Below are 144,179 nucleotides of genomic sequence, written 5' to 3' on the forward strand. Positions count from 1 at the left end.
TAGTGTAGTGAAGTCATTATTGTTCATGCATGGACATTCCAGTCCATTCTCCTTGGCTGCCAGGTTACATCAATGTTGCACAAACCATTCTTGTTATATTAACAATGGTGGGATTTTTTTCAGACAGACCTTGTAGATGTGACTGACGTTTCATGAAAACATCAAAAAAAACTAGTGCCTATCTTTTAAAAATAATTTCAATAGTGAAAATTAATGTTTAGTAATTTAAAGCTTTTCAGACATAAAACATTTTACAGAGTAATTATGTGTGTAATGAGATAAAAACAAAGAACTTGGAAAGATAAATGAGTAAGTAAAAACTAACTTGTACACATTGTTATAAAACCCCACCAACAACATGCTTACACTTTGATCTCCTAATTCAGGGTTCTCACAAGCTTCAGTGATCATTTTATTTCCCTAGTTATTAAGAATCATAAAGTACAGCAAAAAGTACTTCAAATTGGCCACAGCTTCCAAACTAAGGATCAAGTCACTGTGAAAATCCCTAAACACAATGGTGGCCCTTGACTCTTCGAATTCATATTATGATATGCATTTGCCAGATATTATATACTCAATGTTACATTATGGATAAATGGTAAAGATACATCAGCTTTATGGTAAGGTAAGACTTAAGACTACTAACATATTCTCTATTTTATCATTTTAGTAATGTATACATTTAAAAATATTAGTGAGAAAAATATAGGTCATAACTGTTTTTCCTTTTTTCTTCTTGTTCTAAGAATCCATTCTGTTGAGGAGCTGAGTTTAGGTGGAACTAGCCAGAGATGGGAAACCAGGAATCCCAGAACAATGAAACCACATTAATTCCCCATAAAAAAAAAAAAAAAAAAAAAAAAAAAAAAAAAAAAGAGAGAGAGAGAAGAAAACAAACAAAATCAGGGCTCCAACCAATCTTTCTCAAATGTGGTTTGATTCAGCCCAAGGTCTCTGTGACTGATCTCAAAGGCACTTTCTAAGAACAGCCCTTCCTCTTACCCCAGTTGGCATGTGTGTAAGAAAGTTCATGATTCAATGACCTGTAGCACTATACTGTTTTTTAAACACCATTCTGTGTTAAGAATGAGGGGACTTGGATCCCATCAATTTAAAGTAGACGTAAAATACACAAGGAAGATTCCTTTTCTACTAATATACCCCCACATCCCCATCCTCCAGAAGAAGCACATGCTATATAAATCATATAGAGAAAACAAGCATTGGATTATCAAATGGCATTTTAACCACTGCAGTGTTTAAAGAGCTATCTGCACTGTATAGAGGGGTAAAAAAAGTGAATTTAACATGGGGTCTTGTGAAAAGAAGCTTAACTTCCATGAGTTGTAAACAACTGATTACTAAGTGAAATCTTCACTTTCTCTAATGTTTGCTTTTATTTCTGACTTAAACTTTTAACATTTTTGAGAGATGTAAAGAAGGTGAAAAAGTGGTAAGTGGAATTAGATATGGCTTTGACTAGCTGACTTTTGCCCAGCTTTATCAGAATAAACATCTTCTTTAGTAGCTTCATCTTCCCTGTCATCATCTATCATATGAATATCTGATGTATTTTTGTCATTTTGCCTCAAACGGTAACTTTTATAAGCACGCTGAATGATGGTTGCTGAGACTGCCTCCTGTTTTCGTTTCAGAGTAGTCGTAATTGGCTCATATGTGATTTTAAAAGGGTTGGCTAACATAAACCCCGATTCTATCTCTGAAAGAACTTTCTCCATTCTCACATCTTTACCCATAACTCGCTTTGTAAAAGCAAGTAAGATATCAAGGCAATGAATTCTGTCCCCAACAGCCATTGGAAGATCCATGACAACAAGCTGGCCCTTGTTTGGCTTTGCCATACAAAGAGGAGGATCCAGAGCAGCTGCAAAGTCTGAAAGCTTGCTAGAATCTATGTACTGGGTCCTGTCAGGATCAAACCTCGTCCACACTTGAAAGAATTTCCTAAAATCATCTTCACTCAATGTCCTGGCTTTTTTTTTAGAAGCAATGTTTAAAAACTCCATAACAGCAACAATGTACATGTTTACAATGATCAGCCAGGATATGAGGATATAACTGACAAAATAAATAATTCCAACAATGGGGTTACCACAATCTCCTCTAACCTGAGTCCCAGGGTTAATTTTTTCAGGATCACAGTCAGACCATTTACTATTGAAAATTGCATTGAGCATACCATCCCAACCAGCAAATATTGTCACTTGGAAAAGACAGATCATACTGCTGCCAAAGGTTTCAAAGTTGGACACATCATTAATTCCAGCTTCCTTTTTAACATAGGCAAAGTTGTACATTCCAAAGACAGCATAGGTGAACATGACCAGGAAGATGAGGAGACTGATGTTCAACAATGCAGGGAAGGAGAGCAACAAAGGAAGCAGCAGGTCACGGAACACCTTCGGTCCTTTCCCAGGACGCAGGAAGTGGATGGTCCGAGAGAGAAGTATCAGTTGCACAAAGGAAGGAAGTCCAAGGTAGTATCCTACCGTCAGAGGCAGAAATAGTCCTTGGTGTGGGGAAAGATAAAACAGGTGATAAAATTACTCAAATGTGATGGTATTTAGAGGAATGTAAATTATTTTACATTTCATTTCTTTCTGTATGTTAAGATCAGTTTACTCATCTTTCCCATATAGCACTTAGCACACATTTTAAGTTTGGGTTGGCCAAACCCTAAGCATGGCAATGCTCAGCATATCTAGCAAAATTTGGAAGAGAATTCTTTGTAGTATCCTACAGGTATTATATATCAAGTACAGTACTTCTGGAATCACAGATGGTATGAATCTGTACTATAAGACAGTAGTCATTTTTTCTAATTGTAGGTAGATCAAGAAATTTAGTTCAATGCAACTTTTATTGGACTTAACACTTAATAAAGGTGTCGTGCAAATATACAAAGATGAATGATGTGGCTTCTGTTCTCAAAGACCTTGTAATCTATAGAGGTAGACATTTAAACTAAAATGCAGGGCAGAAAAACCTGGTTGATAAATGGAATTACAAAAACATGTTTTTTAAATTGAATTTATTGGGGTGATGCTGGTTAACAAAATTACACAGGTTTCAGGTGCACAATTCTACAACACATCATTTGTACTTCAATGGCTCATAGATTATAATTTATTTCAAAAGTAGTATTTGGGCTCTTAAGAGCTTTCAATGCAAATTGAATAAATGAGTCTTTGCATAAAACTTTTTTTCTGACAATGGTGGGTCAATAAGGGAACCAGGAAAGTGAAAGGGAGCACTATAAAACAAGGTGAAATTATAATTACCATAAAAAGCATGAGGGATGTTCTGTGGTGGGAGAGGGGAAAATCATATGAAGCTTCTAAATGAAATGGTATGTTTGCTGCATCTGGAAGGATTATGTCTCTCATTTCTGTTGAATTTTGTTACTGTTAATGTCGGCAATTTCTCTGATGTTCAAGCTTATCTATATTTCCATCTCCACAGTGTTTTCATGACCTTCTACTCTGGCTCAAATTCTCATTTCTTCTCAACTTTCTAAACTCTTCCATTATGCGGGAGGTAACTAACACCTTTTAATTATAAGCATATTGTTCTACATCCTCCAGAGTGCAGACAGCTCATTCTTTCTCACTCCATATTTCTCAGGTTAGAAAGATGGAATAAGCAGGCATCTTTTTTCTTTTCCTTTTCCAGCGTGATTTCCAGATAACTTTCCTTCCCATCATTTTTATAAAGAAACAAATTTTGAACTTTGTGGGTCATATCATTTAACAATACCATCTCTAACCATTCCCTGGCTCCACAGTCTATTCATTCTTCCTCATTTTTATTCAATTTGAGTCTTCAGTACTTGCCTCATGTCGCCCTTTCCCTCCCAGCACCTACCATCCTCAACAACCCATTCAAAGGTCAGTTTCTCAATTTTTGGCTTCTTTAATTATAATAATCTCCATCATTTTACTTTAATTATATACATCGATGGCCACCTTCTGAACCCATGCAGGATGCCTGCCTTCTGAGGTCTCAAATTCAAACAGCTTTCTCTCTGACTGCAATTTCCCCTCTTCGGGTCTCTGTTTCAGTAACTCTCTCTTCAGTCTCAAAGGGCTCTTTAATTCCACATTCTTCTGTTACTTTTCCATTGCTCCCTCCTGTCTTTATGTGCTTTCAATCAAGCTTCTTGTACTTGCCTGTCAATAGTTGCATTGCTTCCACTACCGGGTGAATAAGTGAATTTTCTAGAAACACAGCTGGGCAACAGTTCCTCTACATTTTTTTATTGCTGACTACACAGAATAGTGCTTGACAATAAACATTAAACACTGTTCCTATTTTCATGGAGCTCACATTCTAGTGTGTGTCTTGTAGGAGGCAGGCAATATACTTTTCTCTGCCTAAAACGCTTTACTCCTAGATTATTTCTTTGCCATCTCCTTATCCAATAAGGAACTCTTCAGAGTTTTGCTTCTTCTGTGTTTTCTCTGACCTCTATGTACTGATCAGGTGTCCTCACTAATATGCTGCTCTAGCAGCCCATCCATAATCTTATCATATCCTCGATAGCAGAGTAAAATGAACTGTTAATTTTCTGTGTCTCTTAATAAATTATAATAAAATATGGTCATACAGGAATTACGCCTGACTTGTTGACCAATGAATTCTTTGAATAGAGTATATCTGTACACAAAGAGAGTAATCAAACATATTGGTTAAATAAAAGACTGAGATCTTCAGAATAAAACTAGTGACCACTTATTAAAGCCTTAAATGCTATTGTTGTGAAAGCTGTAAACAATTTTAGAGATTAGAGGAAAGGGAAAATAGTGATTTTGAAAGGTTATATCATACTAAGATATAAATATACTTAGTGTCATCCTAGAAAACTAACTTGCAGGTGATATACTGAAGGGGTAACTAAGTATTCACTTGGTCGTCTGTAAAGTAAAATCTATGTATTATTTCAAACAGTATTTTTTTAACATCTGTGTCATACATGTGTATATGTATGAGTACAAAAATGTAAAAGCATTCCCATTGGAAATAACAAGGGTTCCTACATGTTTTGCTGATTAAGTGGCTATGTCTCAGGAGACATTTACTGTAAGAACTTGCCTGAATTAATATTATTACAAATGAAAATCTGACTAAACAAAATCTTACCTGTGAGAGAGAAAACCACCACCATAAAATCAAAAATGTTCCATCCGATAGTGAAGTAGTTGCAATGGAAAGCGATGAGCTTCAGCACACACTCTACAGTGTAGAGTATGCCAAACACTAAGTTAATCCAGTTGAGAGCAGCATCCATTTGTTGACTCTGTTCATCGCTTTCTATCATATAGGTTATCGCTTGTAAGCAGATGAGAACCATAATGATGATATTAAAAACTTGACTTGTTACCAAGTCAAAGATGAATCTTCGGAACTTGTTCTACGGGTAAAGAAAAAGGTGTAATAATCTTATTAATAGAATAATACCTACACACACACTGAGGCTTTAGATTTACAACTTTACTCCCAGCACAAATAGGAGAATAAATCAGGGCCAAATTAGAATTAAAGCATAGTGTCAAAACAAATAAAAAGGCCATCAAAGCTTTGTTAAAAAACATATTTTTAAATTTTTTTTCAAAAGCATTTGTTAAGAATTTTAAAACAAGTGTTTATTTAAAAAGATGAATATGTAAAGAGAACTTTTTTTAGAAGCTTAAAAACAAATCTATAGGTTTTCTTACTCTTGGGCGAGGTATTGTTTTTGGAGAATCCTCATACATCAGCTTCTTCAGTTCACAGCACTGTTTTTTCTGTTTTACTGTTATAAAGATATTTGAGCCTCCTTGGTAAAGAAATGAAAGAAATATATATTAAATCACATTGAACCCAAATTTCATTTTGGAAAGCTTGGCAATGATTGATTTAATCTTTTAAAAAAGTTTTAACTGCAATGAATTAAATCATAAACACATCTGACTTTCTGCACAAAAATCCATATAGAACATATACAGAATATATACTGGTGGTGACTGATATGCAATTATCTTTTGGCGCACTTTCCTGTGGGTAGCCAACTCTATTTTAACTTTTCAGTCTACTGAGGCCTACCACTCGCTGACAGAGACAAAGGAGAAATGCGATATCTAGAAAGGTTTATGATACTTGACCTCTGACCTCTTTAATCCTATCTGATTAGTGGGGACTCAAAATGGTTTGTTTACAAGATTCTGCTCATGGCTAAACTTTGGTGACATGGCTAAATTTATAATTTTAAAATTAAACTATCCTTTTCTTCAGTTTGTTAGAAGGCTTGCCTATACCAATAGAAAGTAGGTCCCTGTGGTTAGAACAGGCAGACTTAGATGACTTTTGAGGCCTTTGCAATTTGTAGAAACCCTGAAAGGAGTATTTGTGTGGAGATGGCACCAAATGGGCTGTTCAATTCTGCCTCTGCATTCTCTTACTTATTTCAAGTGCTCCTATTTAGGCCACCCAATTAGAACTTATGATTTGCTCTATTTCTAGCATTAAAAGATACTCTGAGAAGAAGTGTATGTATACTGGTCATGATTCTGAGGGCTTTGAGAAGTAAAGAGTGTGATTTGTTTTTCTTGAACGTCACATATTTATGCAAATGCACAATGCTTTTTATTTTTTAGCAAGTCATTATTTATGAACATACATATAGAAACACTTATAATTTTTACCTTTTAAACTTGTCTGTATATTTTTGAATGTATAAAACAATTTACAGAATTAACATTTTAGCAATATTTATCAATATACAGGAACATCATTTTTTAGCTAAGTAATAAATATGAAATGATATTAAGCTGATCTAAAACTAATTATTTGAAGCAGAGAATTTTTATAAATGTGTTTAATTTCCTTGGGTATTGAAGAACAAAGACTATTTATACTTATCTTTATTTTGTGCTTGTTGAAATTAGCAATAATAACACCGACCAGCATAGTCAGAGGAAGAAATAATCCAATGATAACAAAGCCAATAAAGTAACAATATATGTAGATGTTTTCTTCGAAGACAGGCTGCCTATTTACCTAAAAGTCAGGTTAAAAAATAAGCAAAATAAGAAATAAAATAGAAGATTTAAAAGACAGTAGAACTACTCTGTATGATATTATAATGATGGGTTCATGTCATCATACATTTGTCCAAACCCACAGAATGTACTATACTGAGTGAACCCCAAGGTAAACTATGAATTTTGGGTAATTATTATGTGTCAATGGAGATTTATTCTTGGTAAAAAATACATCATTCTGGTGAATAATGTTAATAATTGGGAGGCTGTGCATGTGTGGAGGAAGGGGTTATATGGAAGATATCCATACCTCCCTCTCAGTTATGTTGTAAACCTAAAACTACACTAAAAATAAATTCTTTTAAAATAAAAATAAAAAGTGAAAAATAAGGAAATACTGATACTGACTTTTTTAAATACAAGATTTATAGAACAATTTCTGACAAGAAAATGCAACAATGTTACTTGAAGTAACGTTTCCTCTTTGCTCACTGGATTTTAAAGTTTATTGTATTGGTTTAATAATTGTTGTAAAGTCTGATAACCTTCAAATGGGCCTGCTGGGGCTCAACCATTATTTATAATCCTGAAAGAATTTCATTGTCCATGAAATACTCAGTATAAACTGTATTTAATTTTTGTCTAGCATAACATTTGCATTTACACTGTTAATTATTGTTATTGCTAGTACTCTGTTCTTGAATTACAAAAATGACTTTGCTTGAACTTTAAAAATGGCTTAAAAATTATATTATACTCACACCAACAGAATCAACAGCTGAATACATAATAGTGATCCATCCATTAAATGTCACCTATAAAAAAGGCATGTATTTATTCTTATGGAAATGTTATGCTTCATGGCAAATAAAGAGTAAAACTCAATCTGTTATTAATATAGTAAAACATATGATTAGTAAGGCTGACCACACTTCAATATACTGTGTAACTGAGATCTTTAAATTTTCATTATTACATTTATGTTGTCTGTTACCAACTATTGAAAACTACCTAGTGTAACTATAGTTAATAAATTAAAATATTTTAAGATAATATAAATAGAAAGAGATATAGGTAGAGGGATAGAGAACTAGTGAATAAATACATGCTTCCCAAGTAACATATTTACTTGTAACTGCTATTATGTGCTTTTCTATGGGGAAGCTAAGACATATATACTAGATGTTGGGAATAGAGTAGCCATTCCTCGAAGCACTAAGTAGAAATAAAACAGCTTGGCCAAAAACGGTGAGCCTATTACATGATTAGTGATGAAACAGTTTTGGCTAGTACCTGCCATTTTCTCAGTCAGTCCTACCTTCACCTCTACTGCCTTCTCCAAAAAGAGCAGAAACTGTTTCACTTTTGTTTCTCCAAGTGAACTTATTTGTTCATGTATCTGCTAAAAAATAATAGCTGAAATAATTTATAACCAATTCTATTAATCATCCACATTTTGTCCTTATTTTTACCTACAACATGGATGAACATAAAATAGAAAATAAAATCAAGATCATACTTACTACTTGAAGTAATGAAAGGAAACCATTTCCAACATTATCAAAATTTATTTTTGCATTCTTCCATGGCATGGATTCATTAAATAAAAGATTTTCACATTTATTCTTATTACTGACTTCAACTACAGGAAACCTTATTCCAGTTGTTGGGTCAATACATTCAAAGAAAGTGCCAGCAAATAATTGTACTCCCATGATGCTAAAGGCCAGCCAGATCATAAGGCAGACCAGAACAGCATTCAAAGTGGGTAAAGTTGTTTTTATCAAAGCTCTCACAACCACCTGGCATATAAAAGACAAACATGTAAACTTTAGGTAAGAAATGTGAAAGTATTTTGATTAAATTGGAAATACTAATTAATGCAATGTCATATTGAAATAATGAAAAAGGATAATCTCTAAAGATTTTATAGACCACATGCTGGTATTTGAATAACCTAAGCAACAATTCCAATTAAAAATATACATTAAAAAAACAAGATATCCTCAAAATGTTTTAGTAAAAAAATTATTAAAAGAACAACAGAGCTAATTAGTATAAATACTAGAGCAATGAAGTATTTCACTGATTTAACACATTTATCTACTATTGTGTGAGAAATGGGCAGGACAAGTGAACCAATGTATATGTGTAAGATTATCTAGAAAGCTTACAAAATGAGAGCAAAATAGGCCCAGACATCATTTTTAGGGCGTTAACCGTCAGGAGGAACTGCCTCTAAAGGAGAGAGTAAAGCAGCAGAGATTGTAGACCAATGAAGTCAAGAGATTGTTTCAAGAAACACTGAATCGACAGCTTGACCTGGCAAAATCACAAAGCAATTTTTGAACCACTCTGTCACTCTAGATACTCTAGAGTGGGAAGTCTGGGAAGTAAGTTCACCACCTAAACTTTAATAACAGCGATAGTGTATAATCATTGTCTCTATTTACTCAACTCCTTAACATTGCAATCAAAATTTTATTCATATCACTCCACTAATGTAGTTATGGCAAATGTAAACCAGTTGTTATATCCAACAGAATATTTTAAGCCTTGGCTATTTCTTTATCTTCCACTTAGCATTTATATTTTTGACTCTCTTCCCCCCAATCACTTCTTTTTCTTTTTTTCTGAGGCACCACTGATTTTCTCTTACATGAGTCTACCTTACTCACCCTCAGCCATTACTGGATACATATACTTTTGCCTGTACTTGCTTGCTTTTACATTGCTTAGTTTTCTGGCCTTGAATTAATATTTTGACTTTTAATTGTGTTTCCAATAAGACTTTTAAAATTTATTTCTAAAACTAATTAGGTGCAGACAATTTGCTGATAGGGGCATTCTTTCCATGCTCCTTTCCCCGTGTATCTAAATTTATTACGGGAACAAACTCTGGTATTATCCCATAACATTTTTTCCAATAACAAAGAATTTATTTTAGTTATATTCATTATCATTTCTTTGTGTGTGTGTGTTTCTCAGATTCATGGAGGTATAATAGAGAAATAAAAACCGCATATATTTAAGGTATACAATGTAATGATTTGATATGTGTATACATTATGAAATGATCACCATAATGAAGCTAATTAACACAGCCATCACCTCACATGGTTCTTCTTCCTCTTCTTTAAAAAAAATTTTTTTTGTGTGGTGATGAAAAAGCTTAAGATCTACTCTCTTGGATAATTTTAAGTATATAGTATATTATCAATTGCACATAATCACTATGCTGTACATAAAATTCTAGAGCTTATTCATCTTATAAATGAAAGTTTGTACCCTTTGACCAACATCTTTGCATCTGTAACCCCTCCACCCTACCATATTTTGAGTTAATAGGTCATGTGTCATTTATAGCCCCAGAATATCCTATGAATTTTTCTATTACTAAACAGTAATCATGCTGGAAACTTGGCTCTCTTGTCATTTTAACCTCACTCTTACAGCCCTCTTCAACCACATTACTTTTCAGCTTATTTTCTTCCTTATTTTGGTTTAAAGCAAACCTGTGGTGATAATACTACCTTGTGGACCTCCATAATATTGCTAATAAAATGTTTCATAAGTTATAATGTAGATTACAATAATAAGTTAATCAGGATTAAATCCTATCATAATGAGTCAACCAGATTCAGGTGACTTACAAAAATATTATCAATCATGTTCATGCATACATATTAAAATGTAATTAATGTACTTAATACATGCTGTTACATATGTATATATGAATACACATATATGATGTAAAGGTGACATTATTAAAATTTCTGCAATATCTTTTTGATAAAATTCATATTTTAAGTTATTTATATTTCTGTTTTAAGTTTATAAGAACCACTCAAATTTTTAGATGAAAACAACTGGAAAAAACTCATAGTTTCTTAATGAATGGCAGTTTAAATGTAACATATAATGTATAAACTATAAAATAGTATCATTTAAACATAAATAAATTTTTATTGGAGCCTACCTACACTGAATATGTGGTTTTCTAAAATATTAAATTGACAGGCTAATGCTAAATAATGTATATAAATAAAAATGCAAAAAATGTATAATTATTAAATAAAAGGTAAAATTAGACTTTTCCTGCCATTTCTGTATATAAGTGATAGTTGCATATCTACATAATTATACTATTTGTGGTGGTCATAGACTGTTTTTTCTATTAGGTTGAGCCCCAGGATGTTTTCTGTATAGGCCCCAAAGTTTGAACACTGGTCATTTTATGTGGTTCAACTTATTAGTTTCCTTCAAATTGTTCAGAAGAGGTTTTGGTATGATAGTGAAGGAGATAAGAATTCACAATTCATAATGTTTGACTTTTAAAAAGTAAATCTATTTTTAATTTTGTTTAGTAAATAACTACTTAGTATACTCAATGTTCTCATAATTTTAAAAGTTAGCCAACTGATCTAAGTTTCATCCCCTGACAGTTAGATTTTTAATTGGAAATCATTTCATTAATACGCACACATATCCATGTGGATTAGGATGGTATTACTTTTGAAAATATTTTCTCTCTCATGAACATGGACAACACTGTGATGATTGCTGGAGAAAGGGGGGTATAAGGGGAATAAATGGTAATGGAAAACATATAATCAAGATTAAAAAGAAAATATTTTCTCTCAACTATCAGTAGGCTTTTTGCTTATTTTTATTACTTTTCATCTGATAAGCAATGAAGACCTAAAATCCTAATAAGTATAAGCATAGTTAATATACCATTTTTCTACTTTAAGTAGTAGAATATAAAGTTCTGTATTAGCATTATCAAAAATATAAATGAGAAAATTACAAAATTTTACAACTGTAAAAATTTGGTAATCCTAAATTAAAAATTATAGATTAGTTGAGAAACTTTTCTCTTACCTTCATTCTTTCAAATTGAGATAGAACTCTAAGTGCCCGAAGGAATTTTACGGAAATAAGTGGTTTTAGTTCTTCCCAAGATTTGCCCATTAAGCTAAGACAAAACACCTAGATATAGAAAAAAAATATTTAAAAAAGCTGTAATTTTAACTTTAACCAAAACAATCTATAAAATGAACTTTTTATTTACTACACAAAAATACATAGTCAAAGCCTAACAAGAAATATGCAGAAGCTTTAATATACATTTCTATATATCTTAACAATGACTTACAGAAAGGTATAAGAAAATCATTTTGACTTCCAGCCAAGATGGAGGCTTAGACTGACACGCTCTGTCTCCCTTAACAACTAAGTAGGAATACAACTATCTCAAAACCAAAGATAACCAGAAATTCCAGAAAATAAAACTACATGGAAGCCCAATGTATGAAGTTATAAACCAGCAGTGCTCGTCTGGACAGGTAGGAGGGGCAAAATTGGAATCAGGATGGAAAGGTCAGGCAGTGCTATCCATGGTAGCAGCAGGGATAGCGGAGGGACTGCGAGAAACACCAGAGGAGCAATCCCGGCTGCAGTCGAGACATGGCAGCTCACGATTCCAATGCTGGGAAAGGCAGACCCCCCATTGCCTTGGACGGTGAGGCCACGGGGAAGGAGCCTCCCAGTCTCTCAGTGGAGAGTAATGGCAGGAATCCATCTAGGACCCCCGCCCCCACACAAAGTGCCACAGAGTGGTGAAAAAGGTCACTGATCACCTGGTAGTGACGAGTGCACGGGGCGCCACCCCCTACAGCCTGCCCAGGAAACAAACGTAAACAGAAAACTGGCAGGATGAAACAAACCATGATTGAAATCCCAGTGACACAGCTCACCAGGCAGCAGATGAGTGACCTAACCGATGAGCAAATAGGAAACCTTTCTGAGGCTCAGTTCAGAGCTATAGTCATAAGGTGGTTTAAAGAAATAATGAAAGATTTGGAACAAGACGGGGAAGGAATGAAAGCTAGTCACACTGAAACAAACGAAAACACATATGAGACAAGGGGTGAGGAAAGGAAAACCAGGGATCAAATCAACAAATTGGAACATAGGGAAGGAACAAACAGACAACCAGTGCAGAAAGAGGAAACAAAAAGTGAGGAAAATGAGGAGAGGATCAGAAACCTCTGGGACAGCTATAAGAGAATGAACATTCAGATTATAGGATGGCTAGAGGGTGAAGAAGAAGAACTAGAAATTGAAAAATTATGTGAAAAAATAATGAAGCAGAACTTCCTGAACCTGGGGAAGGAAATAGACTTACAGGTCCAGGAAGCACAGAGAGTTCCAGAAAAACCGGACTCAGGGAGAACCACTCCAAGACACATTATAATCAAAATGTCAGAAGTTAAAGATAAAGAGAGAATCTTAAAAGCAGCAAGAGAGAAGAAAAGAATTATGTATAAAGGGGTCCCAAATGGACTATAAGCTGATTTCTCAAAGGAGACTCCACAGGTAAGAAGGGAATGGCAAGAAATATCCAAAGTAATGAAAATCAAAAATCTACAGCCATGAATACTCTATCCAGCGAAGCTGTCATTCAGAATAGAAGGGCAGAGAAAGTGCTTCCAGGACAAAGTAAAACTGAAGGAGTTCATTAGATCCAAACCACTATTATATGATGTGTTAAAGGGACTGGTTTAGAAGGAGGATCAAAATTATGAATATTAAAATGAAAACTGCATCACAACAACCAACAGCAGAAGCTAGGGAATTGAAACAAAGGCAAACTAAGTAGGCAACGAGAGACGAAAAAGAATTATAGGTATGGGGAACACATTGCGGGGAGGTCAGCGGGGAGGGAGAAGGGGGAAAGGGAGGGAGATGGTACAGGATTTAAGAAGCATAGTAGGAAGGAGTGGAGTAGACAGGAAGATGTTGAGAAGAACTTTATGCACAACCAATGGACATGGACTAAAAGAGGGGGACAACTGGAGGGAGGGGGGTCACTGGGTGGAGGGGAGCAGAGGGAGAAGAAATTGGGACAACTGTAACAGTATAATCAGTAAAACATATTAAAAATATTAAAAAATCATTTTGTGGTATGATCACTTAAAAAATAAAAATATTTTCTGGTAATGAGAATACATGTTATTGAAATAGACAAAATTTATATATTTGATACTTCTATAATTAATAATTAATATGTATTAGTTTGAAATTAAATTCAAATCTGTTTCATGATTCTTTTCAATATAGTAATAGTATACAATGTATTTATTAAAACAAAATTTGGAATATGCTTACATATGTTTTCATATATAAATACAGTTAAGACAATATAGAGAATTAGATTTTAGGGGAGAGACATCAAAAAGGATATGAATATTGTTAAATCCAAGTACAAAGTACAGGAAGATAGTAAGGTGATTTTTTAAAGTAAACATATACATAAAAATAATTCATGGTTAATGAATGTTAATGGAGAGTGAACAAGGTGTTAGTTATGATTAACTTTTATTGTGCCTTCGTATTTTCTGTATTTACAAGGCAACATGATGAAAAATTTGTTTTTACCCTATATTAAAGAGAAGGTTTTGAAGTGGGCTTTGAAGTAAGGGTATCATTTACCTAAACATGGTGAATTATGGGCACATGAACAAGGAAGGTGAGTTGCAGTCTGGTTTGGTTATAGTAGAAGGTTAATTTGCAAAAGTTAATGTAGAAGACAGAGGTCAGATATTTTAAGTTATTATTTGTAGATTGAGATACTTCAATCATAGCTTATAGAACTGGGAGCCATTTGTTTATTCAGCAAAATTATTGAACACCTACCATGTGATATGAATTATTCTAAAAATAGGCAATAAGGACAGAACCAAATTGAGAGGGAAAAACCTGCTCTAACAGAACTTATCTTTCAGTGAGGGGAGACCAGCAATAAGCAAAATCAATTAATAAATCACATAATATTAGCAGGTGCTTCAAAGATGAAGAAAGCTGAGAAAGCAAAAGGATGTATTGAAGTAGCTGAATCTTTAAACAAGGTGTGTGGAAAGACCTAACTTCAAAGTTTCATCTAAGAAAACATAAATGAGGTAAGCCTGCGACACTTCCCAGGTGGATGGAAGAGTAAGTGCAAAGGTACTAAGACAGAGGTAATCTTGGCACATATGAGGCACTTCACGAAGGCCAGCTGGTCATGCATAGGCCAGGACAGGGAAAGGGAGAGTAGTAGGAGATAAGATTGGATTATGTAGAGACTTGTGGGACATTTACTCTGAGTGAGACAGAGCATTTATTTGAAAGTTTCAAGAAGAGAAGTGACTTGAGCTGACTTCCATTTCACAACAGTAAAATACACATGGTTGCTGTGCGGAAAACAGAATGCAAGTGTGCATTGGTGGGAGCAAGAATAGAAGTTTGGAATCTATTGCAGTGGTCCAGCTGAGCATTTGGGGCTGTTTGGATCAGTGTGGCACTGGTGAAGATAACGATAAGTAGTCTTATTTTAAATATATAACTTAATAATTTTTAAATATTGTATGATGCTGATATTTTCAAGATATTGTGAAATAAGCCTGTCTTGTTAGCAATGGGTATATACTTGACTGTTAGAATAATCCAGGAATGAAATAAGTGCAGAATTTTAAATTTTAAAATGAGAAGGATAAATATTAAACATTACAAAGAAACGTGGGATGTTGGTGACTGAAAGTGTATAATGAGAGAAAAAAGGAAGAAACAAGTAAATGGAATGGTAAAGAAGTAAGAGTAAAGAGGAAATAGCAAATCAAATAGCTTAAAAATTATTATTTTTAATACGTACGATAACAACCATGAAGTCTAGCCTGTGCCAGCCATTAGTGAAATAGGCTTTAAAACCATATGCCATCCACTTTAGAAGCATTTCTAGAATGAAGATGTAAGTGAAGATCATGTCAGCATATTCTAGTATGACTTTAATAATCTTTCTTTGATCGATATATATGTCTTCAAAAGCCTGTGGGAAAAAAATTTAAGCATTAGTGTACATGTAATTTCTAAAAAGCCTTTTGGCATGGAGGGGAATGGAATTACATTTTTAGTAAGCAAGATGGTGAACAAATCATTGGTTGTAGTCTCAAGGGCTAGTTAACTTTGCTTGTATTTATTCACATATCCATAAGGATCATTTTCTGATCCAATGCCTGTAACAAACATCATTAATTGATCCTAGAACCACTGCTTATAGAGGCAAAATAGTGATCCCAATCAGTTAAACTTAATGTAAGAGACAGAAGCTTCAATCACATCTGACATGGCCCTTACACCTTATTCCGTGTATCAACTCAAAGATATATGACACTTGCTAATAATAGAGCAGAGATTTTTTTTTTAAATGTTTTCAGGGATCCATACAGTTATATAAGAAAATGTCACAGAGCCTGTTTTACTACAGAAATAATCAGGTCCACCAGTGGAAACACATAAATATGAAATAAAATTACAATAGTTTGTCCAAAGCTTCTCAGTTTTAATAGGTCAACCTTTAACCGTGAAAGACACAAAATTTTATAACGCCATTCAAAGCAGTTTCATAGTGCTTTTATTTTAGCACTGAAAAAAGGCTACAAAGTACCAATAATCTCAGGCAGACTTGTATCAAAGTACATTCAAGTTTAAAAAGTAAACAAGGATTAAAATAATCTTACTCAAAGAATGATGATTTTTATAAACTTACAGTTAAATAAAGATAAATATAAAATAACAATAGATACTGACTTAATTGAACCAATTATGGAGTAAAAGTGTCTATAAAAGCAAATTATAAGCGTCATCTAAATTTATGTCAAAGAACTTTATTTTACTACATGTATTTATTTTTGAATAGGTACACAATGCAAAATAATATAAAAAGATGAATAGAAGTCTTCACTTCAATTAAAAAATTTTAAAAATAGGCAAAGCTAATTCAGGGAAGTTGAATACATGAAGTGGGAATGACCATGAGGGGTCAGAATATGGTTCTGAATGCCTGATAATGTTCTATTTCTCCAGCCAAGTGACAATTACATTGGTGTACTCACTTTGTGAAAATCTTTTACACTGTACACTTACAATTTGTACAGTTTTCAGAATGTGTAATAAATGCCAATATAAAGTCTACCTAAAATTATATATACACAATACAAAGTCTGGTTTCCAACCATGACTTCACCTTCTCCATTCTGTGCATCTCACAGTTAACTATTTCTTTTGTATCCTTCTCTCATCTTTTAAAATCAACACAAGCAAATAATACACATTTTATTTTTCTTCCTTTTCTACATAAAATGTAGAATGCCATACACTTTATTCTAGATCGTTTTTTCCCTTCCTACCATATCTTGCAACATCAGCATGCACACAGCTCCTGCATTTTTAAAGTAGCTGCACAGTATCCCATTGGATGATTGTCTCATGAACACATATTATAGACTAATTTTGCTTTTCAATCTTTTACTATTATAAAAAATTCACCAGTGAATAACTTGTAAATTAATTTAATACATGCTCAGGTATTTGTAGGATAATTTCCAGAATTAAGATTGTTGTGTCAATGGATAAATATATTTATAGTTCAAAGGTACATGCAAAATACATACAACACTTCTCTTTCCTTACTGAATAGGTACCGAAATACTGGCATAATAGTTTTGTATGTGCACAATATTAAACTTTATTTCTTTTCTTTTTCTGAATTTGACTTTTTAATTGTTTTAGTGATTTTTTAATGACATATTATATTAGTTTCAGGTGTACAGTCCAGTGATTAGACATCATCCCAATAAATCTTGTATCCATCTGACACCACACATAATTCGTCGGCAGCCGTCCGTCTCGAGAGACGATGGTGTAGCTTCTTAAGAGTCTATCTGCACCGCTGAGAATGGCTGTGCAGTCCGACTCGGGAGTGACACGGTATCTGTCTCCTCCCATGTTGAATCGACATCTTGCGATGACGCTGGAGTGTCCTCTCCAGTGAAGCTGAAGCTACAGAGCCTGGGCAGGGTGATATGGAGGGTCTGCTGTTGCCCATGCAGCAGAACCCCCCTCTCTTCGCAGCTGAAGGGCCCAAGGGAAAGACGGAGTCAATACAGCTTGGCTTCAGGTGCGCCGCAGGAGTTGCTGGTGTTGACTACAACGTCAAACCGCCTTAGGGACTCCGGCTCCGGATTTTCTGTCGGGGTTTACTCCCTTAGCCTTTCCCCTGAAGAGGTATGCCGCAAGGCAGCAGAGGTTTTTTGGAGTCAGAGTTTTCCTTCTCTGATGTGCCCTGACTGGAAGATCGAACCAGCGACACTTAGCTCGCAGGCCGACGCTCAATCCACTGAGCCAAACCAGCCAGGCACACATAATTATTACAATATTATTGACTATATTTCCTATGCTGTACTTTACATTCCCATGACTTTTCTGTAACTACCAATAATCCATTCACATTCTTTAACCAACCCTCAATCACCCTCCCATCGCAATCATTAAAATGTTCTTTGTATCTATGAGCCTGTTTCTGTTCTGCTTGTTCATTCCTTTTGTTTTTCAGATTCAGTTCTTTATATAAGTTTATTTTCATTTTATTATTCATATTTTTAATCTTCTTCCCTTAAAGAGGACCTTTTACTATTTTATGTAATACTGGTTTGGTGGTGATAAACTCTTTTCGTTTTTTTTTGTTTTTTTCCCCTTGTCTGGGAAGCTCTTAATATGTCCTTTGATTCTAAGTGATAGTTTTGCTGAGTAGAGTTATCTTGGTTGTAGGTCCTTGTTCTTCATCACTTTGAATATTTCTTGCCAATTCCTTCCAGCCTGTAAAGTCTCTGTAGAGAAACAGCTGACAGTCTTATGGCAGCTCCCTTGTAGGTAACAAACTGCTTTTTTCTTGCTGTTTTTAACATTCTTTCTTTGTCTTTAACCTTTGACATTTTAATTATGATGTGTCTTGGTGTGGTTTTCTTTGGGTTCATCTTGTGTGGGACTCTCTGAGCTTCCTAGACTTGTATGTCTATTTCCTTCATGCAGTTAGGGAAGTTTTCTGTCATTTTTCTTAGATAGGTTTTCAATTTCTCTATCTCTCTCTTCTCCTTCAGGCACCCCCATGATGCAAATGTTGATATACTTGAAGTTGTCCCAGAGGTTTCTTATACTATCTTAATTTTTTTAATTCTTTTTTCTTTTTGCTGTTCTGATCAGGTGTTTTCTGCTTCTTTATCTCCCAAATCTCTGATCTGATCCTTTGCTTTATCTACTCCATTGTCAGTTCCTTGTAATATAGTCTTCATTTCTGTCTGGTTCTTTTTTATGTTTCCTAGTTCTGTTTTTGTTTCCTAGCTCTTTGTTAAAGTTTCATTAGATTCATATACTTTTCCTCTAAGTTCACTGACCATGTGATGTAGATGAACTCTACATCTCTATTGTGTTTAGTTCTTTCCCCCGAGTTTTGTTCTGTTCTTTCATTGGGGACATGTTTCTTTTTCTCCTCATTTTGGCAGCCTCTCTGTGTTTGTTTCTATGTATTAGAGGTGCTACATGTACCAGACTTGGTTGAGTGGACTTATATAGTAGGTGCCCTGTAGGTTCCAGTGGTACAGCTTCCCTGTTCACTTGATCTGGGCATTCCAGGTGTGCTCCCACCCCACCATGTAGCTGAATACACCCTCCTGTTGTAGTTGGGCCTTGACTGCTGTTGCCATGTCAATGGGAGGGACTTGCTCCCAGGCCAATTGGCCTTCAACCAGTGTGCAGGATCATCTGTGTAGTGGCTGACCCCACACAGCAGGATTTACTTCAGCAGGGCTTTGGTACCTGCTGAGTCCACCCTTTGAGTATGTTGCTTGTGGAAATGGTTGGATGGTATTTCAGTGTGGTCTGAAGTTATCCACTGGGTGAACTGGCTCTGGATCCTCCAAGGTCAGTCACTGCTTGTATTCTGCCTGGGACCATCTGGAATGAGCTACAAAGCAGTCTGCAGATGGCTGCTACTTGCGCTGGGCTTGGAGGTGCCCAGGAGAGGCCAACGGTGAACCAAGGCTGGCTGCTGCTAGTGGCAGACCTGGGGCCACTTAGTGAGATGTACAAGGCACTTGGAGGCCAGATGTTGCTGTTTAAGAGATTTTAGGAAAGTCTGAAGCATGAAACAAGACAGTCCATTTATATGGAAGAACCACTGGAAACAGCATGGATGGACCCACCAGTTAGGTGGGGTGGAGTTTCAGGTAATCACCAGGGCAGGGTGAACAGTGATAGACAGGTTGATTGACATTCTGTGCAGGGAGTACTCTGAAAAGGAACAATGGCCAATGCCAGCACTACTGTCTGGGAAATAGTTGCCCCTCCAGTTCACATCTGGATGCCTGGGAATTCTGTTCCTCCCCGTATATCCCTGGTGCCTTTCAAACTGCTGTCCTAGTGCTGGAGCTCAGAGCAAGTGAGTGAGTAAATCTGTGCATGGCCCTTTAAGAGGAATATCTGGGATTCCAGGAGCCTCTGTCTCATGCAGCCACAGTCCCTGCTAGTTTTTACAGCTAGAATTTACAGGAGTCCTCTTCCTGGCACTGGAACCCTAGTCTGGGGGACCTGGTATAGGGCTGGGACTCCTGGCTCCTCAAGGGCAACCCCTGCAGCCAAGATATTTCTCTCGATTTTTATCTGCTACATGTGGAAGTGGGACCAGCCTGTTCCATGTCTCTGTCCCTCCTACCAGTCTCAACATGGCTTCTTCTTTATAGTCTTAGTTTTAGGACTTCTTGTGCAGCTAAATTTCAGGTGGTTATGAATGATAGCTGTTCTGTAGTTTAGCTGTAATTTTGATGTGGTTTACCTATGCAACCATCTTAACTGGAAGCCTAAACTTTCTTTCTTATATAAAACTTTATTAAAATAAGAAGATATAAGTATTTTTTTATATTCCTCTTTTCCACTGCCATTCATAAATTTTGAAATTATTTATTTAATAGTAAATGAGGCCTATATAGATTTTAAAGAAATTCTAATATATGTCTTTCAAAACTAAAATCACAGACTATGAACTTTGGTGCTATAATAAGTATTTGGGGGGAACTAATTTGGTATGGTGACTTGATAAATTAACAGACTTCTAATATACTTTTTGCCATAAAAATCTCACTTACCAGAGCACCTGTGCTGAGCAAAGTGATAAGACCAATGAAACACTTAAAAAAACTGTTTTCTACTATCTTGCAGCAGGTTTTCCTTATGTTTGGCCAAACATTTCCTTTCTTGGATTCTCTGCTGATTTGACCTGGAGAAGATCTTCGTTCATAACCTGTCAAGAACAAAAATGTTAAGAAGAAAAATTTTGGAAATTTATGAAAAAAGTAAACATCCCAAAGTTTCTACCATACGCTTCCAATTATTTATTTACACACTTTAATATAGGTGGTCTCTGACTTAGAAACATTTGCTTTTTACTATTGCTGTACTGAAGACTGCAATCACTGAAGAAAAAAATAACTTAACTTGTGAGTTTGGCAATTAAAAATATTGTGAAAGGCAGAGATAACTCAGCACATTCCCTGAGCCTGCAGGACAGAGTCTGAGAACAGAATTTATCCCCAATTATTACTACAAAATTAAAAAATACCTACATATACAACATCTTCTGAACATCACATTTTGGTATAATGCCTGGAAGTTTTATTCTCTGAAGATTCACATGGCATACAAGCATTCCCATTTAAATTCACAAATATTTATGAACTATTAAGTGGTATAATATTAATTAAGTCATTTAAATTGATTTCAGTTCTTAGGTGGCATGAAAATAGGAATGGAAATAGGAATTTTGTTTGAGATTCTCTAAGGAGCAACCCTGGGTTATGGAGTACTTTAGGAGCAGGGTGCGTGTGCATGGGTTTGGAACACTACTTTCTGGTGAAGAGTTAGAATCAGGAAGCCTAAGGAAAAGGGGGTGATTAATCTGTAAGCAAATAAGGAAATGGCGGTAAGTTATTTTAGAAGTTTACCTAATGTTAATTTATACATCCTTGGTTAAAAAAAAAAAAGGAAATATTTCTTCCTTTGTTTTGGATGATACAAGTCCTAGAATTCAAGCCACTGAGAGCAGATTCTTATTTTAACTATAAGAATTTGAGTATTTAGCAGTTTCTTTTTTGATGATTTCTAGTGGATTCAAATGTCTAGAACTTGTAGTCATTTGTTAAATTCTCTAGGAAATTAATTTTAATTATAAGTCATCAAGAGATGTATGTTACATATCTAGAGAGTCAACTAACTGAAGCCTTATACATTTGTTAATATTCATGTGGTATGTAAAAATATATCACTATTACATGATTTGTTTTTCAATTAAAATTATAGGATGTTTTCTTATGAGTACTTAAGTGTTTACTCCATTCCACAAGGTACACAATTATTTACACACAAACTCTAATTTAAACTTTTTAACAATCTTATAAGGTAAGTTTTATTATTATCTTCATTGTACATATTAGGAAATGAGTCAGAAAGAGGGTAAGTAAAAGACTGGGATTTGAACTCAGGCTGTGTGATTCCAGAGTCCACACTCCTAACTACAACACTGGACACCCTAGGAAATAGGTCCTTTTCCTTTTTTCCAAACGTTGACGTTTTCTTGACACTTATTTTAATTTTCTATCATGATTCATGTGGGTACTTGTGCATGTGTGTGTACACACTGTGTATATTCCTTAGCCAAATTAATAAGTTTTCTAAAATTCAAAGTATATCCGATAGTATTAATTAAGTTAAATGAAGATTAGTTTAATTTCAATATAATAATCAAAGGAACTTTTTTCTTACTGTTTTTATGATGCGTTGGCTTTTCATGTTCATAAATCATTTCTTCTTCAGAGATAGCAATATCAACTGTACTGCATTCAGATGAGCTAGATGGCTTTACCTTCTGAAAAGTAAAGTCCCACCAAAAATATAAATAAAGTTTCATTTACTCACTATAGTTAAAGTTTACTTCATTTCTAGAAATAAGAAAAATTCTGCACAAAAAGACCATTATTGGGCCAAGTTCATGACTGATGTTAAAATGCATACATATCTCAATGAGTTGATGGTTTTTAAAATATTTTTTTAAATTAATTTCAGATAAAATAATTTTTAGAATAAAATTAATGTTCAGTTAATAACACTGTTCTCCCAAATGATGTATAGGCTATCCCCAATTTTCAAAAGCATTTGAGTTCCAAAGTTTTCTTGAAGTTATTCACAAGGTCTTAGTATGCTATTTCATTTAGATGAGTAGCATCAGAATAAATCACCCCTTGATGCTAAAGATGGGTAGGCAAATATACTTGGTGTTTATTGTAAATCCGACTGCAAAGATCCATGTGTAGGACAAGACTGATGGGATGTTATCTTGAAATGAAATGAAGAAATGGTGCAAGGAATAAGGAATAAGGTTAAGAATAGACCTGGGAAAGTGGTACTAGCCCTATGGGAAGAAGCTAGTTGCAAAGATTGACCCTGTTCTTGATTGAAGTTCAAGACTGACAAGGATAAAGTAGTCAGGACTTTGCACATGTGGTAATAATGCAAGTGACAAGCTTGGCCTTTACTCAAAATGATTTTCTTGCAGTTCTTCATTTTACCTTACTTAAAGTGAATACACAACATATCATCCTTTAAAATGACCAAGATCCTAACGTTAATAGCATAAAAATTATTTTCTAATTAAAAATTAAGATAAATGTTTAAAACTATTGAAACAAAAGCAGTTATTTCTTAAAATTAAGGGAAGTTCTAGGTATATTATATAAAAAAATTATAAATATTTTATCCTAATTCTTGGCCTTATAATTAGGAACTTTGTCTGCTTAAACTGTAATAGTAACTGTCAGTAAAACATCATAACGCTCAATTAAAAAATATATACCCATGTGGCATTTGTCTTTCACTGATTGGCTTATTTTACTTAGTATAATATTCTCCAGGTCCATCCATGCTATTGCAAAAGGTAAGAGTTTCTTCTTTTTTACTGATGTGTAGTAATAAATACTGCATGATCTTACTTATATGTAGAATCTAATAAACACAGTAAACTAACAAATAAAATAGAAACAGAAGCATAGATACTTGTAACAGATGACAGCTGCCAGAGGGAAAGAGGGGACTGGATGAAAGATGGTGAAGGGATTGACCAAGCAACATTTATGCATGCCCCATGAACACGGACAACGATATGGTGATTGACTGAGGTAGGGGAGAGGGTGGAGCTGGGTAGAGGTGGAAAAAGAGAAAAAAAGTCGGAACAACTGTAATAGCATAAACAATAAAAAATAAACAATGAAATAAAAATTATAAGCAGAATATTACTATTAAGGAAAAAAATCATTTTATTACTTCATTTATCTTAAATTTTCTTTATTTCTGATGAGCTAAAGGCTATAGCAATGTACTATTTTAGGAGTGGACAATAAATAAATAAATAGATATTATATAATGTTGGGCATTCAATAATTGAAGATTGTACACCTTATATTTATATGTTCTTTAGTGTTCTTAAAACCATTGTACCTAAACTTTTTGATGGACTTTTTCCCCAAACTCCTTTTAGTATACATTATATTAAATGTACATATAAATCAATTAAGATGCAAAATTATGAATAACTTATTTTAGTAGATGATTATTTAATGGCATGAGAAAATGACTATGATATATTGCTACATAGGGAAAAGTTATAAAACCCAATGTAAAGTTTGATGTTATTTTTCTAAAATTTACATAGTTCCATATTTATAATCATAAAGGCTGAAAGTTTAAATACCAAAGATATGAGTATATATCTCTGAATTTTCAAACCAAATGTGATTTTTATAGTTTATTCTTTGGCTTTTGGTAGATTAACATCCTAAATACTCATGGGCTACACAATTTGGAAAATGTCTAATTAAATTAGATATATAACTAAACATATAAATAAGTGAACAAATCTATGAGTAGTTAACCAATCAACAGGGCTAACTAATTATGCAGAGTAAATTACAACTTCTGCAGCCCCGGACCATCTTGACATAATGTGCTGTGATAAACAGTAATTTTACCTGAAGATGGGTGGTAGTCAAAGTCTTAAGTGAAGATGTAGAATTGGGCTGGAGAAGAATTTTTCCTGTTTTCTCATAATATTATTAATTAAAGGAAAATGAAAGTGAGAATGGGTATGTTAATGAGCGAAAGTTTCTCTATAAAAGATGCCTTCACTAAGAGCTGGAAATAATTTGAAAAATGGAAACTCAACTTCTACCTTAAGGCCAGTTTCACGAGTTATTGCCCAGAGCATCTATCAAGCCAGAAGAGGTTTGGAAAACAAGATGATGCCAGAGATTTGAAGACCTGGAAAGAGACATTCTTTGACCGTCCCTCCTCAATGTCTCTGAGTGATCTGAGATGAGTCCCTAGTAAGATTCAATGCAAGAAACCCATAGTGTGTTGTGATCTATGTAGATGTAGGTTTTTTTTGTTGTTGTTAAACTGCATCTCCTACTAAGACATTAAGCTACTTGCAAATGAAGATACTAAAACTAAGTCCAGTATGGTATATGTATGCATGTGAACAGCAAGTGAACAGCAGTATCTACCCTTCTTTGAATGTGTCCGCCTCTTTTTGTCCAGAAGTTTCTCAAGCAAATCAAACTGTTGGTTTCTCTCTATTCTTTTAGTCCAACTCAATTATTAATACGTATGTTATATGTTGCTGAAATAAACTGACTTGAATCTTCAAATTTAAGCAAGCAAGAAAGTATCTTAGCACTGTTGTAATTCAAGCTCACATTTTAAAGATGCCCAGAAGAGTTTAATGATTTCTCCAGTAATACAAATTGATTTGAAAACTTAGTTTTCTTCAATATGCTTTTCATCACCCCACACTGCCTGTTTATTAATTTATAGGATTTTATAATTACATTATCTAATGTTTACTAAGTGCTTATTTTATACTGCACATTGTCATATGCACAACTCAACTATTGTTCTTAATCTTTCTATCTTCCCTTAGAAATAGATACAATTTCATCCTCATCTGCAAACTGAAGTTTAGAAAGTTTAAGAAACTTAATTAGGAGCATAAAATTAGGAGTATAAAATCAGGAGCAAGGAGTGCTATTGTTAGGACTGAATGAGTAATCTAACACTGGAACTTTTGTGCTGATTCACCTTCTTATAACAATGCCATAAATCAATAACAAGCAATCAGGATATTGAACATCTTACCTCTTTGCTGCTTCCATAACCTGACTTGCTCTGAATCTCTTTATTATCCAGATTTTCTATATCAGATTCTTCTGAAGCAATTGGTACAGTTTCAGAGACACTAGGACTGGGGATAAGTGACTGACTCTCATTTTCAGTCATTGTGATTTTCTCTGTGCCACTGCTTTTTTCCTTGTCATTGAGAAAATCTTGGGTGTTGCTCAATTCAGAAAGGGCATGGCCAGAAATATTCTCTTTAGCATAAGTATAATTTACATCATCCACTGTATCCTTGGGAACATTTTGTCTTTTACGTAATATTTTAGAAAGCACATAGTATATTCCTTTCTTAATCCTTGCCATGGCACGCTGGAGATTTTTTGCTTCATCGTTCTCCTCAGTTGTTGCAGCATTGTATGAACTAAAGGAGCTCACCAATGCCAGAAACAGGTAAAGTAACTAAATGAAGAAATAAATGAGGTAAATGAGGTTAAATGGATCTCATTTTTGTTTCCTTTTAAACAATAAAAAAAAGTCCTTTAAAAAGGCTGACCTGAGATTTGAAAACAGCATAAGAACCATCATGCTCTTTGGTTCTTACTGATCTACAATGGTTCAGGTGCTGTGTAGAGGGTTATACAGCAGAACTCATTTTAAGGTCACAACAGTCTATGAAATATTTGCTTATATTTTACAGAGGAAAAAGGCAAGGTTTATAGACATCAGATATCAAAGATCATACACATGGACCTCAAGGCTGTCATATTGCAAAGCTTTTTTTCTTTCACAGAGCCACACTGCCTCTCCCAAGGTGAGAAAATTAATTGCTGCTTCAGGTGGCTGACTTTGCTTCAGCTCTATCCCAGGAAGAGGTCTGATAACATCTTCATAGTTTCTGCCAACCCATGAGGAATCTCACTGAGAGAGAGCTTTCCTGGTTCTGAGGCCCACAGCTAATTTTTCTTGAGTCATGCCAGCACAGGGATTAGGTAGATTAATTGATTATTTGTGGTAATAAGTTTGGTCAAATAAGAAAGAGATGAGTGATAGAAGAATTATTACTGACACCTGCAAGTTATCTGAACTGAAGGAGAGTGTATATTTTGATCTTTATTATCATTGAGAAATACCATCAAAGCATGTTCAGTTTCCAGAGAATTAGACTTTTATCCTGTTTGTAATTGTATAGATGATATTTTTGGATTCTAGTGTTGAAGATTAATATTGTTTATTCTCTTAGACTTAATAATTGGAGCATTTTGCCTATTATGGAAGTTTCCTCTCCTCTCTTCAGAAATTTGAGCTTAAGATTTAGTTACTTTTATGTTTATATATTATTTTTAGAGAGCAATGTTCAAATGAGATACATTATGTAAAGAATATATGTATATATAAGTCCTCATTTAACATCGTCCACAGATTCTTGGAAACTGCATCTTTAAGTGAAACAACATATAACAAAACCAGTTTTCCCACAGGCTAATTGGTATAATAAGAGCTAAGTTCCTACAGCATGTTTCTGGTCACAAAACATCACCAAACTCCTAAATAAAGATCCAAAACATTTCTAATGTTAAACAATGAAATAAATGTGAGCTATACATACATTTAAGAAACATTAATAAAAATAAGACAATTATTTTCCAACTGCTTATTCCACTTCAGGGTCATAGATGGATGGCCGCAACAACATTAAGCAAAATGATGTTATTGGGGGAACTGCTGAATATATAGGCTACATAAATTTTTCCTACCTGTGTTTCTGATTTCTTCACACATTAAGCTCTACTTTTAAAATAATTATACTGATGATGTGTATATAAAATAAAATAAGTGTATAAAAGATCTCCAAACACTCATTTGTTAAAACTTCTTTCAGAAATCTGGATCTATGTGAAGAGATGAAGTTCTCAGACACTCTGAAACTCCTCTCTTTCTCATGCACACACCTGAGAAAATATGAACTGCCCACCATTTGCTGTTCAATCCTAACAGACTGCTTTTACTTCTCTATACCTGTATCTTTGTGTATATATATGAATAAATTTCAAATAAGAATATGGGAGAACTCAAAATATTATTGCAGATACTAATATCATCAAATATATAATCCTAATCTCAACTATACTTTGGTATAACAATAAAATGGAGAGTACAAAATGGCTCAAAGTTGAAAATTTCTTATAGGTGAGATCATCTGAACAACTAATATATTTTCTATAACCTACAATGACAGAGTCTCAGAGGGCAAACTAGAAACAAAAAACAAAAACAAAACAAACAAAACACAACTGGAAATACAATGATCAAATGGTAATACCCCAGAGATTGGTATAACTGTTCTCATTCTAGTTTTTCATCTGATAATAAGGTTTACTTACAGATTAAATGGACAGGAGTTCCAACCCTTATAGAAACTATACTATTAACATCTCTATCATTCTCTATAAGTTCTGGATATAAAAAAGGAAGACCAAATATAATTTAAGGTGATTGTTTCTTTTCCCTCCTCTGTTTGGGTAAGTATTGGGCATGATGACAAGTAAGGAAAGGGTGGTAGGTAAAAGTTTCTTGTCTACAAACTTCATATGAGCATGAACCACATTTTCTCTTAAGTAGACAACTAGGACAGTGTTAAACACAGCATTAGTAATAAATAAATATCTGTTGGAAAGTCAATTAATTGTAGATTAAATAAAAGAATATATTTTTTATGCCAGGATTTGGACAAGAAAAATTATGCTACAAGAATTATATTTTTAAGAGCTTGCCATCTAAATTTCTTATGTCATAGATATACATACCTCCCAACACATACCCACAAGCACATATACATGCATAAATACATATATAATAGGAATATTAAAAGGTGGAACATAAATACTCTGGAACTATGGTACAAATGAAGAACTTTTAAACACTGTAAAATGCCTCTACTTTGTTCAAGTGTGTTCCAAATTAAAAATAGCCTAATCTTTAAAGGATTAAAAAGGAAAAACAGGATGTGTAAATGGCCAAAGCTATGGAGGTTTGATTACCTCTAATTTGAGGATTAATAAAGAAGGAAGGGGGAAACACATAAATTATATATTGGGTAACTTTCTTTCAGTCACAGTGCTATAGCATGAGTCAAAACATATTTATTGCTTTTGTGTTAAGAGATAAATGGTGAAATAATGTATATAAAACAAAACATTCAAGTGTCCCTGAAATTTGCTTTCTCCCTTACCTCAAGGGTATCTACCTATTGTGTGAGAACTGAGCAACTCATACCAAAATAAAGTATCATGGAAGAAAAAGGAAATTAAATATTTACTTAAGTAATTATTTTTCTGATTAGTAATCAAGAAATTTAAATGTATTAAGGCTCTTTTATTTCAATATTGTTCTAATTATATCTTATATTTAATTTGGAAATATATAAGGATATGTGGAACAACATACATATTTATGAACACATCTTTTATTTTTAAAAGCAACTTAATTTGACTTTGGGTGGTAAACACATCATGCAATATACAGATAGTATCTTATAAAATTGTACATTTGAAGTTTATAGCCAATGTCACCCTAGTAAATTAAACAAAAAATAAAAAATAAAAAGCTACTGAATTTTACATTGTTTTCTATTTCTTTTCATATTTTTATCCTTCTTTGGTTTTTGTGATCTTAACCAGATACCACAATTCACCTGGTGACAACTACTTAAATTGCAGGCAAAACATATGGGAGGTGCCTAACTGAACCTTCTAAATAATGTTAAATAATTAACAGAATTCTATAGATGTGGGAGATGTAATTTTCTAGGGGCTTACGAAAGTAAAACAAACATTTATGAATATTTATAAAGTGGTAGCTGATTTTATTTAAATTACAATATCCCTATAAGGCATGCATTATATTTTGTTTATGTTCCTGATAGATAGTGTTAGGGTTTAAGAGGTTGTGTAACATGTACAAAGTTGCTTAACTGGTTACAGAAGTGAAATTTGAACCTATGTTTGCTTGGATCTGAGCTCTATTTTTTTCTGTAACTCAGCACTGTTGAAAAGGCACTCTAGATATCTGCTTTTGTATATGATGATTTCTTTAAAGCTTCCACTTAAGCCTCTCAGTCACTGTTGGAATTTTGCTGAGTGCAATAAAATTAAATTTAAAAATTCTGAATACCTTCTTTTTATACCAATGCTGTAGTTTTGGTGTGGAATTACAGTGCTTTAGTGCAATGAGTTAGAAGTATGTGGGGAGAAAATCTACAACGTTAAAAATTCACTCCTTGCATTTTTCCCTTGCATTTACTCTATTGTCACTACCATAATGCCTGACAGCTGGATGACTGTTGAGGGGCATAAAGCTTAAAAGATTTAGGAAGCCAAGCAATATGATGGCCAATCGATTGGTAATGGGAGTTCATGTAACTCTTTATCCTAAAATTCGTCTGTCCATAGACTTAAAGTTTCTGATTGGTAGGAATAAGGAAAATGAGAAATAGGGTGGAATCCAAAAACAAGGAAAAGAAATGCAATTACATAATTACCTCAGCATTTCTGTTTCTTTGGTTTTGAGTATGTGTGTCTGTTAGTGTGTGTGTGTTGTTTACCTCAACATCTATCAACCATAGACATTTGTTTGGGAATAGAAACCTACACTGCATTTGGGAAACCACCTTTACCCCATTATTTGGATTTGTATTGACACCAGGACACTGAGTGGAATAACATAGTAATATATATTAATATATTCCACACCCTGGGCATTAGAGATTGGTTCAGAAATGGATATGTGACTCAGAGCTAAGATAATAGGAGAAATTTGCTGTGACTTCTAGGAAGGAAATAATAATTCTGCCTTCTATTAGACTTGGTATGATATGAAGACGTGAAGCTTTAGAAAAGCAGCCATCTTTCTAAAACAGAGGTTAGCAGCCAGTAAGGAGCATAGAAGAATAAAGATACGAGATATACAAAGACCTGTCACTAAAGATATTTTTTGCATGTATGTGTCAATTGAAGTGAAACCTCTGATATTTTTAGTTATATATGCTGATATATATGCTTATTTTTTTTTCCTCCAGTTAGAATAGTGTTTTATGTCACTTGGAGTTGAAAATGTACTAATAGCTACAAAGGCAGAGGATACTGAAGTGTTTTTATGTGTTGGGCACTGTTCTGGACTTTGATGATATAGACAACAGTCATGATCCCAACTTTCAAGGATCAGTTTAATAATAAAGATGAGTACATCAACAAGAGAAATAGTATATCAGTGTGATAAGTGTATGCATGGTTACAAGCAGGGTGAAACAGAAGCAACAAGGAAGGCCACCAATACAATGAAGTCTAAACTGTGACTTTTTCACTTTTGGGAAATGCACTTCATCTCTATCACTTATAATTAAAAAGCAAATATTGAGCTCTGTTTTCTCTCCCTGTAAGAACAATTTTCTTTCAGAAGCAATTCCCTTTTCTTAGAAGAAGTAAAAGCCACTTACTCAATTCATGTAGCACCACTTCAATTACGGGAAATTTAAAAGTGAAAGCTTTCTCCGTTAATGCATAACAGTTTTATAGACCAGTGGATTTCAAACTTTGCTGCACCATTTAATCAAATAAGCGTTCTTTAAAAATCCTGATGACCAGGCTATGTCCATGTACCAATAAAATTAGAATATTTGGGAATGGGTTCAAGACATAGTATATTCTTATTAATTTCCCAGGTAATTCCAATGTGCATCCAAGTTTGACAATCAGTGTTACGTTTAAGTGCCTCTTAAAATTTAAAGTGCGTACAGATCACCTGGAAATATTTTTAAAACATAGATTCTACTCCCATAGCTCTGAGGTAGGGTCTGAGAGTCTGCATTCACCACACTCTCTCTGACATGATGCCAATGCTGCTTTGAGTAGCAAGCTTATAAACCAGGGCTATCCAACAGAAATAAGATGCACATTGCATGTGCAATTTCTCACATTCAAAGCATAAACAAAAACAGGTGAAATTAATCTTCCAACATTTTCTTTAACTAAATTCATAAAAAGATTATCATTTTCGATTGTAATTCAATATAAAATTATTAAAGAAATAACTTACCTTTTGTAGGGGTAAGACTTCAAATTCAGCAGATGTTTTTTATACTTAGGGCACATCTGAACTTACACCAATCATATTTCATCTGATCAATAGCCACATGTGGCTATGTGCTACCATATTGAACAGCACAGTTATAGACCACTAGATCCTACAAATTCATATCATAAAAACACTAGACTATACTACATCAGTTTCTCAAGTAAAATTTAAAAGCATGGATTACTTACCAATAAGTTTCCAATTAAAATGACCATCATGTAAAAAGGAATACAACTGAATCTGCCTGCTATGTTAAAGCAATCCCATAAAGTCTCTATCCACTCTCCACAGAGAATCCGGAACACATTCAGATAGGAATGGAAGAAATCAATCATGTGCCAGCGTGGAAACTGACTATCTTTGACTGAGTTGTAGACATGTTTTTCGTAACTCAAACCAAACAACTTCATGCCGATGACAGCAGAAAAGAACATGAATGTGAATAACAGCAGGATCAAGTCTTTCAAGGCCACCAAGGACTTAGTAAGAGTCAGCATCATAATCCTAAATGTCAGCCAGTATTTCCCCAACTTAAAAATTCGCAACTAATAAAGCAATGTAAAAAACAAGAATAAGAAACAAAATTTTAAAAAATGGTTACTATTTATAATATACATTTAAAATTTTTATCAGCATTATACACATTCACATAGTCTTTAATGTAATATTCATTTTCGAGCATTGTTAATATAAACCACTGAAAATTCATTTTATGTAAAATTCTTAATATATCATACATATTCTGTGTTTTACATGAAATCTACATGAGACATATATCCTCTTCTATTGATCTGTCAATGCCCATCAATAGTATACTATTATAATTGCTCTAGCTATATGTTTTAATACTTGGTAGGGCAACTATCTATTCTCTGTTTTGCTTTCCACAATACATTGGATATTTTTTCACATCCTGACATATAGATGATACAGTATTCCCTCAGTTATCATGGGTATTACGTTCTAGACCCTCCCGTGAAGTAGGAACCTTCCATTTATTCTACACTCTTAAGCCTACGTGACTTTAACAGCATACATATACAGTACCACAAAATCCCACAATATAGCGAAAAATCCACAATAAATAATTAAATATAATATTTTTTAAAATCCCGCAATACAGTGAGGCCACGATAAGTGAAGCACAATATAGAGAGGGACTACTGTATTGATTAAAACCTGTAGGTCGCCACTGAATTCCATTGAAAGTTCTATTGTGTGTTTCTTGTTTAAAGTAACACATTAAAGACCAAACACAGCATTCAAGTTTTAGTCTGAATTTTCCCTACTTTTCACTAATATTTTTATTTCTATTGATACAGCACAGATTATGTTAATATTTTAGCCATGATTTCACAATGAACTTAGTCATCTGAAACCCACATATCATTTTTATATGTGCTATGCCTTCCCTAACTTTCTGGACTCAAGAATAGGACTCAACATTTATCAATGTAAAATTTAATTATCTTATATTCAGTCCATTAGTAGACTTTCAGATATTTTGATCCTATCTTTGATTGCATTTTCTGTATTTCACAGTCTTGTTTCATCCATAAATTTGATAATTACATCTTGTATATATTTCTTTCACTCATTAGAAAAGTTTATGGATGAGAATTTAAGATAGGTTATTCTTGATTCCTGCTACATTCCTTCAACTTGTTATCAGAATGTGACAATATATTACTTATCAAAAGCTTAAAATTTTCATAAAAATAACCTAACAACATTATTTCCTTGCCCAGTTTTCTGATTCTTAACCACCACTCTTCATTACAGATACATACTGATTCAGACTTAATAATTTTTATAATAACATTCTGCTGGCCTGATTGGTGTTATATAAAGTTTTTTTGCCCTACATTTAGAAATACCTGATTACAGTTCCTTAGTTGCACATTAACATTCAGCTTCTAGGGCTCTTCATTACATTGTTCCTCAAAACTGGCCCAATACCACTGGCCCTGATCCCTACAACTTACATCTCAAATTTGCTACATATATGGTTTGTTTTTTTAATGCTTTGCTTAAATAATAGCTTTGGAGACTTCTTACTCTTTCCTATGGTAATACTAACTCATGTCACGATGGTATTATTACTATTCTTCCCATTTTATATCTGAGGAAACTGGGATGGATTTCCATAAAATAAAATTTAGGTCTTCGATTCTACTTACCACAATGAATAAGCGAAAGGAAGCCAATCCATGAACAATCTCTAGAAAAAGTTCTGTTAAACCATGGAACACAATTAGACTATCAAAAATGTTCCAACCTACTTGGAAATACTTATATGGATGCATGGCAATTATTTTAAAAATCATTTCTGTTGTGAAAATTCCAATGAAAACCTGAATAAAAACAAAACACACAGATGAGTATATGATTTCAATAGCTCTATCAGAATCCTCCTGCACAGAAGCTATAACTTTTTAATAGTCACATTCCTCATACTTCCTCTGTCAATATCTTATTAGTTTTGGTGTCTGTATTTACAATAGATTCATACATTTTGTCTAAAAATCTAATATCAAAATCTTCAATTATTTTTAAAAGCCAATCTGGAAGAAAATTTAAAAATGTGGAAATCTTTTCATTTTTAATAGCTCCTTTTGGTATATGGAATATTTAATATATTTAATTTAATATATTTAATTTAATAACTAAATTACAGTTTTGGTATCAAGTAAATGTAAATCCAAAAATGGTAGCAGTTTGGCTGTTTGTATGAGTTCCAAGCAACTAAACAATAACAACAGTAATAAAAGTAAAAATATATTTAAGCACTATATATTTGCTTAAATGTGAATTGTTTTTAAATTCATAGGACTGTTTTGCCTTTTGTATTGTACAGAATGTAAAGAATAGGTGAATTCCAACAATACCTTGCAACAAATAAGCTCCAATCTAAGGCAAAGGCAGGTGGTGAAAGCGGGCAGGGTCAGGTGCAGTCTCAGTCAGGATTCAGAACCAGGTACAGTGAAAAACTTATCTTTTTGACTTCTGCCCTACTCAGATCTATTGTGCGATGTTACCAAGAGAGGGTATACTTAGGAAGTGAGAGGAAATAAATAATTTCCACTTAACCAGACTACCAAGCAGCTAGAAAGAAATCCCAAATTTAAACGGCAGAATTTTAAACTCTAGGTATAAACTTATTCAGTAATAAGAATATTTACAAAGCAGGGCTTGGGGTGGTAAAGTGAGGAAGCATGAACACAATACTTAATCTTGTGACTATGTGATGCATTTGTAACAATTTGGAATTATAAAGTAAAATAATGGGATAATGATGACTTAAAAAATTAAAATTGCAAATGAAAATAATGTAGAATAAGAGCCTTACTAGGTTTCCAATGCTGAGAACATTGAAGGTTGCTTCACTCATTGGATAACATTCCATGGCCAAAAAACAGATGTTTAGAATTATGCATATAGTGAGAAAAAGATCAGTAAATGGGTGCATCACAATCACATGGGCAAACTCTTTCAATTTTAACCAACAGGGAGAACAATTCCAGATCAAAAAAATTTTAGCAAATTTATACCAACACAATGGACATTTCTTCTGAGATTTTTTATGTTCTGCAATGAAAGAAAAGTTAAACATAAGCAAATTGTCTATTTAAGTTTAACTAATAGAAAATTTTGACTTTGCATGTAAAAAGAGATTTAAAACTAAACTTCTGATTTGGAATTAGCAAAGAAATATTTTATACTAATAAAAATCAGGTAAAGCACATTTCCTTTGTTTTGTTCATGCTTGCTAAATTGCATGAATGAAAATGAGACAAACTGTGTACTGGAAGCAAAACCTAGGAGTACCTGCCAAAAAAAAACCCAAATATGGAATATAGTTGAAGGTATTATAATTTATTCTTTCTAGATTCATAGGCTTTACAAAATAATGTCTTTCAATATTGGCCATGATAATAAATTACTTGTTACATATTTAAAAAACAGGGTTAATATAAAAGGGACCTTAATATATTAATGTTTTATATAGGTTCATATTCTAAGCTTTATTTTTAGTTACAAATTGCCATTTCTATGTCACTTTCAATGTTAAAAAAATCCCTTGGCACTCTTCGGTAAACCTTTCAAATGTTTAAAATGCTGTTTATGGATTTTTTAAAAAAGCATTCATCCTAATATTCTTATGTTCCTTAAATTTTAGTTTACAATAAAATTCTGAATTTCTTAGTATCTAAATATTTTTTACTTTACCTTCTTCATGTCTGACAGTAGCATCATCCAACATATCCAAAGAAGTGGTCATAGATGTTGGGGATCTTTTCTTCATTTCTATTTGTGTGGTCTTGTTCTGAAAAACAAATTTGATGAGTCTAATACTGGCTGTTTAATGCTTATTTTTACCTCAGAAGCTTTTCTTTCTTCTGGAAATGTGTATAACTTGCAACTCAACAAAATATTTTCATATTATGAGGTCAGTTATAAAAGAAGTAAGTAAGAGAATTATAAGTAGTATTACCCATATTTTGTGAAGAAGTCAATGTATTGTTTAGGTTTATTGTAAAATATCAAATTGGCAAACATGCTACTGAATAACAGTATCATTCTAACACCTTATTTTTTTTCCTTGAAAATATGTTGAACCTCCTCCCAGGATCAATCTGAAATTAAAAATAAATTGTAGAGTAATCATCCTGAATAACCAACTGAAGACTAGTTGAAGAGAAGTCTTATAATCAAGGACCAATAGAAGAAACCACATCACCACATCAAGGCTGGTAGGAAGTGTGGAGGTGCAAGGGGCTGACTGGGCTCCCACAAGTGATAACTGAAGTTCAGGAGAGATATTTCAGTGGTCATTGGTTCTCCAAGAGAAATGTGGGATCTAAACTCCAATCTGGTTCCCCTAGCCTATAGCAACAGAGCCAGAAAGTAACCCAATAACAACCAGCTGTGAAAAGCAGCAGGGTTTCTGTTTGCTAGGGAGAGATGGCTGAAGACACAGAGAGATGGCTGGAGACTCAGCCTCTTAAACGGCCAATGCACAAAATTCTGTTTGCAGCCCCTTAGCCACCCTGGACTCTGGCAGAAGGAGGACAGAATGGACTAGAGAGACTTCAGGAGAGTTTGGGGTTGATGGCTCTGGGGAGAGAACTAAAGGAATAGTCCCCAAGATTGCTGTGCTTAGTAATTCCCCATACTGAAGAAGCCACTTTTGGGGAACAGGACACGCCTCTCCAAGTAGCATCAGCCTGAGGGGAAGCAATAGCCCCACATGCAGGAATTACTCTACCCCTCCCTGTTGTGCTTAAGCCTGGCTGCTGATTACAGCTTAAGGCTATATAATTGATAAGTTTAACAACTAAGGTGTAAAGCGCAGCCAATGAATGCATAAATAAGTGGAACAACTAATTCTCTCTCTCTTTCCTTCCCTGTCTCACCCTGCCTCTCTCCCTCCCTCCCTTTCTCTCTTAAGAAAACAAACAAAAAACAACTAAGGCATAAAGGGCAGCCGAGGAATGCATAAATAAGTGGAACTAATTGATGTTTCTCTCTCTCTCTTTCTCCCTCCTCCTTCCCTCACTCCATCCCTCCTTTCCTCTCTTAAAAAAAACAAAAACAGAAAACAACAACTAAGGCATAAAATACAAAGAAGCAGCTAAAATGGGAAGACAAATAAACAGAAATTAAAGTACAAGAGCATTCTCCAGAAGAACTATGTGAAATGAAGGCATGTGATTTATCAGATGGAGAGTTTAGAGTAATGATTATAAGGATACTCAACAGCATGAAAAAAGGCAGAGAAACCATAATAAAGGACCAATCAGAAATCAAGAATGCAATATCCAAAGTAAATAATACACTGGAAGAAATAGAGTAAGTTTGAGGAAGCAGAATATTGAGTCAGTGATTTGGAACACAAGTTAGAGGAAAACAGCCAGGCAGAGCAGCAAAAAGAAAAAAAGAATTTAAAAAATGAGGAGAGCTTAAGAAACATTTTGGACAATATGAAGCATAATTACATTTGCATAATGGGAATACCAGAAGAAGAAAAGATAGAGTAAGGAATCAAGAACCTATCTGAAGAAATAATGACTGAAAACATCCTAATCCAGTGAAGGAAAAAGACACAGAAGTCTAGGAATATCAGAGTCCCAAACAATATGGACACAAAAGGCCTACACTGAGACACATAAAAGTTAAAATGACAAGGCTTAAACACAATGAGGAAATCCTAAAAACTGAAAGAGAAAAGCAGGTAGTTATATGCAAGGGAGCACCAACTACACTGTTATCTGATTTCTCAACAGAAACATTTCAGGCCAGAAGAGAATGATGTGAAATATTCAAGGTGATGAAAAGCAATGACCTAAGCTAGGCTATTTTACCCAGCAAGGCTATCATTTAAGATCGAAGGAGAAATCAGGAGCTTCCCAGACTAGAAAAAGCTAACAGAGTTTCTTAACACCAAACCAATACTGCAACAAAGGTTAAAGGGCTTGTTATAAGAAGAAGATGATGAAAAAGAGAAAGAAAAAATACAGAGAAAGTCTAACAATAAATGGCACTACATATATATCTATCAATAATTACCTTAAATGTAAATGACTTAAAAGATACAACCAAAAGACATAGGGAAGCTGAATGGATAGGAAAACAAACCCATATATATACTGCCTCCAAGAGACCCATCTCAGAGTGAAACATACACACAGACTAAAAGTAAAGGGATGGAAAAAGATACTTCATGAAAATGGAAAAGAAAAAAAAAAGATGGGGTAGCAGTACTTATATCCAACAAAATAGACTTTAAAACCAAGGCTATAGTAAGAGACAAAGAAGGACACTACATAATGATAAAGCAAACAATCCATCAAGAGGATACAAACCTACTAAACAATTACAGACCCAACATAGGAAGACCTAAATATGTAAAGCAGATCTTGATGGGCATAAAAGGAGAGATTGATAGAAATACAGTCACAGTCAGGGATATTAACATCCCATCCACTTCAATGGGTAGATATTACAGGTAGCAAATCAACAAGGAGACAGCAGCCTTAAATGACACACCAGATTAAATGGATATAATTGATATCTTCAGAGCATTTCACTCCAAGGCAGCAGAATATACATACTTTTCAAGCATACGTGGAACCTTTTCTAGGAGAGACCACATGTTAGGACATAAAACAAGTCTCAATATTAAGCATTTTATCTGGCCATAATACTATAACACTAGAAATCACTCAGAAGAAGAAAACCGGAAAATACACAGACATTGGAAGGTAAATAACATGTTATTAAACAATGAATGGGTCAACAACAAGATCAAGGAAAAAATAAAAAGATACCTTGAAACAAATGAAAATGAGGACACAACAATCCAAAATCTGTTGGACACTGGGAAAGCAATTCTAAAAGGGAAACTCATACCATTATAGGCTTATCTCAAAAAACAATAAAAAGCTCGAGTAAATGATCTAACTTTACACTTAAAGAAACTTGAAAAATAACAACAAACAAAACCCAAAGTGAGTAGAAGGGAGGAAATAATAAAGATCAGAGCAAAAATAAATGAAATAGAGTCTAAAAACAGATCCAAAAAATCAATGAATCCAAGAGCTGGTTCTTTGTAAAGAGAAATAAGACTGACAAACCTTTAACCAGACTCATCAAGGAAAAATGAGAAATGACACAAATAAATAAGATCAGTAATGAAAGAGGAGAAATAACAACTGACACCAAAGAAACACAAAGTATTGTAAGAAAATGTTATGAACAACTATATGCCAACAAACTGGACAGCCTGGATGAAATTAACAAATTCCTAGAAACATACAATCTTCCAAAAACAAATCAGGAAGAATCAGTGAATTTGAATAGACAGATTACATGTAGTGAAACTGAATCAGTACTCAAAATACTCTCACCAAACAAAAGCCCTGGACCAGGTGACTTCACAGGTGAATTTTACCAAACATTTCAAGAACTAACACCTCTCCTTCTCAAACAATTTCATAAAATTTAAGAAGGAAGTGGGATTTATTCTGGGATGCAAGGTTGGAACAATATTCACAAATCAATAAATGTGATACACCACATAAACAAAATGAAGGATAAAAACCACAGGACCATGTCAATAGATTCAGAGAAAGCATTTCATAAAATCCAGACCCATTTACAATCAAAACTTTCAGCAAACTGGAATAGGGGAACATACCTAAACATAATAAAGGCCATATTTGACAAACCCACTGCCAGTATCATACTCAAAGGGCAAAAACTACAGGTGTCCCCCTCAAGATTGGGAACAAGACAGGGATGCCTGCTTTCACCTCTCTTATTGAACATAGTACTGGAAGCCCTAGCCACAGAAATCAGATAAGAAGAAAAAATAAAAGGTATTCAAATTGGAAAGGAAGTAGGAAAGTGGTCTTTACTCGCAGACGACATGATGCTGTACAAAGAGAACCCCAATGATTCCACCAAGAACCTACTAGAACTGATCAATGAATTCAGCAAAATACCAGGATACAAAATTAGTATTCAGAAATAAGTTGCATTTTTATATGCCAATTATTAACTAACAGAAAAAGAAGTTAAGAAAACAATCCCATTTACAATTGCTTAAAAAAACAAAACAAAAAAACCTAGGAATAAACCTGACCAAGGATGTAAAAGACCTGTACTTGGAAAATTATAGGACACTGAAGAAAGATATAGAAGAAGATATAAATAAGTTGAAACACATACTATGTTCATGGATAGGAAAAATTAACATCATTAAAATATCCATATTACCCAAAGCAATCTATAGATTCAATGCAATTCCTATCAAGATTCCAATGGTGTATTTCATAGAACTAGAACAAATATTTCAAAAATTTATATGGAACCACAAAAGGTCCCACATGGCAACAGCGATCCTGAGAAAGAAGAATAAAGTTGGAGGATTCACGCTAACTAATATCAAATTATACTAATGCTATAGTAGTCCAAAAAGCATGATACTGGCATAAAAACAGACACATAGATCAATGGAACAGAATAGAGAATTCAGGAATAAGCCCACACCTGTATAGTCAATTAATATTTGACAGAGGAAGCAAGCATATCCAATGGGCTAAAGAGTCTATTCAATAAATGGTGTTAGGAATATTGGACAGCTATACACATATAAATGAAACTAGATCATCTTTTTATGCCACACACAAGAATAAATTCAAAATGGATCAAAGATTTAAATGTTAGACCTGAAACCATAAAAATCCTAGAAGTAAACATAGGCAGCAAAATCTCAGACATAGCTCATACCAGTTTTTTATTGGATATATCTCCCCAAGCAAGGGAAACAAAAGAAATAATAAACAAATGGCACTACATCAAACTAAAAAGTCTTTGCACAGCATAGGAAATCATCAACAAAATAAAAAGACAACCCACAGATTGGGAGAACATATTCACCAATACATCTGATAAGGGGTTAATATCCAAAATTTATAAAGTCCTTGCAAGACTCAACACCAATAAAACAAATAGCCCAATTAAAAAACAGACACTTCTCCAAAGAGGACATACAGATGGCCAATAGACATATGAAAAGAAGCTCAACGTCACTAATCATTAGAGAAATGCAAATTAAAACCACAATGAAATACTATCGCACATGTGTCAGAATGGTTATCATTAATAAGTCAGCAAACAAGTGCTGGTGAGGATGTGGAGAAAGAAGAATGCTTTTGCACTATTGGTGGGAATGCAGACTGGTACAGCCATTGTGGAAAGCAGAATGGAGACACCTCAAAAATCGAAAATGGATCTGCCTTTTGACAGAGCTAATTCCATTTGTGGGAACATATCTAAAGGAACTCAAAATACTGACTTGAAAGAACATAAGCACTCTTGTGTTCATTGCAGCATTATGTACAATCGCCAAGATATGGAAGCAGGCTAAGTACCTATCAATAGATGTGTGGATATAACAACTATGGGATATTTACACAAAGGAATACTACTCAGTCATAAAAAAGAAGAAAAATTTACCCTTTGCAACAGCATAGATAAACATAGAGAACATTATTGTAAGTGAAATAAGCCAGACAGAGAAAGACAAATATGTCTCATATGTGGAATCTAATGAACAAACTGAACTAAGAAGCAAAACAGAGACAGACTCACAGATGGGGAGCAGATGACAGCTAGTGGGGGAGCATGGGAGGTTGGGCTGTGGAGGGATTGAGCCAAAAGGAAAAATGACTCATGGACGTGGACAACAGTGTGGTGATTGCTGGGGGGACGGGAGTATAAGAAGCAAAGTAGTAATGGAAAAAATACAATGAAGAATAAATCAAAATATTGTCAGAATCGACCTTTTTTCTTATTTTCAATTACAATTGACAATCAAATTATTTTATATTAGTTTCAGGTGTACAGCATGGTTGTTAAGACACTTACATAACTTACAAAGTGAGCCCCTTGGTAAATCTTGCAACCACCTGGTACCTTATATTGTTATTACAATATTAGCAACTGTATATCCTATGCTGTACTTTATATCCTGTGATTATTTTGTAACTACCAATTTGTACTTTTTAATTCCTTCACCTTTTCACCCAGTCCCCCAATGCCCCTCCTATCTGGCTAATATCAGTTTGTTTGCTGTATCTGAACCCGTTTTTGTTTTGTTCTTTAGATTTCACATATAATACAAATCATGTACTATTTGTTCTTTGTTGTTTGACAGAATAAGCTTTTTAAGAAACAATCACCACACCATTATCACAATCAGGAAATTAGTAATTCCTTAATATTATTCAATACTCATACCATGCGTAGTTTTCTTTTATTGCTAAGAAACATTCTATTGTATTTGCTTGTTCCAATAAAAATACAAATAAGATCTACATATTGTACTTAGTTAGTGGGGCTATTTAGTATCTTGTGATTTTAATTTTTTTCCTATGTGACTTGCTTGCTGAAGATCTGGGTCACTTGTACTGTAGAATTCTTACATTTTTTATTTGACAGATAATGTCCATTTGGTGTTAATGTGTTCATCTTTCTATGGTCTCTGGAAAAAGACAGAGGCTTATTAGACTTAGTTCAGATTTTGCAAAAGGATATATTGTATGTGGTGTTTCATGTTTCCTATTTCATAACACTGGGAAATATATGTCTGGTAGTCCTAGAGTTATAATTTTGTGCATATAATAATTTTATTGTCTTTCTCCTTACTAGATCATTAGCTTCATGTAAATAGACGCTATATTCGCATTTATTAAAGATTGTTTAAATCTTCAGTGATTAGCACAATGCCTGAAAATTGACAATAATGTTTTATTTAACTTAGATGAGGTATAGAAATGTCAGTTTGATAGGCAAATAATTTGAAAATATTTATAATCCTGTAGTTGTATGTATCTGATTCTCTTCCTGAGGTTTTGCGAATAACTGACAATTTATAGAAAAGTCTCACTTGCAAATTCTGTACTTAATGGTATAATATTGTTTCAGCATTGAAACAATGAAGTGAAGTGGGGAACACTGGGTCTCTTCCTCTGTGTTGAGAAATTAAATACCAATAAATATAGATCAAACTTGGCAACTAGAACTCAATGAGGATTATATTTGAGAATTCATTAAGGCACTCGTGTCTAGTATATCACTGATGTTCAATAAGCATTATATTATTATCATTATTATTTTAACCTTTTCTAAAAAGGAATATAGTCAAGACTTAAGAAGTTTATGTTGATGAAGTAGTTTCCATATAGACTGCTGTGTCATTTTGTGTTTGCTTTCTGTGTTCCCTGTAATTAGCCGTTGACATTTTTCAGTTGCTTAGTATATTCTAAGAAGTACCAATTGCTTAACATGAACTTACTTCATTTGAATTGTACAACAACCTATGAGACAAAGGGAGAGGCTGAAGTTCAGAAGGATTAACAGGATTGGCAAATATCATACATTCATTAAGTGCCTGTAGTGGATGGGCAGCTATATTAACCTGGCTTCAAAACTGTGATTTTAAAAACCAAAATGATGTATTGCTTTCTATGATGGAGAATAGGAAACATCTAGATATTCTCCCAGTAATGCCAACATTGGAATTAGAATCTGACTAGCCTTCATTCAGATCGATCATCTAAAGTGTCTCCAGTATGTTCCATTTTAAGTTCTCTCTCCAGAGTTTTCTTATGTATAAATTAAATAAAGAAAGAAAGGAAAAGAAATCTTGTGAAAATGTTTTTCCCTCTCACTTCCTGGAAAACCTTTGCATGACAAAATGTTCTAGTACTTTTCCAAGAAAAGAAATCCTTTACAATTGATATATTTTAATTAAAATCAGAAAGACTTTGTGTGATCCAGAGCAGCCAAATGAATGAGGATTTTGGGAAATGAGGAAATCGTCCAAGTTCTTAAGCAGAGTTAATAGGGCACTCATCCTGGGATAAGAGAAGTATTGTGTTCTTGGATACATTTGTGTGTAGCCCTTCACATTTGAAATGTCACTTCAAAACAAATTACACATTCAACATATCATTCATGCCATAATCATTCAATCTTTAGGACCCCAGATTCATTTCTACAAACAGAAAGCTTTTGTAATTTGTTTTTCTGTGACTTTCTCATGGGTGATATAATGGCTATGCTCAATAGTCTCTTTTTACACATGTTTTCCTCATATGGTCTATGACTGCTTCTTGTTTCAATGGTATGCGTGTTATGGGCCACATAGACACAAGTGTCTATCAATGAGTTTTCATTTGGTATTATCCTACATCATGTTGTTCAGGTCTCATATTTTGGAAGAATGGCGTTCTTAGAGCTTCTTTATTAATAATGACAATTAAAAGGCTTACATATGTAGACAAATTCATATATTCCCCTTTTTGATTCAGAAGGAAACTTTGGTATCATGAAACTCTTAGCCAACTTTACTACACATATCAATTAGTGTCAATGTGTTTATTGACCCTTTACTTCTCCCCAGATCTTCTATATGAGAGGGTCCCTGGTATAGCTTCTCTCTGTCATTTGTCAATTCCCTCAACCTGTCCTTTTTCCATCTAATAGAAAATGTAGTTTACAAGTTTTTCCCCCAAGCCCAGTGTAAACAATCTTTATTAGCAAGTATCAAGAGTACAAAGTAATAACAAATCCAGAGGAATCCAAAGATGGCAGAGCACAGCTCCCTTCCAGCAACTGAGGGTCTGTAACGAGACCAGTGGAGAAGGAGCACTTGACCATGGGCACTTTGGAGCCAGCACCCTTCAAACAGGATCCCAGGGGAAAAAGGAGCAACACCCCTGGAGGCATGGGCTGTATACCATCACAGGTTGCTTGGTTTCTGCTCACCACACAGCTCAAAGACTCCAGGTAGGGTGATAGGATACTGGACTAAAATGATCCCTCTCCAAACCAAGGAAGGGGTCTGACCTTGGTAGGTCCTGTGAAATATAAGCAAGCTGCTTCTGATTGTTTTTTGGTATCCTGTTTTCCCTTTTAGGAAACCTTACAGCACAATATAGATTAATTTAAAAGATAATTTCCTACAACTTCTTTAATGCTACTTCTGTCAATTATTTTAGATTAATAAATCAAATCTTTTGCCAGGGAGCTAAAAATCTGCCAATGTATTGAAATACAACACTAAAATAATTGAAAATTAGAGTAAACCCTGGTTAAGTTCTACTAATCATGAATTTAATTATTCCGTGGATAAATAATCCTATATATCATGACACACAGTGTGTTTGTTTCCTCTTGAAGGAGCTAGAAAGCAAATCAAGCATCTTTTTTCTCTTTTTACAGCTTCAATACTCTACTTTTATGCATGCTTTTAGTACTTTATGATTTCTAAATTATGGAAGGCATTATCCTTTTGAGTTGAACACTTGCATTTTCTAAAGTTAATTCTGATGTGGTGCCTGAAGCAAATCTGAATTAATAAACTATATCTGCATTATGAGAAGTCACATCTAGTCAAGGAACAGGTATGAATGACCCATGGACATGGACAACAGGGTGTGGGTTGACTGTGGAAGCAGGGGTGTTGGTGGGGCAGGGGAGAGCAATGAGGTGAAAATCGGGACAACTGTAATAGAACAACAATAAAAAATATAATATATCCATAGTTTATCAGCAGTAGTAACATCTTTTGGGACAAAAATGTGTATATTAATGAAATCTTTAAAGATGTTGGCTATTCTTACCATAGTGTACAAAAGAAAGAATGTTATGTAGCTAAAGCAGATGCTCTTATCAATATCACTTTGGATCTTCTATCGTGTATCATGCACAGATATTGAGAATCTAGCAATGTACTCTAAGACTTTAATAAGATAACTCAAACACTGTGATTCTAAGAAGCATTTAAAAAACATTATACCTCAGCTGCTTCATTTCCTTCCTGAAGTTCTTTTAAAGTGTGCTGAAATTTTGGTTCAGTCTTCTTAGCTTTTTCAGCAGCTGTTTGCTTCTCTTCTTCATAGAACGCAGCAAGTAAGCCAAAGAACAAACTTGCCATATAAAAGGCAAACCAAAAACTTGTTATAATAAAAAATACCATGTAGACCTTTCCAGAAGCATACAGGATCTAAGGAGAGGAGAAAAATAGGACAAAGAAAGAAAAATGTTATTTGTATTCCTGTAATCTCTTGCTTTAAAATAAAAAATAAAAATTTTATGAAAATAATTTAGTCATAAGTGGAATGTAATCACAAAACAGTTTAAGTACTGGCAGAAAGCTCTTCAATTTTAGACATATCTATGGTATAAAATATATGGTACAAAACCAAAGAAAGAATTAAGTAATTTATTTAATATGGGGTGAGCATTTGACTTTTAATGTTTTCAATTAATAAAGAAAACAGTGAAAAAAATCTTTTAAATAAAGAAAGCTGGATGATCTATATATTGGAGATTCTTTTCTTTGCAATAGAGTCTTCAAATATATGAAATTTAATAAAGTTAGAGAATTAATGTTTAGAGATTACTTTCTTCTAATTATTATTTTATGGAAATATCACAATAAGATACCAAGCCAGGTATTCAAAAAGGAGGGGAACAAAACTATTTCTGTTATCTGTCAGAGTATCTGCTTTGGAAAGGAACTTATGGATGAATCCCAAGGGAAAGTCATATAATTTATAGATAGAATAATGCAAAATTGTAGATTTCCAAACTGAGTTTAACTAGCTTTTATTTCATAATAGTTGCATAAGATAGATCAGAAAATTAAAAAACTTAAGAAATTATAAGTAGAAATTACAAATCCAAAATACAGTCCACCGATTTATCTTCCTCATTAATTAAAAGTATATGAGCAAAAGAAAATGGGAATAGTTTAATTTCAAAGCATCCATTTGTATCAGTAAGAATTATTTATAGAAAATATTGTGTTGCTATAAAGAGTTAAGAATGTTTACAGATTAATAGAAAGTTTTAACATTCAATCAGAGGTAATTTCTTATTAATGTATAGTATATTGTCTTTAAAAATATTTTTAATAAACCCTATTTTCTCAGTAGGATTTTGTTAAATATTTCTTCCCACTGAAGTAGCTGTCACTTACACTATTCAGAATTCAGTAATAGATTTTATGGAGTATACTGCAAGCCATGCACAATAATAAATACTTTATTTTATTATCTCATTAATTCTGTGCAGCGCATTTATGTGGTATTACTATTATTTTCAAAGTGTAGTAGAGAGATGAAAATTAGATAGGTAAAATGAGTTGCTGAAGCTCTCAAAACTATGGAAGATACCTGAGTCTAAAACTTTTGCTGTTTTCACTATATGCAGTTGGTGAAAGATAAAGATATATACTCTAATTATGATGAAAAAATGTACAAATCCTAGTTCTATTATATTTTAGCATAACATTGTGGCTAATTTTAGCCCCATCTCATAGTTTTGTTATGAAACTCAAACAAAAGCATGAATGCAAAGATCTTAGCCTGTGGCAATTATGCAATAAATATTAACTTTTATTAAACAACTCTATTTTATGAGCATTGACACTTTGTTTTGTTCATTTCTGTACCCATGGCATATCAAAGAGTACCTGGGTCAAATGAATACCATATTTTTCTCACTATCAGATGCACCTGACCATAAGACACACCTAGGTTTAGAGGAGGAAAACAAGAAAAAAATATTCTGAACCAAGTAGTGTACTAAAATATTTAATAAAATACAACAGAATAATATTTCAACAATGTCAAGTGAACAGCAGTCAACAGCGGTATTAAGAACCATCATCACTGTCATTAGCAAATGAGGAGAGACTTTAAGGTTCAAGTACTCTTCTAGTTTTCTGGGAACCCTAAGACTCATCATCGCTAGTGTCAGAATTTATGAAGCTCAGTTGCTCATAATCACTGATATCACTTTCTTCGCTATCTTCATACTGACCAGATGCCTTGAGATTCAGCAGTAAAGTGGGACATTTAAACATCCCCAGGGGTTTCGCAAAGGCCCACTGCTTCCTCTTCTAACAGCTGTTGCCACTGCTGACAGGTCAGGTAATACACATCACGGTCTGTGACTCAATATTTACTGCATAAGATGCACAGACACTTTCCTTCCACTTTTGGGGAAAAAAAGTGCATCTTATGGAGCGAAAAATATGGTATATTTGTTGAAAGAATGAACAATAATATTCTCCAAAACATGAGCTGTATTGTCTTTGGGAATAATTGCTAATTTTTCCTAGTCACAGTCCACTTAGTTTAGAACAATATTCAGAGAACAAACCCAGTTCAAATAAAAGAAAACTTTATCTACACTAATTAATAAAACTAGAATGTAATAATGATGCAGATACTGCATAGACTCCAACACCAGGGCATTCAAAGGATTCATTTTAACGAGAAAATTAGCTAATACACTGAGAGTTATAAAAAGGGCAAGACATTTATCAATACATAAAATGACACAATCCAAATACTTATGTTTTTTATTTATTAAAATTTCATTAAGCATTTCTGTGTGTTGGATGTTGAGGGCACAAAAATAAATATAAAGCAAAACACCTCTTCATAGGTAGTGTATCTCCTAGTGGAAAGAAGAACTGAACAAACAATTAAAATAACCACTGTCCGAGTTAATTGTAAGGTACAGTGGACTTCTGGTATAGGATATGATATGAGCGTATGGAAAAGCTCAAAGAAGAAATCGGGCTTTGAGTTATGAATTCGAAGCATGAGACTTGAAGACAGAAAGGAACTTGAATTTAGGTAGAGTACAAGATAGATTTAAAAAAAGAAATTATGGGAAAAACTAATAGAGGAAATGGCAAAATTTCTTACACAAATAAAGCAGAAAGTATGTATTGAAATATTGTTAGGAAATAAATCTGGAGGAGTGTGCAGTACTAGATCTTAAAGGGCACTAGGTATCATGCATATGGACTTTGAACTTCATCCCATGGAAAATCTGTAAACCATTGAAGGATTTTTAGCAGGAGGATAACATTATAGGATTATTTTGGAAATAAGAAGTTCCTAGTGTTGTGGAGGAGGCATTGAAACTTGTCAAAAAGTTTTGGAAATAACAATATAAATACAAATCTTATAAAATTAAAAAATATAGTTTGTATAAAGAAAAATAACGTTGCTTGTAATATTGTTATGTACTACATCTTTGTTTGGTTTACTTGATTTTTATTTAATAATATATCATGGACCTCTGTGCCAAAAACAGATTACATTATTATATCTTTATTAATGGTCTATACACACACACACACACACACACACACACACACCTTTTTTTATTTATCCAATAAAAAATTCTGGGGGTGTGTTTTTTGAAAAAAATTGTTCTTTCTCAACTGTTAATACTTCTGGACTTTAAAGTAATTATTTTATGTAATATTTTTAATATTAATTATGCTGCTAAAATAGCATTGCATACTCTACTGTGGTAGAACTTCTCTTTAAAAAAAACTGAATCTTTGTTTTAATAAGTGTTATATCTTTCTGAGAAACGATGGCACACCAATAATCAGTTATGAAGACAGACTTTCAGAATTTAGATTTCAAGTTTCATAACAACAAGATTTCTGTTACAAGTGAAGCATGATTGCATATTAAAGAGAAATGAGAATAAAAGAATTGAAAAAAAATAGCACATTGTTGGTATTCAATAAATAACTGTGTAATACTTGGCAATCTCATAGGTTCAAATTTATGACTAAAGAATTGGTACCTAGAAATGTCCTTACCTTAATTTCACAGAATAGGACAGTGATCCCTGGTACATATATGTGTTGTAACTTTGGGGAGGTTACCCAACCACTCTGCTCTTAGTGTCTTCATATAAAAAGCATACACACACATACTGACTATGTAGGAATTTTATTGAAGATTAAATGAGATATCATACATAAGAGCACAGACTTTGGCACAATGTTAGGATATAGGTTCTCTTTCCTACTGTCCTCAAATCCTTCTCAACGTAAAAATATAATAAACTGTGTTACATTTGGTCATTAGTTTAGAAGGGAGCAGCATGGAGGATGGTACCATCCTTATGTGCGCAGCAGATTCTCTCTGTTCTTACCTGATGATACAGTACTTCAGGGAAATCCTGTGTCATTAACCGGAATAGGGCTAAGAAGGCCCAGCCGAAATTGTCAAAATTTGTGTAGCCATTATCAGGATTTGCACCAGCTTTCACACACATATATCCTTCAGGACATCGACTGAAAAAAAAAAAAAAAAACAAAGAAAAGAGAAACTGCTTATAATTAGCTGCCTTTCAGATTATGGCCAAATCGTAAATATAGAAAAATCTTCCCATAAATAATAAAGGGCTGTCATTTCCACAGGGATCAGTCTTTTCCCAAACAATTCCCAGTGAAAAAGCTGCAAATAAGCCCTGACTGGCATGGCTCAGTAAGATGAGCATTGTCCCAAAAACCCAGAGGTCGCTGGTTCGATTCCCAGTTAGGGTACATGCCTGGGTTGCAGGCCAGGCCCCAGGTTGAGGGCGTGTGAGAGGCAATCCATCGATGTTTCTATCACACATTGATTCCTTTCCCTCTCTTTCTCCCTCCCTTCCCCTCTGTCTAAAAAATAAATAAAAACTTAAAAACTAAATAAGTAAAATATATAATTCATGCTCCTCTTCCCATTATGTGCTTTTTGTCAATATGGGCTCTAGAGCCTAAGAAGGAATTGAGCTTACAGATGGGTAGTAGTCATGCAGCTGAGGAAAGTAACATCAGGAACTACATAAGTCATAGCACTGCGGAGCAGCACTCTATTTCTACTTTCTTATCTCTACGTCTGAAATTACAGGACAAGAAGACATGCAAGTTGTGTTCTCACAAAGAATTACTTATAAATGCTGTTTTTAAGAACAATAAACTTTTTATTTATGTAAATTTTATTCATAAAAGATACACAAGCCATAAAATAAGTGAAATGACAGCATATATTTAATATTTCTTTCTTCAAAGGCTTCTGGCCAAAGAAAAGATCGTATATCTTTTTTGGTAATCTCCACTAGCCCTGAGGCACACTGAAGACAAACAAACAAACAAAAACTAAGCTTGTGTTGAAGTCCCAGCTCTGCTGTTCATTAACTTCTTGACCTTGAATAAGTCATTTAGCTAGTTTGTCTATTGCTTTTCTTTTCTTTTTGTAAAATTAATTTAATAGTATTCCATACTATTCACTGTAAACTTGGTTTTGATGATAAAATGCAACAGCCTAATCAAATGGGAACCATCAGTAAAAGCAATAATTATTCAATAAACATTATTGATTGGTGATACTGACTTGATAGAAGAAACTATTAACATCACTTGCCTGGCATCTGTTCTGTTGCCACAAAGGAGCGCATCTCTTTCTCCTTCCATATAATAAAAGTGTTCTGTTCCTGAAAATAGGAAAGAAATGATATTCCATATCTAATCTTGAGTGAAGAACATATCTGAAATCCATTTAAATGTCTATAGTGAAAAGAAATGAGCATATAGCCTGGCTCTCTCTCTCTCTTTTTTTTTAATCTAAGAAGCTGTTTTAGCATCAGATGCCAGGCCAAAAAACCTCTGGCAATCTACTTATTTCACTGACCTGAAAGTGATAAAGCTCAGTATAGAAAGAAGAGAATTCCTTTCAAAATTAGAGTTCAGGAAAGTGAATATAACCTGTCAGGTATGACAGACCCCTGACAGAAAATCTTCCGAGACTAATATGTTTGAAAGCAAAGGACTTTTATTTCCAGGATTTATTCCTGATGCTTTCCTTGAGCAGAAGACCAGATTTTTCTGTCTTTAGGTTTAATTTTCATTCTCTTCCCACTTTGAAGCTTGTTCTTCTACATCGAGCAACCAGTGCTAATTATATCCTCGGTGTCACCTAATTTCAACCACAACTAAGGTTTATCTGAATTATAGCACATTGAATTTATCTAGGTATCCTTGTCTCTCAGTTAAAATGTAAAATGTATATTTATAAATATAATTACCAGGGTTGGAAATATGCATGCTTAGAAGCATTGGTTTTCAAGTTCTAAATTCAAATCACAGAGATCAAACCCCTGAGAGAAGTACTGAGTGTGTGTGTGTGTATACATACAAACATATATGTACATAAAATTGTATATATACTGTATATACAAAATTGAATTATACCAATGTCAAATAATGTCACTTATGTTTGTCACCTAAAATAACTTAGAAGAATTTTTAACTCATAAATATTTAGAAACCATTTATGAAACCCTCTGAATGGAAATCAGAAACCAAATAAAATTTGACATTAGTAAAACTGAGTGGTCCCAAATACTTTTCTAAGATCCAAGGTCACTGTCAAGAATAAAAAGACAATCTACAGAATGGAGAAAATGTTTTCAAATCTTGTATCTAATAAGAGTCTAGTATCTATGATATATAAAGATCTTATTTCAATTCAATAATAAACAGGCAAATAAATCAATTAGAAACGGACAATGGATTTGAATAGACATTTCTCCAAAGAAGATATACAAGTGGCCGATAAGCACATGAAATGATATTCAACATTATTAGTCATTGAGGAAATGCAAATCAAAGCCACACTGAGATACTTCATACTCACTAGAACAGCTATAATAAAAAAATATATGACAAGTTTTGTCAAGGGTGTGTAGAAACTGGAACCCTCATATATTGCTGGTGGTAATGTAATGCTGCAGAGTCACTTTCAAAAACAGTTTGGCAGTTCCTCTAAAAGTTAAACATAGAGTTAACATATAACCCAGAAATTCCATTCTTAGTTATATACCCAAGAGCGCTGAAAACAGATGTTCACACAAAAATGTGTATGTAAATATCCATAGCAGCATTACCCATAATAGTCATAAAAGACAAAAACAGATATCAATCAATTGATGAATGTATTTATTTTTATTTTTCCAATGTTATGTTTTCTTCTTCCTATTATTATTATTTTATTTTAGTGTTTACAGTTGTCCCACATTTTCTCATTTCAGCCATCTTCACCCAGCCCACTCCCCAGATGAATCTATTTTTAAATGTGATATATACATACAATGGAATATTATTCAGCCACAAAAAGAGATGAAGTACTCATTCAGGCTACAACATGGATGACCATTGAAAACATTATGTTAAGTGAAAGGAGCTAGTCAAGAAAGATCTTATTGTTTAATTACATTTATATGAAATGTGGAAAATAGGGAAGTATATATAGAGACAAAAAGTAGATTAGTGGTTCCCAGGGGCTAGTGCGAGAGGGAAACGAGAAGTGATTGCTAATGGATAGGAATTTTTGTCTGGGGTGATGAAAATGTTCTGGTTTGTTACCTGGTGAACAAACCAAAACTATGACTCTCATGGTATTTTGCACTAAAACTGTGACTATTATGATATGTAAAGTAAAACAAACAATTCCCCACAAAAAAAGATTTCTTAAATTTTTTGACATGTCAGGCAAGTGAGTCTTACTTTGAATATAATATGGGTTTCTGGTTCCATTGTGCATGGCTTCAGTTTCATTTTCATGGGACCATCGGAGACATTTATGCTTCAGCTTGCCCATGAAGAGCCCCATCCCAATTAGAGAAAATATGCTCAGAAAAAACAGAGTAAGCATAATGACACCAGTAAATTTCTTCAAGCAACGGAGCAGGATCCTTACATAAGACTTCAGGCCTAAAAAAAGACAGGTTTGTTTTCAATAAAATAAAATATCATAGTAAAGCAACATTAGCAAACTTCTCATGGCAAATACATACTACATCAAAATTGGTAGCTTTGTGTTTCATAATCTAATTTATCAGTATCTAGATCTAATAAATAAGATGGTTGTATTGTTGCTAATTTATTGCACCTAACAAAACAATTCAGACACAATATATTTTAAAATTAGTCATTTGTTTGCTTCTCTTTACTACATAAAGGATGGCTTTCTCTCTTGGCTGCTGCTTTTCCTACCAATCACCATTGTTTCTAAGCATAAGTAAAGGTATAGAGTTATTAATGGGTTACAAATGTTGTTGAACCAAAAAAAAAATAGCTTGAAATAGCAGTATTCTATAATATTCCTTCACTAATTTTTAAAAATTTAGTTTTGAAGCTGACTAAATAAAATGTGGAAATTTGTAATGATTATAAATGAGAATAACACAACTGTGATATATGCAGGCTGTATTTATATCAGAATACTTACTAATTGAAAACTCAACCTTAAATTTAGCTTATTTAAGGACACTTGTTTTTCTAATTATTGAGTAATACATGCTTAATTATGAAAACAAAAAAAAACAAGAAACAAAAACCAAATTAACATAATTGTACTTTACAGATGAAATTACAAGTTTTCTCCCTCCTTCCTTTACTCCCTCCCTCCCTCCTTTCCTTCCTTCCTTCCTTCCTTCTTTTCTTCCTTTCTTCCTTACTTCCTTTCCTTCCTTTCCCTCCTTCCTCTCTTTTCCCCTTGGTCTCTTCTTATTTGTTGGTCTGTCTATATTTAGGATTCTAATAACTGCTCAGCTCAATAATAGATGAGATTATAGTAGCTTTCTGATGTTGAGTACGTTACTCAACATTTTTATGTCCCCATTTTATTATCTTTAAAGTGGGAATAATAATACATATTTCATATATTATTGTGAGAATTGAAAAATTGTTTTTTAAAATGACCTTCTCAGATGATTGGATGAAATAAAGTTATTCCTGTGGTTAAAAAACTGTGATATCTAGATTAAATATATTAATATAATATCAATTGCTAGAATATTAAAATACATGTTTATGGCCTAGAAGTCACAGTATTAATTTTTTTTTGCTATATAAAAGTCTTTTTTAAGGTTAACGTAAATGAAATTCCTGTGTCAACATATATATGGCCACACTTAAGTGTTGATACATATGTTCAAATTGCTTTTAAGAGGTGTTAAATCAATGTTAAGCCAAAGATTATGTATGTATACAGCGAAGCCTTCATTAAAAATAAAACATTAAAAATTATTTCCAATTTATTAGAAGAAAAATGGGATCACTTTAATGCAATTTCTGGGATTACTACAATGAACTTTTAAAACATGTATATTTGTACTATTATTTATTTTTTGGGTAACTGTCCTGACTCCTCTGTATATTATTTTACTGAAAAATTTTTTCATATTGTTTTGTTGGAATTATTTTTAAGAATACCACTTAAACGAGAATATATGTGTGTGAATAATATGTAATTTGTATGTTTGGATATATACATATATATGTGTATGTGTGTGTATATATATATACCAAATTTTTGTGAGCTTTCATTTATTGGTGCCATTTTGTTTGAAGGTAAAAAAAGTCACCATCCAACTTTACAGAGTAAAATTTATTAATAATTTTCTTTGTTACATACCATTCATTGTTATATACCAAAGTTATGAACCAAATTTGATTTTGATTTTGATTTCCTGATATAATTTCCCCCTTCATTTTACTTTTAAACTTTTGTTTTGTTTTAGTTTAGGTATCTCTGGTAGAGTTCAATTTATTTCTGATTTAATATTAAAGTCTCTACATCTTGACAGAAAAATTAACCCAATTACTTTTATTTTCATAAATTGGTTTTATTTTGGATTGGCCTTTACCATTTTGTTTTTTGATTTTTATATTCCCTTTTGATTTATTATGTGTTCTATGTTTTTAAAAATTAACTTCAATTTCTTTTTTCTTCTAATCTTTGATAGAATTTATCTATTTTGAGAACCTGTATAAAACTTAAGTTCCAATTTTGAACAAATGTACTCTTTGCATCAAAATAAAATGGTATCTACTATAGTCTTACCATATAAGAACAAAATCATATTTGTTTTCTCACATTACTCAATTTCCACTTCTCAGTTTTTGTTAATATAATTTAGAAACTTTGACCTAATTATAATTGTTGAATTTTATGTATTTTGCACTATATTTACATATTCCTATGACATAAGAAAGATAACATTCAAATTCTTACAAAGCCTTGTCAGAAAACATAAGTTCATGCAAATAGGGAGCAGAGGAGACTTTGGTAAATATGCCTGACCTAAAAGGTCTGCTGGTCTTCAACTACAGCTGGTAGTTGCCATCTAGAACTATCATTGGATTGATGCTGACAGTTTCTACTAATTAATTAATTAGCTAATTTTTAAGAAGATTTCATCTATTTATTTTTAGAGAGAGGGGAAGGGAGGGAGAAAGAGAGGAAGAGAAACATCCATCTGTGGTTGCCTCTCCCATGCCCCCAACCGGGGACCCGGCCCACAACCCAGACATGTGCTCTGACTGGGAATTGAACCTGCAATCCTTTGGTTCAAAGGTCAGTTCTCAATCCACTGAGCCACACCAGCCAGAACTCTAAATTAATTTAAATTTTAATATCAAAATTTATATTTTTATAAGGTTGATATCAATTTCAAAGTTTTTAAAAACAGAAAGAAAATACTGTATGTTTCTAATTCAAGAATGACCCATAGATGTCTATGCTATAATTTGCAATTTATAACATTTGTATTCTGTTTTACAACCTACTAAGAACAGTATTTTGGAATTCATTCTCTATTGAAATGATTTCAGAGTCCATTGTGACTACTTTTGGTAGTAAATCTTCCCATTGAGAATGTTTTATTTGTATACTTTTGTTTTTCAGCAGATAATCAGGAAAGATACATAGGTAAAATCTTGGAACTCTTGCATGGCTGCGGATACCCTTCTCCTGACTTCATGAATGACAGGCTGGTACAGAATTCTGGTGTCATAACCTCACTGCCTACACTGTCTCAAGTTTTGAAATCCACTGCCCTCTCAAGAGGTCTAAGGATAACCTTTCCATAAGCTCTTTTTATTTTTCTTCTTCTTCTTCTTTTTTTTTTTTTTCCTTAGGGGTTTTATAGTACTTTTATAAGTCTATCTTCTGTGTGTGTGTGTGTGTGTGTGCGCATGTATGGTCTAGTGTAAGATGAAACTTCCATTTATGACTAAGATCTTTCTCAATTTAAGGGATTAACAAATTCTAGTGTATTTCTAAATAATCTTTTACATTTATTCTAGTCTTCTTTTTAGGTTTATCAGTTATTGCTAAAATGGAACTTCATTTTTTCTCCCTCATTAACTCATACAATTTTTAGTTCTACTGAATTAATAAAGAACTCTATAGTTTTTCTTTACACAAGTGTTTTTGTTTTACTCTCCCATAATACTATACAGGTAATACTATATTTTACCACTTCCGTTGCCATCAAATATTAACCAAGGTTATTATTATTTTATCACTTTTTAGTTTTAACAGTATTTTTATTTGTCATTTTATAATCTCATTTCCATCTTTTGCTTCAATAAGTCTAAGTTTTCTTCTATTGAGACTATAAAACATGATTTCTTACGCTTGCTCCTACACTCTAGTGAATGTGTTCCTCTTTATTCACTGGCCTGATTTCCTCTATAACCCTTGCCTCTGACTCTAACATTACTAGGACATGAAACTGCAGTTGATGCAATTGTAGTGGATGCAGTTTCATGTTCTCGTAATTTGCGGAGACGAGTAAGGGAGTGAAAACTGTGACAATTCCTACCAGGCAACACTCACTGGTTTCTTCACTGGGTTTGGCGAAACTGCCAGGTCACAAACCATTTTTATTAAACAGTTGTATTGAGATATAATGCATAAACCATACAAGTCACCCATTAATGTGTACACTTCAATGTTTTAGCATATGCACATGGTTATGCATGCATCAGCACACTCCTCAATCTTTTTGCTGCTTTGCCAGCCAAGACTCCAAATACATAGCATGCATAAGTTTGGCCTTCTCCACGGTGTCCCAGTGGACAAAAGCTGCTTGTAGATTTTACTTTTTCTTATTATCATGCCTGCCTCTGGGTTTATTGACCCAGCTATTTCATAATACTCCGATTCATTGCAGCCAAAAACAAACATACAAACAAACAAACAAAATCTCTGAGTGAAGTTGTTCCTATCTGAATCTGTTTATTCATTGTAAATAACAAATTAGAAGGTGTTGGTGGGCTTAAGATTCTTCAGGAATGGGAGCTATAAATTAGTCTTCAGTATCCTCCATTAATGTGGTCATGACCTTATTTAGCAGGACCTCCCTGAAATTTGTGGCATGTGAAATGCACCCTATGCAAGCACTCAGAACAAAATGATATTTATCTTATTTTACATTACTTTATCCATTTCATCTGATTTTTAGATGCAATAAGAAAAAGAAGAAGGTAGGTTAGATATCTGTCTAGACTGCTATATCTTTCCAAAGTCTAAAGACAATTTTATAAATTCATATTTAAGATGGAAGAATAAATAATAAAAGAAAAATAATATTTTTATTTATTTCCACATTTTATCATAGTAGTGAACCCACCTCAAATAAATAACAGTCAAATGTGATATTTTTTCTTGCCTTTTCTGTAGTGACTGTAATTAATTGAGAGATCTGATAATTCATTGATTTCAAAGCTGAAATAGTATCCAAATTAATATTTCTCCAAACAATAACAGAGGAGTTCAAATGAATATAGGGGAATACATAAAACAAAATGAAGAAAAGGAGCTCAATGCCATTTCTTACCTTGGTTTAAAGGAATAATTTTCAAAATTCTCAAAGTTCTTGCAATTCTAAATATTGGATTGAAGTTTAGAGGTGAATATATTGTTATATGCCTGCGGAATTAAATTAGAGTTATTTAGAGGTTATATTGAAATTATGTTACTTACCTTTGGCTTTTTATATTCTTTGAAACTTATTTTTAAAATCATGTATCCAAACATCTCCATTGCTTTCATTATTCCATTATGCAAATAGTTTTATTATTGACTATAAGACAAAGATTGCTACAATGTGCACAGTAGCCAGGTAAATATTAATCCACAAACACATTAAGAGAGTTTGTTAAATGGTCACACTGTTGGTACTCTTAATTCCATATTTGTATCATGTTCATAAATATTTTGTCATCTAATTAATAAAATGATAATTAAAAAAAATCATAATCTTCTAAAGGAATGAGTTTCAATTCAAGGATTTAAACATTTAGGATGATTTTGATGATGGTGATGATGATGACGATGGTGGTGATGTTGATGATGACAATGGTAATGATGATGAAAACAGAGGCAGTTCCATAGTGGTTAAGAGCACAGACTCTATAGCCAGACTGCATGTGTAGAAATCCAGACTCCATTCTTTACTAGCTGTGTGACAGAAAAATTACTTAATTTTTCTTGCCTCAGTTTCCTCAGAAGCGGGAATAATAATACTTCCTTAAACTGCAGCTTTTTGTGGGGATTAATATAACAGCAACTGGCACATGTTAAATAATATCTAAATGTTAACTGTGCTATTTAAGTGTGTGCTAAACAACAATAGCAGAAATAATGATAGTAATAGTACAAGAAGCAGTGATGATAATTGTAATGATTTTAGCTATTATTTTCTGAATGCTTAGAACATGGCAGACACTATTAACTTTTATAAAGATTTTTTAAAAAATTCAATTCAAAAATATATAAATAGAATATTATTTTAAATTTCTTTAACAGAGGTTTAACTCCAACGATCATTTACTCAGCCACAAAGCAGAGTACATTAAATAGATGAACTTAAAAAACAATACATATGAAAACCATTAGAATGTAATGTAATATTCTAGGAAATGTAGAAAATGTATGTGTGTATGTTTTTAAAATATCTTATTCAGATACCTAATATATATACTGGTCTTAAGAAATGCAGCTAAGTAAAATGTAGATTAGAGACAGAACTAAACATGCTAGGATCTTCTCCTAGGTCTCCAGAGAATTTTTTCTCACTAAAAATAACTTAAAAAGCAAATATTCAACCTCTATCATCTTTGCTTCATATAGAAAATATAGATAATATCCATTCCTTTAATTTCTATTGCATATTCTGAAACCTAGTTTAGCTGGAGCTGAGAGAACTCACTATGATTATATAAAATATTCTGTATTTGCAATATTTTTCAGGCAGAAAATTCTGTCAACCTCAGTTTTTTAATGAAAAGCATTTGTTTAGGAAGGTACTAAGATGTTTGCAACTTAAATAAATACTCACTCAAATAAAGTTACACTGAAATCAAGCCAGTTCCATGGATCACCGAAGAAATAAAATGGTCCTGTCCAGGTGCCTCTTGCAATAAGTTTGACAAGTATTTCAAGTGTGTAAATTCCAAGCAAAGTGATCCTGCAGGAAAATTTTAATATATACATTGAGAGTAAAAATAACACATTGTCAGTTCTTAATACAATGTCTATGATAACTATGTGGCCACCAATCAACCAAAGAACCAATCAATCAACCAGACAACAACAAAAAAATGTGCTTTTAATCATACAATAGGGCTTTTAATAGGGCTTCCCGGGTGGCCTAGCTCTCATAGCATTAACCATAAAATCTGACTATCAGTTTTTAAACAAGTCCTAGCTCAGGGTTATAGTCTTTATATATATTTAGGTAAATGATGAAAATACCACATTTCAAATGTATTCCACACTGGAAATCACATAATAAATAACTGAATTGTAAAGAAATTTGAAGAACTGATTTTATCATATGTATATATAAGAACTTCAATGGGGAATCAGTATTATATTTACAATCAGATGTGGGATTGCAACAGTAAAGAAAATCTGAGGCACTGACATATTAATCTTTAGTAATTAATTTTAAAATAAAACCTCATTTGTACGACACCATAGGCATAAACATATAAATACTCAAACATTCACATGTTATCCTAACAGGTTGGGAAGTAATGAAAGGGCATAAAAACATTAAAATTGATTAATTGACATACACGTATATTTGCTTCTATTTAGAAAATTCATTTATCATAGTATGTAGATAAATATGATATTATATACAATTAATATATCATATGTGAAATATAAACATTAAATTGTACAATGTTATAATATTTAGTATATAATGTACTATAATGCCATATGTTAAATATAAAATGTAATCTTATATGAGAATATGTATAATAAAATTATATAACTTACTGTAATTCTTGTCCCCATTTTGGAAAATTAGTCATGGCCATAAATATGCAGTCAATCAGGACACTAATCAAAATGAACAGTCGAAAAAAGGTAGATTATAGTCAAGGAATAACAGATAATAATATTGGAAATTTTTTTCTAAAATCTTTTATATATATATATACATATATGAAATAAAAGTTTTTTAAATTATCAAAAATATATTATTGATTGAAAAATAATGAAGGTTAATATTTTATATTTACTACTGTTGTGTGTATGAGAAAACATAATTTAAATGTATTTTCAAATATGGAATACTTAGTGCAGCTACAATCCAGATTTCAATATGACCTACAATGAGATATCAATTCAAAAGAGAAAGACTGCAGCAATATTCGAATAGAATAGTTGCATTTGATATTTGTACATTCTAAAACCAATAGAAAAGGATATGGATGTACCAAAATCTTAACAGCTGTTCTTCTAATTGAATTGAAAGGAGACAATGTACACCAGGTGGCATTAAATCTGAAAATTGTTCTCTTTTTATTTAATGCCATGAAAGTCTGTAAAGAAAAAAAGAACATCAAGTGAAATTAGAACTATAAACTATAATCTAACCAATTACGCAACATATTGGCACTGATCATTATAGTCATGAATTCTAAGTTATATTTTTCTTATATTTTGATTTTCTTTTATAGACAAAATAAATGGAAGTGTTTTAAAACACTCTTTTCATTGATATCTAGACTTATCTTCCACATTTTTTTTTGCTAGTGTGCTATCTGAGAAAGCTATCACCACATACCAATCCTCAAGTTTTTCTTGTATAATTAAAATAATAGGAAGAAAGGTATATATTAATGGCTTATGGAGATGCATTTAAACATATCAGAATTCAACGAATGTAAAAAAAAGTTAATTTTACTTCAAATCAAATGAGGTATGGGATTACAATAGTAAAACTGAGGCAAATGTACTGAAATATTACATTAATAATTAGTAATTATTCATGGTTTAAAACACATTTTTTATCATTGTCATAAAACACATTGAAATCTTGAAAAAATATGTTAGGATATAAAAGCATTAAAACCGAAATTAATGAGTAATCAAAAATATCCTAAAAGTCATATATGAGAGGGACCCCTAAAAAACCCAGAATTATCTTTTGTAGGGGGGGGGCCCTTTGTAGTACAGGCTTCCCCTGCTAGGTGAGTGTTCTAGGAACCCATCTGTATCAGTGTACCAGCTGGTGTTCTTGTGAGAGTCTGTGCTCAGCTTCAGTGAATTTTTTTGTAGACTCTTTCAATGCATTTGCCAATTTCATGATGGATGATTTATCTTCCCATACCGCACTAACTGTTCAGTAATTTTTGACCAAAAACTTCATGACCCCTATGTCCCACCCTCCCTATTCACCTGATCTTGCCCTGAATGACTTTGTTCTGTTTCCCTGGATGAAAAAAAGTCCTCAAAGGGGAATGTTTTGCCAATGTGGAAGAGGTGAGACAAAAACAAAAAACAAAAACAAAACAAAGCAAAAAAAAAAAAAAAAAAAAAAAAACAGCAGAAGCACTAAAAGGCATCAAAATCAACAAGTTCAAAAACTGTTCTGAGCAGTGGAGAAAAACATCTCGATAGGTGTATTGCATCAAATGGAGAGCACTTTGAACATGACTGAAGTTTAAATATGTAAGAATAAATACACAATTTTTTATAATAAACTCTGTTTTAGGGGGGTCCCCTCTAGTATGTGTGTAGATCTACAACATACAGGTGGGCAAAAGTAGTAGGTTTATAGTTGTTTTTATGGAAAATAATATAATTAATAAATAGTACAAAAATAAACTTTCACATAATCATAACTGTAAAGCTACTTTTGCCCCACCTTGTATACTATAGTATTATATTAGACATTATATCATATGTAATTATACAGAGGTGTATATGGTGACAATATATTGGTATTTATATTTGTGTGTATATGCAAGCTCATCAACTTGAACATGTGAAATTGTGTACATATTATAGTTATTTTAAAATTGATAAACTTTAATAGCCAATCATGCTTCCATAAAACAAATAATCATATTAAAGCATAACAGTATAACCTATTACAAAGTAAAGTAACCCCAAACAAACTAATCAACAAGGCAAGCAGTGAGTTTTGATAAAAATCTCAAATATGTGAGATTTCTTATGTAGTTTTGTATAATCTAAAATTACTTGTAATTTATTCTTCATTCTCTCTTTTGAAAAAAATTTTATTGTATTTTTTTCATTACCATTTAGCCCCCTTATACCCACCTCCCCCCGTACAAGCACCACACTCTTGTCCATGTCCATAAGTCCTTTCTCCTTTTGCTCAGCCCTCCACCTCCTCTCCTCTACCCCATTCTCTTTCTCATTCTATTTCAATTATGTTTTTGGCATTTCTGCAAAATAAAATAATAAAAATGTAGTCACAATAAGGTAAATTAATCCTTACATTCTGATTCTGATAGTATGGGTCCACGTCTTCCAAGGGCTCTGACACCATTTCTTGAGGAAGGGTTCCATAAACAAGTGGAAGCTCTTTCCCAATTTCCAAGTCAGTGTTTGGCTTTAAATCTTCTTCATGTCCCTCCTTGTGTTTTTTAGCAATACGCTGTTCCATAAGTTCAAGAGACTCTCTGGTGAAGGGCACAAGACCCTTAGGTTCTGGGGAAGCCATTTTTAATTTTGCACCTACAAGAAATGTATTCTCTTTAGTTCTCTATAAAATTTGTGTATACTTTATAAAGAAAGACATTAAATTACAAACATTTAAGATACAAGTAAAAGATAACAGCAAACTAGATACCTGTATTCAAAGAAAGTTCCTCAGTTTTATAGAAATCTGAGTTATTAAACTAGGTTCTGTTATAGTTAATATTAGACTTAATTTGTAATTTCAAAAGTAACTCGTTCTGTCTTATTTACTTACCCATTGAATTCTTTTATTTGTACTGAAATCTTCCTTTCCATTTCTCACATGTAATAAAAGAATCTAAAGTTGCTACAGATTTGGCAGGTGGGGGTATTTAATTATTTCCTCTCTACTGTACATTACCATTGACTAGACTTTTCCTCCCTAAAGGCAGTCTTTATTGGCTCTAGGTCTCATTCTCCTTTCCTTTTAAAAATTAAATTGATTGGGGTGACATTAATTAATAAATTTATATAGGTTTCAAGTGTACAATTCTTTGACACATCATCTGTATAATGCATGGTGTAAAGTCAAATCTCCTTCCATCACCATACGCTCAAACTCCTCTATCCTCTACTACCCCACCACACCCTTTTCTTCTGGTAACCACGATACTGTTGTTTGTGTTTATGAGTTTTTGTTTGTTTGTTCATTTGCTTGTTTTTGTGGTATTGACATGAAAATTTTGAAAATATTTACTGGCAAAGATATATGCCCCCTTATGTTCATAGCAGCATTATCTACTCTCTTTGAATAGCTCTGTTTACTACCCTTGACTCAATTCTTAGTTCAAATTTTAACTCTGATATCCCTTAAATTCATGCCTTTTCCTTCTGTTGTATCCTACTTTTTGGTGAATGAATAGGGAAACACAGGGTTTCCATTACTGTACATGGATACTTACTAAGTACATTTTCTAGACCACTATCTTTCCTCTGCCATTTATGTGGCAATATCACCAATGACAGCAATTTAACAAGTAAAAACAAAATGTATTGTTTTTCCCCCTGACCAAAATCAATTTTTAACCTTTTAGCCTTGTAACAACAAAAGCAAAAAGTAATTGTCTTGAAAATTATTTATGAAACTTTTCTTTGTCATTAATTCCTCTGAAGAAAAAAATGTTCTTTCAAATATTTTTCATTATGTATTTAAAATGATCCATTGTTAATATATCTACATAAAGGCAAGCCATCTTTGTAATTCTATATCTGGGTTGCTGTAGAAGTTTTTACAGATGTCCCAAAATTCTAGTCTTTATCTATTTCAAATCACCCTATTGATCACTTAAATTTGTGTTAATTAAATACAATTTAATGCATCAATTCCCCACTTACAATTCTTGTTCTTTTATCTCACATAAAAACACTTTCTTTTGCTGATTTTCTCCAGCCTAATTCTTGTCAGAACCTATGCAAGTGATCCTATTCAGTGAAAACTGACTGATTATTCTTTATTCACTCCTCTTAACCTTTTTTTGTAATTTTATTATTGCAATTAAGGATAAGAAATTTTATACTTGATATTGTGGCTTTTGTATATGTATATTTTGTCACTTATAGTGCTGGCCTTGGTTGAATTCCTTCTATAAAGTTTCCCTAAAACAGAAACCACATACATATGTATACACATATATATTTTGCAGCAGAATTCCACACTGTTGAGTGAAACTGAGTTGTTAATAGTTTAGTCCATTACTTATCTATTGATGGAAAGTAAGAAAATACATTAATCCTTTTTTAAAGAATATTTTGTTGACTATGTTTTTACAGTAGTCCCAATTTTTTTCCCTTTGCTCCCCTCCACCCAGTACCCACTTTCCCTCCAGCAACCCCACCTTCCTTAGTTCATGTCCATGGGTCGTGCATATAAATTCTTGGGCTTCATCCTTTCCTATATATTTCTTAACTTCCCTCTGTTCATTTTGTACCAATCAATTATGCTTCTTAATCCCTGCACCATTTCTCTATTTCTTCCCCTTCCCCCTCCCAGCCGATAACCCTCCAAATGATCCCCATACCTATGGTTCTGTTCCTATTCTGGTTTGCTTACCTGGATTTTGTTTTTATTTTTTAGATTCAGTTGTTGATAGTTGTGAGTTTGTTGTCACTTTAGTGTTTATAGTTTTGATCTTTTCTGAAGCAAGTCCCTTTAACATTTCATATAATAATAGCTTGGAGATGATGAAGTCCTTTAGCTTTACCTTGTCTGGGAAGCACTTCATCTGCCCTTCCATTCTAAATGATAGCTTTGCTGGATAGAGTAATCTTGGTTGTAGGTCTTTGCTTTTCATCACATTGAATACTGCTTGCCAGTCTCTCTTGCCTGCAAAGTTTCTTTTGAGAAATAGGCTGATAGTCATACAGGCACCCCTCTGTAGGTAACTCTCTGCTTTTCTCTTGCTGCTTTTAGGATTTTCTCTTTATCTTGAACCGTTGGCATTTTAATTATGGTGTGTCTTGGTGTGGTCCTCTTTGAGTCTAGCTTGTTTTGGACTCTCTGTGCTTCCTGGGCGTGTATGTCTATTTCCTTCACCAAATTTGTGAAGTATTCCTTGATTATTTTTTCACATAAGCTTTCAATTTCTTGCTCTTCCTCTTCTGATTCTGGTACCCCCATGATTCGAATGTTGGCACATTTAAAGTTGTCCCAGAAGTTCCTAAGCCTCTCCTCCCTTTTTTCAATTCTTGTTTCCTCATTCTGTATTTGTTGACAATTTTTTTCTTCCTTATGTTCCAAATCATTGATTTGAAGCCCAGTTTCCTTCCCTTCACCACTGGTTTTGTGCAGATTTTCCTTTGTTTTAATTAGCATAGCCTTGACTTCTTTCCTAATGTGTTTGCTGTACTTAAGCATGCCTGTCAAGCCTGTGAGCAACTTTATCACCAGTGTTCTGAACTCTGCATCTGTTAGGTTGGCTATGTCCTTGTCACTTAGTTCTCCCACTGGAACCTTCATCTGTTCCCTCTTTTGGGCCATACTTCTCTGTCTCCTCATCTTAATAGGCTCCTGTGTTTGTTTGCCTCTGTGTCTTAGATAGAGCTGTCGCAACTGTTATGTTGTAAAGGGTGGAGCCTTAGGTACTTATCACTACAAGCCAACCCATTTCACCACGTCGTGGCACTGTATGTGGGGGAGGGGTCTTGGAGAAAACAATGCCGCTTGCTCTGCACTTGCCCCTTTTCCAGGCACTGCTCCTACTTCTTATGGGACTGAAGTCTCTCTAGCTGTTGCCCTGGCTGTCGTTCCCAGAGTGGATGGGTCTGCGGACATTCTAGGACTGTGCGGGCCCTTTAAACAAGCAGATCTACTGAGAAACTAGTAGTTTCTTCCTTCACCTCAAACCTCATTGGTTTGCAGAGTCAGAAGCAATGAGCCTTTATTTTCCCAAGAATTGGAACCGTGATCTCTGTGGTCTGGTCTGGTGCTGGGAGCGCTCCCCAGGTCACTGTCCTTACTTTTTAAAACATGTAACAGCACTTTCCATCAGCCTGCCACTGCCACCACTGTTGACACCACTACACTGCATCCTCTCCACCCTGGTTCTGTACCTCATACCTGTCTGGATGAGTATTCCTTCTTTATATCTTTGTTTGTTGGACTTCCATGCAGCTTGATTTTCTGGAACTTCTGGTTTTCTCTAGTTTTGAGGTAATTGTATTTCTTCTTAGTTGTGGAGAAAGACTCAGCATGTCTGTCTAGGCCTCCATCTTTGTCAGAAGTCTTACATTAGTTAATCTTAATGAAGTGCCAATCATTGCAAAAATCAGACTCTTACTGCTAGCTTAAATAAATGGTGTGTGACAGACATTTCAGATATACAAATGGCAAGCTCACAGGTATCTAAAGAGAGAACACATTGAATATTTCTGTGTCCTGGGAAATAAAAATGGAAAATCCAGTATGGGATGACTCCTTGTATCTCTCATGGGATCACCATTTTCTGGGCTTTTCTTTTCTTTCTTTTATTTTCACTCTATCTAAAGAATGGTTTCCTTTGCTTATTACTAAGAATGTATGTCAAACAATGGCATCCCAGCTTCAACTTTATTTGATTTTTCAGTTTAAGTTCCCATCATATCATTATATCCTCATATCTAACAATGTACATAAAAAGATATTCTTAATTGGTTTAACCCAGCCTCTGGATTTATTTTCCTTGGTTCAGTCACTTGTGACCAGAGAGGGAGATTTTCAAAATAGCAATAGCTTCTTATGCCTACTCCCCTCAAGGGATGTTAAAAGGATGGGGTGTGAAACAATTTTGAGAAGAGCAATATGGAATAGAAATATTGATATATATCTACTTGGAAGTATCTTTCCAGATTAATGGTATAAAAACTAACAATTGTTCACCTTAAAATTTACTTCTCAAATACCTTGCTCAATATTATGCACAAAACTAACATATTAAAAGTTGCTCAAGATCATTTATATATACTATATGCATACATACAAAAACATATATAGTAACACCTCACATATCAAGATTTATTGAAACATCAGCTACAGATACTTAAGTTTGCTATTACATATAAAATTTTCTTACTTTAAAATATTAAATGTGCTTTCAAAATTGAACTCCTTATATGGAGTTTCTTAATGAGTCATGATTATAGGCCAGTAAAAATAAAATCATGAACTTTAGAATTAGATCTGCATTCAAATGCTAAATGCTGCTACTAAAGTTATAACAGGCCTCAGTCAAATTACTTAATATCCTTGAACCTTCAGTTATGAAACTGATATTCCTTTGGGTTAAATAGCATAAAATAAAATGATATGGATGAAAATGTCTACTACAGTGACTGGCACCTAATAAATGGGACGTAAATATAAATTTTCAGTTGTGTGTAATAAAACTTTTATATATTAGAATCATGGGCCAAACTTAATAAACTAATATTTAATGGAAATATATGTATGGTTATGAAATATAGACCAAAACATCTCACTATACAAGTATAGTAAAGCTACATTTTTGTAGCAGAGAAAACGGCCAAGGGATTTTATATAATAGTATTTGTGATGTAAATCAATACTGATTTGTATCTACCGAGAAACCTATATAACCTTCATCAGTATTAAGGAAGATGGAAGAGGCAGCCCTTCTTTATTCTGCTATAATCCAGTACCACACCCAAAAGGCATGTTCATAAACTGGAGGGTCTTCAAATAGAATCCGAATATTGATTTGACTCAGATCAAAGCCCACTTAAAAGAATAGAGGATATAGACTTCTGGCCAAGATGGAGGCCTAGACTGACACGCTCCTTCTCCCCCCACAACTAAGAAAGACTACAACTACCGCAAAACCATAAATAACCAGAAGTTCCAGAAAGTAAAGCTACATGGAAGTCCAATGTATGAAGTTATAAACAAGTGGTGTTCATCCAGATGGGAAGGAGGGGCAAAGCTGCAGCAGAAAGATCAAGCTGTGCTGGAGGCGACAGCTGCAGCTATGAGCAGCAGGATCCAGTAAGCACAGACACCCATATTTAAGGGGAGGAGAGAAGCGCCTGAGAACCAACCCTGGCTGCAGACTAAACCCATCAGCTCATGATTCCAATGGCGGGGAAGGCAGACCGCCATTGCCTCATACTGTGAGGCCCAGAAGGGATGGGGACAAAGGAGGAGATTCCTGGTCTCTCAGCAGAGAGCAAACAATAGGGATCCCTCTTGGACCCCTGCCCACACACAAAGAGCCACAGTGTGATTAGAAGGGTCACTCGATAGTGACAAGTGCACAGGATTCTGCCCCCGATAGTGTAGGAGGGGTGAAAGCCCCACCCAAGAAGGAAAGATAAATGAAAGTGGTCAAGATGGCAAGAATCATGATTGAAATACCAATCAGACAGCTAAGCAAAAAGCAAATATGCGAATTAACCGATGAACAAATAGAAAATCTTTCTGAGGCTCAATTCAGAGCTATAGTCATAAGGTGGCTTACAGAATTAACAAAAGATATTGAACAAGATGGGGAAGGAATGAAGTCTAATCCTGCTGAAATGAATGAAAACACATATGAGACAAGTGGTGAGGGAAGAAAAACTAGGGATAAAATCAATAAATCGGAACATAGGGAAGGAACAAAGAGTCAGCCAGTGCAGAAAGAGGAAAAAAAAAAAGTGAGAAATAAGAGGAGAGGCTCAGAAACCTCTGGGACAGTTATAAGTGAATGAACATTCAAATTATAGGGTTGCCAAAGGGTGAAGAAGAAGAACTAGAAATTGAAAAATCATGTGAAAAAATAATGAAGCAGAACTTCTCGAACTTGGGGAAGGAAATAGACTTACAGGCAGGAAGCACAGAGAGTTCCAGATAAACTGGACCCAGGGAGAACCACAACAAGACACATTTTAATCAAAATGTCAAAAATTGAAGATAAAGAGAGAATCTTAAAAGCAGTAAGAGAGAAGAAAAGAATTATGTACAAAGGGGTCCCAATTGGACTATCAGCTGATTTCTCAAGGGAGACCCTGCAGGCAAGAAGGGACTGGCAAGAAATATCCAAAGTAATGAAAATCAAAAACCTACAGCCATGATTACTCTGTCCAGCGAAGCTGTCATTCAGAATAGAAGGGCAGAAAAAGTGCTTCCAGGACAAAGTAAAACTGAAGGAGTTCATTAGATCCAAACCACTATTATATGAGGTGTTAAAGGGACTGGTTTAGAAGAAGGAGGATCAAAACTATGAACATTAAAATGAAAACTGTATCACAACAACCAACAACAGAAGCTAGGAAATTGAAACAAAGGCAAACTAAGTAGGCAATGAGAGGAGAAAAAGAATTATAGGTATGGGGAACATATTGGGGTCAGGTCAGCAGGGAGGAGAAGGAGGGAAAAGGGAGGGAGATGATGCAGGAGTTAAGAAGCATAGTAGGAGGGAATGGAGTAGATAGGAAGATGTTGAGAAGAACTATATGCACAACCAATGGGCATGGACTAAGGGGGGGGACAACTGCAGGGAGGGGAGCTTAAAGGATGGAGGGAAGCAGAGGGAAAATAAATTAGGACAATTGTAACAGCATAATCAATAAAATATATTTTTTAAAAAAAGAATAGAGGATATATTAATTGAAGTACAAAAGACTCGACTAAACCATTATTTTTTCCAAGTATAATAACATAGTCTGAGTCATATTTCCTTACATGTAAACTATAGAATCCCTCATGAATTGCACAAAGTCATAACAGTTAAACAGATTATATATAGAAAACTGTCTAACAGTACTAGTCAGTACTAATTCTCTTCCATAACTCAGTTAGTTATCCAAGAAGACTTCTTTAGTGATAATTTTCACGTTGAATGAAATGACTATGGGCTGTTGACCATGTTAATGATTTGATAGTGAGCAAGTCTGTATCAAATGGAATTGGCTTGCATCTGATTTGTAGATGGCTAAGAAAAGATTGTAAATTATTAATCATTAACTCATAATATGGTAAAAGGCATTTCTGTGGGGAATTTATAAAATATGGTCCAGGCACTATGCTTTCCAGTGAGTGATCTTAATATAGTGCACTAAAGCCCAAAAACTATGTCAAGATTAATAGTTAATTTGTCTATTAGACTTTCTTTCTAAAAATCGAAAGCTCAAGTAAGCTTTTAGCAAGAATTGTATCAAATTCAAATCAGGGACGTCAGGCCAAGATGGAGGCATAGACAGACACGTTTGGTATCCATCCACAACTAAGAAGGAATACAACCACCTCAAAACTAGAGACAGCCAGAAGTTCCAGAATATCAAACTGCATGGAAGTCCAGCAAACAAAGATATAAAGAAATACTCATCCAGACAGGTAGGAGGGGCGGAGCAGGGGCAGAGAGGATGCGGTGTGGTGGCTGCAGCAGTGGCGGCAGCAGCGGCAGTAGTGACAGGACAGCAGAAAGAGCAGTCACACATTTTAAAGTCAGAAGGGACACCTGGGGAGTGTTCCCAGCTCCTCATTGGATCTCGCATCTCACGGTCCCAGCACCAGAGAAAATCAAGCCTCATTGCTTCTGACTGTGCAGACCAGTGGGGGTTGGGGCAGAGCAGAAACTGCCAGTCTCTCAGTAGATCCGCTTGTTTAAAGGGCCCGCACATTCCTAGAATGTCCACAGACCCGTCTACTCTGGAAACGACAGCCAGGGCAACAGCTAGAGAGGCACCAGTCCCATACGGAAGTGGGAGCAGTTCCTGGAAAAGGGGTGAGTGCTGAGCAAGCATCATTGTTACCTCTCAGAACCCTCTCCCACATACAGTGCCACAATGTGGTGAAACAGGTCATCCTGTAATGACAAATCCCTAAGGCTCTGCCCCTTACAACATAACAGAGTGACAGCTCTACTTAAAACACAGAGGCAAACAAACACAGGAACCTATTAAGATGAGAAGACAGAGAAGTATGGCCTAAAAGATGGAACAGATTAAGGTTCCAGTGGGAGAACTAAGTGACAAGGAGATAGCCAATCTAACAGATGAGGAGATAGCCAACCTAACAGACGCAGAATTCCAAACACAGGTGATAAAGATGCTCACAGGCTTGACAAATATGTGTAAGTATGGTAAATGCATAATTGGTAGGCACAAAATAGACAGGGGGAAGTTAAAAATAATATAGGAAACGGTGGAGCTAAGAACATATATGCACGACCTATGGAAATGAACTAAGGGGGGTGGGATTTTGGGAGGGAAGGGGGGTACTGGGCATAGGGGAGCAAAGGGGAAAAATTTGGAACTACTGTAACAACATAATCAATAAAATATACTTAAAAATGGCAATTATAATTTTGGTCACACTTACTGATTACTACCATTTTGTGAGGCAATGGACAAGATGTTTCTCTTATATCTTGTTTTCACATGTCATTCTGTGATCAACATTTATAAATGAGGAAACAGATTGATGAGTTTCATGACTTCTCCATCATTGTATAGCCAGTTGAGTGGTGAAAATATATGCTAACCCAGGTGTGTCCAAGTCTAAAATTGGGTCGCATTAAACTACTCCATAAAAATGCTTACAAGCTGTAAATTTTTAGACAAGTGTAAACAATTGATACCTCAGTATGGCTACTAGAGATATCCAAAAACTAATGGACTTAATGGGATACTTTAGCTACCAATTTGCACCTCTGAGCAGCTGACAAGTTCACCAGGTGCAATTATCTAGAAAAATTATTTGTGTAAAATATTGTCAAAGTCAAGTATTTTATAAAATGTTGTAAAAGTAAAAGGAAGCAAGACTAAGGACATTAATTTGGAGCATAACATGTACTGCCTAGTATATTGATCCTCTGCATAGATTTAGGAATTTGCTATTGTGTGAACTATGGTGGGCGACCTCCTGCAACAGAACTGGAAAGGACCAGATAATGCAGGTAGTGACTTTTCCAGGGTCTCATGGAATCTAAAAAGTGACCACATGACTTTGGAAAGCCAATCAAATGTATCAGCTCAAGATTTCTTCTTTGGACTTAATGACATGAAGTAATAGGGGTAGTGGGGAATCCACTTTTGCAAGAGAGGCAGAAGCTTCAGCAGCAACTTTCAGCAATTCGGGGAACATACTAGTAATATAGTAGCAATGCCTGGTGCTATATTTTTGGTAGTTTGAGCTGAAGTATTATTGATGCTCACTGGACTGCTTCTGCCATAGGTTATCGGCTGTGATCCTGGCTTCAACTTAGTCCTCCCTCTCTCCCCTCATTCCTCCATTTTCTTCAGTAGATGCCTAGATTTAGGGTTATTGAGAGTTGAGTTTAAATCTATCAATGGTTTCATTTCTCCCAGGCTGACTTGTTACTATCATTAAGCATATTTTGAAGCATTGGTATAATATAGACTCTATATAAAAACTTAGTTTATTTCAAATCAGAATTACTAAATAAAGGCTACTCAATAATTAATACAAAGAAGTTAGTGGAAAATTCCTTTTTCTCACCAGTATTTTCACCATTAGTGTGTTCTCTTTCTGTCAGTCATTTTAACTTAAATTTAGACCCCATTTTACATAAGGCCTTTTGAGGATGGGAAGAAGTGAAGATGGATTGGGTTTTACTTTTCCTTTACAGACATTTAGAAGTTTGGGCAGTCTGTGACTTCTAGTTATGCCGATGGTGTGGGCTTTGTGTAGTTTTAATTGTTTTATTTTTTTTGTGTATGTGTGTGCTGTTTGTTTTTGAAGCACATATGGGGAAGTTCTGAATTGGGCAGTTCCCATTATTATTGGCTCCATACACTTCTAATAGCCAAATAAAATTTGGATGGCAGAATGATTTAAATGCAAAATAATATATAAATTAAAAACCCAAACAATAAAGCTTATGAAAGAAAGCATAAATAAATGGCTTTGTAATAATTTTAAATGGAAGTCCTAGTTTAATGAAGCAAAGTGATGGCTAGGATGTGAGGCAGAAAGTACTCTAATAGAAACTTTTTTGGTAGTATAAATTAGTACATCTTTTCCTGAAGGAAATCTGGCACTAGTTCTCTCAATTAAAAATTATACACTTTACCCTAGCAATTTGAGCAATAACTTACCCAATGGGTACACTTCAAACCAATTACTGTGCACAATATTCAGAGTTGTACTTTTTATTAAAGTTATTGGGGTGACATTGGCTGATAAAATTATATAGGTTTCTTTGATACATCACCTGTACATTGCATTGTGTGTTTACCATCAAAAGTCAATTCTTCTTCTGTCACCATAGATTTTACCTGCTTTAACCTTTACTACCTTCCCCACCCAGAGTTGTATTTTAACAGCTTAGAATAGAAATAGTCCACATGTTTCTCAGGTACAGCTACTAAACAAAATATGCTAGAATACACCCTTAAAAGGAAATATTATTTTGTGCTTCTGTAACTGTATGGATTTTTTTAAAGTATATGTGTGTAGAATTATTTAAAAATAGTAACAGATATTAACTAAAGAAATGTAGTACTTCTTAATATCTTTACAAGTTATAAAATAACCTAGAAGTTGATTCCTAGCTATGTACATTGATCACAGGCTTTGACAGTGAGGTCCATAAAATCCTGATTGTATTACTGTCATACTATATGGAGAGTATGGGATATGGGAGAAGTACCAGTTTAGAGATTAGGGGAGGGAGAGATTATTTTTTATATTTTTGTTGTTTGATGTACATCTGAAATGTCCAAAAGTAAAAACTCAGATATTAATTGAAAATATGGATTTGGAGTTTAATAAATATAATTAAGCTATATATATATATCTATATATACATATATATAGATATATATACATACATATATATGTGCACATGTTTTATATACCTATACAAGTATATGTGTATATATGAGTATATGTATATGTCGTCGTCGTCGTCGTCGTCGGCAGCCGTCCGTCTCGAGAGACGATGGTGTAGCTTCTTAAGAGTCTATCTGCACCGCCGAGAATGGCTGTGCAGTCCGACTCGGGAGTGACATGGTATCTGTCTCCTCCCGTGTTGAATCGACATCATGCGATGACGCTGAAGCTACAGAGCCTGGGCAGGGTGATATGGAGGGTCTGCTGTTGCCCATGCAGCAGACCCCCCCTCTCTTCGCAGCTGAAGGGTCCAAGGGAAAGACGGAGTCGATACAGCTTGGGTTCAGGTGCGCCGCAGGAGTTGCCGGTGTTGACTACAACGTCAAACCGCCTTAGGGACTCCGGCTCCGGATTTTCTGTCGGGGTTTACTCCCTTAGCCTTTCCCCTGAAGAGGTATGCCGCAAGGCAGCGGAGGTTTTTTGGAGTCAGAGTATATGTATATGTATATGTATATGTCACATAGTATATAATTACCTAATTATATGGATATATAAATAGGTCAAACTAATGGTGCACAAAATATCATGTGTATTTGCAAAATAGAATGATTTTAAGGACAGCCTACTGAAAAGCATCTGCTACCATTTAACAGTTTAGAAAGCAAGTGGTTTTATATATCATTTCTAATAAATGTTGTAAGTCACATGGGTCAAATATGAATAAGAAATACCACAGTTAAAATATTAACATTATATATTAGGAAACAATGACGAGAATGATTACTGACTTTTCATCACAATAAAACAAATACCAGAAGACAGAGTAAAAATATCCTTAAAGAAAAAAAATGTGAAGCTAGAACTCTGTATACAGCAAAAGTATTCTTCAAGAATGGAGATAAAAGGCAGTGCCTTTTGACCCAGCGATTCCATTGCTAGGTTTATACATGAAGAATCCTGAAACCTCAATTCAAAAGAACCTATGCACCCCTATGTTCTCAGCAGTGCTATTTACTATAACCAAGTGCTGGAAACAGCCTAAGTGCCCATTGGTAGATGACTGGATCAAAAAACTGTGGTACATTTACACACACAAAAAAAATACTATGCGGCAGAAAGAAGGAAGGAACTCCTACCTTTTGCAACAACATGGATGGAACTGGAGAGGATTATGCTTGGTGAAATATGCCAGGCAGCAAAAGATAAATACCATATGATCTCACCTAATATGGGAAACTAATAAACAAACCAAATCAATGAGCAAAATAGAATCAGAGGCATGTAAACAAGAAAAAGATTGACAGTGACCAGGGGGTGGGAGGAGGGAAAAATGTGGAAAGGAGGGGAAGGGTCTAGTCAAGAAACTAGTTTGAATGACCCATCGCCATGAACAACAGGGTGGGGATTGACTGGGGGATGGGTAGGTGGGGTAGGGAAGAGAAATGGGAGAAAAAGTAGTACAAATGTAATAGAAAAAAAAAAAAAGAATCGAGGCAAAATAAAGATATTCTCAGATGTTTCAGGTGTAAATTTAGATCTTCAAGAAGGAATAAAGTGAAAGAGAAATACAGAATACATAGGGAAATATAAAGCATAATTAACAAAAAGTAGAAGCAGCCCAGGTAACTGTAAAGAGAATAGATAGGGAAAAAAACCTGATATATTCATACAATAGAACACAACTCAGCAATAGGAAAATAAATGAACTACTGACACACAGAAAAGTGGCTGAATTCAAAAGCATTATGCCAAAGATTACAGACTAAATGATCCACTTTATGAGAACAGTTGGAACACACACGATAATCTCCAGGAGTGGCATAAGAATTGACTGGGAGGGGTGATGAAATTCCCAGTGTTGGTGGTAATAATGTTCATCTTGCTAGAGGTTTGGAGCACACGGTGCGTACATTTGTAAAAACCAATAGAACTATATCCGTAAGGCTTATGCATTTTACTTTGTTTCACCTTTTAAAAAGCCCATAAGCAAATACTGAATTCTAGTTAACTACCGTATTTTTGGCTCCATAAGACGCACTTTTATTTCCCCCGTGGGGGGAAAATGTCTGTGCGTCTTATGGAGCGAATATTGCATCACAGACCGTGATGTGTATTACTTGATCTGTCAGCGGTGGCAACAGCTGTTAGAAGAGGAAGCAGTGGACCCATGTGAAACCCCTGGGGACTCTTAAATGTCCCACTTTACTACTGAATCTCAGGATGTCTTGTCAGTATGAAGATAGTGAAGGAAGTGATATCAGTGATTGTGAGCAACTGAGCTTCATAAATTCTGACACTAGAGACAATGAGTCTTAGGGCTCCCAGAAAACTAGAAGAGTACTCTAACCTTAAAGTCTCTCCTCATTTGCTAATGACAGTGATGATGGTTCTTTTATTTTTATTTTATTTTTAAAGTATATTTTATTAATTATGTTGTTACAGTAGTTTCAATTTTTTCCCCTTTGCTCCCCTCTGCCCAGTATCCCCCTTCCCTCCAGTAATCCCACTCCACTTAGTTCATGTCCATGGTTGTGTATATACATTTTTTGGCTTCACTCTTTCCTATATTCAGAGAAGGAAAACTCTGATTCCAAAAAACCTCCGCTGCCTTGCGGCATACCTCTTCAGGGGAAAGGCTAAGGGAGTAAACCCCGACAGAAAATCCGGAGCCGGAGTCCCTAAGGCGGTTTGACGTTGTAGTCAACACCGACAACTCCTGCGGCGCACCTGAAGCCAAGCTGTATTGACTCCGTCTTTCCCTTGGACCCTTCAGCTGCGAAGAGAGGGGGGGTCTGCTGCATGGGCAACAGCAGACCCTCCATATCACCCTGCCCAGGCTCTGTAGCTTCAGCTTCACTGGAGAGGACACTCCAGCGACATCGCAAGATGTCAATTCAACACAGGAGGAGACAGATACCGTGTCACTCCCGAGTCGGACTGCACAGCCATTCTCGGCGGTGCAGATAGACTCTTAAGAAGCTACACCATCGTCTCTCGAGACGGACGGCTGCCGACTCGACTCTTTCCTATATTATTCTTAAGTTCCCCCTATTTTGTATTTACCCATTATGCTGCTTCTTTTTTTTTTCTTAAACAAATGTGTTGACATGTTTTAAAATTTTAATTAATTAATTAATTTTTAGAGAGAGGGGAATGGAGAAAGAGAGGGAGAGAAACATCACTGTGTGGTTGCCTCTCATGTGTCCCCAACTGAGGACCTGACGTGCAACCTACTCATGTGCCCTGACTGGGAATCAAACCAGCACACTTGGTTCACAGGCCGATGCTCAATCCACTGAGCCACAGCAGCCAGGGTTTCCAATTATGCTTCTTAATCCTTGCACCATTTCCCTGTTTCTCCCCCTCCTCTCTCCTAGTTGATAACCCTCTGAATGATCCCCATACCTATGATTCTCTTCCTGTTCTGATTTGCCTATTTGGATTTTGTTTTTATTTTTTAGATCCAGTTGTTGATAGTTGTGAGTTTGTTGTCACTTTAGTGTTCATAATTTCGACCTTCTTTTTCTTAAGTAAGTCCATTTAACATTTCATATAATAATAGCTTGGTGATGATGAACTCCTTTATCTTTACCTTGTCTGGGAAGCACTTAATCTGCCTTTCCATTCTAAATGATAGCTTTGCTGGACAGAGTAATTTTGGTTGTAAGTCCCTGCTTTTCATCACCTTGAATACTTCTTGCCAGTCACTTCTTGCCTGCAAAGTTTCTTTTGAGAAATCAGCTAATAGTCTTGTAGGCACCCCTCTGTAGGCAACTCTCTGCTTTTCTCTTGCTACTTTTAAGATTCTCTCTTTATCTTGAACCTTTGGCATTTTAATTATGATGTGTCTTGGTGTGGTCCTTTTTGGGCCTAGCTTGTTTGGGACTCTGTGCTTCCTGGACTTGTACTTCTATTTCCTTTGCCAAATTTTTGGAGTTTTCCTTCATTATTTTCTCACATAAGTTTTCAACTTCTTGCTCTTCCTCTTATCCTTCTGGCACCCCTATAGTTTGTATGTTGGCATGTTTAAAGTTGTCCCAGATGTTCCTAAGCCTCTCATTTTTTTTTTAATTCTTGTTTCCTCATTCTGTACTGGTTGACTGTTGTTGTCCTCTTTATGTTCCAAATCATTGATTTGAAGCCCGGTTTTCTTCCCTTCACCATTGGTTTTGTGTAGATTTTCCTTCGTTTCATTTAGCATAGCCTTCACTTCTTCCCTTATGCATTTGCTGTACTTAAACATACCTGTAAAGCCTGTGAGCATCTTTATCACCTGTGTTTGGAATTCTGTGTCTGTTAGGCTGGCAATCTCCTCATCTGTTAGGCTGGCTATCTCCTTGTCACTTAGTTCTCCCACTGGAACCCTGATCTGTTCCGTCTTTTGGGCCATACTTCTCTGTCTCCTCATCTTGAAAGGCCCCTGTGTTGGTTTTCCTCTGTGTCTTAGGTAGAGCTGTCACACCTGTTATGTTGTAAGGGATGAAGCCTTAGAATTTTTTCATCAGTAGAGGGTGACCTGTTTCACCATGTTGTGGTGCTGTATGTGGGGGAGAGGTCTGAGAGGGAACGATGTCACTTGCTCATCACCTGCCCCTTTTTCAAGCACTTAACCCATTTTGTATGGGACTGGCACCTTTCTAGTTTTTGCCCTGGCCATCATTCCCAGAGACAGTGGGTCTGTGGGTGTTCTAGGACCATGGTGGTCCTTTAAACAAGCAGACTCTTCTGAGAGACCAGCAGTTTCTTCCTCTGCCCCAACCCCCACTGGTTTGCACAGTCAGAAACAATGAGGCTTTATTTTCTTTGGCGCTGGGACCGTGAGCTGTGTGTTCTGGTCTGGTGCTGGAGCACTCCCCAGGTGTCCCTTCTGACTTTTTAAAATGTGTGACTGTGCTTTCTGGAAGCCTGCTGTTGCCACCACCGCTGCCGTCACCACACTGCATTCTCTCTGCCCCGGCTTTGTCCCTCCTACCTGTCTGGATGAGTATTTCTTCTTTATATTTGTTTGCTGGACTTCCATGCAGCTTGATATTCTGGAACTTCTGGCTGTCTCTAGTTTTGAGGTAGTTGTATTCCTTCTTAGTTGTGGAGGGATACCGAGCATGTCTGTCTAGGCCTCCATCTTGGCTGGAAGTCGATGATGGTTCTTAATACTGCTATTGACTGCTGTTCACTTTACATGGTTGAAATATTATTCTGTTATATTTTACTAAATATTTTAGTACACCATTTGGTTCCAAATATTTTTTTTCATGTTTTCCTACTCTAAACCTCAATGCATCTTATGGTCAGGTGCATCTTATAGTGTGAAAAATATGGTATATGAATTATGAAGTATTTATGAGTGAGGCCTCTAGTATTTGCAACTTGTTTTGAAAGATGTCAAAAAAAAGAATTGATGAATTATTTGAGGAATGCATACATATTTGTATGTTAAAGTAAATATTAAAATGACAAGTAAAGATTCAAGGTATTGAGTGGGTGTTCCCTGTGCTGTTTTGTTTGCTCTTCCATATGTTTGAAATATTTTATAATAAATACTTGAAAAAATCTAGTTTCATAACCAAATGGATTCAAATATGGATTTTAGAACTTTTTAACTATGACCCTGAGTGACTCACATAACCTCTCCATGCCTCAGTTTCCTCAACTTTAAAATGGGAACAATAAAAGTACTGTATCAAGTAATGTGAGCATGGAATAAGTTAATAAATATAAAGCACCTGCCAGGTAATACACACTCATTAAATACTACCTGCTATTATTTTAAAGCACTTTTATTTTTATGTTTAACCATCTTTTGAATTAAATTACTGCCAATTTTCCTGGAATTTATAAAGAGACTATACTGAATATAATTTAATTTCTTTTTAATAACTAAAGTAATAATCAATTACAAGCAACTGTAATATTTTGATTTAAATAATTTTTAAAATAACTCTGCTTTTGACATTTTTCTTCTGCTTTATTTATTTGTATCTCTTTTATTACCAGACTTTAAATTTTTTTCTTGGTGCCTTTGAGTTGGTTGATTCTGTTGGCTTCCTCTCCTAGCAATTCTTCTCTAATTTTCTGGGGGTAAATACCATAACAATGAACCATGAGTGAGAGCCCCAAATCTCCAATGAAATAAAATCAACCATACAATAAACATTTTAACTCTTCATAAATCTTCTCCCTCCTCCCTAACCCCAAGTCCCATTGTGTTCTTTTCCTGAGGTATAAAATGAAGGGTTGATTCACAGGGCAGGGCATACATCTCTTTAGATTCCAAGATTCCAGCCATGTTTAAAAAACAATGATGACATTTCTTTTTATTATAAGTATAATCCAACACATCACAATTATCTGATGATTTGAAGGGTAGAAAATTTTGTAGATAGGAGGAGTTAATGACAGGAAACTAGCAGAACAGACCGGACATCTAGTAGCAAATAACCATATACTCCTGCTAATATACAACCTCTAGTCTCCAAAACTGGCTCAGATTGCATTTTATTTATTACATAATTAATTTATATGCTTCGATTTTTCTTGTATTTGCATCTCTTTAGTATGGCTATCATATTTTTTAATTTCAACATTTTTTCCCCCTGAGATTGTTTTGTTCTTGCCTGACTAAAATGACTTTTGATTTATAGCTCTTGTTTTTACATTCTCTGCAATTATTTTCTTCCCAGAGTTCAGTCAGTTTTGGCTAAGCTCTTCAATATGTGTGCCTGACCTAAGATTAACCCACTGTGGGTGGATGTTTTGCGCTTTTTGGTGGCTTCAAATTTCCTGATTGCTCAACTTTATCCTTCCTTAGTTCCCTTGTCCTAACCCTTCTCAGAACCCTTGGGGCACATTATTGAAATATGCTCTCTTCCAGAAAGAAGTAGTAAATAACTGAGTCTCTCAAAAAAATACACATATGATCATTTGTACTCATTTTTAATTATATATTTTAACATTTCAATATCAGATATAGTTTAAGAAGTGAGCTCCAATTTTCCTTGAAGGATTGTTCTTGCCATTTGATAGGCTATGTAGGGCAACATGTTTAACCACGGTGCTTGTTTTTGACATTAATTTACTTGGCAATCATTTGAGGAACATATATTGTACTGATTAGGTGCCAAGCACTATGTCAGACAGCAGTGCCAGAAATAGTAATAAAATATAATCACTGAATTTTAGGAAAATGGAAGACAGACTTATAAACAAATCAGAACCAAGTCATCTTGGTGATGTTTGAAAATAATTAAGTTTTAAAAGCAACAATCATTTAAATTAAAATAGTCTCCAACACTGGTGGACCTGGATTCTACCTAGCATTTTTCAAATTTTCTAATAATATGATAACAATTAATGTTTCTCTTCTTGAGGTAGGGAGCAGTCTAGGAAACTAAGCTTCAGAATGCCACAGTCAATATGCACAAAAGGATTAGAAATCCATAACAAGGGTCAGATAGCAAAGTCTCCCCATCTGCATCTGAGTGCAAATATGTTAAGAACAGTGAACAGAAGGAAAACTGAGTGGCAGCTGAAACACCAGGAAGGAACATAGATCACTGGGGATAGGATCCCAACGAGGGTCTCCTGACTCACTCATAAGTGCCACTATGACAGTAATAAAGATGATAGAAATCGAAGCTGCTAGGAACACAAAATTAACATTGATTTTGCCTTAAATATTCCTACTTGAATCTTCTAAGACAACAAGTCTTAGAAGTGACTGTTCCCAGTGAGTCTGGGAAAGTGTTCTAAACCAACACTCTAAACAACTCAATGACTCCAACTTTTCCAGATGTTCTTCAAACATCTACTCCTTTGTAAAATTGGCCTCTGAGTTACCCCTTGTTACTCCAACAAAATGAACAAATTGTGCAGAGGAGCCAGGATCTTCCTAGAATTGTGTTTCTGGTAAGCCCAGTCTGTCAGATGCTTAACCAAAAATTCCTGGCCAGTGGTCACATCAGGGCTCAATAAGTGAAAGAAAAGTACCATTTGTCACTTCCCAGTGGAATGCATGGGAGTTTTGTCAGGCAACCAGAGTCTATAACTTGCCTTCAACCCTGAAGTCCATGATGCAACTGGCTCCCCTGAGATGCAAAACCTGATCTCAACTCCTGTTAAATAAAATCCATAACTGGAACTCTCCTTGGAGCTCTTGGGGACCATGCAAAACCAGCTGACCTCTGTGAGCATCCTCTTAATCTGCAGTAAGACTATTGGATTTCCTTGAACCTTCATTGTTGCCCAGTTTCCAAGCAGTGGAATAAACCATGCCCTACATCTGTGACCAGATGAAAGAGTCTAAACTCCTTGCCGTATAAGGCAAACGATAAACCTCTAGCACCTAGTCTGGCTCTGGATTAGTTTGAGATATGCACAAGGCCTTCAATGATGTATCCGGCTCTGGATGGCTGACAAGAAGTCAAAGTGTCCAACCTGCGGTTCATGAGTCCTGGGGCCTCTCGGAGGAAAAAGGTGAGAAGATGGTGGCCTCTGGTCAAAACCTTGGTATTGAGGTCTAGGGAAAGGAAATCTTCTCAGTGCAGCTGATTTGAATGATATCAGCTCTTGACTACCTATTAAAAAATCTCCTGGTGCTAACATTTAAAATCTAGGGGCAGACAGCCCAACCCAGACAGGCAATTTCAGAATACGTATTTTTGGCTGAAGCCCCTTGAGATGAATCTAATGCAACATGTCAGAGAGAAAGATTCCTTTGGATCATAGCCAGGCTTCATCCAACTGCCTTTATAAAGCAAGCAGAGGCGTCATCATATTTTTCTTTTGTTGTTTTATCTTGTCTGATATCCTGAGTATCAGAGATGAAGCACACACTGGAACTGCTGAGGGAAAAACCTGCTTTAAAACATCACTTCTGCAGAAAATCCATTCTTTTCACCTCTTTGGGCACCTTCTCTCCTTACCTCTAGAATAGCCTCATTCTCTGGGTGCCTGTTTGGCAATGACCTTACCAGATACTCTCAATCTGCTAGAGGTCATTTTTGAAGAACAGCCCCAAAGTTTGAAATTGAAGAAATGCAATTGGGACATTCACCTTATCCTGCAGCTCCCGCTCCCCTCAGAGATAACACGTCTCTTTTTCCTTCCACTCTTTCTTCTCGTTTCCAACACATCCAATCTCATATTCAGTAGAGTAGTTAGAAGTCACAGGTCCTGAGGACAGTTTAGGTTCATACTTGTTGTTGAGAACTAATTATTAATGGCATTCTCTTTCCTTTTCAAAAGCACCCTGAATTAGAGGGTGAATGGCACGGCCACGCAAACAGCAAGGCCACCCAGTGTACAGTCTCTGTGTAGCTTTGTTCCCAAGAAGAGGCTGTGTGGACAGCACTTTCTATCAGCAACTGCAGCTGCATCTTCTGAGAGATAATGAGGGACAGCGAGGAAAGGGGATGTCAGAAGTCAATGTTTTTCACCTCTCCTCCCACTCCCTACTTCTTCTACTGTTTCTTAGTTTGATTCCCAGAGAACAGCCCTCCAGTAATGCAGTCAGGCTATCAATATAGATTCTGCACATGTAGGAAGTGACTACCTAGGGCAGTCGCAGCCTCCTAACATCTAAATAATCAACAGCTCTGCTTTCTGGGAAGCTGGGTTTGACCCTAGGGATGAGAAACAGATGCTGGATGTGCTTTGCCAAAAGGAATTATGAAACGCTCTACTCTATAACAGATAACAATTATTCATGTATTCTCCTAATTTATTTATCAAAAGATTTAAGGTAGCTTAGGAGTGTGTAGGCCGCAGAGGAAGATAATGTAAATTAGGAAACATGAAGCAAAAAAAAAAAAAAAAAAAGAAAAAAGCTCATTTGGGACTAGAAGGAACTGCATGCGTAAGTGAAGGAGACAGTTAATGTGATCATTAAATGAAACCTATATTGTTGAGAATGTAGAAATCACACCTACTTTAGTGAAGAGACCAATTTCGATTGACATTTTGTTCATTAGAGCTACTTCACTGCACTTCATAGATATATTATGGCTTATATTTCATCTTTCCCACATTCTATGACTCACAACTAAATTCTCTGATGCAGAGTCTTTTCCATTAGAACTCTCTATTATCTATTTTTTTTTCTCTCCAGGGTTTAGAACTCAAATGATATTGGATGCATTGCTTATTTTCATATGGAGAATATGAAAATACTATAATTGTCTTTTAGGAAGTAGAAGAATATGAGGAGAGGTCATTGAAACTCACAAGATTCTGAAAGATATGAATAAAATTAAAACAATCAATAACTTTAGCACTAAAGCTTTAGAGACATAAGTGAGACTCTTCTTAGTGGATGTGACCTTTGACTGGCTGGGATTTGAAAACAATAGGTACCTTTACATGGTTCAGGTGAGAGTATAAATAAGTGCATTTTTATCTGAATGACTGTCAATAGTTACACTTACTCTTTGGCCCCCAAATTAAGCTCTCCTATGAATATTCTTGCTGAAGTTTGAGAAATCATGTTTGCAAAGATGTTAGTCACAACAGGGTTTTAATTTCAAAGACTGGAGACCATCAAAGTGCCCACTTTGAGGAGCTAATCTCATAAATTGCAGTAGACTGCTATCATGAGGCATTATTTGGTAATCATGAAGAAGGAGGTATGTCTGTGCTCATCTGGAAAGATTCCCAAAATAAAGTACTTAGTGAAAAATGTAACATTGAGAATGGCTTGCTTTGTTTACCTTTGAACAAAATGTTTTATAAGGATTATATACATAGTATTACATATGCTACCACATGCATAATGTTTCCCCTGTGGAAGAAACTAAACTGCTATATCTATGGAGAGGAATGGAAAAAGTGTCAGGAGATTCTGTTGCTTTTCGGTTAATATTTCTATACTACTTAAATGTAACTTACCATGTATGTATTACTAAAATCCAGAATGGAATGCTTACACACTGAGGGCTTGCAAATAAAGGACAGAGTGACCAAAATGCCATCAATCTACCTGGAATTTTGCAGCTGTCTGTTCCCCTTGATTTCAACCTGTTCAGTTTTCTGCTTTTTGATTATTTTTCCACTTGAGCTGCTTACTTCCTGTTTAATTTTGATTATCTGACTCCTATTGTTTAATCCTTCCTGGCATACGGTTTATCTTGCCTGACTTAACTGACTTTTTTTCCTTTGTCCCTGAACATGGATTTTGACTGCAGCTGTTTCTGCTCCCAGAGGGTCAGCCTATTTGGACTTCAGTAGATCCACTTAATTCTGGTCTCAACATCCTCACTGACAATTTCAGCCAACACATTCCTAGAATATGTCATCTTGCATAGGAAAATTGTAAATAACTTCCTCAAAAACATAAGTATGCATTGTCATTTTGTCTTTTCTTATATTTCTTAAGAATTTTAATCCAGACATTCTTCATGATTCAAAAACTAGGAAAACAGCCTTGTAAATAAACAAGCGTGAGTAAAATTTCAATGAGATAGGTCCCAATCTCTTCCCATATAAAAAAAAGCTCTCCTTGGAGAACTGAACTCCCCTGAAAATCCGGTAAACTGGGATTTCAGTGATGGTTCATTAAATAATCAGGAGCTGAGGTCTTTGCAAATGTCTTCTTCCCAAGAAGAAGAAGTGACGTCCCTAACACACACATTCAAAATGGTACAACTCATATAAGGAGAAGAAGTCGGGATAAAAATACCATATGATAGTCTTAGCACCCAGTCTCAAATTCACTTACAAGAATGAGCTCAAGGAAAGCTCAGTTGGTATTCCAATGCCTTGAGAGGATACAGGACAGTAAGTCTCTGTGGGAGACCGAGTCCCACCAGGGTGAGCCACTATGGGTGGCGAGGCAATAGAGGTAGGGAAGGAGTTTCAGAAACATGAAGAAAAGCTGCCTTGGTTTTCAGTATGTCCACTCGAGCTTCTCTATGGCAACCTCATGGTTCACTAGCAGGGTCCCTTGTTTCTATGACCATTACAACAATTTCCAATCTGTGCCTGTTTAGCCCATCCAAACAAGCATGTTGGGAAAAGGCCAGAATATTTCCAGAGCTCACTGTTCTGTGACCCTAGTCAGTCAGGCACTTGACAAGAAACATCTGGCTAGAGGCCATTTAAGAGCTCAAGGGGGAAGAATGTATTGTTGCTAGAGTAATACAAAAGAGAGTTTATTATGCATGTACTTCTATACTCAGCAGCAACCCTGACACCTTTTGACCTATAGCTTTAAGTGCCACTGGATCTGTGGGATACAACATTAAAAAAAATAAATTCCATAACAGGCACATTCACTGGAATCCTAAATGCCTAAAACTGGCGGTTTACATCTGCTCCTGATCACTCTCAAAGTGTCTTTCTGCTTTTCCAGGACCTACTCCAACTCCCCAAAACTACTCTAGCTTTTCAAATAGGGAACCAAACAGATACCCAACCACTTCTCGAATTTTAGAGCCAAAGTTATGGCCTGTAATTAAGCGATTAGACCATGCAGCTTCCAGAAGAACTCAGAGAGGTGGACTGGGAGCCTCACGCTGGTATCTAAAGCAGAAAGGAAGGAATGTTCCATTTAATGCCACATATTCAGCCAGGGACTATGCCCCTTTAAATCAACTTCCTCTTATGTTCTAGTTTAAAACCAAATGCGCTGACCTAACTTCTGACTTTTAAAATCAGAATTCCCTGGGCAGGGCCCTGGCTTCATCAAGCTCTTGTTTGATGCTAATACAGCCAGATTGGCAGCTGGCTGCCACCACAGAGCTGGTTATCCTTAGTCAGCAAGAGGCAGAGTCAATTCAGTGAGAAATATTGTGTACACAACCGGGATATCCGTTGGCCAGACAAATGAGGGCCCCCCCATCAGCATGGAGTATAACCAGAATAAGCATGGTTTATAAATAGCAATGATTGAACAAATGCATGGAAATCATAACCCCAGCTGTGCCAAGAGATATGGACAGCTGAAAAACATCCTCAGAGGCCCTTAGATAAAAACTTTCTCTTCAGCCTTACAGGTTCCCTCTTTCAGTGTTGTAGAGGTGAGACCTTGCTTACCTGGCCTTGATTAGCCCACACTAATGGAAGAGAAGGACGAACTCAGGGAAAAATGAGATGTCTGTATAAGTTAGTGTCATATGATGGTGGGTAACTATGCATTGCTAATAGCTAATCAGGGTGGGTATGGTTCACACATGTCCTCTCACAACTGACCCATGTTGATATTGGTTAGTGAAAATAATGGAACCAAACTCTCAGAAATCAAGAATGTCCCTTTTATGCTAATGTCCCACCATAAGCTTTCAGGAGATAGGATTATGGATCAGACTTTGCCTCATTTATGGTACAGATCCTGTCATAGTGAGATCTAAGACAGCGGTGTAGTAGGATACTTCTTCCCTAGGTAAGAATTGAGCAAATTCTGTTCTTTTCATCTCCCATGTGCTTTAGACTTCTATTTATTCTCCCTGATCAAAAGTTATGGGCGTATATACCAACTACCCTACCAGAGCTTCTCCCACAGGAGGCTGTGAGACAGATGCCCAGTTCCTAGTTGCCTGGCTCTACTGTCCACTCTCCAGTGGAGACTGATATGCACTGGCAGGTCCTAGAGCCTGCCCACATCACCTGGGATCTCTTGGTCCCTTTTCCTGAGCTTATATCCAATTTTAGGATTTCCTCCTATTGTTTCAAACACATTAGCAGGAAAGAAGGGATTCAAAGTACCTCTCCCCTGAGTACAGGGTTTTAATGAATCCCAGCCATCAAGAGTTGAGAATTTATGACTAAACTTTGATTTTTTTTTTACTATATTAATTAATGGACCAAAATACATTCAGCAATATCCAATATACTTGATGGTTTCATCCCAAGGATCTAAGACCACATATCTAAAACAAAATTTTAAACTAAAAAGAGAAAGAAGGTAAAGCATATTTTGAGAGCATTCAAATGTGTTTAAATATGAAATGTTAGCTAATGCATGCAATTTTGCAATAGAATATACTCAAAATTGTACAGGTGGCAAGATCATGACCTGCAATTAGATTTCACTTCTTCTAGTACATTCTAGTGAGGACTTTCAGAGCCCCTTTTATTCATATACTGAACTCGACTTAAAATGAGAGCTAGAACAGTGAATTGGACAAAAACAGAACAATTTTTTTTTTATGCAACAACTGTTACACATGACATTACCTTCACAAAACCCTTCATGTAATTTCTGCAATTTAGTCCTCAGCAGGATATATAAGTTTTTGATGTGTGATTTACAAATGAGAAAAATAAAGCTTAATCAAAAGTTAAATAATTTGCTTCATTTTCACAAAAATGGAGATCAAGTTTTATTATTCTCAATCTCAAAGTCTTCTTCATTGGACTTCCAACTCATCATTGATTAGCGAAGTAATTACTGGCTAATTACTCCTTATGGGCCTTATCTTCTTGACTTGTAATTTTAATTAGGGCTCATTGTAGTAAGTATGGTACCCAGATTCTGTTTACCGCAGGACCTAGCTTCCTTCTGTTTTTGTCATAAACTATTCTCCTGAACAGTAGCCAGGAAGAAAAAATAACTCCGAAAAGCACCACCCACACTCCTTCCTATTTCAAGAGATTTTTCTGACCAATGTCCACACTTGCTTCCATCATTTCCATGAATAAAGGGAGCCCATCACTATGTCATCCCACCTGTATTCATCATTTGTCCTACTTATTGGAGGCAACATATAACCAGAACCACAATGAATAATCATCACCTCCGAAAGAAAACCTCCAAAACATATGAATTTTACAGAGCTAAACAATGAAAATACAAACCCAAAACTTGTTGATCCAAACAATACCATTTCCTGTCACAACTATGACTCTGATTTTATACTGTCAATTCTTACATGAAAAGCACCAATCTTGAAATCACTAAGTTACTTAGAATAAGACACAAATATACTTCCTTAGGGGAAGGACACTCCATCGTGCATAAGGTTTTATTCCTTGTCTTCTAGTATTGTGTTATGTGCCCTAAATATCACTGACATGAAGGTTCCTAGAAATCTTTGTTAACAGAGCATCTTGGTTTCAGAAGCTTACCTGGTGGAATGAGAAAACTGACCGCACATACAGCGGAGGGCAAACCCCGACAGGCCTCTGCTGCTCTGGAAAGTACCTCTCTTAATTCATGCCCAGAGTCTTAATCTCCTGCTGGGGACCTAGGGGTGTGTACGGGGTGGGGCAGGTGGGGGTTGGGCGGGAAAGGCTGGCAGCAGATGGCAGCTACCACCATCCTGGGACTGGGCACACACAGCAAGAAAAAGGCACTTACTTGCTATCGTGTGACGGGTCTCCAGCAGCACTTGGGCTCCTTGGAGCCTTTGGAGCTGGGCTCCTTGGAGCCCTTTTCTCCTCCTGGGCTTCTCTTTCTGATCTCTCTGGATTCCTGGGCTCTGGTTGCTTAGGAGGAGTTGCTAGGCTGGCATCTGCCCTCAGCAGCTGATGCCAGCCAGGCTACGATGGCTCGCTGAATTGTCAGCTAGAAACCTAGTCACTGAGGCGGCTGTCCAGCCGCTGACCAGAGACCCCCTCCAGCCAGATGCGCAGTGGAGCCGCGCCCGCCGCCAGGAAGCTGTTTTTGTGTCCTTCCCCACTCCTCCCTCCCCTCTCCCGACTACACCACCCTCTCCCCCGCCCTCAGCACCAGGCCACCGTGAGACTTGGTCTACACCAGGCGTGGGCGGGGTGGGGTGGACCGAGACCCAGGCAGCCTCTGAAGCCGCAAGAATCGCGGCAGCTGCTGTGTCTTGCGAGGGGAGAGGAGCGGGGTCTATGGCGGGTGGAGCAGGGGGAGGAGGTGGGCTTGAAGAGAGGGAGAAGCGAGTTTGAGTGGAGATGCAGTTAAAGGTAGAGGGGAGGGGAGGGGCGAGAGATGTGAACTGGAGGGAGAGGAGGGGGCGCGCAAGAGAGGAAGGCAGGAAACAGGCTCTTTACCCCCAGTTGCTTTCGCTGTCCCCTTGCCTAGCCGCCCCAGCGGAGCCTGCAGCGTTCAGATCTGGACATGCCCGTGGTGTGCGTGCGCGGGTAGGTGCGTGTAGGTGTGCGGCTGTTTAGGCAAGAACGGGCTGGGGCAATAACCTCCTCACTCTAGATTTCTTTCCACCTCTGGTGATGTGAAACACGAAGGACAGAGGAAAAATTAAGCATTTTGGACATTTTTGGAAAACCGGTGGACAATCAGTAATTTGACTTGAAGGGAAAAGCCGTTGAAGCTTCTTCCCCAAAGGGAGTTGGAAAATTTTGCCACACCGCAGAACATACCTTCCGTAATCCCAGTTTGTTTGAAAAGGGTAAGGTTTCCTTTCAAAAAGATTCCTGCAACACACCAAGAAACAATAACAAAAATCAGGAAAAGAACTCATGTATATTTATAAGAGATTCAAATTTTATATTGCAAGTTATACAATAGAAGAGTAGAGTGGAACTGAGGTAATACTGGTTCTGTACACACTGTCTTAGGGACAGCATGTTTCATCCATGATTCACAAGAAGGGCCTGTTGTGTGTATTTTGTTTGTTTAAATTATACATTTGTTATGAAAATTTTCAAACATATACAAAAATACAAAGAAAGTATAATAAACTTTTATGTACCCTCTTTCCCACCTGAAATTAATTTAAAAGTAATTCAGCCATCATATCATTTTATCTAAACATTCATCAGTATATGTTTTTGAATTACAAAGGACTTTTAAAACAGAATCCAAGACCATTGTCATGCCTAAGAATTAACAATAATTATTTTTTAGCATTTCCCATGCACTTGATTTCTTTTTAATAGACAGTATATGAATCACCAGCATCTCCTCCCCACACCTGGTGCTGACAATACAAGTTAATTTTCTGGCGTATAGAAATTTTGCTTGGCACAATCGGACTCACCCATCCCTTCTCACCAGTAAAATCCTATGCAACTTTTAGAACATTTGAACCAGAAAAGTCAGCATTCATGCTACCTGTTACTATCAGAACCAATAAGTAGAGGCAACAATTAAATCTTTATAGGTGCTTTATTCAGTTGCTGGTGGTCCGAGAAGATTGTGGATTGTGTACTCTAAAATCCATCTTAACATCCCATCTCAAGCCAACCCCTTTATAAAGAGAAGAAAGGGTAGGCAAAGATCTTTGACAAGAACACATTTTCTATCCATAATTGTGAAGAAGGAAAAAGAAATTTTTGCTAGTTTTGCTGTTGTACCTCAAACTGTAAAGTTGTGGCCACAGCGTGTGATAAATGCTTAGTTAAAAAGCAAAAGGCATTAAACTCGTGGGTGGAGAACATGAATAGGAACATGTTCTAACTGAGGGCAACTTGTTATGCCAGAAAATACTGAGCCTATACAAAGACTTCAGCAACGAATACCCTGAAGCAAGTGACACCAAACCATTTACTGCAAGTAAAAGATGGTTACATGGATTCAGGAATGGGTTGGGTATTTTATCATCGCACGTCATCACACAAAGGAGGGTGGGTACACTACAATATAATATCTTGAGTGTGTGTGTGGGGGATTACATTCACATAACTTTTTACAGTATAATTATATTGTTCAATTTTATTACTAATCATTTTTATTAATCTCTTAACATGCCTAATTTATCAATTAAATTTTATCATGAGTATGTATATGTAGAAAAATATAGTATATACAGAGCTCAGTACTATCTGTGGTTTCAGGTATTCACTGGGGGTCTTGGAATGTATACCAATGCATAAGGGGAGATTACTATACTGCTTTGTATATGTAATGAACAGGCAACTAATCTAAAGGCATTTTGCACAGCAATAATAGAAACAGGAGACAAGTACAAGGGAAACCAATGATATTGGATGTATCTTCAGAGTTGGACATCCTTTTTTTTTTTGTTCTGGAATAAATTATTTTATCCCCACTGTTAGATAATGTTACTAGCTTGGATCTGATGAATTTTAACAATGATTGTACTCATAATAATGAGCTGATGAGATCCATTTGATTTGCTCAATAGAGGGTGTGGTAAGAAGAATGCAGTGTGTGGTGGGAGGGGTCAGTTGCTACTTGTTTTCCACACATCCGCTTTAAGACCCTTATAATCAATCCCTTGTTCTATGTTGTGTTTGCTACGTGTATATTCAGAAGGTGGAAGGTCTAGACCCACATGTCCTACTTTGTCAAGAGAAACATGCTCTGTCACATTACACTTGAAACAGATAAGCCCCTGGGAGAATTACTTCCCTTGTGGTCTGCTTAAGTGGGAGCTATTTATTCTTACATTAAAGATGTCAGTATTAGAAGCATAGATGAGACTGGTGTTTTTCTTTCCACTCCATTACATATCAACGGTTGGTAAAACCTTGTGTAAAAAATGACAAACAGCCCTGACTGTGTGGCTCAGTGGGTAGGGCATGGTCTAGCAAAGTGAATGGTCTCTGGCTTGGGTTCCTAGTCAGGATACATGCCTGGGGTGTGGGCAAGTCCCTGGTTGGGGGTGAGTGGAGGGGCAATCAATGTTTCTCTTCCACATCGAATTTTCTCTCCCCTTTCTTCCTCTCTTCCTCTCTGAAGGTGAATAAAATCTTTTTAAAAAATGACAAACAATTCTTCCAAAATAGAAACAAGTCAAAATTCTTTTTTCAAAGATGTTATATCATTCTTTCCTTCTTCTGCTATAGCAATCATCTTCTTACTTTATGGGCATTCTTATTATGTATTTATTTTCTGGTTGACAATATTCCCCTTCATCTGAACTCTACTATGATTGTGAATGAATTTCTCATCCATTTGGATGCCAATAACAATATTTGGATGAAACATCTCAGAGCGTAGCTGCCGATTTCCACCCCAATAGATGATCTTTTCCTCACTTCATTTCTCTTATTAATTCTCGTACTCACACTTTGATTTTTGTCATGAATAGAGAGTGAATGCTTAAGCATGCTAAACACCAATTGCTTATAAGTTTATTTTCTGTTTTGTTCCATTTGAACACATTATGCATGACAAGAGGGACTTATTTGTCCTCTGTTAGAAGGAAGTGCGTAGAACAGGAGTTGTAATATACTAGAAAGTACTCAGTAAATCTGCAAAATGAGTGAATACCAAGTGTGCCCCAATCCATGATGTGCTTCCTGGAAGAATGCACTGATTCGCCATTGTAATAGACCATAGAGTATGTGTAATATGAAGAACTTGAGAATCGTTTGTTTATCTGCTTTCTTTCTGCTTATTACCTGGTACTTACACACTTTAATACTTCTGTAGTGCATAGGTATGACAATTTCCCCTAACTTCAGAATCTTTTTTTTTCTCCTTCTTATTTTATTTTACTTTTGCCTCAGCTGTGTGGGTAGTAGAGAATAAAACTATAGTTGCAGCATCTGGAAACAAACCTTTTATCTTATAATCCAGTGTACTCTAGAATTTGCTGGAATTGTCATAATTAGTATATTTTAATATTGTGTATACCATGAACATTTTCTATTAAGTCTATTGACCTCATGCTAAGAAAAGAATTATTTTCAGTAAGAATTTATCTGCTAGTTTTCAGAATCTCTCTTTTTTGTTGTTTTTACTCTCACCTGAGGACATTTTATTCATTGCATTTAGACAGAGAGGAAGGGAGAGAGAGAAAATCATTGATGTGAGAAAGCAACCCTGGTTGACTTTTGGTTGCCTTTTGCTCACCTTTTGGTCGGGTGATCAAACCTGCGACCTTTTGGTTACAGGACGTGGCACCAACCAGCTGAGCCACACTGGACAGGGAAGAATGTCTTGCATTTTACACCAGGGGTCTTTATTTTTCTCAACATCTGCGGGATACTTGGCATGGGGAAATAAAACCCTAATTTACCAAAAAGTGTGTAAGCAAGGCAGGAGTGAGGGGAAGTAGTCTTGGGGATACTTTTGTTAGTCTAGGTTTATTATTCATCTAGTTTAATTTCTAATCTGTGTTCAGAAAATAGCAAGTTCAAAACCACTAAATCCACTTTTAAAATCTACTAAATCTGGATGAGTTTACTTATTTTTGTGCTTATAGATTTACGTGTAATAGGTAATGATGAGGATAGTTAATATGTTCTCCAAGTGCCAAAACGTTAACTTCCTTTCAGAGATGACTGATCTTCAGAGGTGGTCAGAAAACTCACTTATGCATGTGGCTGTCCAGTTTTCCCAGCACCATTTATTGAAGAGGCTTTCTTTTCTCCAATATATATTTTTGGCTCCTTTGTTGAAAATTATCACATGATGGACCTTGAGAATATCATGCTAAGTGAAATAAATCAGAGAAAATTAAAAACCATATGATTTCACTCATGTGGAATATAAAACTGAAAACAAAAAATGAACAGAAAGAAAAATAAGCAAACAAATACAGACACAGATAGCAGTATGGTGGTTACCAGAAGGAAGGGGATAGGGGTTGTAAAAGGTAAAGGGGGTAAAATATATGGTGATGAGAGATAATTTGCCTCTTTGGGTGGTGGCCACACAATGCAATATACAGATCTAGTATCATAGAAATGTGCACTTGAAACCTATATAATCTTATTAACCAATGTCTCCTAATAAATTTAATTTAAAAAATAAAAAATTAAAGATGAACAATTGAAAGAAAAACAATGCAAGAGGCAAAAAGGCTTGTGATATTGATAATTGATTCTTTGCTTTGTATCACTTGCTGAAGGTGAAGTCTGACTGCTTCAGCATTTATAAATATTTCAGAAGGCTATATTTAGATAAGTGGCTATTTACCTTAACTGATGTTTGTTATGCAAACTGAGGCAGTGTTGACAGGATGTGAACCTTGGAGCACTTCATTCCAAGTTCATTCAAGATTTGTTCCCTTCATTAGCTGTAATGTTGGGGTAGTGTAGTGGTGGTAGTTCTGAAAGAACAATTACAGTTTCTGCAAGGGATGCAATTATTTCTGGAAGGACTTGCCAACAGAAAGGAAGTTACTAGATGGAATCTGCAGACAGGCTTCAGGGAACGTGGGAACGAAGTTTGGAAGGATGTAGAGGTGAATTTCTCAGGCTATGGTTATAAATGCAATATTCACTTCATAAGACAAGAGACGATTTAAGATTTGATGGTTTTCTGGAGATTCCTCTCATTTCTGGAGAGGTGAAAAAGATGAGATGATATCTCTTTATAGAGTCATCTCTTGAACAGTTGTTCTGTGAAATCTGTCACTCTAAGTTTGTTTTTTTCTTTTGGTGGTTTATAAGAGCAATCAAGGGGAAAGCTGGGACATTGTTTCAATCTTTATGTTGGTGTAAGAACTTCCTGGGAAATTATGTATTAAATTTAGTTTCAATTTAATTTATGTTTGATTAAGGTAAAACACTAACATTGTTTAAAATTATAAATATTCCTGAAAGGCTTATATATCAAAACCCTCCCGTTTTCTTGACTTTCCCTCCCAAAAGGCAACAGTTTAAATTATTTTAGCTGTTTCATCTGTAATCTACAAACAACATATGGCTATTGCTCTCTTTTTATTCATCATCCAGGTGTTATATATTACATTTCTGCTATGAAAAATGAGCATTGTCCCCCTCTTTCACCTCCTCTCCACACAAACATTCTGCCAGTATGGCTAAAAGACACTGATTAAACCCATTGGCTGCTTTCATAATACGATTCTGGTACAAAAGAAAAGTACTGAAGTTGTATTTTCTTAATTATGTGTTTTTGTTATTACTAGAGTTAATACTTGAATAACTTTTTGAATTTCTTATTTTTTAAATCTGTTGACTACATTTTCTCACACTTTTCAACTTTTCTGTAAAATGTCACGTGTACTTCCACCTCCAGTCTAGACTGGATGCTCTTGGGACCTGTTGCGCAGCCCTCGTTCCGGCACGTTCATTCTCAGCATTAGAAAACACTACATTTTTCATGTTTGAAATCCTGTTTATTGGCTGCCAGAAACATTTTTGTATCGCTCTCTTCTTGGGTAAATCACATTTCCTAATAATTCTTAAGTAAGGACACATAGGAGTTGAAAAAGAGCATGGAAAATAAATTTTTGAGAATCTCCATGTCTAAAAATTATTTCTATGTTTCTCTTATATTGACTGATGGCTTGGCTGTGTATAAAATACTAGATGGGAGGTAATTTTTTTTTTCTAGAAATAACCACTCCATTGCCTTCTGGATTCTAATGACACTATTGCTAAATCTTATGCCATTATAGCCCAATCCCTTGTTGTTGCAGTTTTAAACTGACACACTTTATTAGAATTTCACTACTTTTTCCATCAACGTCATTTTGTTGGTCCAGGATCTAATATAAATTAACACATTTTATTTATTTGTCATGTTTCCTTAGTGTCTTATAATCTATGACACTTCCTTAGTCTTTCTTTGCCTTTGATGACTGACACCTTTGAATAGTATTGACAATGTATCTTGTAGACTATCCCTCAATTTGAATTTGTATTATGTGTTCTTCTGGTTAAGTTTATGCACATTTGGCAAAATATGACAGAAGTTCTGCTTTCTTTTCAGTGAATTATATCAGAAGGAACATGAGGTCTGCAGGTATTATTATTGATTATGTTAACTATGATTATTTTATTATATTGGCCTCTGCCAGGATACTCCACTGTAAAGTTGCTATTTTCCCCTTTGCAATCATTACATATTTTATGACTGCATGCTTTGAGACCATAGGAATATCCTGTTTCTCATCATACTTTTATCCCAGATAAAATACTTTATTTTTAGAACAGTTTTAAATTTACAAAAATAAATAGAGAGAGAGAGAGAGAGAGAGAGAGAGAGAGAGAGAGAGAGAGAGAGAGAGAGAGAGAAAATGATGATATAGAGAGTTCTCCTATTAGGCATGGCCACCCCCCCTCCATATACAGATGGTTTCCCCTATTACTGTCATCTTATATTAGTGTGCCACATTTTTACAACTAATGAACTAATATTGATACTTGATTATTAACTAAAGTACATAGTTAATTCAGATTTAAAAAATTTTTAACCTAATGACCTTTTTTCTGTTCCAGTATCCCATTCAGCTGACCATATTCACTTTTCATAGTGGTATCCTTAGGCTCTGTCTGGATACAAGTTTCTTACACTTTTCCTTGTTTTGCTGTCCTTAACAATTTTGAGGAGTACTGGTCAAGAATATTGTAGGTTATTTCTCTGTTGGAGTTTGTCTGATGGTTTTCTCTTATTCTGGGGATTTGGGTATTAGGAGGAAGATCAAAGAGGTAAAGCACCATTTTCATCAGTCACATCAAGAGTGCATATGATCTATCAACATGTTATATGAGTGTGAATGTTGATCTTGATCACCAGGCTGAGGTAATAATAATTTGTTTTTTCAAATTTCTACACAATGAAACTTTTCTTTTTCCCCATTTCTGTATTGTATACTTTGGAAATCAGTGTCTACATGCAGCCCACACTTAGAAAGCCTTTATATTCCCTTTCCTTTAGTGTGGAGTATCTACATCAATTATTTAGACTTCTGCATGAAAGATTCGTCTCTTCTCCCATATTTATTAATTTATTCAATTATTTATTTATATCAGTATGGCCTCATGGATATTTTATACTTTGGGTTATAATCCAACATTATTTATTTTGTAGCTCAAATTGTTCCAGCTTTGGTCATTAGTAGCTTTTTCAGTTGGCTTCCGTGACCCTTTGCTTTGATATACCTCCATTAATGTGAGGTTTTTTTGAGCACTTCCTTACTTTCTGGAACTATAAGATGCTCCAGACTTGCCTTGTAAATTTCCTACTCCAGTCCTAAAATCAGCCATTTCTCAGAGGAGTCTTGGTTAATTTTAATTGGAGAATGATATTAGACCTGAAATTTGGGAAATATTTATCTTCCCCAATTCCTTTTTTAACTCAATTTTTCTTCTGTATGGGGACTTTAAAACCTTGTCTTTATCCAAATATTCTAATATTTCATAATGATTTTTTTTGATTGAGGCACTGTTTTCATTTAAACTGATTGACCATCTGTAGACTAATTCACTTTGGAGACTTGAGTCCTTCAATGCCAAGAAAATTTCTTGTATTATTATTTGAAGATTTACTCTCCCTATTCTCCATTCTCTTTTTCTGGAATTTTGTCAGCTGATGGTTAAAGGTTTGGATTTATTCTCTATTCTTATCTTTAATATCCTGCCACCCATCTCTTTGTACATTCTTTGTGATTTTCACAATTTTATTCTCCAGACTCTTGCTCCTTCTCCTTCTTCTGTTCCTCTCTCTCCTCCCCACCTCCCCTCCCCCCTTTCCTCCCCACTTCCCCCCCTTTTTTCCCCTCTTCTTTTTCATAGATTAAGAGACTGCTTTCATTTAGTGTTTCTTTAAAATAGAGCATGCTATCCTTGTACCATGGATATAACACTCTTATTTTCCACATTAATTATGTTGCCTTTGAATTTTTTCTGTGCCTTGCTTGTCTCTACCTCCATGAAGTTACTTGTTTCAACCGATTTGTTTTGGTTCCTCTCTGCTATGCTGAAAGCATTCCTTAAATGTCCAGTGATCACTAAGTAACTAGCTGGATACTCTATACATCTGTGCATATGTTTGATGGTTGATGATGTAAATTTTGTGGAGTAGAAGGCTTCATTCTAGGATGATCCAGTAATCAGTTATTTTTTTTATTTTATTTTATTGAAGACATCAAAAAACTCAATATCAGTGGATCTATCCTGTGGAATAGGTCAGGTTTTCCATGGGAAGACCCCAGAATCTCCCTTCTGAAATATAAAATATGATTACCAGAATTCTCAGTGCTGCTTAAGGAAAAAAACCTGGAGTAAAGAAGAGTCTTATCACTAGAATATAAACTTTTATTAATGTTTCTGTTTCTAGTCCAGAACAATTCTTCATTCTCTTCTGTGTTTGATAGTCTATATTTCAAGCTTCTATGATCCAAATTACCTAGAGAACATACTTCCTAATATGAAGTGAAGAAGAGAGTAGTTAGCAGGATGGGCTAGATTTGGGGCTTTGGTTGCCTAAAGATTTTCAAACAACTTCCTGTTTCAGCATGGAATCTTGCTCACTTGCAAGATAACCAGGTCTCATCAATTCCTGACATTTTCTAGCTGTCTGCAAAGAGGATTGACTTTCAGCAGTATTATTGATATTTATAGGCAATTAGGTTAGACTTTCTTTACTTCGCCTTACTAAATCATTTTTTTAAATCAACATTTCACTTCCTATGTTGTGTTTTGATGTTACAAATGTTTCGTGGTTTTACAAAATCTAGTCAGCATTTTCTGGTTTTTGTACTACTTTTTTGAAAAATTTAGGAGGGAAAAAAAGGTATGAGGAAAGTTTTTGAGTTGTCATCTTACTATCAAACCAAAACCAAAGTGGTTGAAATGAATGAAATAATATAAATGTGAAACCTAATGCATTTGAGGAAACAAACTAGAATCTATTAATGTAACTATTCAATTGGTTGTTCTTCAATTTTATTTTTATTTTTTGGCCTGGTAATTCTAATTTAAATGGAGAGAAATATTTACTAATAAAATTGATTATACTTTTATAAGTTCTTAAATGTTTAAAAGTCACAACATTTTGTGAGTGGCAGGGGCATCTAGTCTAAACAGAAAGTCAATTACAGATGCAGACATGGGTTTGTAGAAATTGCTGGTCACCCCCTAATATTTATTCTCAGTATTTTCTACATTAGTAGAAACATCAACTTTTGGCTCAGTATATGAGCACCAGAGTAAATATGACATTCCCCAGACTTCCTTGCAACCAGTCTTGACTATGGGTTTAAGTTCTGGCCAACATGATATGAACTCAAGAATGTATAAAATAAAACTTCTTGATTATAACCTTTACTGGAAGGGACATGAATTCCATTTCCTTGATTCCCTTTCCCATTGCCTAGAACACAAATGTTTTGATGAGCCTTAATCATGCAAATGAGGGCATAGTACACTAGAGATGGAACATTAACAAAATTGAAAGAACCTGGTTCCACAGTATTTTTAGTTCTAGACTGCTTATACGTGAATTATTGGTTTTTAGAGAAGTAAATTTCTGGATGTTAAAGCCAAAATTATTTTAGGATTTTGTTTTAGCAGTTAATTCTGACTTTTGTATATCACACACATAATATTCAACTATATATTTTTTGTTAAATATTTTATTGTTGTTATATTACAGTTGCCCCAATTTTTCTCCCTTTGCTCTCCTCCACTCAGCCCTCTCTTCCACAGTCAATCCCCACCCTGTTGTCCATGTTCATGTGTCATTCATACATGTTCCTTGACTAGTTCAACTATTTCCTATATATGCACACAGATTATAAATGGGATGTCCAGATAAATGACAGCATATTATAATTTTATAATTATCTTTATTTTGTGTTATTTTTTACTTGGTAATATTCTGGGATTTTTCTAAGCCTGGCTAGAAACTACTTTATAGATTATTATTGGATACAAAATTGCAAAATGGAATATATTGTGTACAGGAATGTTTTGAACACAAACTATAGATGTATACATGATTTTGTAATCTGATTCTTGGGACTAAGGCAAACTACAAAATAAATATAGGCACAAAACAGTTGATGTCATACTATCAGTGTGTGCTTTTTCCAAATGAGATGTTTGACATATTTTTATCTTCTGATCTCTAACATTCAATTTGGCTTTTTGCTGATATTTATGACTGCCTAGCTTCACTTCAGGCAGAACTGTGTTTGTATCAAAATGTATGGTGACGTATTTTAACTAGACTTATTGTGGTGATCATTTCACAGTATATACAAAGGTTAGATTATTATGTTGTATACCTGAAACTAATATAACATGGTATGTTAACTATACCACAATACAAAAAGGAGAATACAGTGACATGGGGACTTTGAATAGGTCATACTTGGAATGTCAGCCGTCATATCCACTCACCACATCTAACTGCCAGGAAATAGGCAAATAAGGGCCACATAGTGGCACAGTATTGTATAAAATATTATTATAAATATATATTTATATATAACACATAAACCAGAATATGCCATTTTACTACATGTCCTGGGGGGTGGGGAAGGAGAGGGAGTTTCGCTAAAGAAATTGCTGGGCTGTGTGATACAACATTTTTGTCTCTATAAAGCTTTCCCAAAGACCGACTTTCCTTAGGTTTGGAACGTTTTACAATGGAAAAGATGAGTGTCTAGCAGGAAGTTGGGATAAGAAAAAAAGAAAGAGATTAAAAAAAAACCTCATCAATATTGAAATAACAGCATTACGCTAGAATCTTTTTATAAATTAAACTTGCAGTTTAAATTGTACATTGTATGAGTAAACCCATCACATAACACAGAAAAAATGGAGTGGTTCATCAATGCCTTGAAAATGTAGCAATAAAATAAAATGTATTTATTTAGAAGATAAGACTTTCCAGATTTGACAATGGGTATTTGTCTATTTGCCTATGAAATCACCTTAAAATGTCTGTTTCTGAGGTCAGAAAGAGAAAGTAATAATGGCCTATCTGTCTTTTATAAAGAACACCATAAAGTGATATAATATTTATATAAAATATTATCCCCAACCAGACAACAGAAAATCATATATCCTACTCTTGTCAGAGGCACCTGATATATTTTATATAACATCATACTTCTAAGGGCGTTTTCTTTTTTCTTTTTATTACATTTATTGAGGTGACATTTGTTAATAAGATTATGCAGTTTTCAAGTGCACATTTCCATGATATATAATATTCATATTGCATTGTGTGCCCACCACCCAAAGTCAGCCATCTTCCATCACCATGTATTTGACCTCTTTTACTCTTTATTAACCCCATCCCTCCCCCTCACCCACGCTGTGGAAATGGCAATATTTCATCTTTTCTTCTGGTCAGGTAGTATTCCACTGTATATATATAAGGGGTACCCCTCAAAAACTGGAATCTATTTATTAAAAATTGTGCATTTATTCTTACATGTTTAAACTTCAGTCACCTTCAAAGTACTCTACATTTGATGCACTACACTTATCAAGATGTTTTATCCACTGCTCAGAACAGTTCTTGAATTCATCAATTTTGATGCTTTTTAGTGTTTCTGCTGTTGTTTTGTTTCACCTCTTCCACATGGGCCAAACGTTTCTCTTTGAGAACTTTTTCATCTGGCAAAACAACAACAAAAAAATCACTCAGGGTGAATACGGAATATGTGGCATGGTGGTCATGACGTTTTTGGTCAAAAACTGCTGAATACTCAATGCAGTGTGATAAGTGCACTCATAAATCACCCATCACGAAGTGGGCAAATGCATTGAAAGAGTCTTCAAAAAAATTCACTGAAGCCAAAAGCAGCCTCTGCCAACAACACCTCTGAGTACACTATTCAGATGGGTTCCTAGAACACTCACTAACTAGGGGAAGCCTGTACTACGAGGAGCCCACACTCCAGAATATAATTCTGTTTTTTGTTTGTTTTTTGGTGGGGCCCTCCCTTGTATGTATGCCTTCTTTATCCAATCATCTATTGAAGAACACTTCAGTTATTTCTGTGTTGGCCACTCTGAATAATGCTGCAAGGAACATAGGGGAAATACATCTTTGTGAATAAATGTATTCATTTATTTTTTAAATATTTAGGGAACCTTTTGTTGTTTCTCCTACCAGACAGAGTTAGCTACCTCAGCTATGGGCTTTCATATTACTTATTATAATTAAGTTATTTTGTCACTATTTGTTTAATTTATATCTTTTTCCCAGAATGTAACATTCAAGGAGTCAGAGAACTTACTGTTCTTACCACTATTCTTCAATATGAGCTATAGAGGTTTAAAAATTGTTACATATATTATCTGTAAGACAAGATAATAACATAACTATGGATAAAGTTATTGGGATGATTAAACAATGCACTAAATTTAAGGCTCTTCAGTCATTACTTAATGCATATTGTATTGTTATTTAACTTTTCACTACAGATGATTAAGAATCAATCAGAACAAGAATAGAACAACAATACAATTTCTAAACATTTACTTTAGAGTAAAACAAATTAGACTGGTTAAAGGAAATGATGTCACCTTGTAATTAGGTAGGCTACCTAGGTATTTTGACTACTTAATGTAAAGTACAATGAAGATCTAGGACAAACTAAAAGAAAGGCAGAAAATAAATTATGTATGATGAATAGAAAAAAAGTAAGATTCCAAAATGTACTGAATGTATTAAAAATATTCAAGTAATACTGCACTAGGTCTTTCTTTGCATAGTTCTGGTCTTGGTACAAGTACACATATATAAGAATATTAAAACACAATATTGAGCATATCAGTATATATTAAGTGCTTAATTAATATGTGTTGATAAATTAGTTTATAATCTGTGCTTTTAGATATTTTCCACAAAAGGTAATGTATTGTTTCACAGAAACAATTTTCTACATAGAGGTCATATCTGACAAAAATATTTGGTGAAAGCTGGGATGAAACCACGACGAAATATGAAGCTCTTTGAAAAAATACTGCAGGACTTCTCAATTCGATTATTCAAGACTATCTCTCTGCTTATCCAGCCTTTCCTCCCTATGATGACCAAAATTGAGGCTTTCCTAAGATTTACTTCACTCTATCTCTCTGATTTGTTTTCTTACCTGCTTCCTCTGGGACCTTGCTCAATTGGTTTTCTTTATCTTTAAATTCTCCCATCTAACTACCCTATAATAGATATGCTACACACTCTATCTACAGAAAAAGACACAAATGCACAAACCTAGAAGATTTTGCACTTAATCTCATAAGATTCATGAACTTGTCTGAAGCTCATTTATTAATCTGAAAGTAGATAATGCAGCAAAACAAGCTTCTGGTCATCCACATGCTAACATCCTCTCTTTTCTCTGTCACTTTCTTAGGAGAACAGCTTATACTTGATGTTTTGCTTCCTCCCCATTGGTTCTCACACCCTACTCCAGAACTTGGCTTTAGACTCTTGCTCTCTCACTGAAATGCACTTGCCGGGTCACCAATAAGAGCATCTTTTATGAATAAATAGCTTCCCAGAGGGCACACAGACAATGGCTGATGTCTCCAAAAGATGCCATATTAGTTTATCCTTCCTTCAGTTTATGTTTTCACAGAAGTTTTTGCAAAGTTTACACATCAAAAATTAAAATTAGATATGTTTTGATACTGATTAATTGATATGTTTTATAATTCAGTAATTTCATTTGCTGCAATTATTTTCCCTCTTTGGGAAATCATGATGTTGTGTTAGGACACTGGGAAGTGGGGGCGGGGGGGCACTGTATTAAGTTATGGGAAAGATTTCCTAAGTTCCAGAATCAAGGGATCCCTTTCAGTTTCCATCTGCCTGTCAACTCTGTTGTATTATTATTTCCTTCTTGAAACTATCTTCTCTGTGTTTGCTGACACCACACATTTCTGATTCAATTCCTATGGCACAACATCTCGAGAGATCTGGTTTTATTCCAGCTCTTTCTCTAGTGTGATCCAAAAGAACCTTCTGCTGTGATGGAAAAGTTCCATATTTGTCTATCTAATAGTGTAGTCACTAGCCATATGTAGCTATTGAGCATTTGAAATATATAACTAGTGAAACTGAGGAACTGCATTGAAAAATTTTAATTTGTTGTAATTTATTTAAATTCAAATAGTGACCTGTGGTCAGTGGCTACAGTACTGGACAGTGCAGTGCTCAAAAACAGCATAATACTGGAGAATCCCTTCATCTGCAGAAATAAAGGGGTCGGAACAATTGTTTCCATTTACTCTTTCTACCTTTTAGTTCTGCCTTCACATATAAAAAAAAAATTCCTGGAAACATAAACCACAAAGATTTTCCTTTTTCTGATTTTAAGCAATTTGAATACTAGAGAAAAGAATTAGCACTCAGTTACTTACAGACATTTATTCAGAGAGTATTTACACAAGAAAGAAGAAAACTACTCAATAAGTTATAGTTTAGTTATTAAGTGAATCTTAAAAATTCTTATAATAAGGAAAAAATTAACTATGTGATGATGGATGTTAATATGGTGTTCATTTCACAATATATACATATATCATGTTGCACACATGAAACTAATATGACATTATATGTCAATTATATCAAAACCTTAAGAAGAAATTATAGTTTGTTATTATAAGGGGCATATGTATTGGCTACTTTGGTTTTAACTCAGTTAGGAAGCATTGACTTACATGAGGTAACATTGGAAGAAAGATGATGGATTTAATAACCATTACATTTTAAATACCTAAGAACTGTGTGCATTATTTATTCAAGAATATCCTCAACATATATTGTGGGGCAAAGGTAAGGTTACTGTTGTTTATATAGAAAATAATACAATAAATAATAAACACTAAGACAAGAATAAACTCTTTCACATGCTCCAACTGTAAACCTACTTTTGTCACATGCTGTATTTTTCAAGAGTCTGTACACAGTGGGCATTGAGTAAGTGTGGCTGATTAAAAAATATTTCAAATTGAATTTTTCCTTTAGATACATATGTTATATTTTATTTAGAGAACCTTATATTTCACAGGCTGTATTTTGATGGCATTATATTTTAAACAAGAAAGTCCCCTACTGCCCTCTGGTGTTTAAATTAAGTCTTACATTCTACGCAGCCTATCTCCATCCCACATTCTCATCATTTTAGTAAACTTTTTCTCGTTGGAGGTGGGGTATTGTGCATAATTTTGATTGCAGTAGATATATTTTCACCCCAGTTGTGACTTTTGTGAAATTAACAATTATACCTGATACTTTTCAGTTGATTTAATTGGTATATCTGACATAATTCCTGTCTAAAATCTAAATTTCAGTGTCTGTTTCTTTATCTCACTCTCCTTCCTTCCTCGCTCACTTCCTGCTCTCTCTCTCTCTCTAATTACTCAGTATGATGAGTAATTGATATATATGTATATATGTGTGTGTTCATGAACACTTTCAAAGATGCTCATTCACTTAACTTGCCTTTTCCCCCTCCTGTTCAAATTAACTATAAGGAACGTCAGAAATCAGATATTATTAGACATTTAAAGCTGGCAATGATGTCTAGATAACATCCAGTTCACTTTTCTCATTTTAGAATTTAAGATGTATTTCATAAGGAACATTTAAGATAACAGAGTATCAATGATAGTGCTGGGTGTCCTCCCTGCCACTCAGACTTTGCTTCTTAATTCCCCAGAGGCAAGCAGAAAGGGAGTTTTCACTGTTCATTTGATGTAAAAATATTTGTCTGATGCCTACTATATGCCAGATATTGTGTTAGGCACAAGGCATACCTCTTCTTTCCCTTACGAAATTTATAGTCTAATAGAGGATACAAATAAATAAATAGGATTTACAATATGATATAATAAGTGCATTAAAACAACAACTAGAAGGTACTATGAAGGATCCAGAAAAACCATTCTGATCTAGATGCCAGAGATCAAAAAACTTCTCTTCAGGGGAGATAGTTAAACTTTGACCAAGGCAACAATTCCAACACTTTTATAATAGTCAGTTTGTAGCTGCAAGAAAATTGGTCAATGAAGTAAAAGAGCAAGGGGCTTGCACTGTTAGAGGCCATGGTTGTTTAGAAATAGGGATTAATGTGTAAAGGAAAAAACAAAACCAAATTTAGAACCCATTCTCTTCCAGATTAAATACTTGAGCCTCCCCTAATCCATACACAGAAAAAGGTAAGGAAAGAAGAAGAGAGAAACACTTGGCAGAAAAGACATTAGAAGATTTTAAAAATTACTTCAGTTAAAAAATAACAGCACTAAAGTGCTTCAGAAAATGAATCACATTTGGAATTCTGGAGAGACTGTAGGGAATTTATATGAAAATAGTCTCAAACTTTATTTTAATCAGATAATTTGTTTTAAGATGTTAGAGTGCAAGGAAATTTTTGCTACATTTTGGGGGGTAGGTAGATGTAAAAAAAGTAACCATTTATATTGGGAGCCAGGAAAAAAGAACAACATTTTGGGAGTCAGAATTAGTTACAAATTCTAGATATTGTTTTAGAAAAAACGCTTGTTATAGAAAATTATATTTCATAATTTAATGACAGTTGGGAATTTGTTTTCTTAGATAACTACAACTGCAGATTTTAAATTTTACACAAATGCTATAACTGTAATTAGAAGAACCTTCTGCATATAATCGATTGCAATTGCTTTTTTGGCTTCAGTCATTAAGAATAAATGTCAGTATTTGTAATAGCACAAAAATTAGTCTTGCTGCAATGGTAATGATTTTCAATGGTCCAAGAGCAGGAATGAAAACTGAAAATGCATTTAGAGAGGTAAGATAATATAAAAAATATATTACTGCCTATGTAATTCTCTGAGTCTTGGGAACTTGGAAACTAAGAAGATTGTGATTCTCAGAACTCACAACTGTATCTGAAACATGATGGCTTCATTTTGCTTAAAATCAGTTGTTTTAAAAATATTATTTACACTTTAAAATGTTATTGATAACATTATATACAATACACATTTCAGCTCAAACTCAAACTTATGGTAGATATTTCATGAAGGATTAATTATTTATTGAAGTCAGAGGCATAATGGAGTATGTTAATAATGTTGTATATTCTACTGTTCAGTAATTTGTTTGCTTGACAATAGCCTAGATTCTCTTTTTAGTAGGGTTACTCACTCCTCTTTCATGTGTAGTGAAGTAACTAGACCATAATAAATAGATCCCAGACTCTGGAAAAATGCAGAATATCATTTTTTAATTAAAAACATCTCCAATTATGCAGGTTTGAAATCTAGTTATAATGATCATTCAGAGAATTCTTAAAGGGGAAATGAATTCATTAGAAGGCAACATGCAAGGAGCTTTGCCTTGACAGTGATCATTTCAGTCAGCATTCATTGAAAACGTATTATATGCCAAACTAAAGGCTCAAAAAGGAAGTAAAATAATCGATCCAGCATAAATAGTGAGTCCAGGTAGACTTATTTCAGGGTCAATGTTCTTAATCCCTAGTGGATAAACTCTTAATCTCTAGAGTCTAAACCAACGCATAGTCCCCAGCTGTCAGTTTGCATAAAAATAGCTTGAAGAACCTTTTGCAAATCTAGTAGCTATGGAGTGTGGTTCAGGGATTTACTTTTTTAACTGTAGTCTCTGTCACACATTTAGACACACTAAAGTACTGAGCTATACTGGTTTGGTAATAATAATGAATATAATAATGGGATCATTTCTGCAACCCTGAGCATCAGGTATTTTTTTTCTGCCAATTGGAGGAGCCTGCTTCTTCACTCAATCTCATCCCTCCATGTATCACTGCCCACCCAGCACCAGACAAACTTCCTCCTGGGTCTTCTCTGTTTCCTTGGGAAGAACAGGATTGTCTTCTTCCAAATACTCGCTTTTCCTAATGTAACAGTTTTGGCTACGCATTGGCATCTTAGAACATAATGCCAAGAGTTGGAAGAACATAATACTACTCACAGGCCCACTGGGACTGTTGAGTGGAAAGTGTTGAAAAGTAATTCTTTCCAAGCTTTACTAAGAGCCATAAGTGACAAGTTAAATTTAAATCCATTTTTGAAACACAATTAAATCGAGATGCTAAAAGGAATGGAAGGATGGAAGTAGCCATCTCTTATGGTAATAACATAATTTTCAGTTTGATTGTATCTTGGATATAAAAGAGTGGTGTTAACTTGTAAAGTCCATTAGCATAATGGCCATTTTTATACCTTCTAACTACACAATTCACTGTTTTCTAAATATACTTCTAATTTATTTTTTACTGTGAATATTGTTTTTAACCATCTAAAAGGGACTTCATTTTTGTCATCACACCAAGTTTTGTAATGTCTGAGAAGTGCATTGTGTACTCAAGAAATGTTAACACAATTACTGAGAGTATTCCATGGAGTGCTATAAAAATGAGATACAGCCCTGACTGGGTGGCTCAGTTAAAGAGTCCTCCATACACCAAAATGTTGCAGGTTTGATTCCCGGTCAGGACACATACCTAGGTAGGGGGTTCCATTATCCATTGGGACAAAATGGGAGGCAACTGATTAATGTTTCTCTCTCACATCAATGTTTCTCTGCCTCTTTCTTCCCCATTTTCTTTCTCTCTAAAATCAATAAACATACCCTCGAGTGAATATTAAAAATATATATAAATAAGAGACAAAAATATTTTTTGGAAAATTACTGATTTTGGTAAAGCTTTCTATTAGCACAGGTCTTATTAATATACCCTGAATGCCAATGTATGATTTATACTTTTTGAAAGCAGTGTAAGGAGTAGAAAGAGATCACGTACTGAATTCGTGGTTATGCATATGTTTAGAAAAATTTACACATGAAACTATCTGGGTCTGGCATTTTCTTTGGGGTAATGGTTTTAATGTCTTATTCAATTTCTTAAAATGTATAAAACTATTCATGTTTTTCATTTTTTCCTGCAATAAATACAGAAAATTTGTCCATCCTATTCATCTAAATGTTTAACTTATTGGAATAAAGTTGTTCATTATACTCTCCCCTTAAACCTAGATAATGTATAGTGCATATTTAATTCTTGATTTGGTAATTTCCTTTTTTTCTTGATTAGTCTTTTTCTTTTTGGCCTTGTAAAAGAACTAAATTTGTTTTTATTGAGTCCTCTGTTGTTCATTTGTTTTATTTCATTGCTTGTGTATCTTTTTTATTATTTATTTTACTCTCATTTTGTCTTAAGTTGCTGATACTTTTCCAGTTTCTTTAGATGGAATCTTCAATTATTAATGTTTAAGTTTTCTTCTTTCTCCACAATATGTTTAAGCCTATAAGTGTCACTTAGCACTGCTTTAGAGACATTCTATAAGTTTGTTTGTGTTATTTTCATTTTTATTTAACTCAAAATATTATCTTATTTTCTTGACAATTTGTCCAATGGGCTACTTAGAATTGTGCTATTTAATTTCTTTTGTAAAAAAAAAAAAATGTTTTATTGATTTTGCTGTTACAGTTGTCCCAATTTCCCTTCCCTCTGCTCCCCTCCACCCGGTAGCCCCTCCCTCCAGTTGTCCCTCCCTTTTAATCCATGTCCATTGGTTGTGCATATAGTTCATCTCAACATCTTCCTGTCTTCTCCACTCCCTCCTACTATGCTTCTTAACTCCTGTACCATCTCCCTCTCTCTCCATTTCCCCTCCCTGATGACCTCCCCCCCCAGTATGTTCCCCATACCTATAGTTCTTTTTCCACTCTCATTGCCTATTTAGTTTGCCTTTGTTTTGATTCCCTAGCTTCTGTTGTTGGTTCTTGTGATGCAGTTTTCATTTTAATGTTCATAGTTTTGATCCTCCTTCTAAACCAGTCCCTTTAACACCTCATATAATAGTGGTTTGGATCTAATGAACTGCTTCAGTTTTACTTTGTCCTGGAAGCACTTTCTCTGTCCTTCTATTCTGAATGACAGTTTTTCTGGATAGAGTATTCATGGCTGTAGGTTTTTGATTTTCATTACTTTGGATATTTCTTGCTAGTCCCTTCTTGCCTGCAGGGTCTCCCTTGAGAAATCAGCTGATAGTCTAATTGGGACCCCTTTGTACATGATTCTTTTCTTCTCTCTTGCTACTTTTAAGATTCTCTCTTTATCTTTAATTTTTGACATTTTGTTTATAATGTGCCTTGGTGTGGTTCTCCATGGGTCCAGTTTATCTGGAACTCTCCGTGCTCCCTAGACCTGTAAGTCTATTTCCTTCCCCAAGTTCAGGAAGTTCTGCTTCATTATTGTTTCACATATTTTTTTCAATTTCTAGTTCTTCTTCTTCACCCTCTGGCAATCCTATAATCTGAATGTTTGGTCTCTTATAGCTGTCGCAGAGGTTTCTGAGCCTCTCCTCACTTTCCTTGCTTTCTGTTTCCTCTTTCCGCACTGGTTGACTGTTTGTTCCTTCCCTATGTTCTGGTTTGTTGATTTGATCTCTGGATTTTATTTCTTTACCACTTGTCTCATATGTGTTTTTGTTCATTTCAGTATGAGTGGCTTTTATTCCTTCCTTGTCTTGTTCCAAATCTTTTGTTAATTCTGTAAGCCACCTTATAACTATAGCTCTGAACTGAGCCTCTGACAGGTTTCCTATTTGTTCATCTGTCAGGTTCCTCATCTGCTGCCTGGTGAGCTGCATCACCAGGATTTGAATCGTTGCCTGCTTCATTTTGACAGATTTGTGTTTTGCTTTGCTTCCTGGGCAGGCTGTAGGGGGCAGAGCCCCATGTACTTGTCACTACCTGGCAACCAGAGGCGATCGGCAACCTTTTTCACTGCGCTGTGGCGCTTTGTGTGGGGGTGGGGGTCCAAGATAGATTCCTGCCGCCATTCTCCACTGGGAGACCAGGATCCATCCCCCCGCTCCCTGGGCCTCTCCGTTGGAGGCAATGGGGGGGCTGCCCTTCCCCGCGTTGGGGTCGCAAGTCGCTGGGACACGACCACAGCTGGGATTGCTCCCCCTGTCATCATCCCCGCTGCTACCACAAACAGCGCCACCCGACCTTTCTGTTCCAGTTCCGATTTCACCCCTCCTACCAGTCTGTATGAGCACTGTTGGTTTATAACTTCATACGTTGGGCTTCCATGTAGTTTTATTTTCTGGAATTTCTGGTTATCTTTTGTTTTGAGGTAGTTGTATTCCTTTTTGGTTGTAGAGGGAGACCGAGCGTGTCTGTCCAAGCCTCCATCTTGGCTGGAAGTCCGTGCTATTTAATTTCTAAACAGAGATTTCTTTTTTGTTGTTGTTGTTGCTATTTACTACCAGTTGAATTCCATTGTGGACAGATAAATATTCTTTATGATTTTTAAACCCTGGGCTTTGTGATAAAAAATGTGGTCTATTTTGTTAAATGATCCATGTGCCCTGGGGGGAAAAGGTGTATTTTGTTATTAATGAGTAGACTATTTTGTTAATGGTGGCGTTTAAATATTTTGTATGCTCCCTAATTTTTTGTTGTTTTTAGATTGATCATGTTATCTTTCTACCCCATTATTTTCTTTTTGTTATTCTTCCCTTTCTTCCTACTACATTTATTATAAATTAATCAAATGTATTCTTTAATATTTCCATTTTCTTTTATATAAATTTAACTATAGATTGTGTTATTATTTTGAGAGGAGGAGGGATGAATTTCCTAAAGATTATGCAATAGATCCTTAATTTATTGAGTTTATCTTAGATTAATACTTTATTTTTTCAAGGAGTAAAAATGAAAACATAAATCATGGTATATTCAAATTACTGCTACATACAATTTACATGAAGATCTAAATCATAATATTCAACTAAAGAAGATGTACATAAAAGGTTACATGCTTTAGGATTCTATTTCTATAAAGTACTGCAACCAACAAATCTAATTTGTGGTGATAAAACTCAGGATAGTGGTTTCTTCTGGGGAAGATGGAGAGAGGGAACACAAAAAGGATTTCTTAGGTGCTGACTGTTTTGTATATTTTGATCTGTATTTTGACTGTTTGGTTTACTATATCCAATGTAAATTATTTGAGATGTACACTTACATATGTACTTTTCTACATGTATATGTTTATATAAGTAAATAAACATACACACACACATACACTAGTCTTTAATAGATATAAAACAAAAATCTAGCTTATTAACACTTCCTCTGGGTTAACTTCTGTAAGTTGTACAGACAGTGTGAATCACTCCCTTTGTGCTCATAGCACATTGCTCAAGTACCTTTTTGAGCACTCAGAAAGATTGAAATGTGTCAATTTACTCAGCAGATTCACAATTAACTCATTCATTTTTCAAGGAAGGTTCTGTGAAGAGCATGGGCATGAGTTTCTAATAATCATAGTCATTCATCTTGTAATAAACCTTGATCTCAAGGAAAAATATAAGTAATATTTTTTCAGCTGTGCCCTAGGCTTGCTGTGGTGAGCTTAGAACAGCCCACTAGGAACTTACATTCTTTCTACAAGAAACTGAGGCTTACCTGCATGCCGTCTAGTTCCTCAAATCTGTGCTTATTTCTTAGTCCTAGAATTCCTGCCTCAGTTTCCCTCTTCTTTTTCCCTTTCATTCTTCATTCACTTTGCCAAGTAATCAAGATGTGTGCTAGGTATGTGATTAAGACAGGTTTCTTCCTCAAATACCATATGATCTCACATATATGTGGAACCTAATGAACAAAACAAATGAGGAAAATAGAACCAGAAGCAAGGAATTAAGGAACCAACTGACAGCAACCAGAAGGGAGGGAGGAGGATAACAGGGGAAAGAAGAAGAAGGGTCTAGTCAAGGAACAAGTATAAATGACCCACGGACATGGACAACAGGGTGGGGATTGATTGTGGGATGGATGGTAGGCAGGACAGGAGAGAGCAATGGGGGAAAAACTGGGACAATTGTAATTAAACAGTAAAAAACAAAACAAAACAAAATAAAAATCCAGGTTTCTTCCTGAAAAAATATTCCTCTGCATCTTGTTTCAACTAGAATTGACCTTCCAAAATATTGGCTTTTTCACTTGCAACTCAGAGTAGAAGTGTCTTCTCTTTAAACTCATAAGTATATTATTTCTATCTTTTTTGTTTAAAGAGTTATAAATTTTGCATGTGAATCCAAGTTACTGTACTACCCTTAGAGTAATGAGGTCATCCATCCTCTGTGGAAAGTTTGTCTACCAATGCCTGATTCTGCAGCCCTTCACACAATTAGCTGGATTTTTGTGTATCTTCGATTTTCATCTTTCTTCTACAATAGGAGCTTATTTTTTTTTAACCAAAATTTCTCTTCTCATCTTCTTTTCACAGAATTACCTACATATTTCTTCAATCTCTTATAGGAAACAGTGCTTACTATCTTCACATTCTATAACAGCAGCCAAGTCACCAGTCTCAGCTAGCAAGACAGCATAAGGGCTTTGAATTCATCCAGCCATGTCTAATAATGACTGTTTCTTTCCAGTCGAGAAAAGCTTCTATTGATTTATAATTTGAGTTTCCTTGCAGGTTGGGTTGAAAATACTGTTTAGTTTTTAATTTTATAGAGAGAGTTCCCTGGCTTTCTCTATGTAATAAAAATAAACAAATAAAAAGTAAAAAAAGAAATCTTGCACAGAATATTGTATGTCTTCTACCTCAATAAAGAGCTCCCCCTTACCCCCAAACACAACTTCAGTTTGGTCAATTTGTATGCCTCTCAATAGTAAATTTTAATATCATATGTACATAACTAATCAGCATTCTCGGCTCATCTCTAGGGTGATGATTTTAATTCTAGACAAACTGCTTTCATTTTGAGGACAAATTTGCCAAAGAGTCAACAGTAAATTCAACATCAATTTTGCCAGTCTTCTATTCAACTAGCTACTCAAGCCAGAAGTGTAGGAGTCATCTGTGGCACTTTATTCTCCTTGATACTCACATTTAATCCATCATTATTAATGGAATCAGTTGATTCACCCATAAACAGTTTTCAAGTTTATATACTCACCTGCATTTACACTATCACTATCCTGTTCCTAGCTACTATCAGCCCTCACCACTACTAATGCAACAGCCTCCTACTGGTTTAGCCAGATATTCTTTTCTATTCCAAGAAGTCACAGAAGAAAAATCTTTTCACAATATAAAACACATTTCTCCTAAAGAGAAAGACCAAAATCATCAATAAGACTCACATGGCCCTACATGGTCTGACCTCTTGCTATTTCTCATACCGCTTTCACTCCAAGTACCACCTCTCTGAAAGAAGCTCAGCCACACTCCCTTCATTTCGTAGAATGGGTTATGCTCAATCCCTTAATCACCTTCTGATCCCAGGTAAAGCTTTGTTGACCATCCTGAGCAGATCAAACTCCTCTACTTTTACAATTATAGCAGTTGCAACATTAATAATTTAACATATGCATAGCTGAGTATTCAATCAATGTTTGTTCTTCTCCTTGAACAACTAAATGCAGACAGAGAAACCTAGTTTGTTTTTATCTTTATTACTATCTAAAGCTCCTAGCCCACCATATGACATGTGGTTTCAGCTCATTACTAATTCATTAAATGAATGAATGAAGAATTATCTGGCAATCTTAAAATAAAAGTAATATCAGTCTTTACTATATCCTCTTAAAAATTCTAAAGGCTCAGTGCCTTAGCAAGACATGTTAAAATTGATTTTTTTTTCATTTTTAATATTTTTATACCTCTTGGTCATCTCCATTTTGTTTCTCTCTTTCCTATATTCCCTCCTGTGCTCTAGCCAAATCCCATTAGCCTCTCTTCTCCAGCTTTCCCTTTTACTCACTATTAGAATAAGTATGGGTCAGAAGATAATCATTACAGCCCTGAGTGGTGTGGCTCAATTGGTCGGGTGTCATCCTGCAAAGCAAAAGGTCACCATTCAATTCCCAGTCAGGGCACATGCTGGAGCTGTGGGTTTGGTCCCCAGTCAGGGCACGTACAAAGCCAACCAGTTGATGTTTTTCTCTTGCGTTGATGTTTCTCTCCCTCTCTAACTCCCTTCCCTTTACTCTCTAAAAATAAAATAAAATATTTTTTTTAAAAAGAAAAAGAAGATAATTCTTATAGAAATAAGTGAGGACTGGGAAACAATAACAGACACCATCTGTTGAGAGCACTGGTTTCAGCACTTCACACGGATTGGTTTATATAAATTTCCAAACAACCCATTAGGTGAGGGCTAAAACAATTCTCATTTTATTGAGGAAAAATGTAAGGCACGAAGGAGTTAGTAACCTGTCAAGACCACAAGGATGATGAATGGTTGAGCTCCTCTCTGACCCTAGAAAGTCTGAACCCACTGTCTGAGCTGCATCCCTAAGCAGTGCTGTAACATCTCCTGCAGCAACAAAATCATCCTCCGTAGTGCTGAGCCTGGGAAAGGCCGTGAAAACACAGGCATTTACATGTGTTCTGTGCTTGTCACTCCCCACCCTACCCAGCGTCTAGTGCAAACTTTAGAGAATGACCTATAAAATATCAGAAGAATGAGCAAACTGATGAAATAATTGGTTAAACGATGACTCAGTCTGTGAAGAGGTATGATAAGGGGTTGAAGCAACAAAGTGATTGATAAATGGCAAGTATTAAGAATAATAATCAGAGAAGGAAAACTCTGACTCCAAAAAACCTCCGCTGCCTTGCGGCATACTTCTTCAGGGGAAAGGCTAAGGGAGTAAACCCCGACAGAAAATCCGGAGCCGGAGTCCCTAAGGCGGTTTGATGTTGGAGTCAACACCGGCAACTCCTGCGGCGCACCTGAAGCCAAGCTGTATTGACTCCGTCTTTCCCTTGGACCCTTCAGCTGCGAAGAGAGGGGGGGTCTGCTGCATGGGCAAGAGCAGACCCTCCATATCACCCTGCCCAGGCTCTGTAGCTTCACTGGAGAGGACACTCCAGCGTCATCGCAAGATGTCGATTCAACACGGGAGGAGACAGATACCGTGTCACTCCCGAGTCGGACTGCACAGCCATTCTTGGCGGTGCAGATAGACTCTTAAGAAGCTACACCATCATCTCTCAAGAATAATAATCCATAGGACAGATTGCAGGTGTTAGCCTTGAAAAGACACTAGTAACTAGACATTTATAATCATTGACATATGAAGTGGCAGGACTTGGACTAGAATATAATTATAAAGTTGATCAGATAAGTACCTTTTACAAAATTTCTTAAATGTGAAGTGCTTTTTCTACTTTTTTCCCCTCTGGCTTCTATTTACATATCTGTAGGACAGATTAGGCAGATAATGGGAAGGAGAAAGCAATTTATAAATTCTTTAAATATCTCATGGCCCAGATGAAAAATAATAACCCTCAAAAAGAAAAGTCTGACTTCTGCCTTAAAAGAACTTATTTCCCACTTAATATCTGATAAGAATTATATTAACCTCTTTCATTGTAGCTTTAGTGATAAGGAATAAACTTAAACTGTTTCCCAAAAGATCTTTCTTTTTTATTAATTTCTATTGTTTTCTTTCTCATTAAATTTATTACTTTAAAAAATTAATTTAATTAATTAATTAATTAATTAATTTTTAGAGAGAAGGAAAAGGAGAGAGAGAGAGAAACATCACTGTGTGGTTGCCTCTCACTCATGCCCTCAACTGGGAACCTGACGTGCAACCTAGTCTTCCTCACTAAATTTACAGGTAAACTTCTACATGCTAGTAATAGACAGAATAATGTCCTCCCTTACCTCTCACCAGAGATGTCCATGTTCTTATCCTCAGAACCTGTCAATATATTACCTTACTTGGCAAAGTGACTTTGTGTGTGTGATTAAGCTGAAGATTTTGTGATGGGGAGACTATCCTGGATTATCTGAGTGGGTCCAATGTAATCATAAGGGTCCTTATAAGAGGGAGGCAGGGATGTCAGAGTCAGAGATAGTTTTGAAGATGCTATACTGTTATCTTTGAAGGTGGAAGAAGGGCCAGGAGCCAAAGATTGGAGGAGGCTTTTAGAAACTGGAAAAGACAGGGGGACATTCTGCTCTAGAGCCTCCAGGAAGAATGCAGGCCCTGTGAGGCCTTGATTTTAGGATTTCTGATCTCCACATTGTTAAATAACAAATTTATATTGTTTTAGGCCACTACATTTGTGGTGATTTACTACAATAGTAACAGGAATCTAATGCCCTTATGGTATGCCCATGACTTTATTTATTTTTTAAGGTTAGCAAAACACCAAAGAACTCTAGTATTGATTCACCTCAGAAAATCCATGATTTTGCTGTTACTGAGGACATAGACAATTAAAGCAATTCTTGGAACATTCTGAAGCTAAATATATCTTGTTTCATTTTTCAGAAATGCTTTAAGTGGCTTCAATATATTTTGTTTTTCAAAGCTGGATAAAACCCTGGAGAAGTAAATGATTGATAATGGAGGAAGGGAGAAGAGGCAATGTCGATGTAAATACATGTAAACTTATTGATTTTGATATGTTCTTAATTTATTTAATACTGATTTTTTTCCAATGTTTAAGATGATTAAGGGAAAAAAATAATACCTTTTTAGAGTTAGTGATCTATCCATGCATATACCGGTTTGATATAAAACATTCTGGAATTATATTGTTTAAATCAAACTTTTTTAGCAAATTAGAAGCAATATTTACTTTCCTCTCTGTTAATTACTCCATTTATTCATATCCTAATCTACAATTTACATTTCAAATTGTGTTTTTCATTCTAGTACACATTTTCATTGATTTACCCATAATCTAAATATTATACTTATTTTCTCCTTTGTATCCAATTAATAGATGTTTATCTTTGCTTATATTTTATACATCTAATCTATCTATCTACTGGTCAGGACCTTCCCAAGACTGATTGAATATATATTTAAATAGTGGAAAGGAGTCATGTTTTAGTATAATCTTATATTCCAATCCTATAGACTTGGGGAAAAACCCTCTATCCTTTATATATTATTACTGATGCTATGTAGATAAACTGTGAATAATTCCAAAGTATCTTCTGACAGTGTTTTTTTTTTTAAATTTAATCTTTGTTGTATTTTTCCCCCACTATATTTAGTCCCCTTATACCCTCCTCCCTTCAGCAATCACCTTACCTGACTCTGTTTGTTAAACGATGTGTGATTAGTAAGTTTTAGTCCTCAAAGTATTTTAAGAAAAAGCCTTCTACCTGCCAGACATCCCTCTCATCTCTGTACACTTACCTAGGGGGAAATTTTCACAGCCCAAACAAAGTTTGCTTTTCTAGTAGCTGTGGAGTGCGAACTGAAGGGTTGTGATCTCCCTAGATGATGCCAAAGCAATCTGTTATTTCTGTCTGAGTAAATACTAACATGATTCCGATGGATGTCCTGAGCCATGGGGTCAGGGAGGACCTCTACACTCTATAATCTAAAAGAAGGAGTCAGTTTAAATATTGATTTTAAATGTAGACAAATGAGTTTTTTTTCATCTCTGTAAATTACTGCTCAGCCACCATTTTTTTTTTTTTTCTTTTTTAGGTAAAGAATGTATCTTTGTACCTGAATTAAATACTTCTTACATAAACATTCTAACTCAATGAAAACAGAACCGGTAAATAACCTTCCTTTTATGTACTTGTTCTTGTATCAATCATCACTTTGTAGTTGAACTTCATCATGTCAAGCGGTTTATTTAAGTAGTGACTACCATTGACCTCTGTAATTCATTCTACATTTCTTTGCAATTTCACATTTTCTCATTAGTTTCATTCAGTTCCAGCACCATCTAGATCAGACTGTTAGATTCTGTCAGTCTTGCATTAACTTTATTATTGGCAACCATACAAGAAGCTGTCTTAAAGAGCTGTCAAAAGGAAGGAAATTCAGCAGGTTCTAGAGTTACTCTGCCTTTACGTGTACTCTAGGCAGATGATGAAGTCAGAGAAAAAAAAATTTGGTCTTGCTTTCAAGTAGCCTTAGGCATGTATTGCAATTTCTATGGTTCCTATAGTCAAAGAGGTTTGAGTGAGTCTAATTAATCACTCTTCTCATCTTTGGCAACTTAACCAATTGAAGTCAGACAAGGAGCCAGTAAGTATTAAAGCAGGCTCATAATTGTACTGGTGAAGGATTTATGTGTTTTGAGGCTAGAAATGAGACCCTCAAGTCTCTGACCTGTCCATCACATTGCAGGTTGACAAGCTCTTCATAAAGAAGGCCTGCTTCTTCAGCTTACTCCATGAAACTTACCAGAGCAAGCATTTACTGTGCCTGGGCACAGTTCTCTCCAAAAGGACAAAAGAAAGTGGGGTCCATGCTATCTGAATTATGCTTGGGTCTGAACTTTTTGGTTATGTAATTCAAGGAACAGCAGACTCTTAATTGGAACATCCACCTCTATGATGAGGAAAAAATATCGGGTCAAGGTGGGAAGGAGAAAGGATGAAGTATTCCTGGGAAATAGAGTAGAAGTGCCTTCATTAAAAAAAATGGACTTGGAAAAACAGCTCCCTGTACCGGGAAAAATATCCTCATGTGCCAGGTATATGACACCGTGACTTCCAAGTATTTCTGTGTAGCTGCTTAGAACTTGCACTTTAAATCCTAAACTTTTCAAATAGACCATTAGATAAACATCTTTTTAAAAAATTGTTTATTTGTTTGTTTGTTTATTTATTTATATATTTTTAGAGAGAAGTGAAAGAAAGAGGGAGAGAAACATCACTGTGTGGTTGCCTCTCACTTGTGCCCCCAACTGGGGACCTGACGTGCAACCTAGTCACGCGCCCTGACTGGGAATCAAACCAGCAACTTTTGGCTCGTAGGCCAACGCTCAATCCACTGAGCCACAGCAGCCAGGACTAGATAAATATCTTAAGTGTCTAAACCACAGTTTCTGCATCTGGAAAAAGGGCAGTGATACCAGTAGCTACTTCACAGGGTTGTGGGTATTAAATGAGAAATTACATGTAAAACATGATATAAAGTGCTTGATCTGTAGAAAGGCCCTGCCAAAATGATAGCTATATAGTAATTGTAATTGTCATTACTTTATTATTATCTTTATTGTTATGCTCAAGTGAATATCTTTGTTTTGAACTGAACTTGTTTATGTATTCACATATAGGTCAATGATGCTGATTCATTTTTTGAAATCAGTATTTAATTCTAATCCAGGAACAGCAAACAGCCCACAAGCCAACTTCTTACAAATAAATTTGTACTGGATCACAGATGCATGTATTCATTTGCATATTGCTTATGGCTCTTTTAGCAATGATGGCAGAGTTGAGGAGTTGGGACAGACACCAGACACCCTCTAGCTCACACAGCTTAAGATATTAACTTTAGAGCCCTATACAGAAAAAGTTTGGCAATCATTCCTAACATCTGTGCAAGGATATGTGAAAGATCAAAATTGGCCCCACTTGGGTGGTAAGAAAAACTTATGGAAATTCATAATTAGATTGAGTGTTGATACAGTTTGAACAAAGGTAATGAGTAAAAATGTTTGAGTTTATGAGGCAGTCAGACTTTGAAAATTTTGTTGGGACGATTTTGAAATAATATTGTGTTTGGCCCTTCCATCAAGCCACTAATTTCGTTTTATAGAATTATTTAAAAACAAAACAAAACAAATGAATTGGGGGGACATTGGTTAATGAATTATATGTTACAAGTGTACATTTCTATGATATGTCATCTGTATATTGCATTGTGTTTCCACCACCCAAAGTCAAATCTTCTTCTGTCACCATATATTTGACCCCGTTTACCCTTTACTCCCCGTTTCCCTCTGGTAACCACCATACTGTCGTCTAAGAGTTTTTTGCTTGATTGGTTTTCTTGTTTGTTCATTGGTTGCTTTTAGTTTTATATCACATAGAAGTATGTGATTATTTCTTAATAAAATGCTTTTAAGAATATTAGTTCCTTCATCTTTACTAATTCTCTTTCCTCATTACTTTGGGATTGTTATTCTATTTTAATAGCCTAAGGTAAATACCAACTCCTTTATGTTTAATCTTCATTATTAATGGAGTGTTGTAAGGGTACATTTTTTTCTTTTTTTCTTGTTTTTTTATAAAATTTTTATTTTGTTTTTCATTACAGTTGTCCCATTTTTTCCTCCGTTGCTCCCCCACACCCAGCCCACCCCCTCTCCCACAATCATACCCCCCCGTTGTCCATGTCCGTGAGTCATTTATACACGTTCTTTGACTAAACCCTTCCCTTACTTATCCCCCTTCTCTCCCTCCCCCACTTTTTTCCCTTAATCCTGCTTTTCCTGTATTCCTTAGTTTCTTTTATAAAGTATTCTCTTTATTTATTTTTTTTACTTTATAATTTTATTCCTGTTTTCTTTGATTAAAGTTATTTCCCAGATAATGATATATTTTAAATTATTTTTTTTCTTGTTTTGTTATATTATGAGTATGTGATACATAACCACTTTACTTTTTGGATTTATGACATCTATTTTAGCAAAGTGCATGATTAATTTCCGTAAATGTTTCATAGATACACCGTAAGGATTATTCTCTATTTGGTGAAGTTAAGCCCCCCATATATATAAATATATGTAATCAAATATACTGACTGCATTATTCATAGCCTCTATGTCTTTATCTGTTTCTCTCTCTTTTTTTTTTTTGTCTACTATCTCAATCCAATTCAAAATGGATGTATTGAAATCTCCCACTTGCACTAAAAGGAAAAGAATGCATAATATGACCTCATTTATGCATATGTAAAATTGTCCTTAGATGTGTGTGAACTTTCTTATTCCCAGGTGTTATTGCCATATTGACTTCCATCACTATCCCATTCGTATTTTGACCAAATAAGGGGTTCTATTACCTTACATCTTTTTAATTTTAAAGCTAGCATATAAATGAGTACTTCCACTGCCTGGCCCTGTGAAGAGCTGGTAAGTTCCTGATACCTAAAAATGGCTGCATGACTTTTTCAGGACAGTAACGAAGAGACACAGTTACCTGACTTCACTGTACTTGCTTTGCGTCAGTGCTCAGTTTTATACTCGCTGCCTAAACTGAGGAGTCTTGTGTGATCCCGCTATAAGACAATAGGTGGCGCTAAAATCTCACTAATGCTTCTCATAATCGACACTGATCTGGGTTTTCTCTCAAATCTTTATTTTTTATTTTCTGTGCCATATTATTGATTCTCATATATAGGCCACAATGCAGAGTGATTATTTTTGTATAATAGGCTTCAACATTTCTTAAAAGGTTAGAAAAGAAAAATAAATGCAGTCATTTCAGTGTGTTGGTGTCATTATAGTCTGTTCTATATAAACCAAAAAAAAAAAAAAAAAAGACTATGTGGCTACAGAGAAAACAATGTTAAAGTAAATGCAAAGGAATGAAAATTTTCATGTGTCATGGAAAGTATCAGCCCTATAGCTTGCTTCTAAATGTTTCTCAGAAGACAGAATGTACAGCAGAACAAATGTAAATCAGAACGGGCAAAAGAACTTCAACACTTCAAAATCCATCGCATAAAATCAGACATGGAAAGGAAAAAAAAAACCTTAAAAATTAAATTTAAAGAGTTAAATATAGAAAGTCCAAGAGTTTTGACAAGTACAACAGGTTTTATGTTGGTAAAGTTTGTTTGTTTGTTTTTTCCTAAACTGCTTCTTTAAGGTAAACTGATCTAATTCTTCTCTGAGAAAAGAAGTTAGGGGCTACAGTTGCAATATGTTGTGAAAGAAATACTAGGCCCTGGTATTGTAATCTAGTAACTCATATATTTTGTATTGAAGTTTTGGTAGGTTTAGATATCCAATTTAACATGGTTTTAAAAGATGGGCAGTGGGGTGACCTGCCCAATAAAAATATCAGTAAGCATAGTTAAAAAGTGGCTGAACACACATTCCAGGTATAATTAACTTACGTGTCTAGGACTTAAGGAGAAAGCCCTCATTCACTTAGAATATTCACTCCAGAAATATGGAGGCTGTACTCAGTGAGCTAAGATTACTGCTCACTTACCTCTATATGTGGCAACTGGTAGAACTGAACATGTATTTCAGAAATCTTAGAATTGTCTTTGTATAATGTCAACTTTTACTAATTTATCTGCAATCCGCTTACTCCTCCCATGACTACTCCTTTCAGGAAACTTGACACTCTCCTTTGGTGGTCTCAGGAATCTTCTCAAAATAATTATTTCTCTAGAAAGGGAAATTTTCTAAATCACTCTTCTTGAGAAATTCTCTTTTTCAAGATTTATCCAGGTTTTCAAAAACTTATACAAAATGAGCTAGACTTGTCTTTCTATAAACTCTATTCTATGTTTGATATCAGATTCAGCTTCATTTTCCTCTTCATTCATGGAAATGGCATTCGATTCATGGCAGATGGAGCTTAGAGTTGGAATTGTAAATGAATCAAACTGATCCACTTTTTGTAGACCAATAGGCACAGAAATTCAACCTTCTACAAATGCTCCCAACACTGAAGTTGAACTGTGGTGCTTCTGGAAGTTTTGCTGAAGTTCATAGTGAATTGTTTCAGGAACAAGGGCTAAAATCTTACCCCTATTTTCTTTATTTTCAAGGATATCTTGATCAATCAGGATGTATTGTTCAAAGTATTTTTTTATTATGTTAATAGATTTTCTGTCAAAGGGTGAACTTTTTCGCTTAGGTGAACTTTCTTTTTATCTCTTAACCACCCTTCACTAGCCTTCAACTACCCAAGAATATACTGTAGAGGAGTTTTCTGATTCATCACTAACCCAACGATGAACACGCCCCCTCCAGAATATACCCAGGGATGATGCTTAAATCCAAATTACTTCTTCAGTGCTCAGTAGATTATGTGAATGGCCACTGTCACGTGGCTCCAGCCCTTACAACATAATCTGCAGAACTGCAACATCTCCTCATGTGGTCATGTTCTGCCATGTCAATATGAAACGCCAGTTGTTTTCCTGAGCCTGGAAAGCTCCCAGCTTCATTGCATTGCATTGATTGGATCTGTGGGAATGTACCATGACTATATCAATCTTGTACCTCCTTTTTTGTTTTTGCATCTCCTCTTCCAGATCACCACTCTGGTTATAGAAGGATTAGTAACAAATGTAAATATCTTTCAATGTGGATGAAATTCATGGTGTTTAATGTAATTCTTTAGCACTATGCCATAATGGAGCCAGTATTAGTACTGGACATAGGGAAGAGTGTAGTTTTGAGGCCAACTGTCTCAGTACAGTGCTGAACTCAACCCAAGGAGGGCTACCACAGGCATTGGTGGGTACAGCTGACCAGTCTAGCTACTATACAGATGTGGCAGGGATGCAGCCCGCAGGGACTGCTGGGAATTGTAGTTCCCAGTTACTGGTTGGCCTGGGTGTCTGATGTGCTCCTGTGGTCTTGCGCATCACCTCCAATGCTAGTTACACTGCTCAAGTGGACAGAAGGAGGCCCTGCTCATTCTAGGAAAATCTGCCAAAAGTGGGTTCCCTTAAGCATATTGAGAATTAACAGACAGATGAAGAGTAACATAAGACAAGGTATGTGGGAATGTTATGGACAGCAAATGGGGTCCTGCTGCCTGCAGCCCCCCTCTAAACAAAATTCCAGAGGCAAAGGTTTGGTGATAAGGGAAAGGAGTCTTTTTTTCAAAAGCTTCACTATTTTGTAATTAGAGCTTTCCATATGCATTCATCACTTAAGCCTATCAATTAAGGCTAAACAATTTAACACCTACATTCTTCTAGCATTCCTCCTGTTATTTTTAAATTATTTTATTTCTATGGAGTTAGTTTACAAACTAAAACAACATAAGACACAAAAGCTACATAATTTTGGAAGAATGGCTGGCTTCTGCTTAAGAGGTTGTCCCTTCCAGAACATCCAAAAAAGAATAACGCTGCCATCCTCTGCCAGGCCAGCCCAATCCTAAACTGTGCCCGGAGTTCCTTCCAATCCAAAATACTGTCCATTGGGAAATGCAGGCAGCTGCAGCAGGATCATCCAGGCATCCTCAAGGAAGAGAGCCAGAGAGAGCTCGAGAAAGCCTGGGAGACCTTCTTTTTATTTCAAATCTTCTGGGCCATACGTCCATGTGCTCTGGAGGTGTTCAGCTTCTCAGCCAATCCTATCCTAGGATTGCCTCTGGCAACCTCCTCCTATGCCCCTCTCTACTCCTCCTCCTCAGTGATCTGATCAGGTCTCTCTGTATCAGGAAGAGGATCCTAGTTTCCATCCCGCCACTCTTCCCGATCTCCAGGAGTTCACCAGCCTTGAAGTTCCCAGAGTAATGTTTAATACACTGCTATCTCCTTGCTGCAATGACTTTTACTTTCCTGAGGATTAGAAGGAGGTTGGAACAGAGGGTAAGTATCAAGTTCATTTGCCCGCATTCCATAGCTGTAAGTGCTACCAGGAGTCTGAGCTCCACTGGGTATAAATTATAGATAGAATTCAGAATATGGTTATCACTTTTCAAATCTTCATGGTAAAATGGTTTAGAAATTTGCCAAAATAAGATATAATTTCTTCCTGGGTAAAACTTTAATTATTTCAAAACTCACAATCTAAATTTCAAAACAGTTACAAAAAGAAACCAGTCAATTGGTACTTGACTCTTCCATTTATTGTCTATTTAGCACAACTCAGAAAGTTAACATTTCTCACATTTTAAGTGAGAGATTCTGGTTTAAGAACATTTTTCCCTATCCTAAAACCATAAATATATATGTATGTATTTATATATTTTTTAATAATTTAAAGTTTTTTTTAAAGATCCTTATTAATCTGTAATGCATTTGTGAAAAGTCTAGTGAAAAAAATAAGTTACTGAGGATGAAGACCATGGAAGGGCTTGGGGAACACAGGAAGATAGAATATATTACAATATCTATCCAGAGATGCTGGTCAATTAAAAAAAAAACATAATGAAGGGTATTCTAACCAGTGTTGCTCAGCTGGTTGGAGTGTTGTCCTGTAACCAAAAGGTTGCAGGTTCAGTTCCTGGCCCAGGCATGTATCTGGGTTGTGGGTTCAATCTCGAGTCTGGGCACATATGATCCCCAGTCTGGGCACATATGGGAGGCAACTAGTTGATGTTCTCTCTTGCATCAATGTTTTTTTCCTAGGCAGAGAACCTGAACAGACACCTCTCTCACGAAGACATACAAATGGCCAACATATATATGAGAAGATGCTCAGCTTCACTAGCTATTAGGAAAATGCAAGTCAAAACTACAATAGAAAACCACCTCACACCTGTTGGAATGACCATTCTCAACAAGACAAGTAATAACAAGTATTGGAGAAGTTGTGAAGAAAAAAGAATTCTCATTCACTGCTGGTGAGAATGTAAACTGGTGCAACCACTATGAAAATAGTGTGGAAGCTTTTCAAAAAATTAAGAATAGAGTTACCATACTACCCCTCTTCTGAGTATCTACCAAAAATTTTGAAAACATTTATTTGCAGACACATATGCACCTTTATGCTCACTGTAGCATTATTCATGGTGGCCAAGACATGAAAATGACCAAATTGTCCTTCAATAGATAATTGGATAGAGAAGATGTGATATATATATACATATATATATATATATATATATATGTATATATATATCGTCGGCAGCCGTCCGTCTCGAGAGACGATGGTGTAGCTTCTTAAGAGTCTATCTGCACCGCCGAGAATGGCTGTGCAGTCCGACTCAGGAGTGACACGGTATCTGTCTCCTCCCATGTTGAATCGACATCTTGCGATGTCGCTGGAGTGTCCTCTCCAGTGAAGCTGAAGCTATAGAGCCTGGGCAGGGTGATATGGAGGGTCTGCTGTTGCCCATGCAGCAGACCCCCCCTCTCTTCGCAGCTGAAGGGTCCAAGGGAAAGACGGAGTCGACACAGCTTGGCTTCAGGTGCGCCGCAGGAGTTGCCGGTGTTGACTACAACGTCAAACCGCCTTAGGGACTCCGGCTCCGGATTTTCTGTCGGGGTTTACTCCCTTAGCCTTTCCCCTGAAGAGGTATGCCGCAAGGCAGCGGAGGTTTTTTTTTGGAGTCAGAGTTTTCCTTCTCTGATATATACATATATATATATATATATATACACATACATACACACACACACAATGGAATGCTGCTCAGTAATTGGAAAAGATGAAACACTGCAATTTGGGACAACATGGGTGGGACTTAAGACTATCATGCTAAGTCAGAAAACATTAAGAACCATATGATTTCACTCATATGTGAAATACAAAACTGAAAGCAATACATGAAGAAACAAGAAAAACAAACAAAAACTCATGGACAGTAATAGTATGGTGGTTACCAGAGGGAAGGGAGGTGGTCAGGTGTGAAGGGGGTAAAATATAAGATGACTGGATTTTGGGTGGTATGCACACAATTCACTATGAAGATCGTGTATCACAGAAATTCACACTTGAAACCTATATAATCTTACTAATCCCCCAAAATGAAACAAACAGAAAAAAAATTGTGCCTGTTCATAGCATAATACCTTCATTGTCTTGTCTGATAAATCTAAAAAGCTAAATAGCCTTTCTTTCTGTCATCCTCTCTTGATACGCTTCAATTCAAATTGACAATGTTTCTGCTTATATAATCCCATAATCTCTTTATCAAGATATAGTCTAGTTACACACTTGCTATTCTCTTCTGAATAAGATTTCTCTCTCTCTCTCTCTCTTTTATTTTTTCAATATGGAGAAGCTGAGAATTTTCCAAACCTTTAAGATCTCATTCCTTTTTGATTAGCAGTTCTTTCTTCAAATCATCTCTCTCTTCTCACATTTTACTCTTAATAGTCAGGAAGAACCAGCTGCTCCTTCAACATTTTGCTTAGAAATTTCCTCTCCTAAATGTCTACACAAACACAATTCAGCTAAGTTCTTTGCCAGTTTATAACAAAAATTGCCTTTTCTCTAATTTCTAATGGTATGTTTCTCATGTCCATCTAAGATTATAAAATGGTCTTTAACATCCGTATTTTTTACCAATATTCTGTATTGGTATAATTATGTATGTATTCTCTAGAAAGAAGGATGCTTTCTATCTAGCTCTCTTTTTATCTTTTTGAACATTATTATAATCACCCTTTACATTCATATTTCTGGTATGCACCTCAGAATTCCTCCGGTCTCTACCCATTACTCAGTTCCAAAGCCACTTTTGCATTTTTAGTTACTCAACTTCTTGGTATAAAATCTTTAACAGTCAGCTGAGGCTATGAAACTATAAGAAATACATTTCTGTTAAATTACATAGACTAAATACATAGACTAAGTGGCTTAACAGGAATTTATTTCTCACAGTTTTAGAGGCTTGAAAGTCTAAATCAAGATGCTGGCCATTTGGTTCCCTGCTGAGGGTTCTCTTTTAGGCTTACAGACATTTACCCTGTGTCTGTGTCTTCATATAGCAGAGAGTGGGAGGAAGAAAACTCTCTGGTGTATCTTCTTTTAAGAGCACTAATCCCCACATGAAGGCCCCACCCTTATATACATTATATGTCATGTGATATTGTATAGGATATCTTACCCATAATATATATTTATGTACATAAATATGTATATAACATATAAATATATTGTATACTTAATATATATTTAAATCCAGCATTATTATCTAAGTCAACTAAAAATCAACATGCTATAAAGCTGAAACCAACTTAGTAAGAATGCATGATCTTTATTTTTAAAAGTTGTATTAAGTTTGTTAAACAAATTTGAATAAATTAAAAGATATATCACATTCATTGTGGAATGACATAACATAGTAAATGTGTCAAATATTATCAATTTTCTTCTAATTAGCCTATAAACCCAATTAATTTTCAAAAAAATACTGCTGAGTTTGGGGTGTAATTACCAAACTCATTGAAAAATTTATGTTGACTGAAGACCTATAAATTGCTAGGTTTACTTTAAGAATATTAATGAAAATACTGAGCAGATAATAAGATATTCTGAAAAGCTATAGTTATAAAACTAATATCTTTATGCAAGAAGAGACAAGTAGATAAATGGAACATAACAAACTTTAGAAATAAATACATGCATACGTGGAAGCATGCTATTTTATGAAATAGCATCAAAAATCGATGGCTAGAAAGTATCAGAAAAACAGATTGTCTGCAAACAAACACAGGAGCCTGTCAAGATGAGGAGACAGAGAAGTATGGCCCAAAAGGGAGAATGGATCAGGGTTCCAGTGGGAGAACCAAGTGATGAGGAGGTAGCCAACTTAACAGATGGAGAGTTCAAAACACCTGTGATAAAGAAGCTCACAGGTTTGACAGATATGCTTAAGTATAGCAAATGCATAAGGGAAGAACTGAAGGCTATGCTAAATGAAACAAAAAAAAATCCACACAGAACCAATGGTGAAGGGAAGGAAACTGGGGTTCAAATCAATGATTTGGAACATAAAGAGGAAAACAACAGTCAACCAGTACAGAATAAGGAAAAAATAACTGAAGAAAAATGAGGAGAAGCTTAGGAGCCTCTGGGACAACTGTAAACATGCCAACATCCAAACCACAGGAGTGCCAGAAGAAGAAGAGGAAGAGCAAGAAATTGAAAACATATGTGAGAAAATAGTTAAGGAAACTCCCCATGTTTGGCAAAGGAAATAGACATACAAGTCCAAGAAGCACAGAGGATTCCAAACAAGCTAGACCCAAAAGGGACCACATCAAGACACATCATAATTAAAATGCCAAAGGTTCAAGATAAAGAATCCTAAAAGTAACAAGAGAAAAGCAGAGAGTTACCTACACAGGGGTGCCTATAAGACTATCAGCTGATTTCTCAAAAGAAACTTTGCAAGCAAGAAGTGACTGTCAAGAAGTATTAAATGTGATGAAAAGCAAGGACTTACAACCAAGATTACTCTATCCAGCAAAGCTATCATTTAGAATGGAAGGGCAGATGAAGTGCTTCCCAGACAAGGTAAAGCTAAAGGAGCTCATCATCACCAAGCTATTATTATATGAAATGTTAAATGGACTTACTTAAGAAAAAGATCAAAATTATGAACATTAAAATGACAACAAACTTACAACTATCAACAACTGAATCTAAAAAATAAAAATAAAATCCAACTAAGCAAACCAGAATAGGAATAGAATCATAGGTATGTGACTCATTTGCAGGATTATCAGCTGGGAGGGGGGAGGGGGAGAAATAAGGAAATGGTGCAGGAATTAAGAAGCATAATTGGTTAGTACAATACAGACAGGGGAAAGTTAAGAATAATATAGGTTAAGATGAAGCCAAAGAACTAATATACATGACCAATGGACATGAACTAAGGAGGGTGGGATTGCTGGAGGGAAGGAGGGTACTGGGTGGAGGGAAGCAAAGGGGAAAAAAATTGAAACTACTGTAACAATATAATCAATAAAATATACTTAAAAAAACCCAGATTCTCTAATGAAGAAAAGTAAGACTGAGTCTTTCTTATTCCTGATACAAAGGCAGATTCCTATGATGTTATGGACAAACCATGTGAAATTTTTAGCATAAACATCATACTCTACAAAGTTATTCTTAAAAGAAGATTAGGAGAATAGCCTTGTGGTCCATAGGTAAGAAAAGACTTACGTAAGAAGATCTCTAAAGCACAAATTTTGATATAAAGGAGCCAATTGTTATGTTATCAATTAAAAAAGTTTTATGCTCAATGAAGAATACACTTGATAAATAAGAATGCTACTGGCTACATTTAAAACTAAGGGATTGCTATTTGTTATATAGAAATAACATATTAATCAAGAAAAAAACTAAAACTACAGTGAAAAAAATGGGCAAATGAATGAGTAAAACTACAATAGTCAACTTCACAGCTAATTAGTACACAAGGAAACTCATATTCATTATCATACAAATGTAAATCAGAACAGTTAGAGGTCACTTTACTCTTATCAGAAACACTATAATTAAAAAGGAGAAAAATATCAAGTGGTAGTGAATGTGAACAGAGTGTTAACTTTCACTCACTTGCAGGAAAAAGTCTGGAAAGTACTTTTTTCTAAATTAAATATTAATATGCCTATGATCTTATGATCATATATATATATATATCATACAGAATTTTTTAGAAATGCTTATACATAGATGAGGACAAGGGTATTGATTGTGATATTTTTGTGGTGACAGAGTTGGTGACAACCTCAGTATCCATCACTAAGAGATGTAATGGATGTTTAAATGTGGTGGATGTTTACTAAGTTTCATTATGAAATAGTAAGAATAAATGAACATTTTCCTGCAACTCTGAAAGACTCCTAATTAGAGGTTTGGATTAGAAAAGCAGAAAACAGAGTAAGGTATACACCATATGGGTAAATTAGTAATATCCACAAAACACATTACACATTTTATATAATTATTTTTAAGGGCACTGATGAAGTCCATTAGCTATGGAATAAGGAGAATAGGAATAGTGATCATGAAAGAAAGGTAAAACTACGATAAAGATAACTGGCAGATGTAGATGAGAGCAATGTGCTTTTTAATTAAAAAGTGTGGTTAACTCAATTCTTTTAAACTGAGCTCCAATAGGGAAAAAGGGGGAGGAGGGAGAAAGGAATGAAAACATCCCTAATTTTTGATGTTGGCTACTGGGAGTTTGGAATGTTTTGTTTAATACTTTATTTTAAATCATTTTAATTTATTGGGACTGGTAGGAAAAAAAGAGTAACTCCTGATATATTTCTAGATCTGAAATTATTTTTTATTACTATTTTTGTACCATTATTTATTGTTACTGTTGTTTATTACTGCATTATTATCATTATATCACCACAATACATTAATATAGTGATTAATTCTTATTTAAACTGCTTGCTATTCTGTGTATACTTTCCATCTAAAGATTCATGTCTTCCAATTGTACTATAATAGTCTCAGCCTAATCTAAGTGTTGTTTCTTCAATACTTCTTCAGTTGTCTTTCTCTTGCATTCTTATTAAAGATAGATTAAATCCTCTCCCTAAATGTGTCATTTGACATCTGCCTATGAACTTCATTTTTTGTGATTCTACTCTTTATTTTACTAGCTCTTCTGAGTTTGGCATGCATGCTTACAATAAGTAGCACATAACTTTAATCCTTTCTCTGACTATGTTGCTTTTCAAGTTAAATAATCTCTTAATTTTTAAATTTTAGTGGTTTCATTTTTAATCCCTGGTATTTGCAACTATTTGGTTTTTATATTACCCTGCTTTGTGTTTCCTGATTTCCTTTCTCCTGTGCCTTTGAGACTCTGAAACATATTTATTTTGTACTATATCCATAGTGATAATCTGTTGAATTTTGATTTTGTTATTGTTTTTGCATATTTTTTCCTCATTTGCTTTGAAATTTGCTTTTGCACATTACTCTTCTGGAAATACTAGTGAAACCTAAGATGGAGACATGGCCCAGCAAACAGCTTGGTACTTATCCTTAGTGGGAATATTTTTCTTTTTCTTTTCTTTTCTTGCTTAGGTACACCTCTTTATATGTCATTTCTTTGGGTTGGGAAGAGTTAAACTTTTCTTTGCAGCATTTTCACGGGCCTGGGTAGAAATAGTCTACATTCAGGGCCCACCTCTATGAGGCATTTTTAACCTCTGCTGTTTGCTGTCTATTCTGCTTGCTGCCCAATAGATATGAAGTTTCAACTCTGCTTTTTTTCCCCACAACTGATTCCATTTCTGATGGCCATAGATGCTTATCTTATTTTTGAGGATTGCTATACTTCAAAAAATTTTTTTCTTTTCCAGATTTTCTCTATAATTGATATTTGTTTAATATATGAACAGAGGCTGTCTCAAAGAATAAACTGTTTTTTTGGTCTTCTTTGTTATTAAGAAATAAAAATAAATAAATAAATAAATAAATAAAAAGATTTAAGAGATTCTCTTAAAGTCATTTAAAAGAAACATTTTCTCAGTCTTAAAATATGTAATTATATTCTAGTCTCCATCTAAAATCTTTCATCAGAGTGATGTTTCACAAATTATTTTTCTAAATTCATGCAAATTGTTTTTGATCTGCTAGTTGCTAGTCAAGATTTTTTAAGTTTAAAATGACATAATTATAGCTTTTAGAAGTTCAGTAATTCTTTTTTGATGACATAATTACAAATAATACTGCTTAAGAGACAGATATTTTAGTAGCTTAGTCAAACTTATTTTCATGGATTTGTAAAAATATAACTTGGGGATTGAATGTGCTTTATCTCCATTATTAATTTCAGCCAATCTATTCATTGGAAAGCACAGTTTTATATCGCTTTTTGGCAAAAGCTAAAATTTTGAAAGTACATTGAAAATAATGAATACTTATAATTTTGTATGAATAATTAGATTACAGAGAAATGATCTATGTTAATAATAATAGAAAGATCTACTCAAATGTGTAGCAGCTATGTGTTGTGTTTTTACAACAACAATGTTGTAAAAGTACTCATTTTTATGAATTATCTTTTTCAGATATTTGTCATAAAAGTATTTATTCATTTATTTTGTCTGATATGTTTAGAGACTACTAAGTGCATATTTATTTTTCAACAGTTGCTAACTTTACCTTCATAAAAAATAATAATGTTGGAGTTAAAGACATTGAAAAGAAATTATTTTACTCCCTATTAGGAACAATCAAAATAAATTCCTATTATAAATTAAGTTGCATTTGAGTGATTTTGTCCTCTTTTAGTCTTTAGTATTTAGCTAGTTCTGACTTCATATGTTCTTTAATTCCATATTATTCATTTTATTAACAAGTTGATAATTACAAGTATTTAAACCATCATCAGTACTCTTCATCTTAGTAGTGTAATTTCCCATTACTCTTTAAAAAAGCTTAGTCATTAATCGGGTACAGAAACAAACCTGACCAACCTTACATGAATTAAATATGAAAAGAACATGGTTTCTGGTGTTGGAGAGACCTGAATTTGTAATTCCATTTTTACCACGCAATGCCTCTATGACCGTAAAAAAGTTATTTAAGTCACGGGTTCATCATCTGTGAAATTCTGCAAATAGCACATAACTCCCAGGTTTGTTGGAGAACAAAATGCAGTAATATAAAACCATTGGCCCAATACCTACCCTATATTAGGGACTCTCTCAGTGATGATTGTACCACATATGAGAGTTATAAATTTGATTATCTGATTCCTTGAAACTAAAACATCTAAAGCAAACTAATATCTTTAAAATATATGTATATATGTATTTTAATCAATAACCACTTTCTGAGTAGTCGCTCAGAGGTCTGTATAGCCCTAGTTATTGTTAGTACAAACATGAGCTTGAATTCTTCTCTGGGGAGAAAGAACATGTATAAGTAGAAAAATTTACACAATTTCCAATGAAAGGGCAAATGGAATTTAGTCATGGGAATAAGAACCAAGAACTGTAAAGTAATAAGACACTATTATCCCTATTTTTGTATTCTGTCTTTCTTTTGGGGTTCATATTTTCTCTTAACCATGCTTCTTTTGTGGCTCGGCTTCTTCTTCTTCTTTGCATCTGATTTCTCTGTTTATGTTGCTCATGGCAGCCTGTTAAAGCCACATAAGACCCTTTCAGCACAGAGACTGCACCTTCTAATCTCTCTAGATAATGACTCCGCATTCCTTGAAGACAAATAACAATTGACCCAGTTTTGGCTAACTGTCCAACTGATGCAATTGGCTGTGGCAGGTTGCAAGGTCATAGAATTGGCTGCTTACTCTGAAGAAGGTGAAAGGATGTAAGGATCTAAAGAGGTGGTCAGTGCAGGCTGAAATGGAATAGTTTCTAGCCACTAATAAATATTCTTAAGAAGGGAAAATATATTATTGAGAGAAAAGAACTAAAAAAAAAAAAAAAGATACCATAGAGAGATTGAAATAACATCAACTATGTCATATCTGACTTCATCTGAATTTTTCCTCATCCAAGTGTCTTATTACCGTGCAGTAACAAAAAGCGAAGTTATTTATGGGAGTTGATGAAACTGTTTCATGAAGCTAAGAATTCCCTGGCAAAGACTTTTGGTGTCTTGACAAAGTGTTGTAATTGTACAAAACCTTAGACACTTTCATAAACCACATTTATTTGTTAGCTCATTTGTTTCAACTGCCTTGCCAATGTGAACAAGGACATAAAACATTTGGCTTTACTCTTCTTCACTGGTACAAATTGTTTCCAAAACCCCAGCCAAATAGAATTTATTGGTCTGAAAGATGAACAAGTGAGACTCTGTATATATGGATTTTAAAATATATGCTTATTCAAAATTATTTGAGAAAAGATTTATGGTAGCGTATTCAATATTGCATCAGAAATACTTGTTTACCAGGAAAGTATTTCAAACAGCATGCCCCACTAAAAGTGGTTAAAGAGCATCACTCTACGTTGCACACAAAAAATCAATAGCATTATCTGGAATTTAGATGTAGGAAAATAGAAGTTGTGGCATCCAAGGACAAGGAATAAGTCAGGCAGAAGTAGAAACATAATTTGGATTCTTAACACCAACCCAACTAATTCTATAGTAAGGGCAGTGAAATTTAAAACAACTTAGAGAGGAGAGCTTATTTAAATTTAAAAATAAAGCATTTTTCAGACTGTGTGCCCACAAAGAGAATTAATAATACATTATTTACATGGCTGAAAATCACTCATTTTTATGAATGAAATTACTTCAGTAATGTTTAGATCAACCAATACTGAATGCTCAGCATATATAAGATTCCATACTAGATTTTGAGGATAAAGAGTTAATAAAAGTTACAATGGCTTCCTTTAGGGATTTAAAATGAGGATATTAGATGAGGGAGACATGGATATACATAATTATTAATTCACTGCTACTTTCAGAAATATAGGAGCATTCATGGAGTATAAAGATAATATGAAGAAAGGTTGAAACTACCAGAATGTAAAGCAGAGTATGGTTCGCTAATCATATAGGTTCCAGATATATGAAGGCGGGATTCACCATAAATCTTAATGTCACCTTTCTGAAGTGAATAGAATTGATAACAGATTTCTTTTCCATGGAGGGTCAAAGCTTTAAGCCAAATGTTTGAGGCATCAAATACTAAATTTGATACTGTATCAAATACAATCAGTCAATGAATGAAAAAGTTTCTTTTTAAAAATAGGACATTCCCATGCTTCTGAAATCAAGCTTAGTAGACAATTGCCTACTTTGTGCCTTGTACATGGAATGGGTTCTCTTTCAACATAATTCCACTTGGGACTCCTGTTTGTGACAGCTCTCAAACAATTTTCCTATCTTTCTTGTCTTTATTTTTCATTCCATAGCCACATTTTATTCATGCCTGTGACTTTGTATGATCTTGTGACCTCCTGCTGTAGATATATTTGAAAACTGTACCCCATTTGCCTGCTCACACTTGTCATCCATGATATTCCCTTTGTTTAGTCCTGATAATCTAACCTCTGCCTAAGCTTTTTCTAGTAGATCTATGTCTGTTGACATTATTATGTATTGATTGAGACATATAATTTTTCATGCCTCAATTACTTGTCCCAGATACTGTCTTCTTTTCCTTGCAACTTGCTATAAAACTTTGGAATGATATTAGAGATATATAATAATTATCCTGTATTGCTCAAAATTTGATTTATATTTGGTTATTATATCAAGGTTTTGCAAACTGTAAGCAAAGTCTTTAACTATTTTTATTCTCATTGTATCTGCAGATCCCATCAAGCCTACTCCCCTTTTTCTCCCAGTGCCAGTGTGACGCATCTTGGCTAAGTCTGTGATTAGAAGCTTAACATGGGATGTGCTCCAAAAATACTTCCAACAGCATGCAAGTGAGTGGTTTGGTATAGGATGGAAGCTAATGCGGGCTTCTTTAGTACCAGGCTCTCATCTCTTTGAAATGTTATTTTTATTCTTAGATATTTGAGTTGAGTAAACTCCATTAAAAATACAAGTATTATTTAGCATAAAAATTTCTTAAGAGTTATTTGACACAACCTCAATTATGATTATATACATTAGTAATAATTGTGGGCATTTCCACTGAGGGAAGGTGTGGAATGCAAGACAAAGACATGGATAGGAGGGAGGCAGTGTTAGAGAGAAGTGAATAGAGGACTCTAGTTATACCATATACACTAATTACTGTAACTGGCCATTAAAAAATCTCCATCTTAATCTTAAATATGCCTCTGACTATAATTGGAAACCACTGAATTTTCATATTCAAAATTTTCTTTTGAAAGTAAAAGATATTAAGTTTAATACTTGAAGATGCCTTTGCTCACCATGTGCAAAGTTAAGCATGGGTGTTAAAGCTTCAGTTTTTGCTTTTGATGAAATTTTATGTGACAATATAAATATTTTTATTGCTTTAAAAATTCCACTGAAATGATAACAATTTATAAATGATAAAATAATAAAATAAGATATAGAACATCAACATATTTTAAATACTTTCGAGGTGTGAGAGTTACTTGTATTTAAGTATCTTTTAAAATATGGGATGTTAGTAAGAAACAATGCAAAAATACAGAATCAACAAGTGTACACATTGCCGACATTGAACATTCTCAATTCTTGTATTTCATGTTCTTTCAATTCTCAGAGTTACTCTGTGTTCAAAGTTTCACTCATTCAGAACTCTCAAATTTTGATCTCTCTCTTTCTCTTCTAGTCAAGGATTTACAAACCATATGTTATAAGCTGTAAATATAGGATAGAAGTTAAATTTCTTACTCTTCTCAAGAACTTAAATCAAGCAAGATAAGCAATTGACTATTTCACAGAAGGACAATGCTGTTCTAATATTTATTATATATTCTCTTATATTTGAGAAAAGTTTATATTTAAATTGTTCATAACACAAAATTTGCTTAAATTGTATTTTATTTTTCATATCATTGATACAAAGACATTGTTAAACAGAACAAATCATAAAATGCACTGAAACTGAAGTAAATTGAATTTCATTTTACCTTTGTTATCTAAACCAGAGACATATTGGACAAGTCAGAATTTTTAAAGTATATGAATTTGCATGCTAAACAGGAGGAGATAAACATTACTTCACATATAGAAAGTTAGAGTAGATTACACTGCTGAGCTTAGACTGTTGTTGGAGTGCTCTAGCACCATGATATGTTTGTGATACTCACAGATGGTATGGAAATCTGGGCCTGAGAAAATGATCTTGCTGAAATGGTATAAATGCTATCCATACAGACAGAAAGTGATGGAGTTTAACAGAGCAAAGGCTGTTGACCATTTTCCGTACTTCCGTTGTAGATTTTTTGGTCTTAACTTTTATGTCTTGAGAGAGTTAATTTTACTGGTGTTCCCTGCTAATGTTTTTCTTTCTATTTCTATTGTATTATTTGTACACAAATCACAAGATAACAGTTTGCAAAGAGAGTGTTAAAAGCAAAGAGAAATTAATTTGATTTGTGTTTGAGATTTATTACCTTGAAAAAAGAGACATAGGAAAGAAATCCAAGAACTTCATTGTACAGCAAATTGAATGAGACTGAGAGTTGAGCTGTTAGAATATAAACTAATTGATTAATATGTAATCTTGTAAACAAACATTATGATGCTACCTAAGTTCATCTCTCTTAAAATATATACTTTCTGCTTGAAAAATATGCCTACAAATTAAAAATATAGTAAAAGCATTATTCTATGTTTTTATAATATGCATAAATTTTGTCCTAATATTTAAAAGAATACTTTACTTACAAGAATTGATCTTTAGCCCTGACAAGCAGTTGAATTAAATTGTCACTAAGGCAGAATTATCTTCCCATCCATTAATAATGTTATTACTTACTCTATATTAAGTATGGACTTCAAATTTAGCTTTCTAGAAGGCTGAATTAACAATATCTATGTTGGTTTGTATATGATCTTGTATATTTTATTTAAAAATGTGTAAATTTGTCATTATCCAATACTTAAAACCTTACCTATAATTTATAAGAATTACAACTTACACAGAGATATTATTCTGGAGATTTTCATAGGGTCTCATTCAAGTGTTCAGTTTAGCAGAAACTACATGATTCTAGGCAAATAATCATCTTGAATGAACAAAGGGAAGAATCCAGAGAGTTTGTGCATGACCTGGAAAAGTTGGATTTCCTACAATCCAGAAATGCCTCGGTAGTGAGGTATTGCTTCAATAGTAGGGAAAATCATCCCTAGATTAAGGCTGCTTTTGCTCCAGATTATACATTTTAAAAGTATGCTTTGAAAAGTTCAAAATGTTTTTAATAAGAGTTTTGCAGGAAAAAGAAAAACTCAAGAATATATAGGGAATACAAATATATCAATCACCCAAAAAGGTAAAATTCAAAATGCTTGACTTGTAGTAAAAAATTAGGCATACCAAAGAGCAGAAAAATATGAAATAATGAACACACACACACACACACAAACAAAAACAAAAACAAGGAAAACATACCCAGAACTAACATATGAGAGAATTTATAACAAGTGTATGAAAAAGATTATTATAACTATTCCGTATGTCCAGGGAGCTGAGAGGGGGGAAAAATAAACTTGAGCAAGTTTAGAATTAATATTGAATTTATATAAAGAGTTCATATAGAAACTTCTAGAAATAAAAACTAAAAATTTCTCAGATAAAAAGAACGATAGAAACTATCTAAAATGAAAATCAAAAAATAAACAACTTTAAAAATATGAACAAAGGAACTAAGAACTGTGGGACAAATTTAAGTCATTTAACATAAGTAATTGAATCTCAAAAGAAAGGTAGAGAATAGAAATATACTTGAAAAAATAATGGTCAAAAATTTTCCAAATTTGATGACAGTTTTAACCAAACAAATCCAAAAATGCAATAAAACCCAAGCACAAGAATCTTAAGAAAAGTACAGAGAGGCACCTCAAAACTTGCAGCCAATATTGGTTGAGATAGTTTAATGCCATCTAGGTCAAGGAAAAGAAAAACCTTTAAAATAATCATGATTCTTGCATTAGTTCCTTATTTCAGTTCAGAAATTTTTCAAGAAGACTGTTGGATAGTAAGTAGTTCAAGTTTTCCAGGACTATATAAAGAGCACAAGAGTAAGGAATTGTGGAGAAAAAATTAATTATTTGAAATATAATTTTGCTCAAGGGAGTAAGTGAAGGAGTCAGGCATAGGTTTGGGTACAGATTTGGGAATTCTGAGCATGGATAGGATCAAATGCTTATGTGGAAGATTTTTCTGATCTTTCTCTCATTTGTTATTTCTTTTCTTGTTCTAACCCTATCATCTTTGGTACTCTTTTTGAAGGTGTGAGTAGATAGCAAAATTTATTTACATTTTGATAACAATATTTTACTTTGGTAACTAGGAGTAGGATACCAAAGCAACAATAAAGTAGAGATAAGTGAAATATTTTTAGTATAGTTGGCCAAAGTCTGAGTGAGGTACTACATTTACCTCAGGAAATTGTGCTTAATAAAGAGCTTTTGAGAATTAGAGCTGATTACCACAATTTACATTTTCATAGATAATTATCAAGAACAAAAGGAATACATCTCTTTTCTGGAGAAAAGTGTGCTTTTGGAAGGTTAAATTAATTAATTAATTAAATAGCTAATGAACAGGCTTTTATTTTCAGAATCTTGGCCCACGAGTCAGAATTATTTTCTCTTAGAAAATACGCTGAATATATATTTTTAGAAAAGCCAATAACTTGATAAAAAATGCCTTAAATTCCATTTAAAAAAGGTAGATATGATCATATGGTCATTTCCAAATGTTAATGCAATTCAAATTAATAATAAACTTTAAAAATCAAATTTAGTTGTTTCAAATCCAAGAGATTTCAACTAAGAAGAGCAGAAGTATCTGAGACTACAATGCAAGGCTTTTGACGGGCTCAGATTTTAAATGTACCTTTATAAATGATGTAGATAATAAAACATACCCATAATGAAATAAAAATATCTCACAAGAATAGAGTGAACAGCTATGGATCATAAAAGTGATGTTATGGAATGATGGATACTTTAAAGATTATATTCAGAACAAGAATAAGAAAAATTCCAATTTGGAATAAATAATATAAAATTATCAAACAAGATAAAGAATGAGAAGGAGAGACAGAAAGACACGGAGAAACAGAGAGAACACACAACTACTACTTTTTGTTTGTTTGTTTTAGGTCATTTGCTTCCATAAAAAGAAATGTGTACAGATTATTAATATAATTACACAATTATTCAGGTAATTGCATTTAGGAACACTGAATACCTTAAATATTGAAGGTGTGACTGTAACACCACTGTTGGGAATCTTTTAGATAAAGTAGACATTGGTGAATACACTAGAAGAATAAATATTGGTGAATGTTTACATTATTTTTAATAGAAAATAAGTAGACTGAATATTATGAGCTTAATCCTTGGAAGTGCATGTAAATATTATTAAAATGAATTATTTTTAAGTTATTTAGAAGAAAAAATAACATCTTGCTTTATTAAGAACATTTTTTCTGAGAGATATTTTTCCTTTAAAATTTTTAAAATTTGGTTAAGATCAATGTAACAGTCAGCCAAAACATGATTTCTTGATCTCTATTCCAAAAGACTAACCTTATCTAAATAAGAATGATTAAATGCAAGCTTACTATAAGCCAAGATTGTATGACTTTAAAGTAACATAAAGAAATTCCAGCAATTTGAGTGGAGAAGAAAACAAGACTCATACATCTGTTGCCTACAAGACACTTACTTCAGACTGAAAGACACGAAGACTGAAAGTAAATGGGATAAAAAAGATATTTCATGCCAATATCTCTGATGAACATATATGCAAAAATCCTCAACAAGATATGAGCAAACCAAATTCAGCAATACATTAAAAAGATCATACATCAGGGTCAAGTAAAATTTCATCCCTATGTTCATTACA

General features: G+C 34.8%; 1 protein-coding gene and 1 pseudogene across 1 annotated transcript; both read right to left on the reverse strand.

The window, feature by feature from the left end:
* Window positions 1-891: 891 nt before the first annotated feature.
* Window positions 892-91,199, reverse strand: SCN7A (sodium voltage-gated channel alpha subunit 7). Its single transcript, XM_090280463.1, has 25 exons — window positions 91,060-91,199; window positions 64,263-64,501; window positions 62,222-62,334; window positions 61,787-61,876; window positions 60,837-60,965; window positions 59,334-59,425; window positions 54,211-54,417; window positions 52,070-52,139; window positions 50,817-50,958; window positions 46,636-46,842; window positions 36,495-36,591; window positions 35,614-35,852; window positions 34,445-34,618; window positions 32,453-32,809; window positions 26,157-26,594; window positions 22,734-22,836; window positions 21,062-21,216; window positions 15,739-15,912; window positions 11,928-12,035; window positions 8,567-8,845; window positions 7,805-7,858; window positions 6,922-7,059; window positions 5,739-5,843; window positions 5,164-5,434; window positions 892-2,533 (listed from the first exon to the last, which is right to left on the reverse strand). The coding sequence occupies exons 2-25, from the start codon at window positions 64,485-64,487 to the stop codon at window positions 1,467-1,469; spliced, it is 5,034 nt and encodes a 1,677-aa protein (XP_090136589.1). The 5' UTR covers window positions 64,488-64,501; window positions 91,060-91,199; the 3' UTR covers window positions 892-1,466.
* Window positions 91,200-125,437: 34,238 nt separating this feature from the next.
* LOC150022160 (DNA primase small subunit pseudogene) lies at window positions 125,438-127,632 on the reverse strand (annotated as a pseudogene).
* Window positions 127,633-144,179: the final 16,547 nt, after the last annotated feature.

The sequence above is a fragment of the Furipterus horrens genome, unplaced genomic scaffold, assembly GCF_987537825.1.
Source record: "Furipterus horrens unplaced genomic scaffold, mFurHor1.1.pri manual_scaffold_1, whole genome shotgun sequence".
Taxonomy (NCBI): domain Eukaryota; kingdom Metazoa; phylum Chordata; class Mammalia; order Chiroptera; family Furipteridae; genus Furipterus; species Furipterus horrens.

Coding starts and splice junctions, on each gene's coding strand:
- SCN7A (XM_090280463.1), bottom strand. CDS start 64,487: ATGGCTTCCCCAGAACCTAAGGGTCTTGTGCCCTTCACCAGAGAGTCT. Junction 34,619..35,613: donor TTCTCAGCATTGGAAACCTA/GTAAGGCTCTTA, acceptor GTTTTTATTCAG/GTTTTCATTGGAATTTTCAC. Junction 5,435..5,738: donor AAACAATACCTCGCCCAAGA/GTAAGAAAACCT, acceptor CTTTACCCGTAG/AACAAGTTCCGAAGATTCAT.